The sequence below is a fragment of the Pseudopipra pipra genome, chromosome 3 (assembly GCF_036250125.1).
Source record: "Pseudopipra pipra isolate bDixPip1 chromosome 3, bDixPip1.hap1, whole genome shotgun sequence".
NCBI classification, from domain to species: domain Eukaryota; kingdom Metazoa; phylum Chordata; class Aves; order Passeriformes; family Pipridae; genus Pseudopipra; species Pseudopipra pipra.
The window spans coordinates 17,547,088-17,674,144 of record NC_087551.1 but is presented as its reverse complement, the minus strand read 5'-3'; the positions used below and the strand labels follow the sequence as shown (position 1 = coordinate 17,674,144).

At 42.2% G+C, this 127,057-nt stretch overlaps 5 protein-coding genes across 13 annotated transcripts; 3 read left to right on the top strand and 2 right to left on the bottom strand.

Annotated features, from left to right (window-relative positions):
- The first annotated feature begins 6,509 nt into the window (after nucleotides 1-6,509).
- SRP9 (signal recognition particle 9) lies at nucleotides 6,510-13,804 on the top strand. The gene is made up of 3 exons (XM_064648103.1): nucleotides 6,510-6,660; nucleotides 9,375-9,443; nucleotides 11,283-13,804. The coding sequence occupies exons 1-3, from the start codon at nucleotides 6,589-6,591 to the stop codon at nucleotides 11,400-11,402; spliced, it is 261 nt and encodes an 86-aa protein (XP_064504173.1). The 5' UTR covers nucleotides 6,510-6,588; the 3' UTR covers nucleotides 11,403-13,804.
- An 8,281-nt stretch (nucleotides 13,805-22,085) lies between these two features.
- On the top strand, nucleotides 22,086-47,515 carry EPHX1 (epoxide hydrolase 1). Of its 5 annotated transcripts, none has more exons than XM_064648075.1 (9): nucleotides 22,086-22,204; nucleotides 34,904-35,088; nucleotides 36,924-37,104; nucleotides 39,264-39,491; nucleotides 40,572-40,701; nucleotides 41,376-41,590; nucleotides 43,763-43,871; nucleotides 44,833-44,958; nucleotides 46,444-47,515. In XM_064648075.1, exons 2-9 carry the CDS (start codon nucleotides 34,909-34,911, stop codon nucleotides 46,667-46,669), a joined length of 1,395 nt encoding a protein of 464 aa, XP_064504145.1. In that variant the 5' UTR covers nucleotides 22,086-22,204; nucleotides 34,904-34,908; the 3' UTR covers nucleotides 46,670-47,515. The 5 variants fall into 5 exon arrangements, with proteins under 5 accessions (XP_064504145.1, XP_064504149.1, XP_064504147.1 ...); XM_064648079.1 differs by lacking the exon at nucleotides 22,086-22,204 and adding an exon at nucleotides 22,209-22,364; XM_064648077.1 differs by lacking the exon at nucleotides 22,086-22,204 and adding an exon at nucleotides 22,608-22,631.
- Nucleotides 47,516-57,285: 9,770 nt separating this feature from the next.
- Nucleotides 57,286-90,264, bottom strand: TMEM63A (transmembrane protein 63A). 5 transcript variants are annotated; one of them, XM_064648072.1, is made up of 24 exons: nucleotides 90,123-90,224; nucleotides 88,958-89,296; nucleotides 88,084-88,280; nucleotides 85,791-85,870; nucleotides 84,197-84,260; nucleotides 82,978-83,015; nucleotides 81,710-81,852; nucleotides 79,235-79,286; nucleotides 77,917-78,025; nucleotides 77,463-77,533; nucleotides 76,608-76,688; nucleotides 75,831-75,954; nucleotides 75,327-75,460; nucleotides 72,997-73,134; nucleotides 71,063-71,216; nucleotides 70,243-70,349; nucleotides 68,448-68,534; nucleotides 67,771-67,833; nucleotides 66,689-66,851; nucleotides 65,447-65,552; nucleotides 63,392-63,559; nucleotides 60,014-60,129; nucleotides 58,987-59,049; nucleotides 57,286-58,396 (listed from the first exon to the last, which is right to left on the bottom strand). In XM_064648072.1, the coding sequence occupies exons 3-24, from the start codon at nucleotides 88,267-88,269 to the stop codon at nucleotides 58,226-58,228; spliced, it is 2,418 nt and encodes an 805-aa protein (XP_064504142.1). In that variant the 5' UTR covers nucleotides 88,270-88,280; nucleotides 88,958-89,296; nucleotides 90,123-90,224; the 3' UTR covers nucleotides 57,286-58,225. The 5 variants fall into 5 exon arrangements, with proteins under 5 accessions (XP_064504142.1, XP_064504143.1, XP_064504141.1 ...); XM_064648073.1 differs by having other exon boundaries at nucleotides 89,063-89,296; XM_064648071.1 differs by lacking the exon at nucleotides 88,958-89,296 and having other exon boundaries at nucleotides 58,980-59,049; nucleotides 90,123-90,264.
- Nucleotides 90,265-105,508: 15,244 nt separating this feature from the next.
- Nucleotides 105,509-111,033, top strand: LOC135411001 (left-right determination factor 2-like). Its single transcript, XM_064648080.1, has 4 exons — nucleotides 105,509-107,237; nucleotides 108,147-108,393; nucleotides 109,197-109,436; nucleotides 109,753-111,033. Exons 1-4 carry the CDS (start codon nucleotides 106,973-106,975, stop codon nucleotides 110,090-110,092), a joined length of 1,092 nt encoding a protein of 363 aa, XP_064504150.1. The 5' UTR covers nucleotides 105,509-106,972; the 3' UTR covers nucleotides 110,093-111,033.
- Nucleotides 111,034-117,891: 6,858 nt separating this feature from the next.
- SDE2 (SDE2 telomere maintenance homolog) lies at nucleotides 117,892-126,023 on the bottom strand. Its single transcript, XM_064648069.1, has 7 exons — nucleotides 125,674-126,023; nucleotides 123,937-124,054; nucleotides 122,218-122,329; nucleotides 121,519-121,688; nucleotides 120,691-120,802; nucleotides 119,621-120,098; nucleotides 117,892-118,179 (listed from the first exon to the last, which is right to left on the bottom strand). Exons 1-7 carry the CDS (start codon nucleotides 125,962-125,964, stop codon nucleotides 117,961-117,963), a joined length of 1,500 nt encoding a protein of 499 aa, XP_064504139.1. The 5' UTR covers nucleotides 125,965-126,023; the 3' UTR covers nucleotides 117,892-117,960.
- Between the last annotated feature and the right edge of the window lie 1,034 nt (nucleotides 126,024-127,057).

Here is a 127,057-nt window from a genome sequence, read left to right as displayed (position 1 = left end):
TCCAGGAATTGACAACACTAGAATTCACTTTGACGCTAATTTGACCATAATTCAGACCTCCATCTCCACCAATGTTTGACCAAGGACAAAGACTCGAACAGGAGAGCTTGAGGAGCTTGCAGAAGCTCTATTCTGCTGTGCATTCTTGGCCACAGCTGCTTGGTACAAAGTTCTTCTACTGTTGTAACCATGGGAAGGGGTGTATGGGAGAACAGCTGCACTGCTGTGGCTTCCCAAGTTCCACCTGCCCACCAAGCTGCCCAGCACTCCTGTGTGGGTGCAGCTGGTGTCCTCTTCTGCCTGCAGCCAAAGGATGGGAGAAGCTGCTGATTCAGATCCACTACCCCTGCTCAGCCCGTCCTGCTTCTTGTGGAAATTACTACCTCTTCGGATCTGCCTGCAGAGTAGGCTCGTGTGGACACCCCCTAACCTACTTTGGTCAACCTGAGCCAGACTTAGCTTAAATGGATTAAGTGGGAGGTTTTTGCTAACTCAGTTTGATTGAAGTGGGTTAAGGGGCACTCACACAAGCATCTCTGCAAACACCCCATGAGAAAGCATTAATTCCTGGGGAAAGGCAACAACAAATGGCTGGGACTACCAGCCTCTTTTACTAACACAGCTAAACCAAGAGTCCATTGAAACGAGGTCTCACGACTTCAGGGACAGGCATGAATTTACTTTGTAAACAGTAGAAGTTACTATTTCCCACCAGCTTCAGGTTGCTTGGCTTTCCACAGCACGGGGGAAGGGAGAGCAGGTTACTCTAACTTAAGCAAGAAGTTGGCAGGGTTCACCTGCCAGGAAAGTCCAGGCTTTAGCATTACAGCAGGTTAGGAGCTGCTCATGTCTCCCTTTCTGCAGGCTGAACTAAGAAGGAAGCAATTTCCATTTGATCTGGGCTGAGACATGTAGTTTAGATTAGAAGCCAACTTAGTTAAAAAGTCCAAAAGCCTTTCCACCCCAGCTGCAGTTACACTGCTCCAGAGGCCTTCGGAAGGTATCGCTACAAGCATTTAATCTCACTTGTCTGTTCTGGTTGTTTGTACTCTTCAATTACGTCAGCCACGGCAGTATGAACAGCACAGGTAAACCATTCTTAAGTCATGCCTATCAAATAAAAAGCTTTTCTACTTAAAGATTAATGTAAGAAATCAATGTGCTTCCAGTGCGTGCCAGCAGATGATCTAACCCCGTCTTAAGCAGGCTCAGAAAATCCACGTAATGGTGATACAAAATCTATGAGTGGTTAATGCTGAGAGTGTCTGTCTGCTTCCAGAGCGCTTCCAATGCCGGTTCATGAGCTGGCTACCAGATGTGCTCCTCTTTTCCCTGAAGGCCATCACGAGGACTGCTATTTCATTCTCAAACCTCAACAGGCAGTGAGTGTTGTGACAATATCGAGTCTGCTCTCTAGCATATGTCTCTTGCATGACACCACATTCATTTGAATATGTTATTATGCTGAAGGGACTAAACTGACCACTTAACAGGAAGGGATGAATCTTTCTAGCTATCAAAACCAAGCAGCTTAACAAGAACGCTGTCAGAACAGCATCCAAAAATGAAAGGGCAGTTTTCTACTAAGGGTAGAAGATAGCCACGTGCAGGAACGGCTCTCTTGCTACAGTAATGGCTATTGACATCCACACATATAAACTCCCTGACATAAAGCAAGATCAGATTAGACCATATTAAATGACATTTTCTTTTCTAATAGTTAAAGCAAACCAGGAAACAATGCTGCCTTGGGCAAGGTCATTGCTAAAAGGTATGGCAAGTGTGGATCACGGTGTGCGTGAGGCTGTGGGTCCCCAGTGGCCCTGGTCAAGGACATGTTTGGAGTGTGCTTCCTTTCAAAGGAGCAAGGGCACTGGGGAAAAGGAATGAGGATAGCAACAGGCATCAAGGACTCACCCTGCCTTGAAGCTGTGACTTGGCCGTGACAGACACCAGGATAGGGCCCCAGAATCCTGCTGTCCACATACAGCCTTAGCTGCCCTGAACTGCCTTTTAACAACAAAGTGACACCACTATTGTATTACCCTGTTATGACAGTATGAGCCTGAATCACTCAGTAAGTGCAAAAGAAATAGAAAATTAGCACTGATGTAATTAGCTGTGTATGGCTCAACCTGGCAAAACCATCAGCCAAGCTGTGTAAAACATAAAACCCACAGAAAGGAGACGCGTGTTTTGTGCTCCTTCAAGAGCTGTGGAGTGAAACCTGTGGCTCAGTTTGGCATGTTATAACCCATCCAGAAGCAAATCCAAACTGCTTCTGACTGCAGACTTGGTTCTCATGGGCACTGAGATGCAGAAGCTGGTGCGATGTCAAAGACCTTGGATCTTAGAGTATTCAAGATTTATCTGCACCCCTATGCACATAAATGCCCTTTCAAAGCAAAAAATAACCCCGTGTGATTGAAGTCTGCATCAGTACAAATCCCAGGCTGGTTCAGACACACAAGAATGGAATGTATAATCACAATGCTCGGGATTCTCCTCAACTTTACCGAGTGCTGGGTTGAAGCTATTTTGAAAGAAGCAACTATATCTCCTTTAAGCACTAAGCATTCCTGGCAGTAGTAATTGCCTTGTAACTAACTCCTCATTAACACTCTCTCAGACCTGAATGACTGCGCTGACTTTCTGTTGCTCCTAGTCCAAGAACAGGATTAACATCTCAGCACCAAAGTCTGCTCTTAATTATACTGTTAAAGACACACACACACAAAAAGCCAATCAAATAAAGGGAATAACTCTGGATTTACAGCAGCATGACTGAGATCAGAGTTTGTGCTATTGTTTCCCATCAAATCCATAATTTAGCTTGACAAAGCATGGTGTTCTATACACACCTTCTTTTAGCTGGGCAGACCAGCTTTTTATACCCATAGTGATAGATAACTATTTTAATTAATTTAATACTCTTATCTTAGTTCCTTATCCAGGAAAGAAAAGTAGTTTTGCAAATAAGAATATGGCACCTGCTTTGGATCGAATAAAAACATTAATGTGAAGAACAAGAAACCAAATATCTGACCCTGAGTGATGCTGAGCAGCTGCAACTTCCATGAATTTTGTAGGAGTTGCAAGAACTCAAGATCTCCGTGGATGATATTTTAAGATATGATGCAAGGTCTTTTTCTGCTCTTTTATTTCAGTTTGTCATTTATGCAAAGGAAGATTCTAGATAAAAAACCTAAAGAAATCACCATGTGCAATCCAGATGCCTGAATGTTACTTTACGAAGCAAAACTTGCAGTGGCAATGCATGTAGAAGCTTGATCAAAGAGAGGTCATTAATCATGTACATACAGGTTGGATGAGGGGAAAAGGCCTGAGGAAAAACCACATGAAAAATCTTCATCACACAAGTACTTACGTTATTGCTTCATAGCTTTTTATGGTCTTAAATCCAAGCAAAAAAAGAAATTATCTAGGGTGGTCTAGGGAATACAGCAAGGATATACAATGAGAGACTGAGGAAAGGGTAAATGAGGTTTTATAGCATTCCAGATTTCACTTGCAAGTGATGGAATGGCCATTAAGACCATTGGAATGATTTCTTGCATGGCAGAAAGTAGAAACTCAAGAAAGGAAAGCAAGATAAGTATGTATGTTTTAGCAGAATTCTTACTAACTACTAAATTATTATTGGCTGCATACCAAACACTCCACACAGTGATAAACAACTGTTCATTTTATTTCACTAAACAGAAAGCCCATTGAAAGATTTCTACTATTACTGCATTCACTGGAGCTCACTTGAAAAATACAGTTTTGGACATACATCAAGTACAACTTACAGCTGAATAACTGCAGTGGTCTAACTTACTTTCCAAACATGTCAAGAAAATGTTCTGTTCTCCAGGCAAGAGGAGAACAACAGAGCAAAGCAGCACACTAACTACAGGTATGAGACATTCCCCGAGGCTCAGAAATAGCTTCTCTAGTTAATTGCTGAGATTTCAGCAACTGGCCTTGCTTTCAGGATAACCGGGAGTGGGGGTGGTTTCACATACAGTCCCTTTTTTTTGGTGGCAAGCCAGCAAAAACAGTAGGAATTCCCATATCCTGTCTTGCCACCAAAAAAGGTACGTTTTCAACAGCTGTGTCAGCACAGCAGTATGTAAGGCCACACAGTAAACTGGAAAAACGAACTGATCTCAGTTAAAAAAACGTGTTGCTAAAAACGGTGCTGCTTTTAATCCCAGCACTGGTTTGATCCCCAGTGCAGTTACAAACAACTGTGGCAGTGCAATGTGAGGCCATAGGTGGTGGTGGCAGTGGCAGGGAAGACAAAATCCTTAAGATCTGCAGCCAGGAACCAGCTATGCAGCACTGTGTATTAGGCTGTATATAACTGTCATAGTGACACATCACATTTTCCTCAGAGGCAAGGCCAATTACAAAATCCCTCTCTCTGTTCCTTGCCCTGGCTGCTGCAGTTTGTGACCTGCAAAGTTGTGCATATAGAGCAGTTTTAGAAGATCCATCCTGAAATGGATCACAGAAATAATCTAGGTAAAGGAAAAAGAAATACCAAAATGGATTTGGATTTGTTTTTTAATCTTGCTTTGTTGCATTAGCTCAACTGCAGACATGGTGAATTACAGTGCTAATGACTGGACATTGGCAAGCTCCTAAGACAGCTCTGTATCAACACATAAAAGATCCTGAATGTTTAAGTCAAAACTAAAATCCTCCGAAAAGCAACTCTAAAGTGCTTATGACGGGACAGCCCAAAACTGAGACTCTTTTTTCAGAAAGAATATCCCTGTCCCACTGGAAAACCTGAATCCAAATTTGGTGAACAATGGTTCTGTGAAAAGTTATACCTGTTGTGCTCCCCCACATCTTTTATTTTCACGTATTTGCATCTTCTACATGTTTGTAAAACTCTACCAAACACAATTCCCACTCTGTTGTTATAAATAGCTACCCAAAACCTAATGTAGTGAAGAAACAGTCCCTCCAGTGCTTCCAGTGTTTGGACTGATTGCTTTAGGCTCTGTCAATGCCTCTATCACCTGAATGAGATCTGTTGATTGTCAGCATCTCTGAAAGACAACTCTTATATTTCTACAGCTGAGTTCTCAGATACACAAGCATCTAAACTCTGTGAGCTAATCTGGAAAGAAAAAACCCCCCAAATTCTTAAATCTTTCCACTCTCCATAACCTCCACTCATTGGTGCAAAGCCCTTTAACAGAATTGTTTAGGCCACATAACACCCACAAGTTGCAATTTATGAAGTTTGGCAGCCTAATCGCTGCAGACTTTTTCAGAGTTGATCCCCACAGTAACAATTATTTTCTGCTTTACTGACTCAGGAAAATTCATTCTAGTTTTTCTCCCCTTACCTCCCATCCACCCTTTTATTTCTATGCCACATTTCTTCATTTTCTCTTGGGCCTATTGTGCCTTTTGTGGTCAAAAAAACCTCCAGCTATAGTATTTCCCCATGTTGCTAGTGGAGACTGCAACAGCCTGCATAATTTGTCCCCTCACATGCAGATCTACCCTAAACCTTCCAGTTTATTTGTTTGGCCACACTGTTGAGGTTTGAGGCATTCAGTAAAACTAAATTGAAGTTGTGAGTCATTATCAGGAGCTTTTGGGTTCTCAGTGTGTCCCCATGAAATAGAGAATAAAGACTGCAAGTTTTACGTGTTTATTGTCATCGCAGCAGTTACACAAGCTGTGTGACATGATCAGAGCTTAGCTCTGTGGCTGGCTACAAGCTTTGTGCTATGAAGGCATAAAAATCACTTCAGGAAATGGAATTTTAAAATATAATGGGAGAAATCTTGGAATTTTTTTCCCTCTCCCTCATTTCCCTTTTGAAATGAATTTTAGTAAGTTTTATGTAAATGCTTTACACACGCACATGCACAATTGAAAAGCAGGGCTCCCCAAGACCTTATTTCATAATTTTATTTTATGCCGTTGAGCCACTTCCCCAAACCAGCAGCTTTAGTTCCAGTGCAATCCCTTCCTGAGCACCTCTCAGCCAGGACCAGGGAAACCTGCGAGGGCTCCTAAATACCCTTCTTGTTCCATACGAAGCCAACATCCAGCCTCAGAAAGGACCTCGCAGCCTGGGAGAACCCGGGAATTGATGCAGTTGCGAGCGCCAGCCGAGCTCACACAGCACCTCAGACACACGGCCCGGGGCCCTGCGCTCACCTCCCGTCATAACCTCCAGGCTCCACGCCGGCTCACCCGTGTGTCCGCCGCCTCTGTGGGCTGAAGGTGGGAGGCTGAGGCGGACAGAGCCCGCACCTGGCCTGGCCTGGCCTGGCCTGGCCTGGCCGAGACCCGCAGGTCCGGCCCCGGGCAGCCGCTCCACCTGTGGCGGGGCTCGAACCTGCGGTCCCGGGGCCGGCAGCCCTCCCGCTGCCGCCATGCCGCCGCGCCTCCAGGGGGCGCTGTGGCGACGAGCGCCGAGTCACGAGCATCGCGATTGGGCGGTGCTTTCCCGCGGGCCAATGGGAGGTGCCGTCTCACGCGGCCGCCCCCCCCCCCTCCCCGCCCAGGGCGCCATCTTTCCGCGGCCGCGGGAGCGGAGTGGGCCCGGCCATGCCGCACTTCCAGGCCTGGGAGGAGTTCACCCGCGCCGCCGAGAAGCTCTACCTCGCCGACCCCATGAAGGTGGGACAGCCCGGGTCGCGAAGGGAGGAGCGCGTCCCGGCCGCGGGAGCGGCGCTCCGTAGGCGGCCCCGGCTGCGCGCAGCTCGGCGGGGGCGGCGGGCAGTGTCGGGCTCGGGGGGGTTTCTGTGGTGCAGGGCTGGTGAAGGCACGGGGGAGGCAGAAACACAGAATCACAGGATGAATTAGGTTGGAAAAGACCTCTGAGATCATCGAGTCTAACCTATGGCCTAGCACACCACCACGTCAACCAGACCATGGCACTCAGTGCCACGTCCAGTCTTTCCTTAAACACTTCCAGGGACGGTGACTCCACCACCTCCCTGGGCAGCCCGCTCTAATGTCTAATCACCCTTTCTGTGAAGAAATTTCTTCTGATGTCCAACCTAAACCTCCCCTAGTGTAGCTCGAGGCCATGTCGTCTTCTCTTGTCACTGGTTGCCTGGGAGAAGAGCCCGACCCCCACCTGGCTACAGCCTCCTTTCAGGCAGTTGTAGAGAGCGATAAGGTCACCCTTGAGCGTTCTCCAGGCTGAACACCCCTGATTCCCTCAGCTGCACCTCGTAAGACTTGTGCTCCAGACCCTTCACCAGCGGTGTTGCCCTTCTGTGGACTCACTTCATCACATCAATCTCCTTCCTGAGCTGAGGGACCCAGAACTGGGTATAGCTCTCGAGGTGTGGCTGTACCAGTGCTGAGTACAGGGGGAAAAGCAGCTCCAGGGACAGGTTACTTGCTGGTGTTGCACCTGGCTGTCCTTTTCTACAAAACATGGGGCAGTTCTCGTTTATCACCCCAGAAATGTGGTTTGGGTGGTGGTGTCAGCAACTGGGATGAACCTTGAGAGCCTAACTTCAGAGCCATTGTGCTTATTCGCAGTGTACCTGTGTGATAGAAACCGAGGTTCAGTTCTGCTGAATGAAGAACTTATCGATAATTGGTTTGTTTTGAGTTCACATTTAAGACTGTATCATTTGAATTTGTTTTCCTGAAAAAGTTAAAAGAAAGCTTTCATTAGCTCTTACATTGTGTTGTTGCCTGCAGTGACATTTCAGACTGGAAGATGTTTGCTTCCCAAAGAGGAATTGCTCAAGGATTTAACTTCTTGGTGTATATGACTGCTTCTTGTTTTCAGTGACTTTTTCTGGAGTACTGTTTTTATGTAAATATTGAAAGTAACCTCAGTCTTCAGAAAAGGCATTATAATTCAGCTACAAAGGAGCACAAAAATGTAATGTGGAATTCACACCTGAGAAAACTTCAGTAAAAAAGGCCTAGTTTCCTTCACCAAAAATAGGTGATGTGGAATAACCTTCAGAAGATTAAATTAACATCTGATGATTTAAGGCAGATGAACATATGCCTTTTAATTAGCACAGAGACACCATATGTAATTGCCACCCATCTGTGATAATAAAATTGCCCAGTTTTGCCTTCTTGTGCTCTGTGACATTTGATTAAGTGAAAGAGGAGGGATGTCTCTGCAGCCAGGAGTTGCTCTTCCCCTTTTCTTAAAGGAAATCTCTTTTCATCCATGGCAATAAACTGATCTGTTTACAAAGGAGTTTATACGGGCCCCAGAATCATAACACAAGTACCCTCCTTTTAATTTGGCAAAGGATTAGCCTGAGGAGCTTTTGTATGTAATTGAGCTTGCTGGGAAACAGAAGGAAGAAGAGCTGGGGGAGGTGGGTGAGTGTTCTCCGCCCAGGCAATAAGTGGTCTTGCCTTTGGGGAGAGCAAGTTCTCAATGTATCAGGTCTGTGCCTGCTGCTTGTGGCAGCCTCTCCTGTGTATTAGTGCCTGTTCAGCAGGGGTGTGTGCTGTAGTCAGAAGGTGACAGCTTGTTAAACAAAAAGGGTACATCTGTGATGAGATCCATCCTGGAGCAGGAATTTCAAAATGTGTTTTACAGTGAAGGAGCTGGTTGACTATTAGCACGAGTCACTCCGTACAGCACAGTCCTGTTTACAGTGTGAGTTCAGAATGTTCTCAAAGGCCACCTTGCTTTGTTTCCAGTTACTGGTGCTAGATACAAAGTCTCTATGGCTGTCTGTGCTCAAGAGGAACCATTTAATAGTCAGAATATGAAGGTGTGGATTTTTATTGCTGTGGCTTTGGGAACTTTGGTGATTTGAGGGTCCAGAGGGACTGGGTAGGTTTGGGCTCAGGGCAGATGGCTGCAGGAGGAACTGTGATAACAGTTCAGGTACTGTAGAAAAGTGGTGATGTTGAGCTTACCTCACTCAGTTAATCCCTTTCAGGTCTTCATGAAGAGCTACTTTTCTTTTTTTTTTTTTAAGTATTTCAAGCTTATAAACACAAGCTTCCAGTTAGTTTTTCTGTAGTGCGATACACAGCGAGGGGATGTCTTGTATCGACTGGCTCTCACAGTTTATCCTGCCTGTCACTGAGGTCTCTGCAACTGCCATTGCTGTTTTGACTGTGCTTTTGAATGTGCCCAATGCTAACCTTGCTGATGCTGCTAGAAAACCAGTTTAATGCTTTAGGCAGGGAAATGTGTTGGCTCAACTTCCACACCACCCTGGCTGTGGGATTAGTGGCCACCGGAGCTGAGGACCACCACAGAGGTGGTGAAAACAGGACGTAGTACATAATTATAATAAAAGGTAGTCTGAATGTGGGCAGATTTCCTTCAATATGTTCTGAAAATTGTTAGCTCTAGGTGCTAATTCTTGAAGTGTTTGTCATTTCAGGTGCGGGTTGTTCTGAAATACCGACATTGTGATGGGAACCTCTGCATCAAAGTAACAGATGACGTAGCTGTAAGTACAGAAACATTCCCCTTTCAGGGTTTGTTGTACTCTCATAGACTTGAATTTTGCTGTCAGTCAACTTAGGAACTCTTAGCCACTGCCTTGGGAGTGCCTGACAGTTTTCTAAAACCTTTTGCTCAGCCTTCCCTAGTTGCTGTGTTTGTGATTGACACTGACCTGTGGTTCAACTCTGTGCAGTCCAGGGAAAGTTCTAACACTTCAGTGTTCTTTATGGATTTCAACAGAATTATTGTAGGATTCTGTCAAATCAAGGAAAACGAGTGCTACAGAAATCTTGGACTCACTCCATCTGAACTTGCTTCATGGAACAACATTGGTAGCTTCTGCTGAAGCAATTCAGGAGCATTTTCAAACATATGTTTACTTGTGTGAGTGTGGGCCTTATTTGCTTAGAGTGGTGACAGCTTCCAACCACAGGTTCAGCTCCTTCTTTGTGATTTCAAGACTAACCAACAGTGGTGTTATAGCTGAGGAGCTGTTTTTCTGTAGTCCAGGGTGGGCAGCAGTATTCTGCCCTTCTCTTCAGACTTGGAAAAAATCAGGTTTCTTCTTTCCTTGAAAAGTAGTCTGGCATTGGTATTTCAAGTGCCTGAGAGGGATGTGAAACTACAGTAATGGCACTTTTTGGTAGGGTAATAGGACTTAATGTGGGAGAGATGTGGAGTGTGGGGTGCTGATAACAGGGGAAAGTGAAGGGCAATTTTGCTGAAATCTTCCATAGCGGAAGTGGGAGTCAGGTGATTCACAAATGTGAACTCTTCTGGGGTGTATATAAGGCTGCCTTACCTGCTTCCATTCACAGATGTTACACCAGGTGGGGGGAAATGGGGATTGGTTTTGGTTTTTTGGTTTGTTGTTTGTTTGTTTGTTTTTGTGGTGGCTTTGGCAGGTTTTTTTGTTGTTGACTTTTTTGGGGGGTGGGTTGTTTTGGTTTTTTTGTGTTTTGTTGTGTTTTTTTTTTCTAAAGGTGGTAAAGGAAGTTTCCTCGATGCTCAATCTGTAGAACTAATATAGCTGAAGGACAAATAAACTGTTTCCTTCTGTCTTCCTCTGAATTAAAATAGGAATTCAATGCTGACAAAAGTCGCTGAAGAATGGAGTATTCTGGGTGGTTTTGGTTTTTTGCTACATCAGCCTGGGCAGTCATACTCATGCTGTACAGATATAAGGAATTGCTTGGTCTCCAAGCAGAAAAACAAACTACCACAGTCTTTCTGTGATAAGTCACTGGCATATTACCCTTGTCCCTTGCTATTAAAGGCTTGTCACATGAAGGAGTTTCTTTTTATCCTAATCAGGTGCTATGTTCCTTATTTAGGCTGTCTTAGAAACAGATCTTGCTTGAGGGAGGGGATCCCTTTCAGTGGGAAATACTATCTGATTTTATGTCCCTGGCAGTGTAACATTAAGGACTGTGAAAGGCAAAATGAACTTGCTTTCAGAATACAGAGAATAGGGAAGTAACTTCAGTTTTAAAATCTGGCTCTATGTTTAGACAACACAAAGAGGAGTGTCTTTAAAGACAGCTTTAAACCCCAATCTTTAACAGTTTTTTTGAGCTAGAAGAAATTAGTATAAATTATAAGCTTCCCTGTTTTCAAAATGGAAGGCATGAATGTTTAGGAGAAACTGAAATGTGAACACTGATAATGTGTATATTTTGAAACAGCGTGGATGTGTTGCTGCTGCCTCACGGTAACAACATGCCACAAATGAACATTTAAGTACTCTCCTTGTTTTGTGTGTTCTAAGCACAAATGTGTTGCAACTATAAACAAGATAAAACAGTCCAAGTGCAATCTGATACTCAGCAACTTTCTCTTGCAGTGTTTGCTGTACAGAACAGACCAGGCACAAGACGTAAAGAAGATCGAGAAATTCCACAGTCAGCTCATGCGGCTCATGGTGGCCAAGGAATCCCGCAGTGCTGCCATGGAAACAGACTGAACTGCTGAAAATAAAATGAGTGCTCCGGTCATATTTCACTGGAAGAAAATATCTCTTGGATTTGAACGGATACTGGGACAGGAGATGCTTTTATGTACTGAAGTGGACCGATGACGTGTCTGAAGCGTTTTCGCCCCTCAGGCTCCGCTTTGGAAAACTCGGAAAATAAATGCTTTCAGTTGAAAGCTTATATTTATTTTTGGGTATCAAACAAGCAGCTATTCTTACACATTAGGTATGCTAAGAAGACAAGTAAATATTTTAAATCTGCAGTATATTAGTATGAATTTGATGGGCCACAAGCGTATCTCTGTAAAGATACTATAAAATTTCATATAGATTTCATTATGTTCATACCTTATGCTGGTATATTCTTACAGTGAGACGGTTTATTAACCTAATACTGTAGCATGATGACTGGACTTAATAAATATTTACATAAATTATATTAATTGGTGGAGTTTAGAGGAACAGATGTTTTCTGAACTGAAATGATGAAATTGCCAATCTGTATTACCACAGTCACTAGCAACATTTTAGCTTTTAGTATTGCTCTTGATCATAAGTTGTGCAGCATTATCTGTGATGCAGTTTACAGAACTGTTACATTGGCTAAATAATTAAACTTCTGTATTTTAAAAATTAAAGTAGAACTTCACTTGAATATTGCTAGAGATGGGTGAGAAACTGAAAGGGTTTTTTTTCTGCTTATGCAAACACTGTTACTAAAAAAATAGTCAGTTGCTTTTTAACATACTTGAACTATTTTGTACTAGCAGGGGTACCTTTTCCCATCCTTGCTTCAGGCAGGATTGAAGTGTATCAGCAAGATAAATTCCAGAAGTTCTTGCCTATTATGTTAATAGAAAGAAATCCAACCAAATGCTATCCAGATTCCTTAGTTTAGCAGCTTGTTAATTGCATTTTCAAATGTTACATGTGGCAGATGGATGTCAGCCAACTGAATAAATGGATGAAAACCAGCTTAATAAATACTTAAATACCACTGTCAAAAATAGACCAATGCTCCTGTGGCTTAGACTTGTTTCTCATACTTACCTCTGGTAGGGTGATGGAAGCCTTAATTGTCTCTTGCAAAGGCTTTTTGCTTCACAACCCAGTAGCTAAAATTGATACTTGCTTTGACTGCTTAAGACCAGATGAACATTTTCATGTAATGAGGCCATTGGTATAACTAGATGTTTTCAGAAGTAATGTTTTGGCTTAAACCAAGCCATGAAAGTAAAGCAGAGGCATACATGTAGTGGCACTTATATATAACAAAACAATCTACTTAAATAGCTACCTGCTGGCACTTACATAAAAATAATGGAGCTACTCAGAAGTAGTACTCCATGTGGAGTTTCCACATTTGCCAAAGGCTTGGAAAAAACCCCAGGCTGGAATATTGCATTAGAGTACCCTTTTAACTGAACGTAAAATGTTGCACGTTGTTGGAAAACACTGCAGTGCTAAATTCCCAGTGACTACTCAAGTTCTAGTCTACAGGAGTGACTGGTATGTATGTAACATTTTTGTATTGGCTTTTGAAATGCAAATAAATCCAGAGAGAAGGCTGGAATGTGTTCACTGTTAAACTATAATTCTGGTTTTTTTTTTCCTTGATGGTCCAAATTACTTTCTTAACATTTTCAATATAGTATATGAAGTACTTAAACCTCTTTTGTCTGAAGCACTGTTCTGCAGTATAAGTGGTTGCTACACCAAGTCATCAAAGTGGAGCTGTTAAATTGGCAGATGAAAAGGCTGCAGCAATTTTGGTGTAACTTCTGGACCTGTCCTGTAAATTGGTTTGGCAGGTTAATGTGTGAGCTGAGGTACAGGAAGCCTTCAGTGGTATTGCTTCTGCACAGAGGATCAAATAGAGAGGAGACTGTGGACAGACTTGGTGTACCAAGTGGCTGAAAGGCTTAAGCTTTATACTTAAACAGGTTTTAGAGAGGGGCAATTACAATACTATTTAGCAAAACAGGCAAAGAAGTATATTTCTAGTTTTCTAAATTGAGAAATTAATTCCGTAAAACCATAAGGAAATATTGATGCTACTTCTGTAAGAGTATATGTTGTTAAGCTTGTTCTTCATATACTGACAGAAAAACTAGAGTGGTTCTGTGCCATCAGAATACACAAGAAAATACGATAAAGCTGCTACTTAAAAAAAAATAAATGTTTTGGAAACTTCTTTAGGAACAGACAGGTGCTTCTTTACTTTGTCCTGGAATTTTCAGCAACTTCAGTACTGTGTTCATGGAGCAGTGGAGAAGCTCCAAGCTCCAAACTCCAAGCTCTGTCTTTTCATGCTTAAACTGTTGTTGAGAGTGTGCTTGTGCTTTTGTACACGGATCGCTGTCCTAATAAACACTCAATGAGTTAGTCCATCACATTGCCAACTGCTTGAATGTATCCCCTGGTATGTGATAAAAAAATCAGTTTAATGTGGCTGCTGCTCCGAAGGGGTGCTTGAATGCCCGTGTTGGGCAGCCCAGCATGTCAGCAAATGGTTCTGATCACCAGCCAGGAGCTGGTGCCAATTCCAGGCTGCAAACAGGCAGTGCTGGAGCAGATGGGCAACCTGTGCAGTTACAGACAGGTGACCTTGGCAGAAGTGAAAAGTTGTTGAAAAAAGTGGGACACTTTCCTCTGCTATAGCTCGTTTTGCTGCTGCACGTTAGTTGTCTTCAGCAATTGTTCTGTTTTGTAGGGATAGTTTAATAAAAAATACAGGCATTTTTATTGTGCAAAGGAATTGGGTTAGTTTACCCATGGAATTTATTCTGTTTTTCTGGTGTTCTCATTTCCTGGATTCTCTGAGCATTTTGGTTTCAATTCTTCCTTTGTGCACAGCACTTAAGCTGACTTTGTGTCTGAGCTCTCTCTTATGTGCAACTACACCACTTCTGTTTTCCATTTTAGGGTTTTGAACCCTGAGCTTCTCTGTATGCAGTCTGTTGTGGAAATGTATTTTGGATTACAGGAAGATTTAAAAATTATTTGTACAAGTGAGAATTTGGTCTCAGGTCTTATGTCTGAGAGCCTTATAAAAGAGACCTTTCCAGTAAAGTCCTGACTTAACACTTTTAGGAGTCTGTCAAAATGGGAAATGGAACTGAAGCCAAGCAGGGGCTTTTAAAAGTGTTTTAACATGTCAAAATAATTATATTTCATCTCAGTAAGTTCCTTCCTGCAGTATAAAAGTGGGTAATATTCAACGTGAAGAAACCCTGGTTTCTGCCAGGTGTGGTCAGTAGGACTTGGATGACGACTTATTCCCACAGGCTGATCTTAAAGAATTAGGTCATCTGAAAAGTGTGTTTGCTTCCTGCTGCAGGCAGAATGAATCCCCTCACTTCAATTACCTGGAAGAAGGATGGCAACACAGTTACCCCCAATACACCTGGGCTTTTTTCTCTTCTGGCTTAGGGGAAGACAAAACTAAAACATGGAAATTATACTATAACCACCTTTTAAATGAAGTTTGAGATCTGAATTGGATCAGATCTCCCCCCACCTTAGCAAATAGGTGGGGTTTTTTCTGTGAATTTACCTAGTGTGCAGATTATGCACAAGTCCAGTTTCTTTCAAGAGTCTGTGAGCATTAGCATGTGTCCTCAGGGAGGAGGAGCGGCTTAGCTGAAAACTATTTTTCTTTGTACAGAGCTCTGTGTTGAGGTAACTTCTAATTGACTGAAACAAAGCAGTTTTGATCAAACAAATCTAAGGAGTCCTTTTGATAGATTACTTTCTTAAAGGTTCTTCACTTTTTTTTTTAATAGAAAACTAGTCTATGAAGAACTATATCTAGTTTTTTGCTTAAGAGTGATTTGCTTTTTAAGACATGGGGGTGTCTGTTCTGAAATGTCGATACTCCTTTAAAGGTGGATGCTGCATGACTCAGATGTTTGTTTATAAAGATACTATCTTTTAGGAAGGCTTTGAGAGTTCAAGGATTGTTTAAGTACTAGCAGAAGTTGAATTGTCTTTGTTGCTGGGGAGGACATAAAAACATGCCTTTCATCTCTTACTTTTACATAAGTAGATCTTTAGACTAAGTAGACTCTTTTAGACAGGCTTCCAGATAAACATCCCCACCATGATGCTGGGCTGAAGTATTTAATTTGAATCACTGCAGACTGGAGGCAGATGTGGGCTTTTTAGTCTATAGAAATATTATTTTTGAGATGAGAATGATGCCACAGTATTTTAGAAGCAGATTAGTTACTTGGCAGAGTACAAAGCGTGGTAGTTTGTTAGCCCCTGCTTACTATGCAAACCTATGTGTGTGTGTCCTGTAACTATTCTACCGGACTAAACGCTCTCGGGAGAATGTGGGCTTAACTTGGACCATGTGAAACTGAAGTCTGTGGGAACTGAACAAATAAAAGCATGGTCATACCACGATAGCAGAATTAACTGCCTTCATGCAAGTACAGGCCCATGTCTATGTTGAACATAGTCTTTGTTCCTGGTGAGGATGTAAGTCCTTATTTTCTTACGCTGTGCCAAAGTTAGTTATAGGGGTGTGTTCTTGGAGTCCCGTAATGGGAACGCAATTACTCTCTGCCATTCCAAAAGCATCTTAAGTTCTGAATGCCATCTCTGAGTGCCCTTACGTGGAAATGGCCAATCTTCTAGCAAAAACCAGTGTACTTGACCCATTATTACTCCTCAGACAGTTTCTAGGTGTTATGAATATTGGTATTATAAAACTAAGAGTATAGTGTTTCTCTTAAACTGCACAATATGTTGGTATTTCTGAAAGTGTTTTCTATTTAAATCAAGACCAGCTCTGATGATATTTTGCTTTTTTAGCAAGTTTTGATTTTGTGCTCACATTCTTCTGTCTCTTTTTTTTTTCTTTTTGTGGTAAGTCTGACTAATTTCTTTTGGAACTTAAAATATCAGGCATACCGAGAGGTCCAGGACAGATTGATCTTTTTATTTCCTTTGAAGTTGTATTTGCCTGCTGGGTTCATTTTTTGTCTAGAAGAAGTGATATCTGTTCATAAAAGGACTAGTCTGCATTGTTCTGCTTCTACTGAGCAGAAACTTTCTGAGTACAGGCAAGTGTTTATAGCAAGATTTCAAAGACTGGTTTTGGGGAGAGGGGTTTGAGTTTTCTGAACACCTACTGAATGGCTGTGCTGGCTGGTAGTGAGCAAAGGAGAGTTTGCTGGTGCTTTGGCTAGCAAAAATATGCATTTTAACCGGATTGCTCATGCATGTAAATACAGCCACCTCTAATGCAGTTCTGCTATCATTATGTGGCTGAAAGATGAAAGGCTTGCCTCAGGGCGCTGACAAATGAGCTCTGGCAAACGGTGTGTGGCTTAAAGATGTTACTTTCCAAAGGCATCTGCTCCGTTAAGGAGTCAGCAGGCAGGAGGGTGAACTAATGCCTCAGACATGCCCGTGTGAAATTCAGTGTCTTATTTTAAATTAACTTAAAAGATAGTTTTTAAATTTGGGGTCAGGAGGGAAACTGACCTTTTCAATGAGCGATTGACAGCTGGGGAGGTGTTATTTATTCTTTGAGCACATTTTCTGTGGCAGTGCTACCATATAGCTGAGGGCAGTAACCGAAGAAATAAACAAGTTTCATCGGGAATTGTTCGTTTGTGCCCAGAGGCAAGCCTTCTGTGCTTGGTCACACAGTAGACCCAGGTAACACATGAGTAAAAACGTGCAAATGACCAACCATAATTTTTAGCAGAGCAAACAGCTGCTTTGCAAATAGCTTCGTAACCACCGCAGATGTTGATCATCTAATAAATCTGCAGAGTGGGATTCCACACCAGCCTTGGTCAGTATAACAGCTGGCTCCTGATTCCTGTTGCCCCTTGCATGGATTCCAGTGTGCCTCAGAGCCTCAGCTGAACCATTTCTATTTACCAGTGCATCAGAAAACTCCTCTGTGTTCTGGGGAGCTGCTGGTTTGGTATTCTGCCTGGTTAGTGTGCTGAGATGGCTTCACAAAAGGTCAACTGAGCGCTGCAGGGAGTGAATGTTGAGAGCTCCCAAGAGGGGTGAGGAGAGTGATGGGAGTAAAAGAACCAGCAGTTAGATTGGCTTAGGCTGCCATGGAACCACAACCTAAATAACTTGCTCTTCGGAGTTTCTCTCACTTGCTTGTAAAAACTTCCCATCTGTCCCATTACATACCCTGTAATGTTCATGCTATACAATATTAACCTAAAAACTAGATATATCTGATTTGTTTCTGTATTGTTCTAGTTGGTATGGATGATACAGAAAGTGTGGAACCAAAGGTGGTAGATTTTGTTATTCCTAAAAGCCTCTAACACTCTGGTAGTCTCTCAAACAGAGTAGCCACAACTGAACACGATACAAGGTGAAAATTATATCATGGATTTATCAAACTGAGTTTTAATTCTTAACATTCTTAAAGTGCTGATGTTGGGGCAGGGGTTTGAGAAGGGATCAGCATGTTTAAAGGCTTAAGTGATTCCAACAGTAATGGTTCAGTGAGCTGTAGCTGCTCCAAACCTATAAATTCTTAAGATGCCTCCAGAATACATCCAGGTGGCCAACCCTTGAAACACAAATCCTGAAACACCTCGTGGATAGGATTTCAGTGGTGGTGAGAACGGACTATTCTGATTTCACAGAAAAGAGTTTTTCTTTCCTCATTCTTTTGACTTCTGTATTAAGCTTCCTTCTTTTCTGATTCTTCAGTACTTTCTTCATTTTCATTTGTTTTAAACTTATTCTTTCCCTTTAGATCTTTCACATTCCTCTTATTTTCCTCTATACAGTTGATGATAGTGCCTTTTTAGTTGGCTTAGGAGAAGAGGATTGTTATACAGTTGCATCTTTACCACCTTCTACTTGTGGGTTCTAATAGAAGATTTCATTCTCAAAGCTGATCTTCAGTAGAGGGAGATTCTGTGTTGTCACACTCGTGAAGAGCATGTGTGTAGGTGTCACAGAAAAATTAATAGTAAACGGGATGACCACCTTCCCTATCCAATAATAGTATAAGAAAATAGTTTTTCTGGATATAAACAAACAACACCTGGACTTTAGCGAATAAAAAGATCCTTCAGCTCACACTGTGTGTTGGAGAATCTACCTAGATTGTAGCAGTTCATTTACTTTCCTGTAATGCAAATTGCATACTATACTTGGCATTATTTTATTTGTCTGATGACTGTCCACCAGTCTACAACTTGTAATGATTAGATATCAGCACTTCTTCATGATAATTTCTCATCAATATCTGTCTCACAATATAAGGAATGATTTTAGAGATAAAAACTGTTCTCCAGCCGCATCTGTTGTTGTCAGTTTCTCTGTGCTTATATGAATCTTTGTTTGAACTCCCTGCAGTTCCCCTCACACCAGCAGTCCCATAAGGTTCTATAATGGCCACATCCTGCCCTTAATTTTTGTAACAAACTCCAGCTGCGCTAAAGGTGGATATAATGCCGTGTATTGTTGCTCTACCTCAGCTCAACTCTTAAAGCAAAAATAACTTTGAGGAATGCCAGACCATGGAGTTGCTAATGTTTTCCATTTCTCTTATTTACAATAACAGAATATCTCAAGTTGGAAGGAACCCATAAGGATCATTGAGTCCAACTCCCTGCTCCTCCCAGGACTACCTAAAACTAAACCACATGACTCAGAGCATTGTCCAGATGGTCCTTGAGCTCTAGCAGTCTGGGTGCCATGGCCACTTCCCTAAGGAGCCTGTTTCAGTGGCTGACTACTCTGTGAAGAACCTTTTCCTAATGTCCAATCTGAACTTCTCCTGGTGCAGCTTTGTTCCATTTCCTTTTGTCCTATTGCTGATCACCAGAGAGAGGAGATCAGCACCTCCCTCTCCACTGTTCCCTGTGAGGAAGTTGTTTGATTGTGATGAGGTCATCCCTCAGACTTCTCTTCCCCAAGCTGAACAAACCAAGTGACCTCAGCTGCTCCTACTAAGTCTTCCCCCTGAGGGCTTTCACCAGGGTGGTCACCCTCCTCTGGACACACTCCTAGTTTTACGTCGTTCTTACACCGTGGTGCCCAAAGTTGCACAGAGTATTCAAGATGAGACCACACCAGTGCAAAGCAGAGTGGGACAATCACCTCCCTCGACTGGCTGGTGATGCTGATGACTGGCTGGTGACTGGCTGATGCCCCCCAGGACATGGTTTGTCACTTTGGCTTTAGCGGCATTTGCATCTCTGTGTTTTCCTCTGTAGGCTGTAGGAGTTGTACAATTTTCACAATAAGCAGCCCAACCAGTTCCAGTTAGGAGGAATACATGTAGGAACTAAACCTTATATAACCTTCCTCTGTTCTCACTGTGTTTGAGGTACCAACTTTGCTCATTGCTCCTTACTGCTGCTACTGCTATAGGGAATCACAGAATTTTTTAGGTTGGAAAAGACGTCTAAGATCATGAAGTCAAGCCATTAACCTAGCACGGCCGAGCCCACCACTAAACCATCTCTTTAAGTGTTCGGTCCTGTTAAAGCACAGAAAAAAACTAATATTAAGTGAATTGGCAATTTACAAGGGTGGACACCCACAGGAAGACGTGTCAGAGGGATATCTGCACAATATGTACTTTAGGTACTTTGATTGACCCTGTCCACTTCAAAAAAGGAAGAACTGTAAGGCCATCAGAGGTAACAGGGTACCTTTCTGGATAACTGAAGACACCTGTTTCCAGAACATGGGACAGCCTGGATAAAATATGACACTACCTCTTCAGCAACCTGCAGAGACTGGAGTTACTGGCTAACTAGAGATTGGAATTGGCATCTTTATAACAAATAGGGGATAGAAGAAATGCAATTTTTCATTAGTTAAAACAGTCCAATAGAATATTGTGCTGGTTTTGGCTGGGGTAATTTTCTTCACAGTAGCTAGTATGGAGTTTTGGTTTGGATTTGTGCTGGAAACAGTGTTGATAATATAGAGATGTTTTTGTTATTGTTGAGCAGTGTTTGCACAGCATCAAGGCCTTTTCTGCTTCTCTCACCATCTTACCAGCAAGGAGGTTGGGAGTACACAAGGAATTTGGAGGGGATACGGCCAGGCCAGCTGACCCCCACTGACCAAAGGGATATTCCACACCAAATGGCATCATGCTTAGCATATAAAGCTGGGTGAAGAAGGAGGAAGGGAGGGGCATTTGGAATTACTATTTTCCCAGTAAATGTTACACATGATAGAGCTCTGCTTCCCTGGAGAGGACTGAACACCTGCCTGCCTATGGGTAGGCAGGTCTTTGTCTTGCTTTTCTTCTGTGTGCAGCTTTTGATTTACCTCTTAAAGTGTCTTTATTTCAATCCATAAGTTTTCTGACTTCTCCTGTTCTGATTCTCTCCCTGATCCTGCTGGTGGGGGAGTGAGTGGCTGCATGGTGCTTGGTTGCCAGCTGGAGTTTAAACCCTGACAATTATCTATACGGTAGCTGTAATAAAGTGTTATGACAGTGGCACATAATCCAATTGCATTTTTATCTGTCATCCTATAAAAGTTATGTTTACTGTGAAATTCAACATAGTCTTATTTGTACGTTTGTGAAATCCCTGTAGTCCTACAGAAGAAAGATGGATTATTACTAACACTTTTGGTGTCTCAAGAAAAGTACTATGGAGCTGCTTGTGAAGACAGATGCCCCAGAAGGGGCAGAACTCAGCCAGCACATTTGGTGTGGAAGAAGAAAACAATAAAAAAGGACAAGCCTTGCTTGCAGAACAGTTTAGGCACATGCTGCTATAAAGCAGATTACTTTTTAAATTTAGCTACTATTGCTGCTCACAGCAAAAGATCATGAGAACTACACCCAATACTCTGGGCAAAGGACTGCTTGAGCAGACTGGAATGATTGGACACAAGAGGTTGAAAAAGATGTGAAAGGAATCATTATCTGTGATCACAGGTCCATCTGTTGAGCCTTCCACAATACAAACAAGAGAACTGAGATGGCATAGAGGTGATGAAAAGAGGAAGATTGGAACTTAGGAGTGAAATGACAGATGAAAACTGAGATTGAATGGAAAAACCTTGAAGAGTCGATCAAGAATTTAACATTTTCTTGTTATGTTTTTTACTGATGGGCTTAGTTGCTACGGCTTGACCTTCTGAGGCTTGCTGAGATCTCTCTGACCAAGTTTGGAAGACAGGCCTTGAACAGTACAGGTTCAGAAAAAAAACACCCCTGTCAGATGCATTCTCGGTGTGTTTTCTGTTGGGCACTTAGTCATGCTGCACAGCACAGGAGCTGGGGAGGTGCAGCAGTCTAAAACGTGATTCTCTCAGTCAGCCCTACTACAACACTCTAAAATGTGATTCCCTCAGTCGGCTCTACTCCAGCGCACCGAGCGCGGGCGAGATTGGCTGGGAGGCCATTTAGGAAGCTCACAGGTGGCACCAGTTGATGGCTGCCCGGCCGTGCCCGAACTCTGGCACTGCAATGCTAGGTCAGTGTTTGCCGGGCTGGGCCCTCTAACCCGCCGTGCTCCGGATCCCAGGCTGAGCTCCCAACTGCCTGAGCGCTCCAGGGATCCACCAGCGCCGTGGACAAAGGGGACAAAGCCTTCGCATCCCTGGGCTCGTCCGGGCACAGCTGCGGCGGCGGTGGCCGGGAAGAATCCCAGTCAGCGCCCGGGTCGTCCCGGAGCTCCCGCCCCCGCGGCAGGACTACATCTCCCGGCGGGCCCGGCCGGGGCCGTGCCCCTCTCCCGGCGTGCCGGGCGTGCCCCCGCGGCAGCGAAGGGAGGCGAGGGGAGGAGTGGGAAGTGCGGTCCCGACCGCGGCAGGTGAGAGCGGGCGGGTCCCGGTGTCCCCCCCGGGGCGGGTCCCGTTGTATCCCTGGGCTGGGAGCGGGGGGGTCCCCGCGCTGCTGCGGGGGTTGTGGAGTTCCCAAACGGGAGGCGAACGGCGCCCCGGCAGGCGGAAGAGCCGCAAACTTCCCATCCAGTAAGCGGGATTACTTTTCCAAGCGATTCCGCGGGCACCGAACTGCGGGAGAGCGGGCGCTGCGCCCGCGTGCCGAAAATGCCAGTGTTTTGGAAAGCGAAGCCGGAGGTATCCACGCATTAACAGTGCGAATTACTGAAGTCTGGATAACCCCGGGTGGGGATACTTAGGTTGATTTGGGAACAGGAAAGCCCTAATCTGCGTTTCTCTGGGAAGCGTAGATGTGACATTCCCGAGGGCTTGCTGCAGCCAGGGATGCTTGTCCAGGTAAAGGTTCCTGATAAGCTGGCCTTAATGCTGACAGTGCTTACGGCAGCAGCGATTTTATTTAACATTCCTTGGGAATGCGGCCTGGTTTCCCAGTTTAGTTAGAGTAAGTTGCTTAAACTATTGGCATATAAGTGGTTTTGGTTTGGTTTTGTTGCTCATCTCAAAATGGGGATATGAAACTGAACTTTTATTTATTTAGTTAGTTTATGGGTAATTTGCCAAACCTGAAAATTGTTTGATTGAGTACTGTATACATAGTTCCCTTTGCTGAGCAAGGCTTTTAGGGATGAGAAGAAAACCTTTTAAGTTTAATGAGCATATTTTGTTGCATAACTGAGCAATCTGCAAAGACTAAGCAAATGATGTACTCCCCTCAAGTTTGGCTCAGTTTGTCAGAATTCAGTTGGGATTTTGACTGCCCAGCAGTTATAACATACCATAATCGAGTACATTGCTTAAGTTTCCCACTCTGTTGAATTAAGGCGCTCTCTCTTCTCTCTTCTCTTCATAGCATAGCTTTATCAAAAATAAGACAACTTGCCTAGTTATTGTAGGTGAACCTACAAGATAGGATCAGTTTTAGAGGCCAGTGTCTCAAGTTTACTTACAGAGCGACAAGTGCAGGGTTAATATTTTGATTGGCATTACTCCTCGGAGAAGCCATGCCTCTCCCCTGAAGCGGATATTACTCCTGTCTGAAGTAAGCTAAAACTGAGACTTGAGTGCACAAATTGCTAATGGTTACTGAAAATCGATGGAAGATAGGCCCCAAAAGCAATTAAGCAGCTTTGAAAATCAATCCACAGTTGAAGTTGTCCAAGGACAAGGATTAGATCTTTGTCAGGGCTGAAGTCCTTGTGGGGAAGGTCCTGGCACAGTGTCAAGTTCGTGGCTCTTTGTTCTACATCTTTTCCAGTCTGATTTCATATATAATACTGTGCGTGTGATTTGCTTAAACTCTGCTTCTTTGTTATTTCTTCCAGAGTTTGTTATTTTTTTCATATGTGTAATCATGGTGTTGAAGTAAATAATTGGAAATAGAGCATAGTTGGTAATAACCAGTGCAGCCAAAATCCACATGCAATTTGTCTGTATGAATTGTCCAAAATAGATTTTTGATTACTGGGTGCTTTAAAAGGCCTTTTTCCCCCCTCCCCTGTTGGTCTACTGTACTTTATATATTTGGTCATTCTGTAGGGCAATACCGTGCTTTCAGCCTGTTTGTTTATTTGGGTTTCAGCAAAACCTTCAGACTTACCTAGTATTTTAGGCATAAAATGTCAATGTTTTAATCTGGTAAGCGCTGTGAAAGAAGCTCAGGCTCCTTAGTAGAATATACATGGCCAATTTGTTCTGAGTAATTACAACAGGTAAATAAAAGGTTTGGGGTAATAATTCTGGAGTGGTAATACTCCCAGAAATTCTTGTTGCTTCAGTAATAGTTTGTCAAGTAATTTGTCAGTGGAGAAGTAATAAAGCAGGGATGGGGGTGGTAGGTGAAGTACAGCTTATAGCTCTAGGCAAAATGAATTGATTATCTCACATATTCCTATGCACATTTCATGTATTTTAGTTGGAGTAGTCAAATTTTGTGGCCATATGAGCAGAGGTAAAGCCTTACCTTTGTGGCAGAGCGTGCACTACTTCATTGGGCTTGCAAGAGTATTTTCTTCGTGCAATGCACAATCCCAGAACCAGGGCAGTCTTCTTTAAAGTACAAGTTCCGAATGTGGCAAATACTTCTCTAATTACTGTGTGAGTCCCTAAAGAAAAGTCGCTTGGAAAGTAGAGCATCTTGCTTCTCTCTGAAGGGCTTTGGTCTGCTTGTAATTAATGTTGAAAATACTTTTTTCCCTTCTGAATACTACTGCTGGAAAAGTCCTGGATTCTTCTTCTGAACACATTATTTTTAATTAAAAGCATCATTGTGTGTGTAAATGGGTATTTACATAAATAGTAAAGCACAAAAAAATCTACCTCTAAAATGACATTTGCTTTAATACCTTAGTCATGCTAGACATAGCAGGATGGCTGACAGTGATTTGAATTTACCCTGGGGTTTATGGTTGTCTTTCTAAAGCAGCATTATCAGCTTTTATATATATATTTAAGCGTATTGTTATTGATTGAATGCTTTCTGACTGGCAGGGCTGGGAATATTTCTGTGGGAATTGTGGTAGCCATGCTTTTTTAAGGTGCTTTTTTCAATACTGTATTTGCCAGAATGTTTATGAAGGGATCATAAATGTTTATGAAGGGATCCTGCTGGGTTAAAAAAGAGGAGCTGTTTTCTAGATTTCTTCTCTGAAAAGTGAGCTGTTCTTGAACATTCCTCCAACTTTTTTTGGAACATCTCTGTTGGAGATTATTAGGTGTAACCCACAACACAAGTAAACGCTCAGCAAACTTTTTTTTTTGTTCTTTCTTTATCTCAAGCAATTCTTCTCATATTTATTGCACCCAGCAGTAAAACTTTTTAATCTTGTGAATTCTGTAGTGAAGACACGTAATTATTGCTCTCCCAGTTTTTTCTGTGTCTGTAGCCTGTGTATGTTTTGCTCTCTGATAGAGGACAGCTCTTTCTCAGGTTAAATGGTGATGCGTTATGAATCAAAACCAAAGCTCTGTTGAAGGACCTAGTACTCTTGATTGCTTCATCAAGAGTGTTAATTGCTCTAATCTGGTGGGTACAGGTAGTGCACTGTTCTAGATGAAGCCAGTAAATCCAAAGAGAACTTAAATATTTAGTTGTTATTAAGAGAGAGATAAAGTAGCAAGAATTTTTCTTGTTACATGTTTACTCTGGCACATCCTTTTGGTGTTGCAGTTATTTGACAGAAAATGATGACTACCATCTGTTCCCCTCCTCTGTCATCATTCAGAGTTCCTTTTCTCATTGAGAATGAAGTCTTCATAGAGAGATAACAAATTTTGATCTCTTCCTGTTTCCATAGTCACAATTAATAATTTTTTTTCTTTTTACACTTATACCTCTGGGCAAAATGAATTGATTATCTTACATATTCTTATGTACATTTCTTGTATTATAGTTGGAATATTCCAATTTTGTGGCCAGGGAGTCTGACATTCTAGAAAAAAAGGAAATCAGAAATAATAGAGGAAGGAAGGAGTCTCATCATAGAGGTAAGAATGATTATGGCATCATGAAGGAAGAAGAGACTCTGGCATCCAAGAAGAAGAAGAGAGTCTATCATCACAGAGGAAGTAGAGATTGTGGCATCACAGAAGTAAGAGGGAATCTGGCATCATAAAGAAAGGAGTGAATCTGGCAGGATTGAGGAAGGAAGCAAGAAAGGAAGGAATCCGTAATAATAGAAGAAAGAGGGAGTCTAGCATCATAGAAAAAGGAGGAAATCTGGAAAAATGGAGGAAGGAGGGAGTCTCATCACAGAGGTAGGATGGAGTCTGGCATCATGAAGGAAGGAGAGAGTCTGGCATGATTGAGGAAAGGAAGGAAGGAGTCTATCATAATACAGGTAAGAGGGAGTCTGACATCAAAGAGGACAAGAGGGAGCATGGCATAGAGGGTAAGAGGGAGTCTGGAATCATAGTGGAAAGAAGGAGACTTAGAAAGGTAAGAGGGATTGTGGTATCATGAAGGAAGGAGAGAATCTGGCATGCAAGAGGAAGAAGAGAGTCTGGTATCATTGAGGAAGGAAGGAGGCTATCATCATAGAGATAATAGGTTGTCTGGCATCATAGAGGAAGGAGGGAGTCTGGAATTGTAGAGGAAGGAGGGAGGCTGGAATTGTAGAGGAAGGAGGGATTGTGGCATCATGAAGGAAGGAAATGAGTCTGGGATCAGAAAGGAAGAAGATAGTCTGGCATCATCTAAAGAAGGGAGAAGTTGGTCATAGTACAGGTAAGAGAGAGTCTGGCATCATAGAGGCAGGAGGGAGTCTTGTGTCAAAGAGGAAGGAGGGAGTGGCATCAAACAGGAAGGGAGAAGTGTGGGATCGTAGAGGTGGGAGGGAGTCTCATCATAGAGATAAGAGGCATTGTGGCATCATGAAGAAGAGAGTCTGGCATCACTGAGGAAGGAGGGAAGGAAGGAGTTTATCGTAATACACATAAGAGGGAGTCTGGCATCAGAGAGGATGTAGGGAGCCAGCCATCACACAGGCAAGGGGTTTCTAGAATCATGAAGGAAAGAGAGATTCTGGCATCATAGAGGAAGGAGGGAATCTCATCACAGAGGTAAGAGGGAGTGAGGCATCACAGAGGATGTGGCATCACCGTCCCTGGAGATTTTCAAGATGAGACTGGATGTGTTACTTAGTGCCATGGTCTAGTAACCACGGCGGTGTTGGATCAAGGATTGGACTTGATGATCTCGGAGGTCTTTTCCAACTGGTTTGATTCTATGATTCTATGAAAGGGTCTGGCATCATAGAAAAATGAGGAAATCTGGAAAAATAGAGCAAGGAAGGAGTCTCATTTAAGAGGGATTGTGGCATCCTGAAGGGAGGAGAGAGTCTGGCACCCAAGAGGAAGGAGTGAGAGTCTGGCATCGCTGGGGAAGGAGGAAAGGAAGGAAGGAAGGAGTCTGACATGACAGAGAATGAAGGAAGTCTGGCATCGTACAGATAAGAGGTATTCTGGAATCGTGAAGGAAATGGGATCCTGGCATTATGAAGTAAGGTAAGAGTGTGTCATCATAGATGTACAAGGGGGTCTGGTGTCGTAGGGGAAAGAGAGTCTGGCATTGTAGAAAAAGAAGGAAATGGGGGGAAAATAGAGGAAGGAAGGAGACTCATCATAGAGGTAAGAGAGACTGTGGCATCAAGAAGGAAGGAGAGGATCTGGTATCCAAGAGGAATAGAAGAGTCTGGCATCATTAAGGAAGGAAGGAAGGAGTCTGTCATCATAGAGGTAATGGGATGTCTGGCATCATAGAGGATCAGGGGAGTCCGGTATCATAGAAGTAGTAGGAAGTCTGAAATCGTAGAGTAATGAGGAGTCTGGCATCATAGAGGGAGGAGGGAGTCTGATATCTTAGAGGATGGAGGTCATTTTGCATCATACAGGAATGATGGAGTTTGACTTCAATGAAGGTGGAGATAATTTGGCATCACAGAGGTAACAGGGTGTCTGGCAGCATGAAGGAGGGAATCTGGCATCACTGTGGAAGGAGTCATGGAGGGAATCTCATCATAAAGGTAAGTGGGAGGCTGGTGCGATAGAGGGAAGGGAAAGTCTGGCATCACAGAGGAAGGAGGGAGTCTGGTATCATAGAAGAAGGGTAGAGTTTGACATCATAAATGTCAGAGGGAGTCTCGAAGGAGCACGTTTTCATTCATGCTGCTCTTTCTACCTGGAGTCATGATCCTCATTTAAATTCGCAGTGTGCACCTCATCTGTTTTGCCTGTTGCCAGAAAATTCCTCTGACAGTCTTTATATTCATCGTTTCCGTCTCCACACCTTCTTTTAACTGAAAGATTGTCATGTACTTTCTTGTTATGTACTTCAAACTACTTGCACTCTTCCCCCCCCGCTGAAGCACCACATATACGTCAATTCTGCATGTTTTAATAATTAAAGGTTTTAGTAACACAGTTTTCTAACAGTTCTAATTCAAAAAGCTTGTAGATCTGCCAGTAAAAGAAGATCTTTCACTCTCTAATTTCATGGAAGAATCTTAAGATACTTAGACTAATGGAAAATCCTACAGGAAACAGGAGGACACATGCTGTGCTGTACCGAAGCGGTGCAGGATGAAACTGAATCTTATCTAGAGATCAGACTGGGCAAAACATTAGCAATAATACCATGGCAGGGAAGGAAGGTAACCTTTTACTCTTCAGTACTGGACGATTTGGTGAAGCTAAAAATAGAGCCCTTATTTACCTTAAGGCCTGAAGAACAATTACCTCGATCTCATTTCCTTATCTGTAAGATCTTAGCTCTTTTGGTTCATCTGTGATTTTTTTTTTTTCCCTACCCTCACTGTAAAATGCAGATACTGGCATAGGATGAGGAGGTTAACCTCAGTATTGCTAGAAACTCTAGTGGAAAGCAAAACAGAACAATGTGTTATTCATCATTTCTTTTAAGACATTAGGTATGAAACATTGAAGTAAAGCTCAAGATGTGTTTTGGACTCTGTTTTGCTGGACTGTGTAATTTAGTTGGCTGGATACTGGCTAAGAACCGTTTTAAAAACTTCTTATTGGCATGATATCCTTCCCTTTTTTAACTGTAACATCTAATTTGAGAGAGCACTCTGTCTTGGAGACCTGGCTTTCAGCTGTGTCCACCCTCCAGCTGTATGCCAGGCTTCTGTGGCTTCTTTGCATGGATGCTAAAAACCTCTTCTTGTTGGAATTTGAGGGACATGGAATAGGGTAAACGCTGAATATGATAAATAGGATAAAATCTTTGCATGATCTAACCTTAGTGCATTATTATGGTAGTTTAAACAGTTGTTTCACCCTGAATACATGTTCAGGGTGTTCACATGAATTATCGTGACTGAACAGTGGTGATTTAAGAATCCTGTTGTTGCCTCTCTGTCTTAAACAGAAATTATTGCGGATGGAGAGTAGATCTCCTTTCCTCTGAATCATGCACAGTCATTAGGTCACAATAACAGGCATGACACAGATCCCAAGTTGGATTCTGCCAGTTTGCTTTTCTGTAACCCAGGGGCTTTTTTTATACTCTTGGAAGGAAGTGGGTTTGTTGAAGCATAATAGAAGCGAAATAAGGAAAATTGAGATAAACAAGACATGTTTTTAAGCAGCACGGAAGAATGTGTTGGGCATGGCTTTGAAAGAGCAAGTAGTGTTGCTAAAATAAGTGTTCTTGTAAACTGAGTTTTTTCCTATTAAAAATGTGGCATGCAGTATTTTAAATTATGATTGTGATATGAGCTTTGACCGGCCAGTGGTTACATAAATATGCTGACTCTGGGTGAGGCAAAGTGGATAACAGTGAACTTAGTCCCATACTACTTTTCTTTCATGCTTAGCTGGATCTTGGTGCCTGTCAGCTTTCAGTGTAGTACTGGAGAGTTAACAGTTGTCACAGGATCATAGGAATATGTTGTCTAAGGTGCTCAACTACTCCCCTGGAATGACGTGCCTCAGGGACCAACTGCCCTAAATAAAACTTCTGGGTGATGCATATGGGAACCTCCGGACCCTAAACTGGCCCTGTTGGTTGTTCCTGTTGTCCAAGGGACAAAGCAGTGAAGAGCTGGCAGAGAGCAGTGCCTCAGTGCCACAGGTGTGGGGTGTTCCTCAGCAGTGATGGAAGTGTACCCCTGACCCTGTCCTGGGAGCAGCATACCCTGCTCCTGGGAGAGGCCTGAGAGACTGTGGTTTCCCCTGCTTTGGGAAGGTGACCTCATTCCTTGCTTGTAGCCTTCTAATTAGGTTGCTGCTGTACTGGCTAATTTCTGATTGTGAACAGTCTAGAAAAAGACTGTAAAATAGAATGATATCATCTCTTCCTGCTGTTTTGGAGATAGCATTGTGTGCCACCTCCCTATGGCAATAAAAAATGTAAATGCTAAATTTCTTATCGAGACAAGGCAGCAACTCTGTTGGATTTGTACTTCCTGTCTTTGATTCACTTCCCAGCGTAGGATGCTTTATTTCATCTGATGCCTACCTCTCCTCCTTTCCTACAGTGTTAATGTATCATTTTATGCTCACCTGGGAGATGTTATAACTTGTATGCAAAGCAATTTCTGTGTTGCTAAGCTATTTTGAAGCTTGTCATAATGCTCCATAAACTACAGAAATAGTAAGCTTTTCTTATACAAGTGTCTTGACTTGATGATTTTCTGTCTGTTCCTGGTGCTACATAATGACAAAAACGTGATGCCTGGAGATGGTAGCAGGTAGACTGAAGGTGAAGCTTCGGGGCCTGTGCCATGTGTTAGTCCCTTTCAAGCTGTCAGTGCTAAGGGGCCCTGTTACAGGTGCCATGGACTTTTGAAGTCCTTCAGTGGGTTGTTTTTCCTTCAGGTCTCTTGGGAAGAATAACCTGCAACTGCTGCTCTTCAGGCAAACCAATGGGTAAACAAAGATGCTGCAGCAAAGGGTTGCCTTTTCGGTAAAACCTAATGGGGGACTTTATGTAACAGAACAAAAATAAACAGAAGCATCACTTCTAAATTGAGCTGTTATTTCTCCTGCAGAGTAATTATTAATCAATAAACCCTGTGTCTGACAGCATCAGAGCATGCCAAGTGCTCTGAGCTACCTTGCAGTCTGCTAGTAAACCAACTCTGAAGAGAAAATGTTACTAACCTTAAGCCGTGATTACCTCTGGCATGTGTCTGAACGCAGCACGGTCTCTCATGTCTTTTGCTTAACCCACACCCCACTCACAGGGTTTGATAGCACCACTTGGAGTTGTGGGTATTGTGCATCATTCAGGCCGTGGTAGCTGGGTTGCAAAATGGGTTTCCAGTGTTAGGTTGAAAGTCTGCACAGTTGCTTATTTCTCCAGTAACACGTTTCAGATGTATTCTAATGCTGCAAGGCAAAGATGGATGGTTACTAGTAGGATGAGATGGGGATTTTACCTTTAAGCTATTTCAGAGGTGACATCTCTAAAGATAAATAGCACTGTTCTCTGGGGCATCTGCTGCTGGGTACTGATGAAGACAAGGTGTGAGACAGGACGTAGCTTTGATGTAAATAATAATTGCTCTGTTCTGTGGAGCTCTTAGCTCTGCTGTTAATGCACGAACAGAGGACAGTGCAAATCAAAATGCAAAAAAGTGCTGAAAACCAAGGGTGTTTTCAAGAGGGAGCAGTATCTTTACTATAAGAAAGTTTAGGGGTCTTCTTGCTAACATGTTTCTTGAGATGCACTTGGCCTTCTTCAAGAGGAGCTAGTTTTTAGGCTATTTACTGAACCCATCGCATTTCAACATTTTTCTTTTAAAACATGGTTTTAAAGCAGCAAACCAAAAGCATTCTTCCTTGAACTCTTTAGGATAGAAGTACTGTCTAAGGTATTTAAGGGCTGTCTATAAACAATATCCACCCTGGGGTACAGCAAAGTCTCAGAGCCTAAGTGCTTGACCATGGAATAAATGGAAATATTTTGTTCTAAGGTTTTGCCTTTGTTGCATAAAAAGAGGAAAAAGCCAAACCAAAACATGAACTCCCTTTGAAGTACTCAGCTATAAAGGCAACATGCCAGTGTGGTTGCATGAAGAGACTTCAGAAAATAAAAACACCAGCACTTTGTTGTTGAACATCTCTGAAAACTGTGAATATAGAAAAGTGTTATTGTACCTGTTTGTCCTTCCACATTTGTGGTTGCTACTGTGTTGCTGCACCTTGGAACAAGTGTAAGGAGCTAATAACTTCCATTTCACAACAGATCTCAGTAATGATTAGCGGAGGAAATTCTGGTGCAGATGCATCACGACTGAGGCTGCTTTATGCCGTTCAAATAACACACAAGAGTTTTAGAGAACCAGCTTGAATAGCAGACTTGGGAAATCACCGAGTGCATTTGCTCTAAGTGGTCTCCTCTCGGCACAGGCTGGAGCGGTTGGTAGGAACATGCTGCGTTCCAGCAACTCATCACCAGCAAAACAATCCCTTTGAGCGTGCTGTGAACTGGTGCAAGTCAAAATACTGCTGACGCACTTTGCCCTTTTCTTCCTGTGCACTCAGGAAAAAATGTAGCGTAGCTGGAGCTCTAGGCCCCTGTGCTTGTTGTAATCAGGAATTTTACAGGCGCTTTCAAGGGAAGTGAGGTTGGATATAGAGGGTCTCTCTGTTAGCAGAAAATAATCCAACCAAAATCAGAGGCAGCTTCTTCGAGTCAAAATGACATCTCATGCAAATCAATTTGTCACCAGTCCCAATTCTCTGCAATAGGAGACAGAATTGTTGTGAGACCTGAAGATGATTTTGGCACTTATTGCTGGTTTGTAAACAAGCTCATCCTCAAGTCTGTTTGGAATTAATTGCAAAAATGGGTGTCTGTTCACACAGTGAATTCTTTCCACACAAGGTCCAGGGTGAATGCAAAATAAACATATTTGCATGCAATTCCTCCCATATCTTCTACTGCAAAAATTCTGGTTTCTCAAGTATCCTTGAGAGCAGATGGGGGAAGCAGAAATGTTTTTTGTAGCTCTGAGGACTCCGGTGACTTAGGACATAAGAGTTTCTTGCTAGAGAATGGGCTGAGGTTCTCCATTAGGCGCTGTGCCTCTGTCACCGTGTTGGCATAAGCCAGGAGAAAGAATCCTCTGTTTTTCTAGGTACCCCAACCATTCTGCCTGAACGACAGGGCTGGTGCTGACAGCAGCTTTTTTGTTTGTTGTGGGGCTTTGTAAACGTCTTGAAGTTGGCCAAGAGTCTGAGGTTTTTCTGTGTGGTGTTTACATAGTTATGCTGGTGAACCTTTGTAGTCTAGACATGGCCTGAGTTCTGTTGTGATTTCAGGGAAGTTGCTGTTTTTCTCTATGAAGACTTAGTAGTAGAAATGTCATTAAATACTGTAGTAGGTATCATTTCTATGTGAAGTGCTTTGACGTTTCTAGAAGCCCCTCCAGTTGTCCTTTGCAGTAAAATTTAATTGTGCTCAGGATGTTCCTAGACTACGCTGGTTTATGTGTTGAGGCAAGCTGAAATTGGATAAACTTTTTAATTCTGGGGTAAGTTACAGCCTGAGTATGGTAGAGGTGGGAAAAGAGTGTTGTCTTGTGCTCGAGAGAACATGGTGAAGAAAAACAAGCAACAGAAATTATGGAAGCACCAGTGAAACAAGTAAACATTAAGTTTTCTCAGTGCCCATCATTTCCAATAGCTCCAGCCTCTGAGGATTCAGGCACTTTTCAAGGGTGAAGCACTTGCATATATAAGCAATAGATTTTTCTGTAGCTTGCTGTCCTATCTGCACAGTTCCTGACTTCTGTACAGATGTTTTAGTGGGTGCTTATTTTTACCATTTATTAATTTATTGTCAGCCATAAGAAAATTAAAGCCAAGAAGTTGACTAAAATGTATCCTGTCACATAAAGGCACTTACCACACAGGTCAGCTTCATTCCTGCTATAATCCTGTGAACTCCCATTAACTTGTGTTAAAATTTCTGTTTTGATCCAGGAGTAAATTTGGTGCATTCTTGATGACTCTTTGAGCCATTTCAGAGCATCAAATTACTCTGCAGCAGTAAAACCAACAAAACCTTCTGGCTCTAGAGAGAATGAAGACATTCTGGGTCATAAAAAATCCTTGCCCTACAGAAGTTTTGAAATACTTCATGTCTTAGCAATTCCCCAGCAAATGAATGTTTGAAACACAACATTCTTTAAAATTATGCATTAAAATGATGACAGTACTGTTCCCCAAACCACTTTATAAACGTTTCTTATACTTAAAGGCATGCTTGAAAACATTAATTATTAAAGACTCTGAATATTTTTTTTCTACTTGCAGCATAAACCAGTTCAAATATATTTAAAAGGGATTATTTTTTTTTGCTAAGGTGTTCTGTTTGACTGAAGCACAACAGCCCTGCAGCTGGCTTATGCAGATGTGCTGTGAAATCAAGTTCTTCTTCACTTTGACAGAATTTTGTCACTTGGGGAAGTGATCGTATTCTAGAGCCAGGAGAGCATGCATGTGGTTTTCTCTTTAAAACAGTTCAGAGGGAGAAAGAAAGGGAAGGTCCTATTACCCTTTGCACTGGTGTTCAAGGGTTATGCAAATATATCCCTGCCCCACTCTCCCAGGGTGACGGGAGGTACAAGGTGGCTGCCTTCACGCTCTTCACTTTTTATTCTGTATATATATATATATATATCTTGTTTTTCTTTCCCTACAGATTTATAGCAGTAGATATATAAGCCTTACTGAAGAGATGCTCTGCACTTGAGGTTGTTGGAAGTATAGAGCTTCAGAGGAAGAGAAAGCATTAAACCTCCTTTACCCTTGAAGCTTAACTGCAGTTGTGGACCACTGAGGAAGCCAATGTGGCATGTTTCATCAGTGAACTATTTAATTATGAAGCCATCTCTTGACTTGCTTTGAGTTCTGTTTTTGTTATATGTCTTTTATTTAAAACAATTCTTCCCCACTTGAGTTGCGTAGGCTAAAACATTCTATTTCTGAAATTTTACAGGAGTGTTGATACACTGTGAGTGACAGAACTTCATGTAGATGGAATCTTGTCTAAAAAGGGAATAACCTTCTATAGTCTTTACAAAGTATGTGTGTGTCTATTAACTGATTAGGTTTACCCCAGTTCTATTCTTCTCTTGCAGGCATTATGCTGCTTGAAGTATTCCTGGTTCTGGGGACAGTCATTATCTACTTCTTATTTTCCAAGAAGAAAGAAGAGACATTGCCCTTCAAAGATGGATGGTGGGGCAAGGGACAAAAGCCTGACACTGAAGAAGATACAACTATTCGGCCATTTAAGGTGGAAACTACAGAAGAAGAGCTGAGTGTAAGCAAATCTCTGGGCTGGGGAGAGAGAAATAAGAAATGGCCAAATAAATGCAGAACTTGCTTGGAAGTAATTTTTAAATTGAACCAATAGTAACACTTGTGAGAATGAGCAATGATGTCCAGGTCTTGGGGGAAGGGACTTCTAGTACTTCAGAAAATTGGTATGGATAGGCAGATTTTATACACTGCTGTACAATTCTGTTCTCAGCTGGCTGTAGCAAGATTGCTGGTAAATAAACCTACTCTGCAGAGCCTAATAAACATAAAAATCATATTACAGATTACTCAACTCTGTTTTTCTGTTTGTGCACTTTGCTCAGTTTGTGTAGATGAGAATAAGAACAATGTCTTTTTTTTTTTTTTTCTTTCTTTCTTTCTTTCCAAAGCAATTACGAATACCTCATTTTCTTGACTGCTTTATGTTTGCAGCTGTGTTGGATGCTGATTCTTCTGTAATTAATAGTCTACTTTGGTCAACACTAAATTACTGTGGTAATTACAGTAAACATACGCTGCAGAATTTGTTGGATAGAAAGATTTTGATTGTGTGTGTTTAAGCCAGGGATTGAACAATTTCACAGATCTGTGTGGAGTCATGGTTTAAACAATACTCATGGGATTGCTCATGTTATTCATTTATAATAGCTTCCTAATTTCTCAGAAAGTCCTGGGGTTTTTAACACTTTGCTTGCCCTTCATAGTAATATCAATGGACATTGATCTCCATTATGTTTTCCCCTTATGCTGCAGATATTAAGCTAGATAATTTCTAACTTACAAATATTTTTGAAACATGCCATTCTGTATTCTGACAGCTCTTGCAACATAATCCATGGGTAGAAAACTCTGATTTTAAATATAAACTAGGAGTTACAGTTATGCTAGTGCATGTTACTAAAACATTTTAAAAGGTGTCGAGCATAGACAAAAAGCATGTATGTAAAGACATGTTAAAAACTCCATTTAGAAATCCATGCTTTCTGTACATGGATTTCAAAACAGTGAGTTCACGTTCTGACATCTTGCCTGGGCTGAGACTGCCTGTTCAGTGAGGCATGAGCCAGTGCTTACATTTAACTCATCTTGGTCAGAGTGGGAGTTATCTCTGTTGCTCTATTGGAAAATGCTGTTCAGGTTTAAACCCCACAGAGGTTTGAGCAGCATTAGATTTCCAGACCTGCCTTCCACCCTCAGCTGCTCTGTTCACAGTAGGAAGGGGCTCTGGGCTGTCCTTCCCTGCGGAGTGATTTTGGACTGATTTTTGTCAGCATCCTGTGTAACCTTGAAGTGCAGTGGGAAGGTCACTTACATAGTTATTCCAGACTGGGAAACCTTAATTTCAGTCTAGTTTCACCAGCTTTGTGTCCATGCAAAATCCTTCAGAGTGTTTCCCAATGAAAACATCCCACCCCTTGATTTGGGAAGGAAAACAAAAGGTTTGGGCCAGATCCTTGCCTTGATTGTGATGTTGGGCTCACTGGTAACCTAGGGAACAAAGTACCCTGGAAAGGCAACAAGACTTAAACTGGGAAGCCACAGTAGTGTCAGCAGAGCATATTGCCCTCTGTGGTTATCAGCCTGGCAAACAGGTTATCCAGCCCTGCAGAACAAAGACAGTGTTAAGAACAGCTGTAAATGGAAGAGGAAGGAGGCCATCTGGAGGAGGAAAAGAATTGGAACAGCTGATGGAGCATCAGCAAAAGGCACAGGTGTCTAATTAGAGATGTTATTTTCATTGTTCTCATTTCTCTTGGGAATTACTAGAAACCGTGCACGGGAGAGCCCAAGACAGCAGACACAAGTGGTTTAATGTCTCTTTCTTTTTCCCTGTAGGACTTATTTAGGAGACTTGACCAGGCTCGGTTCACTGAGCCACTGGAGAACAGTTGCTTCCATTATGGGATTAACTCAGTGTATCTCAGAAAGGTTGTCTCCTACTGGAAAAACCAGTTCAATTGGAAGAAACAAGTTGAAGTCCTCAACAAGTACCCACATTTCAAAACAAAGATTCAAGGTGCATAGCTTTTCCCCTTAAAAAGTAAACAGTAATACTTAATCTTATCTGCAAGGGATCTTGGTGGTGAGAATGCTCTGGTTGTGTTGGATGGGCCTTCCCTCCCTGGCTGCCCTAGCATGGATCATTGGCATCACTGCTGAAGCAGCAAGAAATTCCTTCATTGTAACTGAAGCCTTTAGGACAAGGAATGACAAATGGAATTCCCTATGCATGAGTGGGTTGTCAGCTGGTGTTAACAGGAGCCAAGCACGGGCATTTGGAAACAGAACTGGATCTTAAGACGTACACATGTTCCCTGACTTGCATGCAGTCATGCAAAAATACCCACAGATGTCTCCTCATGCTCTGTGTAGTTCCCCAGCTGCCGCTGTCACAGTGATGCCTTCAGCCTGGCAGCCTCCTCAGCTGGGTGTGCTGGCCACTCAGGTTTGTCCCTGCTTGGCAGGACAGATGTGCTCTGCTGCACCATTTCAAGCATTCGTGGACTAGGAATGCAGAATGCCTTTCCCTTGGGGTTGATGTGCTGCCAGGTGTGAGAGAATGGTTTGTCTTTTTATTCAGAGCACACACACGTGTTGGAAGAGGTTGTTCAGGTAAGGTCTGCTGGTGCTGGAGCTTGGTCAAACTGGGCATTTTAAGATGTTTGATTTAGGGTTGTGCTTGGGTCATTTGGGAGTGCAGCTGTAGATCTAGAGCACAGCAGGCAACTGTCTCACTTGATGGCAAAATTCAAGCTTAAAGAGTATGTTGTACACTTTTGCATCCATAATTTTGTATGTTATTTCAAGTGGTGCAGTTTGCCATAATATTTAAAATGGATTTGGGACAATAAATGGTTATTACATAGTGGTTAGGTCATAAAGCTTTTATTTAAATGTATACAACATGGTTACTGCTGAAAAAGATATAACCAAAAAAGTTTTCCCTTTAAAAAGGAAAAAAAAATATCTGAGACAAGAAAGGGAGAAGCAGCTAAGGACATTGCACTATGTATAGCAATGGGAAGAGCAATTTCAGTGTTAGGAAAGATTACAGAGAGGAGACATGAAAAGACAAGGTCAAAATTGCTGTATATCAGATTCCTACCTTCTGTCATCACTTGAAAGTTTTTCAGAGAATACAGAGATTCACAGAATTGTCAAGGATGGGGAAATCTCAGTCAGTGAAAGAAGGTGGGATCACTTGTGAACTGCAGTTGATGTGAGTAAAACGTGCTTAAATACATCAAGCAAATTACTGTTTCTTGGAAAGTAAAGCCCTGAATGGGGCTTTGGGAAGAGCAGTTCACCTGAAGCACATAGTGCAACGCTGTGTGAAGCCTACTGCTTACATAGAGAAAGGATCACAGAGGAAACTGGACTGCAATTTTTACCTTTTTACTTAACCAGGAAGAGACTGCTACTAGAACACAGTCTCCTGTTATGGTTTACACACTGAGAGATACTGAAAGCTTTGGACAAAAGATAGAAAAGAACTACAAAAATTAACTCTCTTTTAGGAAGGCATTTTGTCAAGTCCTTGATTTGGCATGATTGGTTTATCTGGCTTGATTACAGGAGGCCTCCATAGACAGAGAATTCCTTTTGCTGTAACATTTAGGATCAGTGGCTGGAGACAGAAGCCAGACATGTTCAAGTGTAAAGTAAGGCATGCACAAAACGAGGAAAGTGATTAACACCCCCAAACAAACAGCTGCTAGTTGAGATGAATTCCCTATCTCTTGGTGCCTTCAAGTTGCAATTTATGCCTCCAAGAAGAAAAATCTGGGGTTGACTGGAGCCTATCCCGTGCCATATAGGGACATTTGGGTAAAATTTAAGGGCACTTGGACAAAATGATGTAATTGTCTCTTCTGCCTTTAAGCTGTGTGAGTCACTGTGTTACCGTTAGTAGATTGGCAAATTAAGACATAGCAGTGAAGCAATTTATTTTAAAACAGAAATACACCAACCTCATTTGGCTGCTGTGATGCTTAATTACCCATCATAAAGTACTTTAAGGTCCTTGGATAAATGTATCCAGAGAAGTGCAGTGTGTTTGCATCCTCACTAAAAAAAAAAAAGACTTCAGAAAAGCTTTATTCTTAATCTGTTCTGTGAATAGTTTCAGCGCTGTGGTAAATTTGAGCATGCTAATTAATTATTTTATTTTTACAGGCATTGATATCCATTTTGTTCACGTAAAACCTCCTCGTTTGTCTGAAGGCCAGTCTGCAAAGCCATTATTAATGGTTCATGGTTGGCCTGGCTCATTTTATGAGTTTTACAAAATTATCCCTCTCCTGACGGATCCTGCAAGCCATGGCCTCAGTGATGAACACGTTTTTGAAGTCATTTGCCCATCTATCCCTGGTTATGGTTTCTCAGAAGCACCTCACAAAAAAGGTATGATGCGTGAGAAGAAACTGAGCTACCACAAACCCAGTCTCACAGTGAGATGGCCCCTGCTAGCAGCACAGTAACTCCTCTTACACACTTTTTGTTTTCTCACTGTAGAAACAGAGATCCTGTGTGTCATGTGGGAAGAGGGAGATAAGAGGGTGACTTTAGGTGACATCACTGAGTTGTTTCTGGAGCAACATATAGATAAGTTTAAAAGAACTATAAAAAGCTATGAAGTGACAACTCAGGAATTGTAATTGAGTCCATGAATTGTCTGTGAGTGAGCCGGCAGAGTAAATTTAATTTATTACTGTTCCTTTTGGGTGTTTTGAATTCAGTGTTACATTCAACGGCGTTATACAGGTAGGTGAGAAGCATCAGTTGAAACAAATCAGTTCATATTATCTACAAGGCAGATTGCAGCCTGCTCGTTCAGCTTGTGCTTTCAGTTATGCAAACACAAGCTGCATCAAATTGAAGCAAGGTAGTATTTAAAGTCATACTGAGTTTCGTATTTAATTATGTGTGCAGGTGAATGATGTGGGGAAGGTTGGTTTTGCTTTTCTCTACTTCCCCGTTTACAATTTATGTTGTCAGTGTCTAATGAAGTGGAGAACTGCACTACTAGTGGAAACCTGGAGTTTCCAGCTGTCATTAAGAGGAGAGTGTGCCCACAGTAGACAAAATAGAAACACGCTCCCTGGGCAATGCTCTGTGCCTCTGATGGGGCTCAGCTGCAGTATGACCACAGTTTAGTTTAAAGGGAGTCTGGCAACCCCTTGGTGGGGCGAGTGCATGGGCAAGTGGTGGGATTAGAAGAACACTAGTCTGCAACAAAGGCTGGACTTGGTCCTTTCTGCTTGCTCTCTAGACCTTGCCTAGATGGTGTGCAAAGGCTTCCATGTAGTCTGTTGGACAGGTGAGGAGAAACGGACTTGTAGCTTTTTAGGAACTTGAATGTTGCCTTTATGTGGAGAATAAATGCTGCAGGGTGAGCAGTGTAGGTGGAATTAATACAACAGTGCTCTTTTCTTTTAATGCAGGGTGGAATTAATACAACAGTGTTCTTTTCTTTTAATGCAGACTTTAATTCTGTAAGTGCTGCTTCTGTTTTTTATGAATTGATGCTCAGACTGGGATTCAATGAGTTCTATGCCCAAGGTGGTGACTGGGGCTGGCTCATCTGCACCAACCTGGCCCAGATAGCTCCCAAGTGAGTACCCCTTTGGTGGAGCACTGCAAAGCTGTTTTATTCTGTGAGTAGTTATTTCTTGTGCACTTGAAAGTTCCTCTCCAAGTCCTCACATGAGCACTGCGTAATTTCTTTCATTGCTGTTCAGTGTTCAGCAGTGATCCAAAATTACATACCTTAATTTATATTATATACCTGTTCTTTCAAACTGTTGTGCAGTAGTTTTGTAATGGCCCCGCTGATGTCTGGAGTGGGATAAGTGCTTGTAAGTTAAAAAAAAAAAGAGGATTTGTGGCTTAATGCCCAGGAGTGTGTGCTGATTACTGACTGCTGTCCCTTTGACTTGTCCTTTTTGTGTGAAAACCACACTGGAAAGTACAGCTGAGGTCATGGTGTAATTAGCAGGTTGGAATTTAAGGGCATGCATTTTTGTTAATAACATTTTAAATGTCAGTGGTCACAGCACCAAGCCTGCCAGAGTTCAGAAACATTTGGACAACACTGCCAGGCACATGGTGTGATTTTTTTTTTTTTTTTGGTGTCATCCTGTGCAAGGCCAGGAGTTGGACTTCAGTGATCTTTGTGGGTCCCTTCCAACTTGGGATATTCTGTGATTCTCTGATTCTAAATGTAACAACTTTAAACCCTTTTTGATTTTTGTTAATTTGTGGGGCTTTTTCTGTTTTTACTTTTAGCCATATGAAAGGTCTCCATTTAAATCTAGCCTCGGTTTCGAAGATGGGATTCACTCACCTGCTCTCCATTCTGCTGGGCCGCTACTTTCCAGGGCTCTTTGGTTTCCAGGAGGAAGATATTAGGCGGATGTTTCCCTTCTTGAAAAAGGGGCTCTACAGGATCTTGTCGGAGTCTGGCTATGCTCACATACAGGCTACAAAGCCGGATACTGCTGGTAAAACAAACAAGCAAAACCCCAACCTTTTGAGCTCAGAATACTTAGTCTGTTCATTTGAGCTGTACTTCTGTAGAAACAAAATGTCCCGTTTAAAATACGCAGAAAATATTTTTTTTTCTTTGAAGTGGGAAGGTTGGAGGTTTTAAAAGGTGGGCTCCTTTTCTCTATCCAAGTCAGAAAGGGTTACATGTGGGTATATAGCATTACACTCACTTCTGCATGCAGAAGCATCGTATCTGCACATCAAAACTGAGCATGCTCTAAGTGCCACTGACCTCATTTCTAGTTTTCATAAATAAAATAGATTGTTTAATACTTTTCCACTTCTGCTGCCACTGGGGACTGTAATTCCATTTCAAACGCAGCTAGGCTGAGAGCAAAAGAGAGTTTCTTCTCAGAGAATGGATCACATTCAAATGATGTAAACCATGAGAAGCTTTTAGCTGTCTCAACACCCAGTGTAACTTATTTACTATAGAGATAAGTAATACCTGAGAAGTGAAATCACATTTCATTTTCACTCATTGTTCTGAATCACTTGCAGACTTTCAAGGGAAAAAAAAAGTGTGGCTATGAATGTTCTTCCTAGATGAGCTAGTCACTCAGATTGCTTAACTACTTTAAGTATCTGGATATTAAGTGTTTCTATTTTAAAAACATCTTTTATGACTGAATTGGACAACTGAGTCAAGAATACTGACTACATTTTAGTTTAGTGCAGGACCAATTCACTCATGGATTTTATTAAAAACAGAGCTAAGGAAAATATTTCTTAATGGTCTTCCATAAGCTTACCTACAGAGGCAGGTATGTTCTTAAAATGTGTAGGCAAAATGGTAATTTTATGGATTTAAAATAATTTTGCTCCCACTGAGTTTTGGTTTCTAAAACTTGCTAGTCTTTTGTGCTTTAGGAAAGAGGGGGAAGCTGACAGCCATGCTCCCTCTGCTGTGCTTTTTTGGCTGATTCTTGTCCCTACCAGTAGTGTGTGGTCTGTCAGAGCAGACTGTGCAGACTGGGAACCAGCAGCCACTTCATGCTTTGGGAGCTGGAGCATTCCTGCAATTCTGAGGACAAAGGAGAGAGGAGTTGTCTACAGTGGCAGGTTCCTGTAAGGAGGAAAACACTCTGAAGAAGGAGATGTAAGGTTGCTGGAAGCTCCTCTTTGGGAAACCTGCATGGAGAGTGGTTTCATTTTCAACTGAGGGAAATAGGCAGCACCTGTATTCCAAGTGCTGTTAGGATCAGTGCTAGTTTTTCCTATATGTAAACAGATGTCCTCTTCTTTACTCACAGGCTATTGCTTTTTAGTTCAGCAGATCTGGAACATGTGCTAAATAGAACTTTTTCAAACACTTGCTATTTCAGTTATCAATATTGGTTGTTTGATAACTGAAATTTCACTGTCATGTTTAAATAGCAATTTCTGATGACATTGTGCCAGCTGCAGTGTTAGGCATCTTTCAGGAAGGTTTGTTTGCATGCGTGGAACTTCAAATATATTGCTGTTCCTTGGGAACAGCTTTTTCTTAGGTTTTACTGAGCAGCTGGGACAGTTTATGGTCCCTGTATTTCACAGCACTAGAATGTGTGAGCAGAGTTCCAGGTGCAGGTATGTTTTTCCTGTCCAAGCAAAACAAACTATAGAAACTATATTAATGCTTGTTCTACAGGAAGGCAGTTGGTTATTGCTAATTCAGAAGATGGACTTTTAGTCAAGTCTTGCTCTTCCTTAATGACTTTCTAATAATCCTTAAAATGTTTTTGCTGTTAGGTAATGCTGCAAATCCTCCTGGTCATGTGTAGGCATGTGGGGTTTGGCCCTACAATACTGTTTAATACATGACAACTTCCAGATTAATGGAAGCAAACCCTACTTGGCACATAGAGCTTAATCTTATTAGCTTACAAGAAAAAATAAAAAGCCAGCAGAAATCCAGTACTGTTACATCAGTTCAGGATTAAGTGGTTCCAACTCATTGCACTGTTTTATTTATTTATTTACGAACACAGCTGCTGGAAGACCTTTGTAAAGTTATATCTGCTGTATTGTAACAGGCTGCTTCTGTAAAGTTATATCTGCTGTATTGTAACAGGCTGCTTCTATAATAGTCTGAGTTCAGTAGCTGGATGTCACAATTTCAGTTAATTTTTCCTCCTCCTTTTCAGGCTGTGGTTTGAATGACTCTCCTGTAGGACTGGCTGCATATATCCTGGAGAAGTTTTCTTCCTGGACTGATATGGAATTCCAGAATTTAGAGGATGGAGGACTAGAGAGGTAAGCCTTTTCTCTTATGCCATTTTGAATGAGGTGACTCAGCCCCGAGTCATAGCTAAAGAGGTTTGTCTGATCGCCTGGCAGGGAGCCTGTGATGACCACAGATGGTGCAGGGCTGTACTACAGCATGCAGAGAAGCAAATAGGCCATGGAGGCTGATGTATTCCCTTCCCACTTTGATCTCCTAGAAAAGAAATACACCCTGCAACTTCGGGATATTAAAAACTGACTTAGGGGGAAGAATCTCATTAGGATAAAAAATCCGAAAGTTTAACTTCCATTAAGATGCTGGGAAACAAAACTCTTGATTTATTTTAATACTAATAATTAACTCTCTATGAATTTGCTTTGGATTCATTGGTTTTGCTTCATGTACCTACCATTTGCTAATACAGGACCATTCTTAGTGTGCAGCAGAAATCCAAGATGAAATCCCATTTGAGAACCACCTGGCAGGAATGGAGCGAAGTGGCATGTTATGAAAAGGCCCATTTGAATGGAATGTTTGCACTTCATACAGCTAATAATTATATATGAAACATGCACTGTTTACAGCACATGTTGGTGTGTAATGGCTCTGTTGAAGGCTCACGGTAGCATTTCACATTACCATTAATAAATGGCACAGGCTGTTCCATGTGCTGTTCTGCTCCCACCCTCCCAGTCTATGGACAGGATAAACAGCTATGCTGGAGCATAAGGTGCTCATTGGAGTCTGCCTTCCATGTAGGAGTTAAAATGTCACTTCCCAGTTTGTGTCTGAAAGCCTTTAACATCCTTAATTGGTCACTGACAGACAGAGGGGGAGTAGTACACTTCACCTCTCCACTCTCAACCAAGTTAATTGGTTTTTTCCTGTAACTTTTTTTTTCTTGCAACCAAACCAAAGTCAAGCCCCTACTAAAGTAATGCAAATTGATATTCAGTTCTAACTAAGCAACCTCTGGGCTTACCTGTTCAGGAAGTTTAACCTGGATGATCTGCTCACCAATATCATGATCTACTGGGTGTCAGGCTGTATAGTCTCCTCAATGCGTTTCTACAAAGAAAACTTGCAGAAGGGGATAGGCACACAGAAACATGAAAAGTAAGTGTTTGGTTTTTTTTTTTTCTCTTTAAATATTTTGCCCTGATCTTAATTTTATGGTTGCAGACAGACTGTTGCCTTATAGATGCTGCAGGTTTCTGAATGTATCACAATGTTCCTCTGCAGGACAGGCCTGGTAGTTGATGAACTGTGTTGTGCTTGGAAAATGCAGTAATTAGGTAGGAATCCTGAACCATCAGTAAGAACACCTGACTGGAAGTGTTGCTTGAGGACCTCCCATTCATGGTGTATCCATGTATTTCCAGATTTTATTTCAGCTACTCAATTAGCCTGTGACTGAGTCATGCAGTCAGTTTTGTTTAGTTTGGTTTGTAGCTTTAGTACTTTTCTGGACATACTTTGCCTATTTGTGCAAAAGTCTTAAGTCCTGCCTTTGGAAGCAACTTCAGCATACTGACAAAAGGGGTAAGTCAGAAGTCAGTAAGACTGATTGATGTGCCTGCTCCACAGACACTAAGGACAGCAGCTTGGTTGCATATACTTGTGTCAGCTTGAGTATTAGTGAAGGCTTAAACCTGCCCTGAGGTACTTGCACCGACAGCTTACTGCTATGGGATTCATTTAGCTGTGAAATGATGCTCTCAGGAAGCTGACTCAGTTCTTGGAGCTGTAGTGGCTACACTGTGAGCAGTATCTTGCTCTGGTTCTGCCTCCATGAGATGATGTATATGAGCTTCTATGTGCCTAGAGGACAGAGTCTCAAAGTCTTGTGTAAAATTAGGCACTCTGATCTCAGGCTTCTAGGGGTTATGTGCCCAACACTTTTTGTATCTACATTTTAAAGTCTGTCACTTCTGACAGTGCAGCTTATGTGTATGAGATATTTAAACCTATAAAATGTGGCTCTTCTTATAACAAGCACACATCGTTTCCCTTTCTAAGAGACTCTTCCCCTCAAATCCATTTGCTTTCTTACACTTCCTAATGCACTGAATGTTTTGTAGAGTGCATTTGTGCCACTTAAAAGCAAGAGCTACTTTACAGGGTAAAGTCTCACCATTCAGAAGCATTTCTTCTGACCTAGTCTAGATTTACTCTCTATTTTCTTCTCCTCCCTTCCACTTTGCAGCACTTTGAAGTAATTCTTCCCCTGCCTACCCTCCAAGTTGTCCTGCCAGGCTCAACATGTTTGAGTTGTAATCTTCACTGTAAATCTCTTGAGCACGAGTGCAGCATGAAGAAATTTGCTGCCCACCACCTCCTAGAGCTCTCTTCTCCATTTCCATGCTTTTAACTCTCATGCCCTTGAAAAATTGCCTTAATGTAAATGTATGCCAAAAAAAAATTTTTTTTTTTTCTTCAGGAATTACAGTCTTGTCTTCAATTTTAGGATCTGGAAGTCAAATTATAATTTGTCTAACAGCAGTGTGCCCAGCTGTTTAAGAACACCATTTTCTTGGGACTTTTCACTTCTTGCAGATTTAAGTGTTTGAAAGATTAAAACTATTTTCTCTCCTCTCTCAGGCTCACAGTACAAGTACCTACTGGCATTGCCTCCTTCCCTAATGAAATCATGCACACACCCCAGGCTTGGGCCCAGAAGAAATACACCAATATAGTTTCCTTCCATTTCATGCCTCGAGGGGGCCATTTCGCAGCTTTGGAGGAACCTGAACTTCTTGCTAAGGATATTCTGCAATTTGTTGGGAAAGTAGAGAAAGAGCAACTTTGGAAAAAGAAAAGGGAATAACTTCCCGTACAAACAGCAGGGTAATTACTTTTAGCTTAGCACATGTACAGGGTTTACTAAGTCTACTGTAATCCATGTAATTAGATCTTATTACTGACCAGACATGAGAGAGGACAGCAAGAAAATTGGAGTATATCTCCATGAGATACTGCCATAGGGACCTACTGATTTTGGTTGGTTTTGGTTTTGTGAGGGTTTTTTTGTTTGTTTTTGTTTAGCTAGGCTAAGGAAGTAGCAGGAAGATTACTTGGCTATCTTCTAAAATGTGTTCTGTAGTATTCCTGACTCTTGCTTTGAGATTAAAATACAGACCTTACAACATAACTAACAACAGTTTGTTATGAAAGGCTTTTTTTTTTTTTTTCATGGCAGCAGTAAAACTTGAGTTGCTGTAAGCATGAAGTTCCTCACATAAAGAATGGGGAGCAGCCTAGCAAGACCTAACTTGCATGAGTGCATCAGGTAATCAGCATCAATGATCTACAGTACCTTTAAACGAGCCCCTTGCCTGCTGCTGGCTGCCTTTCTCTTCCAGCCTGGGCTGTTAAGCAGCTTCCTGGCTCTGAAGAAGCTCAGCTCCTCTGTGCCAGGCTCCTGGGATAGCACCATGCAAAGAGCAGCTGGAACACACAGGTGCCTGTAGGTCGGACCAAAAGGAGGGGCTGGGTAGGAGTAACTATAGCCCAAGCTACCTCTGCACTGAGTTTGTACTCGTAACTTAAATCACAGCCCAGGGTAAGCTCGACACACTGTGGTTTTGCACGGCCTTGTAAATACTCTTACTGAAGAATAAAAATTTGGTTAATTTGAAATTAAAAGAAATTTGCATTAAAAATTTGAATAATTCCTGTGTGTTTTTCTTTTAAATTTTTAACAACTGAGATTTTTTTTGGTACCAGCTAAGAGTAGCATCAGTTCAGAACCAATCAATTCTGTACTGCGTCTGCCACAAAGATTAGATGGAAGGTAAACTACTCAAAGTTGAACTTGAAGAGCTGTATCGTTTTGCCAGCAACTGTCCTTAGTGTGCACAGTTGAGCTTCAAAGAGTCTTAAACCATGTCCAGATGACTGATTTCAGTTTGGTTTCATTCTGCAGTCACTTCTGATGTATTTCTCTACTTCTGCAAGCACAGGGAAATACAATTTACTGATAACACTTTCATGGAATAGCATAATTTCACAATATGAATTGAAATGGAAGCTGTTAAAGAAGAGCTGCTCCAGCAGAGCCCTGCTCCATCCCACAGGGCTTTCGACTCAAGCATGCCATGTAGTTTGTTTCACAGAAGGCACGTTCAAATCCTAGTGCTGAAAGCCACCATCAGCTGTGACAGAAAATCGTTAGGGCAGACGGGTTATGTACCAGCCTGGATCAGTTTTCTGAGCAGAGAAGAGACCTCTTTTGCTCCCCTTCCTCTGCCTGCTGCACCTGGGTGCCCACAGAGCAAGGTAGAGGAGCTCTCAGGTCTCCCTCCCACATTTGACTCACAAGTTGTACTTGAATTCTTTAAGACTTCACCTGCTTCCAGATTAGTAGTGAGCACTAATTCTATGTTTACTTGTAAATGCTTTCATTAGTCAAAATATGTGTTCTCACTTGCAAAATATTGCGTGATTCAGTCCAGTCTGTTTTGAACAGTCAGGAAAAAAACACAGAATCATTCACTTTGAAGTAGACTCTTCTCAGAGAAGAGCCATCCCCAGACTTGTTTCAGGTGCTGTATATTGAGAGAAGGTTGCTTATTCAGGAGGAATCAGCTCACCTCTGACTACAACATCTGTTTACAGGCACCACTATGCATCCCCCTGCACAAGTCCTGATCTTTGACCATTTGGTTTTGCCTTTCCTCTGTCCCCTGTGTGGCCTTATATTTCAGAGCTGGAGACCATCCCCTCTCATCTTTAATGCACATGCAGACATCTGCTGTGGTGCGAGGGAGCTCTGCCATATACTGAGATAACTGAACACTTCCCCAGGGGCTGCTCAGTCACAGTGCAGATAAAGGAAGTGGGAAGGAAGTTTGCTATGTGATACCTGCCAAACTGATTTTCAGATGTGAGTCGAAGGCTCGAAGCGTTTTCCCTCTCCCTTCTGGAGCAGATCTGCTTGAAGGGGCCCAGCCTCAATGAGAGGAGGCACATCAAGATTCCCTTTTGTGATCTTACATTACAGCAGCTCATCCAGGCTCAGTCAGTCATCAATGAGAGCTGGACAAAAAAACAACTGCCTGTAGAACCTTTCTATTTTTAAATATGCCTCTCAGTGTTCAGCACTCTGTTCATGATAATGAACAGAGGCAGTACATGAGCATGTCCTTGCCCTGCTCTGCACACCAGGTAAGGGCACTTCAGCCAACTACAAACATGAGCTGTCCACACTGTCGGTATAACTGGGTACAGGAGATAGGCACCAGGGCACTTAAATCCAGCACAAAAATGGGTTTGATTAGCTACTGTCTGAGAGAGAAAAAATCTGGATCTAAAAGGTGTAGACTTTAGAAGCTTAAAAATTATAATTAAACACCTGATATACAGCAGTTTATTCTGAATTCTTACATCTCACTTCTGAAACCTTAAGCCCACAGCTAGCAGCAGCTGTAGCTCTTCACTTGCTTACCTAACTTAGATACAAAGATACAGTGAAATACTATGACAGTGTGAAAAAGTGTAAAATTCAGCTGTTTGGCAGCTGTAAAACCTGCCATCAATTCCTCTCCCTTTTTCAAAATAATCCTCTGGTTTTAGCACAACAGCCAATCCCACCACCTGTAGTGCAAGGTTTAATACTAATGAAGTGTCTGTGGGCTAGTGAGAGCATCTGCATCTTGTCCTGTAGCAAGCAACTCTCCCAAGAGCCTGAGATTTGGATTTGACAACCACCTTGAGTGAATCCAGATTCACTTCTGATACGCTCTGGTATTGGCTAACAGGCAGTTATTTGGTACAGATAATCAGAAATAGTTTTAACATTTCTGTTAGCAAGTAACTGCATATCAGGTTATTGCAATAGCAATAAGCAGTACAAAAGGACTCCCTGCTCTGTTACAATTGTTCTTATTATGTGAGCCAGCTGAGTACCTGCCATTCAGACAGGGAGTTTTCTCTAACAAGGCCAAATGCGCTGCTGTTGGGCTGGCTCTGAGCAGTTTCTTGGGAATAAGGCTCTGAAAGAGTTGCTACAGCCTCCAAGAGAACCCAGAGACACTTTGACACTCAAAACATTTTGTTTTGGTCCAGAGCCATTTCTTAGTGAAGCTTCCATTTCTGGACCAAAGTTGCCCCAAAGTCCCTGCCCAAAGAAATTGCTGTCCTAAAAGCCATGCCACGATAAGTTGCTCCAAAACATGCATTTATCCCACACTGAAAGCAGAAGTAGCTGACTCATACTCTGATTCTTAATTACCCAGTTACAGTCCATGAAGAGTCTAGATAAGGGGTTTGGAACCACGGAGATGTCACTTAAAATAAACAAACTTGCACTCTGTCTTCCCAGCTGAAGTGCTTTGGAAAGTATCTGCTTCTGGTATGGAAAAACACAAGTAAGGTCATAATGTTCTCATACAGCTCCAGCTAAACTAACTTCCACTACACCCAAATTGGACTTCTGATTTTTAAACTACAAATCATAATGTTCTGAAAAATCCAAGCCACTGTATGCAGCCTTTGGACATCTTACACAACTACACGAGATAAGACTTCATGTACATTAAACAAAAAAGTCAGGCATTACTGAAATTATAAATGAAAGAAATACGAATAGAAATCACACTTTCATATGAGAAAGGAAGTTAAACCATCATTTAGTGAAAAATAGAATCTGTTAAGCCTAGCATCAGCATTAGCTCTAGATCCACGAGAGGCACTATTCATCACCACTGAGTCAGCTGCAATTGCTTGGGGGCAGGACTGGGGTTCAAGAGAGTCAATCGAATATAAACTCTGGTTTACAGCAGGTGCAATACATAATATGCATTAAATGAAGACACACATTTGTCAGAAAGAGGAATGGAAAAATCCTTCTGGATACTGTGGAAAGAGACAAGGAATAAATCCATATTGATTTCAGGGTAGCTTATTTTAAAACACTGAGAAATGATGCCACTTGTTTTACTTGCTGTAATAGCACTTCAAGGAACATAATTCACACTAAAACCGTCTTGCTAAGGATTAGTTTTCTTTCATGGAAGAAATATCCTGTGCAGCGCCAGACAGCCCTGATGGTGTTATGCCAATGCTGGTAGAAGAATTAGCCCCATTACAATTGTCAGTTGTCTTCTGGAGAACAGTATTTATAAACAGATCTGTGCTGAGTGACAGCTCTTTCCCCTTGCTAGATGTAGTCCAACCATCAGTCTTTGAAATACCTTCCTGACTGGATTTAAAGATGCTGAGGATGCTCATGCTCTCCCCGTGTTTAATAACTGAATGTCTGCAGTTTTGAGGATATGATGAACAATAAAAGAGATTTAAATGATGAGTTTCCATCTTCTTAAATGAAAGATAATCCTCCTTTGCAGCAGTAGTTCAAACCACTGCAGATGATCAATGCGGAGGGAGCACAGTAGAGGGAGGAGGTGAACAGAAACACAAAAAGACAAAATGTCCCTCAAGCTCCTAGTACTGAGTCAAAGATACCAACATGACAAACATTAACTGTGTGTGAACAGTGACTCATGACTGTTTGAGCAGCAGAGAGAGGTGCAAGGAGGGAGGCTGACTGCTCCACCTTGCCTGTGCTGCCCCTCCCAGCAGCTGCAAGGGGCCCAGCATCCTGCCTGGCCCCCAAGGCCTCCTGCCCCCAGCCCAGCTGCCTGTCCATCGCAGCACCAGCAGCTGCCACCTGCTCTGGGCCCAGGAAGGGCCCGGCCCTGAGGGCAGGTGAAAAGAGAAGACATACCTTTAGCTCTGAAATTCCTGCCAGATCCTTACTTGCCCCCCTCTGGTATCCACTCCACAGCCAAGGCAAAACCACCTTTTGCCCATCCTGCTGATACTGGCTTCCTGATAATACCCCATCCTTCCTTCTTATCCTGATCCACCTACTGTTCCTTCACTCCTAGTTGTCCACTGCAGAAGGGAACATGAATGTGTCCCACCTGAGGCATTCAGATAAGTGATGAGCACAAACAACTTCCCTCTGCACAGGGGAAAGGCCTAGCCCAACTAACATTGTTCCCACTGTGTCTGTATGGCATTCCTTGCTCAGGACGATTTCCTGAGCTTGGGTTATAGCTCTGCTCCAGCTGTGCCAAAGTAGTCCCACTCACTTTTGGACTATGGCCATTGCTGCCTTGTAGGATCTCTTCTCTGCTCAGTAACCTTTCAACTTCCCCAAAGGCAGGAAAGTCTGAGAATAGCTTTATTTTCAGCAGTTCTTAAATTCTTTTGCAGCCAAGCCTGCATTGTTGGGGTGGTTTTGAATGCAAACAGATTTGTACCTCTTGAGTTCTAGGAATTCTTGTACGGACCCAAGGGAACTGAGGTCCACCCCTGCATTTTTGTCTCAATGGAAATTTTCTTGTTTCACTCCAAGTCTTTCATGGCTGATAAAGCCTTTTGCAGTGATCAGAAGATATTCATAATGTTTTAGAGAAACCAGAGACAAAGAAGGTTTAAGTGAATATCTCACACAAACTAAGCAGAAGAACCCACTGCAGAACACAGATGATGTAATTCTTCCAACTTCACCACTATGTCTTTTCTTTTTTGAAGCTAAATAACAGAAATTATTACTTAAATGATTCCTCTTAAAGGTGCTCAATTGATTTAGTTCTCAATTTTTGCCTTTTTTCCCATCAAATTCTGATTTCTCATCTCAGAAGGGAATGAATTTTTCTTATTTTATGAACATTTTTGAAGTTACAGATGTCAAATATAAAAGAATAAGAAAACCCTACTTCATTTTCTAATGAATCCTGTCATAAAAACATTCAATGCCTGCAACCAAATTATGGTACTTAGCAATTCTTTAAATCACTTCTTTTTCCATTTCTGTCAATGGAGATAGCTGCTGGTTTTATTTCTCTATGTCTATGGATGGAGGGAAAAAATACCAATAATTTGCCTTAGGAAAAAAACCCTATTTAGAATTAAAAATAAGTTTTGACGTGGAACATCTTCACTTGAAAGAAGCAACTTGGTGCTTTACATTTCAGGAGAGCAGGCTATAAAAAAGCTAATCAGTCTGAAAAGCCAAGTATAAACCACGACCAAATGCATGAAACATCTTCATACAGAAGGAAGGCGAGCTGTGTACAAAAATACATCTCTCTTACGTTCCCTCAGCTCTCAGTCTTCCTCCTGTACTGCAACTTTTTTAAAAAATGTCAATAAACATCTGAGAAGAACAACAGATAGATACCTTTCAAAACCGGTCACTACCTTCCATCACAAACTTTTGCCCTTTTGTGTCACTACATAAAAATGGGAGGTTCACAACCACACAGCAGTAATGATATGAGACAGCAACAAATTCTGGATCCTATTTTATTCAGGAGTACCTTATGACACACCATACATTGGACTTTCAGAACTCTATCTTCAACATCACTTTTGAGGAGAGTGCCTTCATTAATTATTAACCAGCACTTAGTTAACCACTGAGTCTAGGAGCAGATACAAAAATTTCCCCTTCTCCTTAGCTATTTACAGTTCCATTTCCACTTGAATATCACACATAAATCTAGGACAAAACATTCAAGGATATCAGATCTTGAAACCACTGTTCTGTGACTTCTCAGAAAAAGCTATTTTATTTCAAGATCTAAACTTAATCATCAGTCTGGAAGATAAAAAGTGTTTTAATGCCCTAAAACAACACTATCATGTCTGTGTTACATGTATCACATATAATTTCCCTAAGAAGCGATAGATAAGATAGGATGAAGCTCAGGACTGCTGTAGAGCAGAAACTTTGCATCAGTAGACATTTCCAAACACAACTTTAATGGAAAGAGAACCCCATCCCAAACTGAAGCTGGAAATATATTTAGCTCATTAAGTTTGTGAAATTCTTACTTAACACACAGAACATTACCTTCCACTAGCCATAAAAGCTGCAAGTCATGAGGTGGGACTTTCAATCCATTCAAAAGTGAGAAGATCAGATTCATGTTACACTGGAACACACCTAGGAAGGCAGGAAATAAGCTGCTACAGAAGGGAAGAAATCCCCCTCCAGGAAAGCAATGTATCTTTTCAACCAGGAGTCCAGAGTCAACCTGGAGGCTGCAGGAGTCTGCAGGCTCCTGGTTGGAAGAGATTAGTAATGGAGGCACACTGAGTAGGGAGAAGCAGGTTATACTACACCAGTTAACTTGTGGGGCCACATTCATTGTTTCATCTAAAGAATTAAAAGCTAACTGTGGTACATATTCTAAAAAGACAGCTGATCTTGACATATCTTCTCCCCAAGCTACAAATGGTTAGACTCTTCTGACAAAGAAAGGTGAGGATAACTTAGGAGCTCTGTGTTTGAGCACAGAAAACTTGTGAAGTTGCCCCTGCTGCAGTTGAGATGCTACATTCTAACCAACAGGATGTGTGATATAAAGCAAGAACCAGGAGTTAACCCAAGAGCAAAAAGTAAAGGGAAGAATGTTCCATTATAATGACCCAATTTTCAGTCTCTCCATTTTGGTAATTTCCTTTCTGTTTTTATCCATCAGACAGCTGGCCTCAGAAAGAAAAAAAAAACAAATTCTATACGTCTGAAATATCTAAAACAGGCACCTGCAGCTGTTGCAGACAGGTGACAAGCAGAATAATTCAAGAAGTTTGTCTAGATAAGACAGAGAAGGAATTTGCAAGACCGCTTTAAGAAAATAAGACACATGACCTTGGCCATCATTTGGAGTTGAAATTGTGTATTTCCTTATATTGTTGCAGTTTAGAGACAATAAAGTGTCTTTTTTTTGTACTCAATAGACTTGGGTTTATGTTAGTGACTGAAAAAGATCCCTCCTCCCCAAATCTTCCCATGCCTCTCACCTCACTTTGGCTAAGACCCAGGAGAAAACTCTGTGGTCCACAGCTTCTAAGACAAGCCCACCTTCTTGAAGACGAGAACAGTAAAAGACTTCCAAACACTCATAAACAAATTATTCGTAGAACAGACACAAGAAAGCTTTCAGTTGTGCTGCCAGCATTTGTGGGTAAGCAGAGCTGGGAACTGGATTTCTGTGAAGAGACAGAAAGAACACGGTCTAGTGCTACACTAGAGCATTTGGAAACTTAGCCAGCACAAAGATCTGTTTTTGGCTCAGGATATGGGAAAAGCCCAAAGGAAAACAAAGCATGAACATGTGCACCTAATGCAAATGAGAAATTGCAATAATTTGGGTGTTGAGGATGTGTTGTAACAGGGCTGGAGGTGAGCCAGGCTGGCCTCGCATACAGAATAAGCTCTAACTGGCACAGAGCTCTGTATATCTAAACAAGCCAAGGTTTTTGAGTCTCAGAATACCATGTAGCATTTCCTTCACTATAGAAGAAATTCATCTTTACTGAAGTCTTTGCAGAAGTGTACTGAATTGTACAATATCAAATGAGCTCCATTCTTCAAACTGTAGGAGGTTGCCCCCTCAGCTGTGTCACAGAGAATCCCATCACAGACCACACTGTAGGGCTGATTCATGCTTGAGTGTCAGACCTGTCCGGGATTCCTGCTCCCCAGGAGCACTGCTGGTGGTGGCTGCTAAAATGCAGGAAGGACTTAGCGAGGAGCGAGGTGGGGGAGGCGTTGTTCCAACTGAGCAATGCAAGGCAAGCAGCAGGCGCTGGATCTCAACAAATATGGCTTCTGGGAGCTACAATCAGTAACTCCAGCTGGGCCATTTGCTTAGGCTTCCTGCCAAAAGGTTTATAAAAAGAACAGTAAAGAATGTGCCATGGCTTTAAATATGAATTTCAAATACAGTGCAGCCAATATCCACATTTGTTGAGGCTTCCATCCCTCAGCTTTTCTCTAAGGCTCAGTAAGGAATGCAGGGAGTTTCTTGGGCTGATCTAATTTTATCCTCTCAGAGATATCCACCAGCATGGAGAAATGAATTAGAGCCAGTGCAGTTTACTAATTACTTCCAGCTCTCAGAGAGAGACCCAAAAGGTACTAGGGAAGCAAGCACAACACAGCAAAGAGGATAAACCAGCCTGTAATTTGTGTTGCTATACACTGAGATGTTGTGATAATTTACTAATAGGTGACCCCAGCCTTTTCTCCAACTGATGCATGTCCTAATATCATAGACATTTCTATGAGCTTAACTGCAACAAAGTACAGTGGCAAGCAAGAATGGCTGCTACATGATAAGTGAAATAGGCAGGTGGTTTCCCCATCAGACATGAGAACTGGTTCCTCAAATGCCAACAATGACTATTTAGCAAGATGTAACTTTCCATTACCTAGTAGGTTTTCTGTATTCTATATCTGAAGTGCCTTAGCATGACTGGAGGTGGGGTTTATTCAAGTTCACAGGAGAGATGGCCCTGCCTGTACTGAACTCGTGCCAGCCACAAGGAGCTTCATTATCACAAAAAGGAAATCAAATCATTCAAGGAGCTTCTGTCCTCAATATGACACATAGAACCTCACAGAGAATATCAAAAGTCATTTGTTCCAAAAAGTAAGTTATATCACAGGGCATAAAAATCTCACAGTGTCAGCAAAGTAAACAGGTCAAGTGTGGTAGCTGAATCATTTATTTGTTTCCTCAATTAGTACACACACAGGCATCCACTGCTGCTGCAGACAGCTGTATGAGATGGGGTACTGCAGCTAGAAATGAGATGGAACAATCACAGACTTCTGATCTAATTAACACAATGCGCTGCCTCTTCCTTCTGACCTCACATCTGTATGACAAAGTCTGAGCCGAGTAAAGAATGTGGAGTCTGTTGGTTTTCTTTTTTCTTGGTTTGAGTATCAACCTTGAATTCAATGTGTACCCAAGGTACACACCATCTCTATTAGCATCATGATTGCTAAAAATCAAAAGGCACACTCATATGCCCAATCCCCCAACTAAAATGCATCACTGAAGTGAGAGTATAAAGTAGTCTGTCACAAATCCATGACCCCCACTAAACAAGGCTCCTCACTTGTCTTTTAATAACCAGGAATTATGTGTACCTTCAAGCAAAAGATGGGCTTGTCATCAGGGGGATTGGAGCTCTGCAGGGTCCTTCTTCCAGTGGGGCAGATCTCATGCTCAGCATTTGTCCAGAGTGCTGGTCTCAGGAAGCTGGAGCCAGTTCTGCAAGACACTGAACATCTGCACACTCTTATTTATGGCACAAAGTCTCCTTCAGTCTCATGAAGGGAAGATGTTGCTGCTTCACAAACATGCTAGAAAAGGTCAAGTTCAGGAACTAACAGTTTAACGACGAGCAGGCAAACAGAGGGCTTGGCAGGGTCAAAACCTTCTCTTACAGAAAGGTCACCAAGATTCATCCCCTAGAGAAATTTAAAAGGATTCATATTTCTCATGGGATGAACTGTCATTCTAAGGCTCATGGCAGAGCTTTTATGAACAGTTCACGACCATGCTGTGAGGCAGATAGCAAAGACTGTTTCAACACACAGAGAAAAGAATAAATAAATCAAGACAGCCTGAATTTTTTCTCAACTCAGTGTTTTATTGCTCAGTGAGTATTAGTTACACTTTGACACATTGCACTTTAGAATAAATTGGCACCTATGACATAATTTAAAAACCTAGTATCTTACAACTCGTATAATTGCCACTATAGAGAAAACCCAGAGATCTGTCATTTTGCCCCAAGATTAAAAGAAAGATAAAATGTTTACATCCTTTGCTGTTGGCAGGTGAACTTGCATTGTGGAAGGCCCTTAAAAATAGTGAAGAGAAACTAACAGCCTAAATGCCCTCCAAAAAAAATATATAAAAACAGTATCAGATAAATCACTCCCTTCTTTACACCAGTCTTTTTGCTTTAGTACTTTTAGTACCCAAGTGCACAGTAATTCCCTCATCTCTTTCAAGGAAAAAAGTAACATGCTTAAACCTATGCTGACTACTTTGGGTGACGAGAGACTCCCACACACCATTCTCAGAGCCCATGCAAACAGCATTTTCATCAAAAGTGACATTGTCTCAGGATTTAACACATCCCAAGAGGTTTATAAATAATAAATGTTGGGGTATTTTTTTTTAAAAAAGGAAGAATTACTTTGAATAAATAAATGACAGCCGTAATAGCTGCATTTGCTTTGGTGACCACTTATCTATATGCAGCATAAGTTATTTTCATAAGGCAAGTGATGAGATAGCATAAGTGAAGTCCCTGAGGATTGGCATCTCCCTGTTCAACACATTTGTTTCACAACACGTGCAGACAGTCTGGAAAACAATCAGTCCCAAGGCATCTGCTTTTTAATCTCTGAGCACAGCTGCAGACCACACAATGAATTATTTCTGTACCTCTTCTGCAGGCAGGAATACGTAAATAAACCAGAATACTTAGTAGGTGGTGGCAGGGAATCAGTTCTCCTAAAGCTGGACCAAGTGCTCCACCTTGTGTTAGTCCTCGGCACTCAAAGCGAACCTCTCGACGCCTGCTCGATAATTGAAGGTTCAGCGGAAGAGTTTATGTCTCCTTCTGCCTGGGAACAAGTGTTGTCCATGGTGCCATATGACTGCTGCTCCTTGTGGGCAAGCACCGTCCTTTCTGTGGGGTGAGGACGCAAAACTTGGGGGACGTACATCTGAAATCACAAGCGTTAGGGATTTTAGTCGTCTCTCAAAGTATAATGCTGGGATAATTCACCCAGGGTTATTTTTCCCCTTGACACTCTTCTTTTCATCCTTTTCCCATTCTTCACTTTAACACCTGAGGCCTTTTGCACCCTGATGGAGGCTTCCTGGTGCAACACTCACCTGCATTTGACGGCTGTGGCACTAAGGCCTTTCCTTCTACTTGAGTCCTACATCCTTTTCAGTGACATGGCAAGTGAGACCTGTTTCATGTCACAACTTTCAAAATCAAAGCAGCGGCACCTGACTGCATTTGGCAGCTGTCCAGATGTGAGGCCCTGTCTGGTGCAAGGCACAGAACATAGCATACAGAGCTGCTGGAAGGAGCATGTCTCAACTACTCCTAAAAAGTCAGCTGAAGGTACTTCTGGAACACCACCTGGGAACAGTCAAGGAGCCCAGCTGCAGAACTCTCAGGTCCCACATGCATATGGGAAAACACAGAGTCCATTCAGCCTTATATGTCCTACACAAGCTCTTTGGTAAGCAGGGTGAGCAATTAAGAAATATAAGAGAATATTAGTAACTCTTAACTTCTTACAGAAGATGTTGGGACAGTTGGTACATCTGGGTCACTTCCTTTATCACTTTGTGTGTCTTCTATCTGTAACCAGCAACAGGTGGAGAAAGGAAGAGAGACAATATCAAATTAGTGAGAGAAAGCAATACAAAGGATTATAAGTACCTAAAAACCTGCACAGACAGACCAGTGCTGGTACTCTCTCCTCCAGTCCTCTTAACTGAGAATCATAGAATGGTTTGAGTTGGAAGGGACCCTAAAGACCATCTATTTCCAACCTCTCAACCATGGGCAGGGACACCTTCCACTAGACCAGGTTGCTCAAAGCGCAGTCTAACCTGAGCAGGAACAATTCCAGGGATGGGGCATCCACAGCTTCTCTGGGCAACCTGTTCCCGTGTCTCAACACCCTCACAAGAAGAGGATTTCTTCCTAATATCTAATCTAAACCTACTGTCTTTCAGTTTGAACCCAATCCCCCTTGTCCTGTCATTACATGCTCTTGTCAACAGTCTCTCTCCATCTTTCTTGTAGCCTCCCTTCAGGTACTGGAAGGCTGCAATTAAGTCACCCCTAAGCCTTCTTTTTTTCCAGGTTGAACAAACCCAATTCTCTCAGCCTTTCCTCATAGGAGAGGTGCTCCATCCCTCTAATCAGCTTGGTGGCCTCCTCTGGACTCACTCTGACAGGTCCATGTCCTTTCTGTGCTGGGGACCCCAGAGCTGGAGGTGAGGTCTCACCAGAGTGGAATAGAGGGGCAGAATCACCTCCCTTGACCTGCTTGTCACACCACACTTCTTTGGATGCAGCCCAAGATACTTCCATGCTTCTCTTTGCTCTCAAATTCAGTTCCTGCAGACACTGACAGACTTTCCACTGTGCTAAGAAGCCCACCCCTACCACAAGCCCTCTTTAGCCATCTTACCAGATGGACCTTTGTGAACACAGACATTGCCAGAGAGAAGGCATGGACAACCCAGCAGGAACAGCTGGTGCTACATCAAGCACAGAGGTAGGTGCTGAAAGGTATCAGGTATCCATCACTTACCTTATAATTCAGAGGACTCAGGTACTTGAAACAGCCAAAACAAGTGTAAGCCAAGCAAATAACAATTGTGATGTTGACAACGAGGAAGGTAAACATGGTCGTAGGTGCTTTAAAGCCTAGAAAAAATATCCAAAGAATACAATATAAAAATATATAGCAGAAAAAACCCAACAAAACCAAAACAAACCTGTGTTTATCCTCCCCATTTTCAGAAGACTTGTGGATTTTTTTTTTGTCCTTATAGGACTGGGCAGCCCACTTCCAGCCACAAACAGGAGAACCTCACTAGGCATGAAGCTCCTTGACTGGTAAAACTGCCAAGCAAGATGTTCTCCCAGCTTTCTTAGAGGCCAAGAAAGGCTGCTGCAATACCTGAATGATAAACAAGACACAGAGCGATTTTTCTCCTCTCAGTGATCCACCCTGGACCCACTTCTAAAATACTTTCATAAATGATCAGTGAAATGTAATATTAATTACATTTATTAATAATGATGACAGCACCAAAGTGGATGGCTTGCAAATAGCTCAAAGGGCAGGGGGAAAGAATCAAAATGATCTTGGTAGATTAGACCACCCCTGCTTTCAAGGATCAAAACAAATAACAAACAGCAACATAAAACTATATGTAGAAAACTGCAAATAACTACAATTTGGAAGGAAAAATGAAATGTAGGTATGAGGGATAACAATCCTGTAGTGCTGCAGAATACAACTAATGGTCACAAGCTGGAAAGCAGTCAACAGTGTGATGTTATCACAGAACATGGGAAGAGAAGAAAATGAAAAAACAACAACAACAAAAAAAACCAACCTCCCCCCCACAAGTCTCTGGTACCTATAAAAAATAATTTGATGCCACTCAGCCTTCAACTTGAGCAGCCTTGTCTACAATAAAATATGAACAGAACTAGGAAGAATCCAAGGAAAATGAACAAGAGAAGAAACTAAGTAAATACCAACTAAACTGAAAGGTAAGTTTCAGTTCAGAGAGACTGCAATAAAACTATAGGAAAGGGCATGGTTGCAGCCTCTAGTATGGAAAAAGCTACAATGATTACAGTGACTTCTTATTCTCCAGATTCACTATGGAAATATTCTGAAAAAATTAATCTCATTTTGCAGCAAAGATTACTTGAATAAGATATTAGGGTAAAATAAACACCACCATAAAACCTAGCTTTTTCCAAGCTTCTTCAGTCAAAAGATGCAACATCAAGCCTCAAACATTTCTGTGGTAATCCCAGCATATGCAGTGACACAGAACAGACAAGTTTTATATTTCAGCAGATTATATAAGCTCTGCACAGGTCTGTTCACGAGGGGAAAAACACCGTGCACATGTGAAAAACATAACAAAAAAACCCCTACAAACATGTCACTCTTCAAGTCAAAAACAGAAGTGGAAAAACCTCCCTACAAGTATTCTGGAATGTCCTTCAGAGGAGGTTGTTTTTATAAGCATAGGTAACACCAGTATTTACCAGCTGGTGAGGTGTGTCTGCATCCAAGCCAAAGTACGGTGTGAGCCACAAGGCAAATAGCAGAGATCAGGGAGGAAAAAGTTTCCAAGACCAGTTTTTCCTGCCCTGGGTCCTCAGGGCTCTTCCCTACCAACAGCTCTAGAGAACATGGGACTCAAGTGACTACCCCAGGAGACGGGGGTTGAACTGCAGATAGTACTGTTGCCTCTTCTGTTGTGAGAGGCCCAGTGGTGCTGCAGGTGTTGGATGGATGGAGGGATGGATGGATGGATGAAATGAGAGCCAAGGAAGAAAACAGTAACTGAGAGGGAAATAAATGACACCAGTAGAGCCTATCACCTTCTGCAAACTATAAAAGTCAATGACTAAGCAATCAAGCTTTACACCATAAACTGATCTATTCTGCAGATAAGGAAGCAGAGCACTCTTACCCTTCCTTCCTTCTCTTTGGCACAAGAAGCAGCAATGAAATCAATGGCAATGAAATAAAAATATCAAGTTCCTACCTCTCAGACTGCCCTGTACACTGACAAACCACCGAACAACATCCTGTAAACAGGATCTTCTACACTGCCCAAGCCAAAAGTGATAATCCAGACTGTATTTTCCATTATTAAGGTGTGTGACAAATGATGGTTTTACCACAGATGCAGAACTAGAAAACATTATTATAAAGATTTACCACACCAGGATTTCCTTCATTATAATTAGAGGTGCATCAGTTGCTGTGTGTTTGGAGTTGATTTTTCTAAAGCATGCTCTAGAAATTCTCCTGTCAGAAGACACAGATTTGTTGGTCTTCCTGGTTTCAAAGGCAGCTTTCAAAACAAGGGAAAAAACAAGCTCTCAAACATACCAGTAATGCAGGAACATCTGCTCAAACCCAAGGACAGCCCAAAGCAATAGTTCTGAATGACTTTCACATCCACAGGGAGCTTTCCCTATAGCTTTAGCTATCCCTAAAGTTAGATGACAGCCTGCCAACAATACCTTTCTGACTACTGGCATGCTAGAAAAACACAGTGCATGGTCATTTGTCATCAGGGCACAATATGATTAGATATCAGGAGCCTCCTTCCCAAGAAGGGAAACTCAGTTCCTTCCAGCACCATTGACATCCCCGTTCCATGCCAAATGCTTCCTCCTGTATCATGGATAAAAAGCCATAAGCTGTCTCCTACCTCCTCTGACATTAAAGCTGTTAATCCACCACAGCCAATAAAATCAATGCCAAGTATTTGCAAAATACAGAATGTCCCTCCCTATTTTTAAAATAAACTTCACACAAAACACGAAGTTTAAACTACAGTATGGGGAAAAGAGTCACCATCTCACTGCAGTCTTCCATGTAAAGTTTGATGGATGATGTAGAACACTGTATGACTAGCAATAGGAAGAAAAAATGTTAAAATGTTGGCTAAGTGACACAGCTGTACAACCGAGGCAGTAGCCAACTTGCACAGGGCAAATTAAACTTGTGCACAGGCATAAGTAGTACAAATGCAGGTAGTGAAGCCAGAGGCCATCCTACTACAAAGAGCTAATTCTGAACAGATTTTTTGGTTTATGCAATGATTTTTACTGTCTGTCACTCTGAAGCTCAATTGGCCAATTCAAACTCTACAGATTTAAGGAATCTCCTGCAAACTGAAGAAACATGGAGCTCCATGCTAACAGTTTAAGTTAACATATCAGCCATCTCCACCAAAGGATCTTATGTAAACTTGTGTAAGCTGCAAACCTTGTATAGATCAGTGCCCCAGGTAACACCATGAATTCCCCTTTATAGAAGCAAAAAGGAAAGCCCAGAAAGCTTCTGAAACTGCACATCTAATTTAGGGAGGCTGGCAAGTGAGCTGGGAGCAGCTTCTAGGTGGAAAAAGGTAATACTTACCTAGCCGCAAAAATGAATAAAAATAGAGCCAGAAAAGGCAGAGAATTGGAGCTGCAAGGGCCTGATTCACAGCTGCAAAGTGCATCTTCTTCTCCAGCTTGGCAGGGAGATATGCGTAGTAAAGGTTATGGCGGTCAACCATGTGCTTCAGGAGTATGTATATTAAACCTGGAAGGGAAAATGGGAGAGCCAAGGAAAGGCTGTTGGAAACTGTACAAAAAGCAGCAATTCTGTGAGGAGATCTACATTAAAGAAGTGACTGAAAATCTAGATACCAGTGGTGGATACAGCCCAAATATGAACGGGGTACAGCTGCATGACAGCACATGCTCCTCAGGTTGTTGCATCTCCATCCCTCCCCTCTCCACACACTTCTCTGTGGTGCCTCTTGTGCTCCCAGGGAGAACCCAGAGCTCCTTCCTAATGCTGGCACATGAGGCCAAGCCAGTAGGGAAGGCTTGCTAACTCCTCTACCCCTGTAGTGGTAAGGAAGAAAGGTCTGTCAGTGGCTTAACTAGCCACTCAGCCTTCAGCACTTTCAAGTCAGTTATTCCTTATCCCAAAAAATAGCCAGCAACTGCTGTGGCAGCTATGAATTGCAACAGCTCTGGTATGCAGTAGCACATTCAGATATTTACAACTGCATGCAAAATGAAATGAAGTAAATATCAATTACATTTGTTACATAAAAATTGGCCACATTCTCCCCATAATAAGGTTGTTGATTAAACCAGTTCTGAACAATATCTAATTTAGATAATTATCTTGTATCTAGCTCTGCGAAGATTTGAATTAGAAAACAAAAATACCAACTATATAAAATTATTTAGTACTACTTATGTCTGATAAACAGATCTCAAGTGGAAATATCTGTAGCTGTTGAAACAATTCTTTATACGTAATTCTTATGACAGTCTATAATCTCTGTGAATGAAAGACGAATGAAAATAAGACATAGCTCATGTCACAGTCACTGAAGATGGACAATTGTACACGAGTTCTAGACAGATGGCTAAGTTTCTTGCATACCCATACAGCATTTAATGGCTGATACAGGAAAAAAAAGAGGTAATCAAAGGCAGATATATAGGCAACTTGAGGCAGAAATGTTGTTTAACTCATGGGACAGAGATAAACCAACTGAATAACTAGAAAAAGGTCTGTGACTCAGATCTGGAGACCTTCTCAAGGTCCTACAGGACTGTAGCACCATCTACACCACAGGGCAGCTGTGTCCCACCCATGAGCCCTGAACCCTGAGTTAACTGGTTTTCTAAACCAGGAAATCTACCAGAGTGTCCAGCATTTCCTTTTTGGTCAAAGGGCAGCTATGGGGTTCACCAAGACCATGTCCCAGCAAAGCAGCCAGCAAGTTGTTAGGTCACATCCCCGTGGTCAGCACCACGGATCATAGAGCTGTCCATAGCACAGTGATGACCACAGCCCCTTTCCTCATTCTCATTCAGAATGTGGAATTTTAGATAAATGGTTTGCAACACAGAAGAGCTGCAGTAAAGTACAGTAGCTTTCTAGTCTGTTGGTGCTGGACCAACACACTTATTTCTGTGTGTTGGTCCAGCTGTGATGTACATACATCAGACAAACTTTAGGACAAAAGCCTAAAGGATTTGGGGATCAGAATGTCTTGAGTCAAGTTTGGCTGTTTAGAGTGGACTTCCAGGCTGGGTATCCTCTGCAGCTTGCTTCTCCCAGACCTCAAGAACCCAGAGCTAAAAATAATCCCCTCATCCCCAAACCTACCTAAACCCCTGAACACCACCAGAGCCAATACATTCAAATTTGAGAAATAAAATAAGCATCTAATAGACATTAAATACACTCTCAACTTCTAAAGAATACAGTCTCAACTTCTAAAGAGCTATGTAATTCACCATCTTCTGCACTCTTTTTCCACAAGAAAGGAAGGAAACTTGCATCCAAGTCCTAAGCATTATCAGTATTTGAACTGGAATAAGAATGCAGAGCTAGGCCTTGCAAAACTCCCACATGGCCCATCTCACTCCCACAGTGCCCACAGCTCATCAGAAAACTTACCAAATGGGACAATGATGGGACACGTGATGCTATAGGCCATGATGACAGTGAACACACACAGCATCCAGGCATACATTGCTCCAAATTCATATTCAAAAGCTTGTTGCTAGGAACAAAAACAAAACACCCAAAACTCTCAAGTCATCCATCAATGTGTCAGGAGTTAAGAATAGATTCACTAACACAACAATTCACCTTCTCTTATTCTCTCTCTGCGAGAGATCAGTTATTTCCCTAAGAGGCATAAATTACATAATAAGATGAAGTATTATGCATTTTAAGTATCTGCACATACAGAAAAGATGCTGCTTCTTCAAATGCCTTAAAGTAATTCTTCATGTAATCTGCTTGCATCTACAAGAAGCAACTCCTTAAAACCACAAGGCAGAAAATAATAGTGCCAAACTCAGAACTTTCATCTCACGGCAGATTCCACTGAAACTGTACTGTGCCTTGCGTTGGCTTTTGCAGTAGGGAAAGCTCAAGATATCAAAGCTTTAGTGTGGTAGTATTCCCACTTTTTCCTCTTGGGATGAGGAAATCAGTGTAAGCCATTTCAACCACAGTAAGGCGTAATATGGAACAGAAGTGAATCTGTTCTAAAATTTCTAAAAGAATCTTTTAGAAATGGAACACACCAATCCACTAAAAAAAAAAAAAAGAAAAAAACAAGGAAATAAGAAAAGGAAGAAGAACAGGGGCAGCTGTATACAGATTTAAGTTCCCATTGTAACACCTGGAATTTCAAGCTGCAAGATGACACATCACCTGGAAGTGAAAGTCCACCACTTAAAATGGAATATAGGCAATAAGTATTTAGTTTGCTAAGTGTATGTTCAGATAAAGGTTGTACACACCCGTGGGCTGAAGAAGAAACTAACTATAGACAGATTTGAAATAAAAAACTCCCTGAAGTTTAGACTATAAGATAAAATCAGAATCATCCTATAAAATCCAAATCATAAACTCTGACTTAGGGCTATGAAGAGAATAATATCTCAAGTTCAGAGCTTGGGCTTTGATTTTTGACCGTCTCTGACTTGAATTAATACCTCCCCATTATCTGTGCTGCAAATGAAGGGAATATGAACCTGCCATGGATAAGCGAAACAAAGGCCAAAAAAAAAACCAACAACCAACTGTCAGGAGATGAGAATTAATGTTATGAAGGATGGGAGCTCCCACTGTTTCTGATAGGGATCAAGCATTCAATTTTCTCTGGCTAAGGAGGGGCTCTCATACCTGTTTAATATTTTTCCTTTCTGCTGTGGACTTGGCCATTATCATGCGTATGGTGTAAAGGATGAGGCCGGGCAGGCGCAGCAGCTCCATCCCATTGCCAACGAAAGCAGAGGCAATGACATAGTTCACAAAGAAGGCTCCCTGGTCAGGCAGAAAGACACATCTGCGAGGAAAGACATCAGACACTGACTGGAAAGCAGACAAATATAACATGTGCAATGGAGCCCTGAGCACTAGACACTATAGAAAGTGGCTAGAAGACTTCTGATAATCTTGAGATTATCAGAAAGATTGGGAAAGATTACTGCACAGCTACAAATACAGTGAGTGTAGTATGTAAGGGCCTGGCTGAGTTGCAGTTCAGGTGAGGAATAAACTGTTCACAAAAAGACATAGCAGTCTGATGGGTGGCTGATAACAGACAAGAGCATCATTTGATGTCTGCAACAGCAACCTAATACAAGATAAGACTGCAATAGAATAATTGTCTCTCCTAACTCAGTCTCTCCTAATTATCTTCCTGTTACTGATTTTGCAACAGCACTTGGAAACCTATGGCCTATTAATCTCATTCTATTCTTTCCCTCCAGCCACAGTCACAAGAGCTTAAAATAACCAGTATCTGCAAATTCTCAATGCTGGTGTAAAAACATACATGTTTGTTAAAATCAAGAGTCATTGGCCTTCAGAAAGAGAACTGCTGCAGCTATTCGGTCTCCTTGTAATCCTTGGGAAGATCCCCTGTCCATGATATGCAACAATCCTCACTACAGTTTCTGGTCCCCTCTCACTTGCATCATACCATCCCATCCTTTCTTGTCATCTACTAAATTTGTAAAGTTTTGGGAAAATAACTAACTATCTCTTTATTGAAAGTTTGCATACATTAGGTAGCAGGAAAAAAGTATGGATTTTTGCATAGCAAAACCACTTGCATTCTCTTCCCCTTATTCAGAAGCTCAGCATCATCCCACAGAGTAGCAACCTTGAGCAAATCTGAACAAACACTAACCAAGGCTAGTCAACAGCAAAAAAATTAAAAGTTCTAAGTATTTCTTCAGTGAAGAATTGCTAATACTTACTCCAGCCTAACTGCAGAATCAGATGATTCTCTGTCAAACAGCCAGCGGAAAAAAAAATCAAGGCTGAAAGAAAGATGATTATTGTAATTCAGTCTCCAACAGATTAACACTGTGTAAAATTGCTTCTCTTTTTAAGTAGTTAAAATCAAGATAGTGCATAGAAAGAATTTAATCAAATCACTACTTTAGCTTTATCACAGTTACTGATTCCTAGAGATAAGAAAAAAGATACAGAATCAAACAGAACAGAAATATCTACTTCATACTAAAGTTTTAATAATTCTTTTTTAGCAATTATTATACAGATAGGACAAATACATGTCACCCAGTTAGGCAGGGAAACAGTCAAATACTGTAGAGGTGGAAAGAAAAGGACAACTCTAACTCAAAGACACAGTCAGGAAACTGGGTTCTCAGCTGTGATGATGAGTATGGGCAACTTTCAATTATTCATTGAGCTTACAAGTCTTAAATTTCTTTGTACAAAGTCAGGTTTTGGGAACTTTAGGTGCTCTGATGCAAAATGAACATTGAAATCTAATGCATAATGACAATATAACTACATGCAACTGGAGGGGAGTGGGGGTACATCAACTATACCTCAACTAGAAAACACAAGTAAGATGCCTCATAATAAAAATATTCAACCATTACTTTGTTAAACTATGACTCTTTACCTGGTCAGACCAAGGGAGGGCAGGATCAATACCATGAAGATCAAAAATATGTAGACTTTATGCATCATTATTCTGTTCTCTGCAGATCTACCAACATAAAAAGTCATTGAGTAAGAAACTCACATGAAACACTTCCACATATGAAGGATCTTGCCCAGAGAATGTCAGCACCTGTCAGACTTCCAGCTCCCCTTACCATATCACATTGCTACAACATGCTCACAAAAGAAACATCTTTTGAGATATTCACCAATTTGGACCAAGCAGACTTTCAGTATCTTCTTGAACATTATACTGGACTCTGGATTAGCATCACTACAGGTCCGTACCACAAGCACAGGGATGTGTGACAGCCACAGCTGGTCTCTTGTCCACAGAAACTCAATCCTGCAGCAGCTTGTAAACAAACAGCTCTTCAAGTGTCATGCCAAGAGGGATTAGGCAGTTCGTAGAAGGGCACCACTGCCAAGAAACCAGACACTTACACAACCTACTTAACTGTCCTTGCCAAGCAGCAAGTCTTCAGGAACAACATGACACTGCTCATGCTATACCCCTACTACAGTAGCAGGAACATCGATCTGGTGACACTGTTGCCAGAAAAGTGGAGCCATCACTATAAACAATTCAGACTGTTGAAGGTGGAATCTGATAGGACTTTAAAGCCACAGAGGTTTTGTTATAGGATCAGGTAACCCTTGGGCACTGCGAGACGTGTCAGTGTAATTATACCAATGCTGGAAATCAAATCTGTGATCACAGATGACAAATTTTAATAAAGTCACTAGTGACTTTGGAAAACTATTTTAACTGATTGAGAAGGGCTCAAAGTTCATGTGTGTAGTGTAACTACCCCCCCAAAAAAACCCCCAATTTGACGAAGAGCATACAACTGTGATGAATAAACAGTAGATTCTGGACACTATGTCTTAGAAAGGAATGGTACAAAAAGTTCAAAAGTGAAAAATAATTGACATTAGAATATAAAAACAAACCAAAGAAATGGCTACAAGCTTTGTGGATAAAGATTGAGTGAAGTTTGAGTGAAGCAGGGATTCAATGTGCAGTAGCATGCTTTATCTGACTGCAGGTAAACTGGGTATCAAATCTGGTATTCCAAACCAAGCTGTGCTGAGTATTCCAAGTTAGCAGCACATCAGTGGGCTTAATGTCTCCAGAGTGCTCTGGTTGTATTTGAAAATCTTATATCAACACATCTGCTGGGCACTGGTCTCATAGATCTTCTCAGATCACCACTAACAATACCCAATAGCAATTGAGTTGTGCACCAAGAGTTACATCCAGACCATTTTTGTCATGCCACACAATAAAAAGATGGATGCCCCTTTTATAAGTAGCATGCTATGAGTTGGAGCACTTTCTGTCAAGTGGGATTCTAGGGTTCTGTGATGTACTCAGTCTGCAGGGTATCCAAACCCACATGGCCTATCTACCCAGACAGCAAGCTAGTTATGGGATCAGAGGTACTTCCCATGCTCCTGTTGAAGCTACACATCCTGAGCCTGATCACACAATTTTTTCTGATAAAACAGAAAGAGAAGTGGGGTGGGGAGCAAGGGGAAGCATAAGCAAGTCATGTGGTTAGATTACACTTGCTGTATGGGTTAAAAATCACTTAAACCCCAAAGTGTGGTTGTAACACTAGAAAGACAAGAACATGACATTCCCTGCTATGAGAGGTCTGTGGATTTAAGAGCTCCAGGAAAGATAAACAGTCTTCATTTCTTTTAGTTATTCAGTTGGTAAGGCAAAAACAGAAGAAAAGCTTGCTTACTTTGTCCAGTGGGACTCCAGCAAAGTTGAGTAATAGACAATTGTTGGTAACAAAGCTGAGAAGGACCAGAGCAAGAGCGTAGGGAAAAACTGGCTGACGATGGGATTCTAGTAGGGGAAAAAAGAAAGAGTAAGTATTAAAAGCATTTTAATGCAGTTGTGGTGGAACAGAGGCTGCAATGTTTTGCTTTTTGTAAATTATAGCAGGATAAACTAGGGAAATTATACTCAGGTGGTCTTAAACTGAGCCGTGAGTGATTAGCACTGCTGGGCAAGACAAAAAAACAAAGTAGGATTGGGAATTAAATTCCATGAGAGTGCAGTCTCACAGGCAGTCTTTATGTCATTTATGCTATCTTGGGGAAGTATTTAAAAAGAACAGTTTGCAGGAGACTTCAGCTGCAGTCAAACTAGGATCCGAGATATATATATGCTATGTTAATTTGAACCCAATAAGCAAAATAAAAACAACATTTTTACCTCAGAGTTTAAAATCTGAATTCCTCTCATCTTATCATAAAAATCAAAATTCAAGTTGGACTCAAAATTCCATCTTTTGCAAAGCTTTTTGATTACAACATTTAGAATTATGTAAACATGGAATGCAAATTTTTACCACAAACAAATAAATATTTTAATAACATAAGAGTTTCAGGTGAAATTAGTTCAGACTACTATAAGCAGCTTCATAAAACAATCCTGGGAATTTCAACTGAATTTGACTTAAAGGTGTGTAGTAAGAAAATGAAACTATGTCTATCACAGTTTCCCAATATTTTGGTTTGATACAAGGCTATATCCAAATGTATGGTGGTACTCACATTAAGGTAGTGAATAGGTTTAGTGACATTGAACTTGTCCATGGTTGAGATGATTATAGAAGGAGTAGTGAGAAAAAACAGCACAATAAAAAGAAGCAAATTAATGCACACCCATCTAAACCACCATTTCAGTCCATGCACTGAAAGATTTTTCCTGGAGAAAAAAGTAAAAATAAAGAGGACATTAAAACAAGCAGTAAGCATTTGCTGCTAAAAAAGATATATCCTATCTGTCAAGTAGCAGGTGGCACTGCTTTTTGTAAACTGAGCCTTCAAAGTTATATAACAAAGCACTACACAAGTTCCAGTTGCTATTAGAAATAAAGAAAACTGCAACCTCTCTTGAATGATAACATAAATTGTGCTTGCAGAAGGACGTACTCAGTCTTTCATTACAAAAACATAAACGTGTAACGTAATTAAGGTTTGGGATGAAACACTTCTCCTGTTCACTAATGCAGAAGTACTAAACAAAGAACAAGAAGAGACAGAGACAGAAGGTACAGAGAACTTCTGCAAGAAGAACAGCTATCAGAGGCAGAATCTACCAAGAAACTGTGATTTGAAAAAAAAATAATCTACAAACGTGGCATCTCTTCCTGCTATATTAAAACAGCAACTGCAGATTTTAAACATGTAAAGTTCTTAAATATTATCTGAAATGGTTCCCAAAAGGACTGGAATGATTTGAACTCCAGCCAAAGCCAAGTATTTAGAACAGACAAAACAGGGATACAGAGGCTTAGTAACTCCCTAATTATGACAAGTCTTTTTGTGAACTTGGAAAATCCCTGTGCTTCCTCTTCTTCAAGGGGGAGGGGAGAGAAGAAAAAGAGGAAAACAACCCAACCCAAAATACCAAAACCCCACCATCTTCCCCTCTTAGAGATGTTTAGAAAAAAGTTTTGCAGGGGCTTCAGTCCACTGAGTCTCACAGAACAATTCCTGTGTCCAGTGCTTGAAGAAAGGAAGAGGAAATGAAGCACATACACACGGTAGAACCCTTTCATGAAAAAGGTATATTAAACTGACCCTACCTGGAAAGCAGCTTGCAAGAGATTTTTAATTCATATCTCAAAATAAGACTGCTGCAAAAGACACAGCTAAGAATCATAGTTGTTTACTTCTTGGTTAAAGATTCTGTACTTTATTCCCAACTGCAGAATTGTAGTCCTAGAGAAAACCTCTCAATTATTAGAAATTGATGGCATAATTACTTTAAGACTCATTTTCTGTTAAAATACTTGAGAAAAAAGTATGCTTTAAAAAAGAAATTACATGCAGGTGAAACACAGCAACTTGTGCCTATCTGTGTCTCACTTGCAGTTTTGGGTTGGGCAATGGAAATGTCACAACAAGTTCACTGTTACAGGAAGAAAGGATTATATTGACCCCACCCGAAGTTATTTGCAAAGCAACTGGAAAATGTTTAGATCTTTTTTAGCCTATAAACATGACAGAAGGCAGAACAGGAACAGTTTAATTCAAAAAGCACTTATCTGGGAAATGTACTGGATTAATAAAGATGATGTCAGAAGATAGACCAAAGTTCACAGAGTAGATCAAGTTATACTTATCACATGTCAGCTCCAAAAACTTGGAGGACACTTAGCAGTAACATCAAGTTGCTTTCCTCAGATCTCAACAGCAAATATGCACTAGCCTCCAAAAACAGAAACTCTGAGAGACAGACTCTAATAAGTTTAGGGTTTTTTTAAAATCTGGGGTGGCAAAACTCTAGTCAGCCTCAGAGAGGCCTCCCCGAGGTCAGTAAGAACACCAGTGATGAAAATAAAGAGGCAGATCAGCCACATTAAAACACTACATAAAGCCCTAGTTTAGGATTAAAGAAAAATGCACTTGTCCCTGTTTCTCCTATGCCCACTCTAAACCTACATTATCACCAATAAATAGATGTAAGACAGGATTCTTACCAACAAATATTCTCAGGATAAGGAGCATATCTAACCTCCCAGTTTGACACACACAGGTCCTTGCTGTAGGATGATGGCTGGGGCTCTCCTTTACACTTAATACTCTGACATTTGCAGGCATTGAAGTCTTTGAGGATGCTGTAAGGAAGAAGAGGAGGATTTTTTCCAAATTTTTATACCTGAAAATGCTGAATATGTAATGAGAAAGACTGGGAATAATGAAGAAGGGGTTTTTTTATTTTAATAACCTGTGATCAAGATAGTACTTAAAAAGCAATGTAATAAATACATTTTGCATTAATGACAACTATATAAACAGTTGCTACTACAGGTCTATGAGATCTGTTTTGCTGGAAACAAAAAGCAGCCTTGGTTTAAACTGTTCACTGCTTCTACCAATGTGAGTAATCATATTAAAAAAAAAAGTAAAAAATAAATCAAAGTCTGAGAGCACTGGAAAAAAAGACAGACAGTTCCCTAAACACATCTCTACATAATTACAACTGTTTTCAAATCAAAGTAGACTAATTAAATGAGAGTGCAGACTAATCCTTTGCAATAGTATCAAATCCAGCCAATTCTCAGAAAAATTTTTAGCACGCTGCTATTCCCACAATTCAAAATATCAGCCTCTTGCACCCACTCCAAAAATAATCACAGTACTTAATTCTATCTTCTAATATTATGAGTTGACTGACACTCAGTGTATTTAAAGAAAATTTAAACATGCCCAGAATAAATGCTTTCAAAGATTTCTCAAAGGACAGCACTAGAAGGGCTAGGAATACATTCAGAGACTATTCTATTACACTAGCATGGAAACAGTATATTTTATATTTAAATGGGTAGACGGTAAAATCTATGAACATGCTTGTTTCTCAGTTGTGCTCTTAACATAAAGAAGACAGAGAAACACATACATGAACTCCAAACAAACAAACAAACACAACCCCCAAGCCCCAGATCTTTACCTTACCAGAATTCAAGTAGTGATGTCAAATTGCCAGCATCTTGCAGCAGCAAGTAGTTAAGAAAGTTAATTATCCTTTGACAGTTGATTTTAAAAAATACATACAGAGCAAGCTTTAGCCATCATAAAACAAGCTTCTACAACCACCTGACATGAACCTCAGTTTTGGCTTCCTGTTTTCCCATCCTATTTCAGGATTCTGTGGAGCAGAGAGTACTAAGGGCAACAAGTAACTTTCTAATTTGATGGGAGCCTCAGCTTCACATATAATCTAATCTAATTTGACAGGAAATGGAGTCCACCACATCAATTCCAAGCTAAACAAATTAAAATCTTTTCAGGTCTTGATAATTCAACTCAAGAGATGCCAGCAGTGCAACTCAGAACACATGCCCAAGCAGAGACTATCCCATCAAAATTGTACACAACATATGAGCAGCTAGACAAGGAACTTCAGTGCTTATTTCTTCTTTCAGTTTCACATCTCAAAATGTTATTTCATTACAAACTTAGGAGAGGAGGCAGATTTCATCACACCATCACTACTCAATTAAAAAGTAGCAAGCAAAACTTTCTCCAACCTATCAAATTCTTGCAAGAAATTCTACACCCTGGACTTCCTTGAAAAGAAGCTGAAAGACTGGCTCTCTAACATGACTTGAAGGCCAAAAGAACGCAGACAATTTAAATCAGAGAATAAAAAAAGCATGATGTGTTACACTGTAATACAAATATTCTTCTGCTTCCTTTTACCCACTCTGTGACAGTGAAAGATGCTCCCAGTGTGAACAGAAAATGAGAGGCTACATGCATTTACCTCTACAAATAACTGAATAAAAAAATACTGAACAACTTCTGGCATTAGGTCTACACATATATCTGTAAAAGGAGATAATAGAGATACAGAATGTGTATCTATCACCTATGGCCAGGTCAGTCACTGACCCTACACTGTTAAGATGACTACCAGTGTAATTTGCACTCACTGATAGTTTGGTCATTGTAACATTTGCACAGTAGAAAATAGAGGAATCAATAACTTGTATTCAAGAGCCAATTAGTCTGGCCTACTATTAACCTACACTGATGGACAGGATCCCACACAGAAGAGAAAGGTTCCTCATCCCAATAAATGTCCCAAGCCTTTTAGTCTCATAGATAATTTCTTCACTCAAAGCACAGAGGCTAAAATGCACACTTAAGGGAAAACTTACCAGAAAGCAAAGCAGGCCAAATCCATAGAATGGTGAAAAAGAAGAAAGGAAGAAGAGCCAATATAAGCAAACAAGGGACACAAACAAGAGATCAGTTGTACTATTACAGTTAAAAGAGAACAAACAAAACAGAAGACAAAACTTACTAGGTTGCCATGGATTTCTCTTGAAATGTTACAAAAGCCATTCCCAGTGGGTTATTTTGAACAGCTTGTTCCTCTTTCAAATATTCTTCCATCAGCTCATTTCTAACTTTGGTATAATAATCTACAGCATCCTCCTGTCAGAAAATTGATGACTGTTACATCCAAGCACCAGATGGCTAATATCCTCATTAATTAATATCTTCATACAGCTTACACAAACCATAGTCTCTCTTCCTCAGACTACTTCCACAAATTACAAATGATGTCGCAAGGCGAAGACAAACAAATGTAAGATTATCTTGTACTTCAATTTTTTCACTTAGATTACATTTCAAAAGTTTTGGGGAATTCCTTTTCCCTCCAGTGTAAGAACCTGACAGATGAGCTATTAGGAACGAACAAATAAGGAATTTTCTGAAGCTCAATGAGATGTCACACAAAAATTATTCTCCACCCTTCTAACAATCTACCTGGCCATAACTAAAACAGAACACAATCTCTTACCCTTTCACATCCTCTCATTTCACAACAGCAGAACTGACCACATGGCTTAGGGTTGATTTGGACTCGCTTGCCATACTTCTGATGCAGGTGTTCATAGTAAGTCAGGCTTTTTTCTGCCTGGTTTCTGGACAGAAAAAATAAATCTATAACAATTTGCAACAAAAAAAGTATAAACATCAAGCTTAGGAAGAACATAGTCCTCAAGAAAAAAAGTTATTATAAGGATTGACAGCGAATGAATCAGTCATCAAAGTTATTTACATTCACTTTAATTTTAGTTACTTATATATATCAGTATAATTTATTTTCAAGTCAGTAATAGCTTTATACAACCTACACTTATAGTAAGGTTCCAGATTAAAAAAAACCAAAACACAATGCTATTCTTGATAGCCCAGAAAATAACACTTGTCTCTCATGAGATCACCAATCTGGCCAAAGAAGCAGGGTTAACAGAGTTATTAATTTAATAATTCAGTTTTTCACTTTGTACTGCCTGACAATAAGTAACTAACTATATACAGACATACAGAAATAATCAGCCAGTCAAAACCTACCTTATGCAACACACAACATATCACACCCACAAGAGATGGGCTGAGCCCCACAGTTCACTGTAAACCACAACGGAATCTAACTGAAGTCCAGACCAGAACTTTAGGAGCAGAATTCATCCTTAGTATGTGCACGGTTAGTACTGCTGGTATGTGTTCATTAAGGACTAGCAAAACATTTGTATAACTATGCTAAAGTCATGTAGATTACAAAAACAAGTACCTTTTTTTGAATAGATAAATAAGCTTGGCTACGTCATAACACAGCTGGACCTCCAGCACAGTGCAGCTTGGGTAGGCATCCCTGAAAGGAAGCAGCACATGGGAACAATAAGAACAAAAAGTACAACGAAGAAACTGTTTCAAAGAGCACCACTGATACCTAACTGACATCTCAATCAGTCATTTGATTTCTGCATGATGTATCATAGAGCAGAGACTTCCAGAGAGACATTACTGAAAGTTACTTTAACATGAGATGCACAGCATTATTTCAAGTAAAGGTCATGTGGAAGCATGAATGGAAAGTGTGGATACAGTACAGCCACTGTCTTATCTTCTGATTTTAAGATCAGCTAACTAACCTCACTGAAATATAGTCTTTTCTCAGCACTGGCTAAGGAATAAGATATGCTTTTAGAACACAGATATACTATAACATGAATTTTAAACAGTGCAAAATTCAAAAAACATATCTGCTTGGTCAGGTAAAACTACTAGGACAATTTTAAATCTCCTGTTTTTTATAAAAGATGGAGAGAGGCTTTTTATCAGGGCATGTACTAATAGGACAAGTGAGAAGGCTTTAAACTGAAAGAAAATAGGTTTAGATCAGATATGAGGAGGAAATCCTTTACTGTGAGGCACTGGAGGCACTGGAACAGGTTGCTCAGAGAAGCTGTGGACTTCCAGCCCCATCCTTGGAAGGGTTCAAGGCCACATTGGATGGGGCTCTGAGCAACCTGGTCCAGGGGAAGGTGTCCCTGCACATGGCAGGGGGGTTGGAACTAGATGACCTTTAAGGTCCCTTCCAAATCAAACCATTCTATGATTCTAACTACTCAAGTATGGAACTTACGTGAAATGGCTTTGTATTATCTCTTCATTGGCACTTTTTGGAATACCAGTTATAAACAGCGTGCGCTTAACCTGGGAGAGAAAATGCAAGTCAAATTTTGAGAAATCACATCACAGAAAACAAGAATATAAGGAAGGCAGTGACACAGCACAAGTAGCTGTGTGGTAGAGGGGAGAAAAACGTAGGAAATTTTGTTTTTGGTGGGAGCTGCATGTATTTAAGACAGCACCCTCTACACTGATAATAGGTTACAGCAAAATTTCACAAATCCTTCCCCAAACCCCTCCTCTCCTTCCATTTTCACAATTGACTCACTATAGCACTGCTTTCAGTGAATTCCTTCACATTTATGTCACAGTCTAGCACACAGGAGCCTCTCAGCAATTTGCTTTTTTAGCATTATACACTGGCAAATATGCTCTATGTTTTCCTTCAGCCCAGTACAGAAACTTACTATGTTTTCTTCTTTATATGTGACATACTTCATGTGATGTCTCATGAAGACAACAGTCAGAATCAGGTAAACAACAGCAAAAACGGTGTGCAGCCAAAGAAGATTATTGCTGTCAGACAAAATGTTATGAATATGAAAAACAGGAAGAACCAACTGTCCAACTGATATAAGTAGCTGTCAAAATGCTAATCAGATCAGAACCTTTCACTGAACACAAAACAGGAAAAAAAAGTAGTTACTGGTAGTCAGTCATGCCTATGCAGATGCCTTGGACAGCCAACAGGGAGAGTTACTTGCTTATCATACTATTCTGTGGGTAGTTAACCTACAAAGAAAATAGTTATTCTATGACATGGACATATTTAGGAAGTGTTTGGCTGGCACCTTCCCAGCCAGATGGCCAACAGCACACATGATGCTATTTGCCAAAATGGTTTTAATTTGCCTTATTATTTACTGTGCTGAGTGCATAATTGAACTCTCCTTGAACACAGCTGAAAACAGCCTCAACATAAATTCTTATCCTTGATAGCTCCTTCTTCAAAGCTTAGAGATGTTCTGTTCTGTGAACAGTTCTTCAGTTTTGTGAAGAGCCTTAATAATTATAATTTACCCAAAATACAGGAACCTATTTCGCACATTAAAAAAACCAAGCACCAAGCAAGCAAAAAAATCCCTACTAGTTACTAAGTTTCATAACATGGTTATAAAAACAAAGTGCATTGGCAGAAACTTTATTGGACATTGTATCATGGATGGATGTGGATTGATCAAGTAATAAACCAGAAGACTTATACAGCTTTGTATTTCAACTATTTTACAGACTGTTTTTAAAACACACAGAAACAATTTTAATTGCAATCTCAGATTAGAGAGATATGCACACACAGAAATCTAAGGTAAGGGAATTTATATCATCCAAGTTACACATTCTAGTAAAGCGGTCAGCTTTACTTTCTTTATGCAACATTTCTTTACATTTCATACATTCCTTTATGAAACCATGAAACATGGTTTCTTTTAAGGTGGAAATTTCTGAAAATAATATCACTAGATGTGCAGTCATTAGCCAAAAGAAACATGTGGTGTAAGAAGTAAGAGCTGAGTGAGTAGAAGCCAAGTCTCAAGATTTCTTATCAGCACTGTAAGTGCACAGCCTGAAGCAGAACATATCCCAGTTTCAGTCAATCAAGTGTGAATAAGTTGTGAGTAAGTTACTCTGACCCCAGGAGCCACCCTCCTAGTGTCAATTCTTGTGTTTAGAGACGGTGGCAGCAAACTAACACAAGCATAAAGGTACTCTGCAAGACTTACTTACCCAGTTTGTAAGTTCACTATAGTTGTTCTTCCAAAACTATAGGGATCTTTATCTAAGAACAAAAAAAATTAGCATAATTTGCTGGTGCAACATTCACAGTAAACTATCAGAAAGTCAGCTTTTATTCTAGTTTTTAAAGATGGTAATATATTTCTTTTTAATGCTGAGCAAGTTCATTGATAAAAAGATTCAGAATCATAATCAATGCTGGTTTACTCTATTGCATTTTAAAGTAGGAAAAAAAGCCCCAGGACTATACTACGTTCAAACCATGAAGAGAAGTAGTAGATTGTTTTAAAAATCTGAACAGTACATCTTTGCAGCAGTTCCCTTTCTCCCTTCAGTCTCCTTTCATGTCCATTAACAACACTGTTTAGGGATTGAACATATTTCCTTCACATTTTTCTTCCATCTTAACTGATTTCTTATCTCAGGCTTTTAAGCTGCATTAATTCAGTGTTGACAGAACAGTGCTGATAACCTTGCTAAGGTCAAAAATGAGAGAGTTTATATGACATTATTTCTCTAAACTGTCAAGTATTTAAAAAAAATGATAAGGCAAGTGAGTGAAAATTGAGTAAATGCTCACAAAGGAAAAAGAGGTAAGTGTATCTGGAAAGGTAAACAATCCTCTAGCATAGATTGTTAAACCACATTTCAAGTTAAGTCATCACAACTGAAAGAACTGCAAATGCACAAAATCAACTTACAGTGGAAGGGGAGGAAAAAAGGGAGAGACACTAAAACTTTGTTTTTCAGCTGTATTTCCTAGGATCACAGAAGCTAGTGGAGAAAAACAGAAGCTGTACTCTCCTGCTTTACAAAACAGAAAGGAACAACAGGAGACAGTCCAGATAGATTGAAACAAAAATTCAAGTCATGGCTGATGATTTTATGATCAGCCAAATGGAAAACATTTCTCATTAATGACCAAATTAATTGGTCTGGTTTACAAAAAAGAGGAAAAAGCCCAGAAGAATTTATAACCCTCAAGCAGCTACAAGGATTTTGCAAAGAAGAAAAGAATAATCTATTATCTCCAGTGACAGGTCAAAAAAGTGATTTTAAAATGCAGCAAAAGAGGTTCAGACTGGATACTAGAAAGAGATTTCTCGGCTGTGACAACGGTTTCCACTGGCAATCATCACCAATAAAAAACACAATGAGTGCCTAGATAAACACCAGGTAAGAGGGCATAGGTAAAATTAATCCTGCCTTGAGCCTTTTGAGTCTAGCCATCTATGTCTGCACGTGTTCTGGCAACTGCTTAAAGAACACCCTGTATTCATATAAATTTCACATCAGACTGAGGGGATGTGTTAGGTTTGCTTGGCCAGGTTTTGGTAGAGGGGGGGTCACTTCTGTGCAAAGCTTCTAGAAGCTTCCCCCATGTCCATCAGAGCCAATGCCAGCTGGCTCCAGGATGACCCACCTTTGGCCAAGGCCAAGCCAAGCAGGAATGACAGTAACACCTCTGTGATAACACATTTAAGAAGGAGAAAAAAGTTCTTGTGCAGATGTAACTGCAGCCAGAAAGGAGCAGAGTGGGAATACATGAGAGGAACAACTCTGCAGACACCAAGGTCAGTGGAGAGGGAGGGGGAGGAGGTGCTCCAGGCGACTCCTCTGCAGCCTATGGTGAACACCATGGTGAGGCAGCTGTGCCCTTGCAGCCCATGGAGGTTAATGGGGGTGCAGAGATCCACCTGCAGCCCATGGAGGAGCCCATGCCTGAGAAAGGGCTGTGAACCCGTGGAAAATCGTACTGGAGAGGATCCTGGCAAGAACCTGCAGACCCGTGGAGAGAGGAGCCCACACTTGATCAGGTTTGCTGGCAGGACCTGTGACCCTGTGGAGCATCCATGCTGGAGCAGGCTGTGCCAGAAGAACTGCACCCCATGGAAGAGTGACCCATGCTGGAAAAGTTCATGGAGAATTGTCTCCCATGGGAAGGGCCCCACACTGGAGCAGGGGAAGGACTTTTCACCCTGAGCTGTGGCAGAACGTGTGATGAACTGACAATAATCCCCACTCCCCACCTCCCTGCGCCACTGGGGGGGAGAAGGTAGAGCCCGGGAAGGAGGGAGGGGTGGGGGGAAGGTGTTTTTAAGATTTATTTTACTTCTCGTTTTCCTGCTCTGATTTTGTTATTAATAAATTCAGCTAATTGAGTTGAGTCTGTTTTGCCCATGACAGTATCCAGTGAGTGATCTCTCCCAGCCCTTATCTCAGCTCAGGAACCTTTCACTGTGTTCTCTCTCCCCTGTCCACTTGTGGAGGGGAGTGACAGAGCAGCTTCAGTGAGTGCCTGGCATCCAGCCACAGTCAACCCATTACAGGTGGGAAAACACAACACCACCTTATAAAGTTTACCAAAAAAAAAAAAAAAAAAGAAAAACTAAAAGCTTTTACAATGATATAAAAACATAAAATTCTTCTCAGAAAAACAAACAAACAAACAAAAAAAATTCTTACCAAGGAGATCACCCGACAGGTTGACAGGTAATATCACACACACAGACAAAATGCTGACAGTAATCAACAAGCAGATGATGTGGCGCTGGAAGGCAAGGTAGTGAATGGCGTCTTCACCACACCTCTCGTGAATCTCGTCATCGCTGCACCACAGACAGAAAAGCACATGGTCAGTCTGCTTAGTCTCTTTGGGGATGGTTTATATACCCATACACTAAATTCTCAGTCTACCCAGTGACATCCCCATCAGTCCCTACTGGTTTTCAACATGGCTGTGTCCTTGCATGCATAATTTCAGGTTCCAGAAGCGTCTTTTCTTGTGTATCACCATATAAAAATTAACACGAGGTAACTTAAGATGGAAGGACATGGAATTCTTTTTTTATCAGACTAAAAGAGGACAAAGTAATTTTCTGTGACCTCTTGTTTTATGATAGTCACAAGTCTAGCTCTCAAAATTTAAGATCATGCTGTGACAAGTATTCACTCATCGCAGTAAAGGCTCCCCACAAGGAAAATTACAACAGAATCACCTTACCCTTATGACACTCAGTTAACAGAAGATATAATAGGTTTTGGAATTAACTCTCACCATCTCTCCACTTTCAGCAGAATCAATCATTAAAATAGGAGAGGAAGGAAAAGGAAGGACCTGAACTAGTAAAAATGGAGAAAGACAGGCTGAATTCCCACCTCTTTTTTATTTAAATATACCCAAGCTCTAAATTGATTTTTAAACACCATGATCTACTAAGACCCAAGAGATACAGGGAATGAACATCACATCTCTAACAGCTGGTTTCTGGGAAACAGTGGGATGGACTTTTCCTAGTTAGTCAATCCAGCCCCAAATAAACCACCAGTTCTCCATAGAAACCCCTGCAGGGAAATCCCACTTCCTGCCTGGAGCCTTGGGCTTTCAAACAGGGGAACACCCACAAGGTACTCTTTGAAGAGGAAAAGTCTAGAGCATAATTATTAGCTCTGAATCCATGTAAATCCCATAGATTCACTTAGGTTCACACACTGTCCCAAAATCAGGAAGTCCCTGGGCTGTTAGCAGGACAACTATATCCTGGAAAAGTATTCCCATAAGTTGACCTTGTTTTCATTTTCTTTTCTCTCCTGACCAGACACACCTATATAAGCGCTTGTATTAAATTCTATCTATCTAAAAAAAACCCCAACATTTTTTAATGAAAACCACCATTTTAATTAAAAAAGATCAAAGCAAACCACAGTTGACCATTTCTGTTTCATATACTTACTGCATTCGAAAAGCAGCTGTCATCCAAGAACAAAACCCCTACAAATAAAGAAAGAAGTTTTTAGGAGCTAACTTAGGAAAAAATAGAGTCTCTAATCTGTATAATAAAGAGAAGAGTTTCTATAAAAGCAATCTCTTCCCTAAAAAGCTGGTAGTTTGTTGCTCTGAAACCATCATTTAGAAACATACAGAAAAATACCTAATACTCTACATATTTTTCACAAGGTATTTAATGTGTCTGTCTTCAGAGAGTATTTAAGAGTTGGGTTTTTTTAATTACTTTCACACTTATCGCTTGGGCTTCTTAAATTTATACAAGTCTGCCCAAATCCCAGTGAACACAAGTTAAGATTGAGGCTTCTAAAGAATTTTTTTAATGGTTTGTTTTGGAGCAGGAGAGGTGATTATTTTTCCAAAACCATTTCCAGAGACTCTCCAATTTCAAGGATAAGCTCCATGAGTCTAATACAAGTTAATCAGTTAAACAGTAATTAGAAACAAGTCTGTGATTACATTAACAGAAAGGCTTCTTATCTAGGTTTACAAATCCTCCTATGAAACTGGACAGCAGAGAGCACATCTCACTGACTGTTCCAGTATGGTTCAAAAAACCTTCCCTCTCAAAAGGCCTCTTCTTTCAAGTGAACATTATTCAACTAAATAGAGACATTTTATTCAACCGCTAAGGTTGCTTTAGGGTTTTAAAAAGATGAAGAAAACTACACAAATAGCAGAGCAATCCTGATCAGACACTAGTATGCTTTTCATGCTCACACAAATAATTAGTTGCAAGGCTAGATATTAAGCTGATGAATGTATAAAATGCTGAAATGTAGGCTACCACCCCTGGACAACTCTTGCGTGGTACATTCTGAAGGTGCAACACAAAAGCACAGAGATGTACCAGCTCAAAGACTCCAGAAAGGCCGTGGAGGAAGCAATTAAAAGTTTAGTCAAAAAATTATCTTCCACTCCAAACCAGTTTGATTATTAAGAGTACAGAGCACTATTATCAGCCTCACACTCACATCCAGTTTTCTCAACTTTGTGAGGAAAACAATGTACTATCAAGAGCAACTAGGTATTATTTGCAATGTGAATTTATTAATTTTTACATATAGATGGTCTTCCAGTTTAATGACTGGCTCACTGGGCTACATGGAATGGCAAATTAGAGCACATTCCATTAAAAAGTATTATCAAAACTCTAAAATACTTACCTTATCATGTTCAAGATCTTCAGGTATTGATGAAGATGTTGACAATCGGCTGTATGTGGATTCACTAAAACACATTAAATGATGCTTTTAAGTATCTTTAATAACAGTTGATTCTGCAGAATTATTTCCATTTTAAGAACTCTGAAGTAACTAGGGAAGGACTACAAACCCACTTTTTCACTTATGAAAGCTGTGGTTTTCAGCTTGTAGCATATGCCTTAATAATTACAGAAACTTGTGTATGTCTTATGTTAAAAAGGGAGGGCACGTGAGCTCCTGACATGAGAGCACATAACCGAACTGGAAAGAAAACATTTTATGAGGATATTAAAACTGCAGTAAAGTAAGAGAGTGCAATACAGGTTTGGAGCCTAGCACGGATCAAATTTGTAAGCTGGCTTCCTGTTCAGACTTTCCTCATTACAAGACATCGCCTCTTTTTCCTCCACCTTTCTTGCTCCATCGTAGAGCCACTAGTCAGAATTGCTCCTCCCAATTAAATCCCTCACCTGCAAGGCCACTTCCTCACACAAAGAGTTCCATAACAAGGCCAGAAACATTTAGAGACTCTGTAGGCCTCAAAAATAGCAGAGTACCTGTTTTCAGTTTGTTGCTAAAAAAAACCAATCAAATGTTGCAATGGTGATGTGCCCATAATTACAGGACAACACATGTTAAAATGGAGTGCATTCACAGGTATATCTATAATTTTGGCTGGCTGGCTCAGGTCACAGTCCAGCAGGGACAATAACATGGGCTCCTGGGTGTCTGACTGCTCAAGGGCCTCCACAGCCCACGTGGAAGTCTATGCCAGAGCACCTTCATGCTTGCTGCCCGAGCTATCTGGATTAAAGACTTCTCAGTTATTGCCCATCTTATTTTACGTCATCTCCATTTCACAACTGTACATGGATTACACCTAAAAACAGCCTTTGAGTTCTCTGCTGTTGCTCAGCTGTGAATTTACCACAACTTGGTTACACAGTAATACCAGGAAGAGGCTCACTGTCAAAAGTTTACCCACTTCATAGATAGCTTAGCTTTTAAACATCACAACAAATCACCCTGCAGAAAAAAAAAATACTTAAAAAAATAATAGTCAAAAGCTCATTTGTAGTATTACTATAAATCAGTGAAGAATTTCAGAAATCTGCAGTGATATATTTTTATTTTTGAATCCTTCAGAAATTTTATGGCGCAGGCTACACAGGGAGCTCTGGGAAAGATATAAGTCTTGAGCCAAGATAAACAAAACAGCATCCTTCTATCACAGAAACACACTGCAAACATCAGTGTGCACCACGTTAGCAGACAAGCAGCCTATTTTCTTACCTCCACTTCCTTAACTCACAAATGCAGAATGAAATTCATGACAATGGCAGACACACAACTTCTGACTGAAACCACAAACTAACTCTGTGAGTGGGATGTGTTTCACACAAAGCAGCGTGAGGACATTTTTAACAAACATGTGCATGTGATTACAAACATATCTAACTGATACAAATGCACTTCTTTTAAGCCATTTACTGTACTTACTTCCACATTCCCCAAAAGGTTTCAACAAATCAGTCTGATTGCATAGCATGTTTACCTTTCAACTTCTGACACCAGAGCAACACGACCGTAGTCCCAGAATCTCTTTCTTATAATGGAAAACAGTAATATTAAAATCTACAAAATAAAAAGAAATACTTCTGAATATTTATTTTTCCTATTTCATAATAATTATTATAAGAACTGTCAAAAAATGCTGTCCTAGCTCCTAAATTAATTATCACATGCCAGCCAACACATCACATGCCAGTCACGCTATAGACCAACACATCAGGGATCAAAGGATCAGGACATCTGCCTTCCTGTTCTAATTTAAAAAGGAGGAGAACTGCATGCAAAACTAGTTCTGAACTGCAAGTGCATGAAGGTTTATGACAGGAAAAGGAGCAAGTAGCACTTGAGAAGAAGTAAAAACTTTCATGCACACACTTTACTATTATTCATCACTTAATGGCCAGAACTATGATGGGAGACTTGCAATTTTACTTGATTTTCAAACAGTGATGTAAACAGGCTGATGGGAGCTCAAATATTTTCGCAAGTGTAAGAATTATTTTTATCCAAAGTAATATATTATTATAACTCTCAAACCCCAGTAACTTATATTTGATCTCTGCAATGTATTATTTAATCTCCTCCCGTATTTTCTCTTTTTGAAAGTGACTAAGAAAACAAGGAGAAAACCCCATCATTATGTATTTCATAGATACATTTCTTTTTTTCTTTTTTTTTTTTCAAAGAAAGAAGTTGCTCTACACAAAGCAACGAAGCTGAAGTAACAAGGCCTGTTTTCTATGCATATGTAGCCTATGCCCTCACCTTCCAGTTCTTCTTACATTCCATACCTGTTTGGCTAGAAAGTGGTGTTACTGATGTAACTTACTGGGATCAAATACCAACCGGGCAGCCAGGACACATGTCAGGATTATCTACATATCAAGATTACACAGCTAATTTCCACATTTCACAATGAATACAACCTTCTTATGAGAGCCTTCCACCAACAGGGAAGATTAATTATCTTCCTCCTTCATCTGACCATTAAACTTGATGCAAGCAGGAAAGTTCTCTAGACTCTGTGACAACTGTAGAATATTTGGCTACAGTATTCTACAGTTATGAGGAGGGATTGCCAGACAAAAATGTGAAGAGAATGCAATATATAAAACTCACTTCCTCTGGAAACCAGCCTACTTCAGAAATCCATCAGCTGACAGTTACTAAAGGGATCTGCATTAAATGTGTCATGAAAATAGAAATACAAGAGTTGCTAAATAAATTGCAGTACTCGGTACTTGAAGAAGAGAGGAGCCTTCTACACTACCTATAACTCTCTACCTTATGCTGTTGGAGACCAGAGTTCAACAGCAAGGAACTTTTAAGCTGAGACTCAGTGTCTTAAAATTCAGTCACAGCTTTAAAAAAAGAAAGTCCCTCCAAACACTTCAACTAAATGCTGTGCCATGAGGCACAGAGAGCTGTAAATAACGTACATCCTCAGAAAATGGATTTATGGTAGCATGCTGCATACGCTAAATCAATAGCAAAGAATCCCATTATGTAACTTTTAGGAACACTCTCTACATTCCTACAGAACTACCAGCTCCAACCTTACACAGGTACTTTAAGTTTCTTTACAATAGCTTTCTAGAACTCAGGAACTATGTCATCCTTTTGGTCTGATTTTACTACCACAAACACATTTATCAGGCTACTTTGCAGCAGGTCTGCATCCCTGTTTCTGGGGACTGAAGACCAAGGCCAAACTTACAGAAATAACCATAAGTTTTATTGCAGTCTCAGGCCTGTCCTGGAGCTCCAGACAGCAACTCATCCTATTCTGCCTTTTGTCAGAATTGAGCTGATCAGTACACTAGTTCCTCAACAGCTTCAAGAAATCTAATTTTAAAAAAGTTGGTGAAATGACAGATTTTCCACACTTTATTACCTTTTGAACAACAATCAAGTTAGCAATGGTGTCCCCTTCCTGGAAAGGTACCCAGTACTTAAACCCAAATGTTCTTGCAGTTAAGATAAAATATAGAAATTTAAGCTACCACCACAAAGCTCACCAGGACTCCATATACAGATGTTGCACTCTCCCTACATCTACACGTCCAACATACAGTAACACTGTCATCCCACCTGTATGCAAACATTTATCAACACTTGAAAAGTGCTCTGATGTTCCCAGGATGGCCGTAGCTCATTTCTCATTCTGAAGACTCTCAGAAACAAATCCCAACCTGATAAATAAGAGAATTCTGAAAATTTTAACTTTTGAAAAGGCCAGAAGTATTTTCAATACAAGAAACACAAACTGGGCTTACAAAAAAGAAGGTTACATCAAGCAGCAGGACCGTCGGGATTCCGCCAAAAGTTACTCCTTGGAGCACCGTGCTGCCCTGGGCAGTGCTGTAGCAGTAGGTCTCATTTGTTGAGTTGAAAAATTCACTTCTATTTCGGAAGTGGACCAGGTGAGAATGTCCAAAACCCAGAAAAAAGAAAGGGTTCATTTTGTCTTTCCCTTAAAAAAAAAAAAAAAAAAAAAGAAAAGAAATGAAAAGGTGAAACAACCTTGTGAAAAGCCTGGTTGGTACTCGTGAGATGTACTAATATTACAAGTATAACAAGTGCAGGAAGATCCAAGCACGAAACTACTTCAGAAGAGAAGGTGTCTTTGACAACCTTTCCCCTTCACATGTAAGGTATTTCGCAATAACTGACAGGTTCAGTTACCAGCAGTGCCCAGTGAAGAATTCCAGACATCTAACAAACCACATCCTCTATAGACATCTGAGGAAGACTACAGAAGATTTCCCCCTCAAAAAACTTTCTCTATTATTTAATCTATAACATCAAACTACTTATTCCAGCCTGGATTCTGATTCTGGGAAACACAGAGGGCATTAGATATTACACCAACAGCAGTTTGAAGATTTTGTGCCTAGTTGATGAGCATGTGAATGCACCAGATTGTGAACTTTGTATTCAAATGTCAAAATCTTGCGATTATTGACAAATAGAAAAGAACTACTACACAAATACATATGGTCCTCTCTGTTCTTGAAATCCTGTGTGATTTTCCTTTCTCAAAATAATCTGACTGAAAGAACAGCACAGTAATTACAGCATATCACAAACAAGAAAGGACAAACAGTATTTCTAAGAGAACAGTCATCTACCTCACTTTAGTCAACCGACCTGCTCAGAGAACGTAGTAACAAGAACACACAAGATTTGCCTATTGATACAAAAGGCTTTTTGGCATAGTGAGGGCAATTTCTTTTTAATTTTGGGGCTTCTCACTTCAAATATTTCTTTTCATGGATCTCATTAACTTGATGATTCCCATGTAGCGCCTCATGTAGAACAGACTTCTGACTGATAAATTCGTAAGGAAACCATTCCCCCAAAAAACTGAATCCTTCAAAAGCAAATATCGTAGGTCCTCATCACACAGGTCCCGGGACACTACTTTTGGGATACCATGCCTCTGTAAGAGGAATGCACATGTCTTTGACGACAGCACTATTCTGGACACTGAAAACAAAACAAAACAAGAATACAAATAACTACAAATTCTCCTGTCAAACAGCAGGAAAACAGCATGGAATACTCCTCTCAAAAAAGCATTTACTAAATGCTAGACTGTGCGACACGCTAGGGAAGAAATTTTGTCCCAACCGATGTGTTTTATCACAGAAAAAAAAACAAGAGAGAGGGGGGAAAAAAAATCCCACACGAAAGTTGTGCCGTTGCTTTCTAAGCGCTGAAATTTAGTGCTGGCGGAAGAGAAGACATTTTCGAAGAGACTTTGGAAATGAGCACAACCGCAGAGCTCGTAAGTAACACATGGGCTCTTATCAGAGTTTATCAGACCCGGCTTCCAATTATCGAAAGCCATTATTTTTAAGCAAGCCAGCTGCCGGGAAGATAAAGGGCAGGGGAAGACCTCCCACGGGCGGGGCTGTGCAGCAGCAAGGGGGGTCCAGACACGGGAAACCGGCTCCCGCTTTGGGCCGGGACCACGGCAGCGTTCCCGGCTCCCGCAGGGCGTGGAACCGGGGCGGGCAGGGCCGGTTTTCCCGGGCACACACTGGAAAGCCCCGGGCTCGCCACTGGCGCAGGGACCGGTCCCTCAGCTCCAGCAGGAGGGTGGGATGGCTCAGCCCCCTGCGGGGAGGGGGCGGCCCGGAGCTGCCCCGCCGGCGCTGCCCGCCCCGAGCCCGCCGAGGGCCGGGGTCCCTCTGCGGAGGCCCCGGGCTCGCTTCGCCGGCTCGCTTCGCCTACTCCCCTCCTATCCCGTACCGTACCGTCCCGTACCGTCCCCGCAGCCACGCACAGCGCCGCTCCCGCCCTCCCTTACCTGCGCCGGGGCGGCCTCTCCTCTGCTTTCCCCTCCCCTTCCCTTCTACCCGTCCCGTCCCGTCACCGCACGGGCGGTCCCGGCCCAAACTTAGGATCCCCGGCAACAGGACTCTGGATCCGCGCATGCGTGGCCGGGCCAGCCCCCAGCGGGCCGGCTGTCAGCGGTCAGCGGCCCGCCGCCCTCAGTCCCCGCCGCCCTCAGTCCCCGCCGCCCTCAGTCCCCGCCGCCCTCAGTCCCCGCCGCCCTCAGTCCCCGCCGCCCTCAGTCCCCGCCGCCCTCAGTCCCCGCCGCCCTCAGTCCCCGCCGCCCTCGCCTCCTGCTGCCCCCGCTCCCTGCTGCCCTCACTCCCTGCTGCCCCAGCTCCCTCCTTCCCGGCCCCAAGGGTCTCTGGCTGCTCCCGTCGGAGTATTGCTGCCCCTGCGCCTCTCCAGCCTTCTGCTCCTAGACCCTCAAGTGCCTCCCTCAGGGAAGGGACCCCCAAATAACCCCAAGTAACAGGGAAAGCTGCTGTTCAGCCTGGAGAAGGGGAGGCTCCGGGGAGACCTTGTAGCACCTTCGAGTAACTAAAACCAGAACCAAATAGAGCATTTTATAAGCCCCCGCCCCCTGCACCACTCTACTGCACCCTCACCCCCCCAGAAAAAAAAATTAGAAAAAGAGGTTTCCAGAGAGATTTCACAATTCCAAATCTGATAAAGTGGGCAAGTGTACAGTTACAAGTGGAGCAGGCTACGCACTACGGTCATACAATCATGGAATAGTTTAGGTTGGAAGGAACCGTAAAGATCATCTATTTCCATCCCACCTGCCATTAGCAGGGACACCTTCCACGAGACCAAATTGCTCAGAGCCCCATCCAGCCCATCTTTGAACACTTCCAGGGCTGGGGCATCCACAGCTTCTCTGGGAGACCCGTTCCAGCACCTCAGCACCCTCACAATAAAGAATTTCTTCCTAATATCTAGTCTAAACCTATCCTCTTTCACTTTAAAGCCATTCCCCCTTGTCCTATCACTACCTGCTCATGTAAAAGTCCTTCTCCAGCGTTCTTCTTGGCCCCTTTTAGGTACTGGAAGGTGCAATAAGGTCTACCCAGAGCCTTCTCCAGGCTGAACAATCCCAGCTCTCTCAGCCTGTGTTCATAGGACAGGTGCTTCAGCCTTCTTTCCTGGCCCTCCTCTGGCAGGTTCACATCTTTCTGGTGCTGGGGACCCCAGAGCTGGATGCAGCACTCCAGGTGGGGTCTCATAATGGCAGAATACAGGGGGAGAATCACTTCCCTTGACCTGTTGGCCACACCTCTTTTGATGGGTAACTCTGAAATACATTAATTGTAGTAATCTGAATGTTCCATGAAATATGTAAAGCTCCTTGTGTCCACACAGCTTCAAAGATAGAAATTCCATTCAAATGTTATAAATTGCAAAAAAAACCCATAACCTAGGGAGTTTAAGTTAATAAGTCTATGACAGAACTGGGATGAGACCAATTCCCAGACATCCAGAAGGACATCTTATCCTTTACAGGAGTTAATTGCTTCCAGACAACAGGTCAGAAACACTGTACAGCAGGTCTCTGCTGTCCACCTCTCCTCTACTCTTTATTTTGGTGTTCCCTCAACAGTCATTTGATACCTAGCATTGCAAACCATCCTCATCGCCCTCTGTCTTCATCCTTTGTCCCTGACTGGCATGACCTCAATGAGCAGTGGTCATATGAGGAAGAAGAAGATTATGATAATGATAAAAATGTAACTGGTCACAGGGAACCAGGGATCACTTGCCTCCAAAGGTTTGCACCCTTCCTGCAGTCTTGTGGATGAAGCAGTATTGATGTCTCAGAACAGCAACCTGTTCTAAAAACAACTGAAAATAAATAGGACATTGCAAGGTTAGGTCTGAAAAAAACCTCTTAGTTATCTGTTGACTTTTATGTTTGAAAGAAATTAGTGTTCCAGCTGCTAAGAAGCCAATATCTCCTCCAGCTGACCATCCTGATCCTGCCTCTTCAACTCCTCGTGTTCCTGTGTATTCAGACGATGGGGATTACTTAGGGCCCTGCATGAAAAGCTGCTTTCCTGCTCGTGCCATTTTATTAATCCACAATTGTTTTCCTCTGTCAAATCCTTTTTTCACTTTTCAGGAGCGCCTGCTCAGTGGAGAGCAGCATTTGGCTCTGCATGTGCTATGTGCCTTCCCCCCTTATCATTCAACGAAAAGGGAGAAGTTCTGGTTATCTGCAGTCACTGAGAGACATTTCAAGACAGAACTTCATAATTTATCTAGCAGATGCATTGTGGATAATCTGTGATCTTAAATTGTCTGTAACAGTTATGTTAATTAGAAAATGGTACAAAAGTTCTCAGCTCAAAGCAGAGTGGTTCAGATTCAATGCTGGAATAAAGAAATCCCACTGTTGTTGAAGGGTGTTAATTATTTTAGCTTTAAATCACATTCTCTTCTGCTTAGGGCTATATTGGTGGAAAAGTTGTTTGGCATGAGTGTAGTAGAGTTATTATTCCATCCTGCCTTTTCTGGAAAAACTCCTGTTTGGTTGATTTTCTCACTGATTTCCAAAGCTGTTCGTACTTTTGATTCTTGCCATGTTTTTCAAAATTAGGAAGGGCTTGCTCCGGCTAGACTATCTTACTGTGTAGTGTAAAATAGGTGATATGCAGTAATCTTGACATTGCAATCTTGACATTTTTCATTCCGAAGACTTTCGCCGAGCTACAAAATAATTTTTCCCTGTCTTTCTCACAAGAATAACATCAAGCTTTTGTAATTTGTTTTTCTTCTTCCTCTGTCTAGACAGGCTCTTTAGCTAAGTGGTGTGATTTTGTTTATCTGTAATTTCAACAGCAGAGCCACATTTCCCTCCCTACCTCTTGTAAATAGGGTTTTGTTTACCACTGTCTGTTCTTTTGGTGACAAAAGCCACATACTGTCATTAGTTCCCAAACGTTTAATCATGTTGCTAGAGCAGATGGAAAACCACCCTCAGGACCTAGGGAGCAGGTCAATAGAATTTAAAGTTCTTCCATCTTTCTTTTATTTTGCATCCTCCATATCCACTTCAACAGCTCTTTAGCACCAAGTTGAACAAGTGTGCGGGGTGTTTACACTTATGTGACTCTTCCCTTACTTTATTAAATGACCTTATGGCTGAGGGACTCCGCTGTCACTTTAGTTTGATTTATCACAGCAGGACATCCCTTGATGGGTGAACTCCTAACAGGACATCAATAGTCTCTGGAGGTGAGTAGCAGGTGGCCTGATGCTTTGCCATGCGTGGCAACTCTCACCATGATTCCTTCTCTCTGAAGAAACTCATCAGCCCAGATTGCCCTTCCTTACTTATCTGCCTATTCAAATATAACTTAATGGATTTAATTCAGGCTTCTGGCCTGGCAGCCCTTTGCTATCTTTTAATCTTTGCCTTCATCTAACAATGTGTTTACAAGCCTCAGTATAGCAAAGGATGCAGTGTGGGCATTATGGAGTCTTCCTTTGAAAGGTCTGAGCATTAATAAGTTTATAATAAAAATAAACAAATTGAAAAATCTAGACAGATAGATTTAAATGAACTCTAATCATAATACAAATCAGCAAGCAGCCAGTATTGATTTAAATTAATGATCTATACTTAGTAATTATTTTTGTAGTGCTGCTTCTTATCATAGATAGTATGTTTATTTTCAAGGTAGAAATAGCTTTGCATTGAAGTTGGGATGTATTTCTATTGATCAATGTAATTGACCATTATGCAAAATATTTAACAAAATATATCTAGCAATATATGATAGTAATTTGTGTTTTGGGGAGTTTTTTACATTTTCTGTCAGGTGGGAAATGGTGAATGGAACATTGGTATTGATGCTTGAGCATGATTCATTTTTCCTCTCATCATCAGCAAGTTATACTTGGATGAAAACTGGAATATTATTAAAATGCACAAGAAACTGCAATCTAAAACAGCAATACTGAAAAGTATGGGGGGAATAGTAAGAATATTGCAACATATTTTGCATTTAAACTTGATATATGAAATGGTGAATTATTGTCCCTACTTTGTGCACTGAGGTCATTGCTTTTGATCATCCTCATTGTGTCTAAAAAGGTTGTGTCACAGAGGTCCCTGTGAGTGCTCCTGGAATTCTGTATGGATATCCCAGCTGGAAACACTGCCACACCCAGCTGCAATGACTGCCAAACCTTGCCATAGGCTGGCTGATGCTTACCAGGGGACAACGCTTACCAAGGGATTCCTCATCACTCACCTCTGTGAAGAGAAAGATTTAAACCTCGTTCTTTAGGGTAGTCACAGCTATAGAGAATCTCTTACTGATATATAGGATTTTTAGGTTTATTATTAGCTGGTTGCAATGCAGCTGCTATTGATGTGCACACTTTGGTACAAAACTAGGGCAAGGTGACCTGCAATGTGGATGACTTCATTGTTTTCTGAATATAGGTATTATCTTAATGCCTATGTGTATAGCAGCTGAAGGGAGTTAATGCATAGGTGGCATAGCACTAACTATAATTAAGGGAGCTCCCCAAGAGAGAGAGAGAGATGGAGGAACTGTCTGTCACAATCTGGTCTCTCCTAGCACCTGGCCACCTGACCCATTGGATTTACGTGCCTCAGGGAGCAGGTGTGTTTGTCACCAGTGTAAAATATCAAACCACTGAGAGCTTGTACAGTCTTCCCATTTTTGGGTACAACAAATGTTAGTTTTAGTGAGGAACTCCAGTGTCCTCAAGAGCTTCTGTGCTCCATAGCTGTCCTGACCGACTCTTGGTGCCCCAGTGCTGAGGTGACACCTGGACTGACATTAGCATCTTTGCATTAGGTTCTACTTTCCCTGGAGCAGAAAGCTGGATGATTGATTGTGCAGGAACCACAAAACACTCCAGGAGTTCTTGCAGTCTAAACATTGGAGGGTTTGCTGGAACCTTGGATTGAGAGTAAATTTTTGTTAACAAAGCTCTTAAATCTTGGTTTTGTTCAGAACAGATCAAAGAGGAAAGCTAGTTTTCCTTCCTCTCTTTTTTTTTTCTTTCCAAATACTACTCAGTTTGACAACTTTGAGGAAGCTAGTTATTAAACTGGTTGGTCTGCTATATGCAGTCTATCTGCAAAGAGTCCAGTGAGATCCTGAGCTTTTAGATGTAAGAACGGAGTTCCAATGCCTTGGTGATGACCCTTTCTGGTTAACTGGCTTGATTTCCCTTTAAATGTCAGCATCAAACACACTGTTTGATCATTTATAAATGTATTTTACAGTATTTTTGAAGTGTCAAAAACTTAACCATTATAGATGGTTATATTTACAATAAGTATATTTTTGAAAAAAAATAATATATTTGAATAGCACTCTAGATTAAATAATTTTTAAAGGACTTTAAAAGTGAGTAATAGTTTTTTCCCTTGGGCAAGAATTCCCCCTTCCTGTTTCTGGATTTACAGGTGAAAAAAATTCAGAGTGCCAACTATGAGGATTTCAAAGAGCTTTGATTTCATTTTAATCTCAGGTTAAATCTCGAAATAGCAGAACTAAGTTACTTTTTTAGCCTCTGTGTTCTGCCTGGGAGTTTGCACCAATACTTATCTCTTGTTGATTTCTGTGTCCCAGCCTCTAGAAATAGATCTGATCTGTTAAATTCAGATTTTGGCTTTGCAAGGAGCTGAGAAGGTCTCTCTTACAATTTCCACTGCAGCAGCGACTTGACTCCTTTGCAGTTACACTCCCCAGCGGGCGAGCGCGGGGGGCCACTAATGACAGCAGGATGATCCTGGTGAGCCCAAGCAGGGGGTCAGGTGCCAGGAACGTGAGGGGCAAGTGTCCGGGGCGGATTGGTGTCAGGGTGCAAAGCGGCTTAAGGCAGGAACCTGTGAAGAGCTATCGCAATGGCAAACAGCCACGACCGAGGCAGCGTGGCCTTTCCCAGCACGGAAGTTCCTGCACCCAGGGCCTGGCTTTAACAGAGCATGACTGGAAATGGTGGGAAGCAGCAGTATACAGCCAGTTCCAAGTGCATGGCTTCTGCTCAAGGCACACCACAGGCATGTGGGTCATCGCTGTGTGCTTTTTGGCACCTCCACTTTAGGGAAGCAGAAGAGTTGCCTAAATCTGTCCATTCCTTAGTATGGACATATTATCACTACAGCTTCCAACTTTCCCATTCTTGTGCCTCCCTATCCACTCTCTCATTCCTCTTTCTGTAGTAGTTTATTTCCTCCTCCTCATTCATCCTTTCTCATATTTCCTTTTCTGTGATGATTTCATTTTCTCTGGATCACTTTCTTTTTTTCTGCTCCATTTTTCTCCTTTCAAGTGTTTGCAAAGGGTATAAAGGTATTCCCTCATATCTCTTCCAGCTGGACTTGGCACGTTTGACATTGCCTCATGAGTGAAGGTGTGGCCTTATCTGTGTATAAAGGAAAAGTATGTAGTCACCGTGAGCTGAGCTTGAACACACACGTGATCTATGGATCAATGGGCAACTTTCTTCCCTGTAATTAAGTAGTAACAGATGGCAAGAGGAATATTGCTTGTTTTAGTTAGATATTTTATGTACAGTAATTGTTAGAGTCTATTGGTGATTAGAGTTTTGTTGATAGAAGCTGTGGTTGGCTGGTGCCCTTGCAAATCATCTTATTTATTTTCATGTTTAAATATGGACCTCAAATTTTCGCCAAGGCAATTTACTCAAGATAATAATCTGGAGGGTACAGAACAGGGAAGGCAGCCCCAATTTTTTCAGCTCTCCTTTCCTACTGGCATTATGTACCGTTTTAGTAAAACAGATGTTTATGTATTTAGACTCACTAAAGCAGATATTCAGATTATATACCAGATTATAATTAAGTCAGAATTAATCTGGGAGGAGTTAAAAGTAGGTCTTGTAAAGTGGCACAGCCACTTTGTGGAAGTTTCTAGAATGACTCCAGGAGAGAAGAAAGGTTCAGTGTTACATGGGAACAACTTGGCAAACTATTTCTGCCTTCAAAACATGGTGCACCTTTTCTGGCCCTGTCTGGGTCAGTTGCTGGGACTTGTATGGGCATTTCTCAGAGGACATCCAATTGTGTTAAGGAACCAGTTCCCATCCACTTAGCAAACAAGACAACCGTGTTCTGTTATTGCTGTGGTTTCTAGATCCATTTCAAGGCAAGCCCAAGCAATAGTATATTTACATATCCCATTGGGCATTGAAGTATTTTCTCATTTAGTACAGCATGTGTTTAAGAGTTTACCAGCCTGGAACATGGTGAAGGTCAGAGATAAGCTTTCCTACCACAAGGGACTTAAAGCAAATCAAGTGGTGCAGCCTCCAAAGAGTTTTAAGAGCCAGCCTTCTGAGTCTGCTTCACATTGTAATTGTCAGATTCCTTCCATTGGATTCGCAGAACTTGGAACTTCATTGAAAACACTGTTTTCCTGTAATCTGCCTTTGAGATCTTCCAACAGATCTTATCTATTAAGTATCTCAAATTAATTCCCATGTCATCTATGTCTCCGCTCAAACTGTAGTAATTATTTCCAGCTTTGCTGTCACAGAGGTAAAATATTCCTTGCCCTATTTTAGAATCAAAGAAGAGAAGAGGGACTAGGCACCCAAGTTTTGCTCAATGAAAAATAGACTCTGAATTTCTTCTCATACCTTTGAAAGTCTTCTCCACGTGTATGATTTGTCAAAAGACCCTGGAATCTGCATTGGCAACTGGTGAAGCTGAACTGAAGCAGCCATGCTGCATGAGTAAAATAAATTTTGGACATCATATCTTTACTCTAATTATTCAGCCTGGAAAGCTAACAGATACCAGCTTCAAATGCATGGCATTTCCTGCAGAATCATGTGTTGAATGTAAAATTAGGGTTTGGAAATGCATTCAGTTGCTATATGGAAATTCTGACCACTCCTGGATTAATGCTTTTGCGTAAGCAAATGGTTAGGTAAGAAAAGTGAAAAAAACCCCAAACAACTGAAGTTTGTGTTTCACGCTTCAAGTGACCTGGCCAAGTGTGGCTAGATTCCCTTTTAAAATCAAATGACCATGATGCATCTCCCAGGGTCCTGTAGTATGAATGCTAAAAGGATTAAAACTAGTCAGGTCACACAGCTTTATTTTGCTTTTTATAAGGGCCATGTTATATCCGAGACTTTATACTCCTTGTTTACATAGATATGAGTGCATGACAGGAAATTACATAATTTAACCTGTGCCATGAAGTAAAATACCCTTTTGTGTTCTGTTTTGAAGTCAAATACACAAATAACTGTATTTTCTCCAGTTCTTTTCTACTGAAGTCTTTTTCATGAAAAAGTAATAGCATTCAAAAAAAGTTACAAAGGCAATATCATGATAATATAAATATTTAAATGAAAACACCTTTGTAGTAACTGCTTGAGTAGAAGCAGTCTATCCACACATCTTCCTTTCTGAACATTGCAGTACTGTTTGAAAACAGAAGAAAATTAGAGGGATATTTTGATATTTATTATTGTGTAGTTCTCAGAGCTGTAACAAGATATCCAGTCTAGACAGAAGAGGAATGGAATAAACAGGATAAATAATGAATCACCATAAATAGTAACCAGATCACTAGATTTTAAAAACTATTTAATGAGTTAATGTTAACAGTTTGAAATTTTATTAACGGATCTAAAATCTTTTAAAATGCATTTCAAATAATCTATGTCCCTTTAAGATCATTTTCAGAAGAGATGTCAGAACTTTGAAGACAAGGAAAAGATGCCTGTGAAAGTTCAATACAGTGCTTACAGCCAGTCAAGGCTGCCTCTTTCTGTTTGAAAGGAATGAACATTAAACATCAGAATGAGGGATTATAGTCTGATCCAGATCATAGCTTCCAAGAAGATTGTTTTGTTCAGTCTTGAGTCTCCTGCCTCCCCCAGAAACCTCTCAAACGTCTTGCACCAGTATCAGCCCAGCTCACTCAGAATGCAGATAAGGCAGGCCTGGTGTTGTTGCTGGACCCATTCAGAATTCCACTTCATCATCCTCTTGAACACAGCACTAGTGTGCTGTTAACATCAAGGAGAAAAGCCATGTGCAAATAATTATTTTGAAAGTGAATACATCTCAGTTCCATGGTGTAAAACCCCCTGACATGCAATAGCCCCAAAGCCACTTTACCAGCAGATGTTACAGATGGAAAACAACTATATGAGTAGTTCAGCTCATTTTCCTGTTGTTGCAGATATCTTTTTGCCAACCAGTGTATTTTCTAAGGCACTGCCCAAGTTAGCGGAAGCCTTTGCACAGCTACTCTGCACTCTACCTGATGTACCAAATTAGAGACATCTAAAGTATTTATCCATTTTTTCTTGTCATCTCTGTGCATTTTATGACTTAATTTTGTCTTCTACAATCTTGCACTGGGTTTTGTAATTTTCTGTGCAAGGAACAGCCCTTTTCCTTTTTTGCACTCCACTAACAAATTACTATTTTGCACAACAGCTCATCATGTTTAGCAGAAGAGGTTCCTTTTAGATCTCACTCATCTTGACCTTTTATCTTTATTTTTGGCCTGCAAAAAAAAAAAATCTTCCAGCAAAGTTAGTAATCCAAATTATTCAACTTGCATTAACACGTAGTTCATAATCTTTCCACCTTTACAGCTTCTCCTGGTAATAGAAATAAATTTCAGCAGCTAGAATATAGAGTTTTTCTTTTTCTATCTATCTGAGTTGGGGAAAAGTGATTAATTTTCTCTCTTTCTTAGCAAAAGAGGAAAGTCTGTTCAGTGAAGCAAAAGTTATTAGAATTAAAATTAATTGGGGGAAATACAATCCATAATTAAGCCAGGCTACTCACTGCCACAGATGCAATATGAATAGCATTCCAACTGTATTAGCATGACAGGAAAATGAGGACATTTCTCATTTTTTTTTGTGTAGCCACTTGCTACACAAACTTGGCACAGAATCGTTTAGGTGGGAAAAGACCTCTAAGATCTCAGGCACTCAGCAATAGGACAAGGGGGCACGGGCTTAAGCTCCGCCAGGGGAAATTTAAGTTGGATATCAGGAGAAAATTCTTTACAGAGAGAGTGATCAGGCATTGGAATGGGCTGCCCAGAGAGGTGGTGGATTCACCATCCCTGGAGATTTTTAAACGCAGATTGGACGTGGCACTGAGTGCCATGATCTAGTAAATGGACTGGATTTGGACCAAGGGTTGGACTCGATGATCTCGGAGGTCTTTTCCAACCCAATCGATTCTATGATTCTATGATTCTATGATCATTGAGTCCAACCACTAATCCAGCACTGCCAAGTCCACCACTAAACCAAGTCTCCAGGTGCCACATCTTGGCCTCCTGGGCACACTGCTGGCTCATATTGGTGGACATGCACCAGACTTTCAGAAGCCCATAGAGCTGAGAGCTGCGTTGATGTGGAGCCCAGCTCTGTTCTTAGCACCATGTGCATTAAAACCTTTGGCTGTCACACTTTGCTCCAGCGTGCCTGACGCCTCTCTTGCACTCAGGTTCCCTTCTGCTGGACGCACGTGCTCTGGGACAGACAACTAAGAGGGTCACACGTCGAGCCCTCGCCGTGACATTCACTGGAACACGTTGGTTAAAGCCCAACTTGGCAGCAGTCACTGCTAAGGGCAGGGAGAACTTGTGCAACCTCTCCTCACCAGCCTGCTCAGACCAGAGGTGGGAACTCACTTTCTCATTAGGGCAGGAGAAACATACTCTTAAAAAAAGCTGATAAACTTTTGCAGTGTAAACACACAGCTGCAAAGAAAAAGCATCATTTTAATTAGGCAGATAGGTGAGCTCTTATTAGAAAATTAAGTGGTGCTCCAACAAAATACAGCTATTTCTCAGAAATGGGGACATTCCTTAATGAAGTGGACTCTGGTGTAAAGCAAGCAATTTAGGATCCTATGCTTGTTTATCTGATTCAACTGCATTTGCTAAATGTCAGCGGTTTTGCTTAGCAGCCTATTCTGCAGCCATCTGGGTGATAACAAATCCTGCTTCCCCAGCTACAAACAAGGCACAGACTAGGGCAGTGGGGAGGAGACTGCTGAGGGGACAGAAAAGGCTGTATTTAAACAGTTGTGTTTGCTTTTCTGTTAAAAAAAAAAAAAAGAAAGAAAGAATCTTGAAGATCTCTTTTCTGCCAGAACACTGGCACTTTGCAAACACTGCCAAAACAAACCCTGCAAGTGAGCCAGCTGACATCAGCTGACCAAGAACATGGTGGTACTTTGGACATTTTATCCATCTCTCTTCAGACACACAGCCTTTTGTCTGGGCCATTTGCACAAAACAAGCCCGTGAGTGAAAGCAGAAGCTGCCTATGGAAGATGTGCTTAAGTCAATGAAATTTGAGATACACAGCACCAGAAATTAATGAATTCAGCTCAAGATCAAACCAGGTTTTCAATATCTCTCTCAAATAAAATGGGGGTTTACCATGCTGGATATATTGTGGGATAGATGCATAAGGGAACATTATCCCCATTGCTGCCTGGGGCTTCAGCCTTTGTGAGCAGAACCCAACAGGACATGATATCTGTAAGATATTTCCTTTGGAGATCCCCATTCCAGTATGGCCTATACGAGTGATGAGGAAAAACATGCTTGTGTTTTTACCTAGATTAAATGAACTGAGTACTTTCTGTATAGCTCAAACAGATTATTGTTTGGACCACAATACTTGCTAGTGAAACTGGCTCCTTGGTTGGCAGGCAGAGTAAACACTGAGGACTGTGGTTGCAGTGCCTTTGACAGAGATCTGTGCACTATCAGTTCGGAGTCACCATAGTTCATCTCAGACATGGGATGTGAAGTTCTCTTTCCCAGAGTCATGTTAGTCAGTGCTCACAACACAGATATAAAGTCCCTTTTATGATTTTATGCTCACTGGAGGGTGGACAGGGATGATTGGAAGGCAGGAAAGTCACGTGATACCTTATTGAACACAAAACCATTTGGCACAAAAATTAACATGGCCAAATTTTTGCAACAAATCACAACCAGCATAAAGGATTTAGTGCAGATCAACACACTACATTGAGTGGCTCTGCTGTTTTCAGTCTGGCCCTGGGAGATGGATAAAACTGGATGTCTTGTGTTATCAGGATATCTCTTCTGAAACTTTTCCATGCCACATTCTTGTAGAGCAGGCTGAGACCATGGGGAGCACACACACAAACTCCAGTGAGCTATACTGGCCCCACAGAAGTCCTGGGTGCTTTTATTCTGTCTCTGTACACTGAGCAAGCTATTCATGCTCTCCCAGCAAGACAGGGTGAGAGAACTAGGGGTTGTTCATCCTGGAGAAGAGGAGACTCTGGGGAGACCCTATAGCACCTTCCAGTACCTAGAGGGGGCTTAAAAGAAGGCTGGAGAGGGACTTTTTACAAGGACATGTAGTGATAGGACAAGGGGTAATGACTTCAAACTGACAGATGGGAGGTTTGGATTAGATATGAGGAAGAAATCATTTACTGTGATGATGGTGAGGCACTGGAAAAGGTTTCCCAGTGAAGCTGTGGATGCCCTATCTATCCCTAGAAGTGTTCAAGGCCGGGTTGGACAGGGCTTTGAGCAAATTGATCCAGTGGAAGGTGTCCCTGCCCATGGCAGGGAGGTTCAAACTAGATGGTCTTTGAGGCTGCTTCAAACCCAAACCATTCTGTGATTCTATACACTAACAAAAGAGTATCTGTCTCTGGATGTAGAGGAGGATGGAAAGTCATTGCCCTGGCAAGACAATTTCCAGTAGCTTTCAACAAGCATATGCCATTTTCAAGGAACAAGTACAGGACAAATTAGAGCATTTCTAGACCAGGCCAGTGGCTGATGATGTTTGGAGCTAAAGTGACAAGCAAATGTGATAGTAACCCTGTGGCCTGCTCACTTGCTCTTTGTGTCAGAGGAATTTCTCAAATTTCTGAAAGGTCTTGCCTCTGTGGAGTAACAGAGTCTCACTGAGTAACTACCGCTGGTCATTTTCCATTGTCCCTGGAGTCATACAGGGTTGATGGAGTGAGGGATACATCACTTTTCGCTCCTTGTAAAGGCACTGTGGGCACACAGGGCTGCCTCTCTGGCAGGGGGGGCGAGTGTTGTGCTGTGTTGCCCCCCCAGCCATGCTTGCACCAAGGGCAGGCTAAGCCACCAACCCAGAGAATGTCACCTCCTGCTCTTGGTGACACCTCACTCTCATCCTGTGCTGAAAGGACTACACAGCTTCAGAGATGGGAAATGGAAATGCTTTTTGACTTGGCCACTATTTAGAAATTGGTCATAAACCCGTTTTGTGTGAAATCAGGCTGCTGGCAGTGGGGCAGCTTTCCACTGGTGGGCTTGTGAGCTCCATGCTTGCTGTCTGGACCTGTTTCACACGGGGCCAGTTCCCGCAGAGGAACAGGGGTTCCACCACCAGCACAGACCATGCCAGTCCAGAAAGAAGCCAAAGATGCCAGTGAAATCCCACTTAAAAGTGTGTAGCCTGGGTTTGCTGGTGGGAATATTCAGTTTGAAGCACTGTCAGGTGGCTGATGGGACACATTGGTGAGGCAGTGTGAGAAGGGCATGCCTTCACGCATAGCTTGGAGTTCACTTCCAGTTTTGAAATTCCTAATCCAGCTCTTCAGATGACCAGCCTCTTCTGCAGTGTTTTGTTAGCTAAGTAAAACGTGATGTGTTTAAGGCTGAAAAAGAATATCAAACAGAACTTATACTTGAATTATTTTTAAACTTGGTATGTTTATATCGGCATCTTAATCACTACTATTTTTACTTCCTCACTCCTAGATTTAGAAGGCCCTAGCTTTGGGGAAAAGCAGACTAAAATCTCCATAAAGTTGTGCTCCCATCTCTGTACAATAAACTTGTGGCACAAATATGGGCACGTCTTGGACCACACAAAAATTTTTATCTTTCGCATCGCTCAAGCAAGGGCTGTTCCCATATGAGCCCAGCTGCAATACAAAAGAGTTGTGTCCATGACAATTCAAATCTTGAAAAGTTAAATATTCAGATCCTCAATATTGCTAATACATTTGAAACATTCTTGTTTCCCAGGATAATAGCTACATAATTAGGGTAAGCCCTTGACACTTTGTCTTTGAACCCACTGGATTTATTTACCAAAAATCATTTCATTGGATATGCCCAGCAAATGTCTTAGAGAACTGCTTATAACAAAATTAAAAGCTTAGAGATTCTCTCTCCGCTAGGAACTAACTGGCTTTTATTAAAACCAGGACTTTCTCATACTTCATCCCTTGCAACCTCTTCAAATTCTCTGTTTGACATTTTGAATATGCCATGCAGGTTCTAATACACATTACACAAAAAGAGCTATTATAAAATTCCTGACTTTTTCTTGTTTGCATGACAAAGGTGGAATGGCAAATCCTCCAATTGGACCAGATAATCACTCTCCTGTGAAAAGCCTGCAATCCACATCCTCTGTTTTCTTCTTAGTTGATCTTCCTAGCTTCAACTGTGTTTGGTCAATAATTTTATTTTAGTTGTGAAGTCCATAAATCACCTTCCAATACACATTGGACAGTGGAGAGTCCTGGTAGATTTGGCATCAGCCACGGGAGAAATCACATCCGGATACCAGAAAGCTGGGTGCTGCTGGACCAATCAGGCATTTTCATTTCATGTCATTGTGGCTCTTTCAAGAGCACTCACTGCACAGCAGGACCACTCTCTGGAGCAAAGACTAATTGGATGGATAAATAAATATGGGATCATATCTTTGTGACATAAGAGAGAGACCATTACGAATCCATGACCTGCAGTTTTATCCAGGTGACTCTAATCCTATGAACACAAATTCATTGCTGGAACTGAGCTGGCCAACACTTATAGAATCTAATATAAGAAACTTTATCAGCCACCTGAACATTGCTCAGTGGGGTTTCCAACCCAATCTTCTGATGGGGTTCATCAGTGTGGCTGCATTTGTCCCAGCCCCTGAGGATCAGTAATGTGCCATTTAGCTGGAGGAGGAGTCCTGAGGGAGGGAACATGAAGTATGGAGCCTTCCAAAGGGGCTGAGAGGGTCACAAGGATTTCAGGAAAAAACCTTCCCTCCTCTTATTTGCAAAAGCAGGAGTTTTTACATGAGTTGAAGCTGAAGCAGTCAAATAAAGTGGATATTTTTGACTGCTATTTGTGTCTTGGGAATCAATAGACTTTGAATGAATATACAAACTGACGTATAAGATTCATCCACAGAGAAAGATGCTACATAAAGGGCAAGATTAAAGAATGCATTTCCTTGGGCCATGCACAAGCTGCTAGTTTGTAATCTGTTTCCATTTTAGCCTTAAAACTCGATTCAGCTAAATAAAGTACCCTTTAACATCTAGCAGGAGACAAGTTTCTTAAAAGGTTGTAAAGACAAAGTGAGCTGTAAGAGAAGTGTTTAGTGAGGCTCTTTCAGACGGTTTTATTGCCTTCCTCTGCTACAAAACAGGCTGCCTCGGCTGACACTTGTTTTAATGAGGGATGAACCACAACAGGGGTGCTTTTGTACAAGTTCATTACATTGAATCCTCCAGCCAGACTGTCCTCAGGGCACACCGTTGGATGAAACTGGACCAGTTTTAAATCATTTACAGAGGTATAAAATCCAAAGAACCTCCGATGCTGAGGACATCTCTGTGTGTGCTCAGGCATGTGACTGCTGGAGAGGATGAGAATTTCAAGTGCCGTGCTCCTTCGCACTTTTGTTGATCACGTTCTGTTTTTTCTATTCACTTCTCCTGGGATTGGTGTCAAAAATAGATTTCCACATCTTATGCCAGCAAAGGCCAGGGAAGAAAATGATGTGAGCTTAACGTTTAAAGGTTGACTTCAAGGCAAACATGCAGCCTCCCCCTGCCAACCTCCAGGTCAGCTTCACTCTCCAGAGCCAGCATTCTATTGTGGTTGTTAACAGCATCCAAAATACCAATATTCCTCATCCATCTTGCAAAAGAGTGTAGTGGTTTCTCATATTCACTGAAAGGTGATCTGCCTTTACATAAAGGCCTTCTTCTTCTAAGCACAAGTATTTACTAAAACCCACAGGAATCCATAAAGAATGATGGGACATTTTTCTAAAATGTCATGCCTGTACATCTTCCACCTTCTGTGATTCAGAAGGAGCATAAAAGGACATAAATCATTCAACTGCTGTGATTCACTGCCTTGATTCATCCACTTGATACAAATATCCAGAGATCAAAGTGGTACCTCCTTCCTCCCTCCCCCCCCTCCAAGATTTAAATGATTTTTTTAATGCTTGTCATAAAAGTGGACTTCCAGCTAAAGCTAAAGCTTCTCCTGATTGATATTGGCTATTTTAGGTAGCGAGTCTCCTGCAGTAAAAATTGACACTTCCTTTAAGAATCATATGGTGCAGTACCTAAAGCAATGTACTCTGCACATGTGTTTCCTCCCTTACCTAGGCTGAACAGAGGACACTGATAGCTCAGGGTGTTTCTGGGCAAACATTTACAGGGAATTAAAAAAAGATGGAAATTTCTCCCCTGTGAAGGAATCTGGGAGCCCCCCTATACCTTCTTGTATTAACTTTGCAGTAGATGAAGGTGTTAAACTGGCATGTGTCTACCAACAGGGGAGTGATCCTTTCAAGTCCTCTGCTTCGTCCCCACTTGTGAAATTTGTTGTGCCAGTGGGACGAGGCTGGCTATAAAACCCCAGTGCAGGGGATCTCTGTCCAGCTCAGGCAGCCTGCCAGCACATCTCTGCTGAGAGCAGCCCCAGAGAGATCCCCCCTTCATCTCTGCCAGGCAGGCAGCTGCTTTACTGACGGAGGAGGATGGACCTGAGGTACGCCTGGATGCTCTGCATGCTCTGCCTGGTCATCACGGTCCAAGCATTTACCCAGGAAGGGTTCAAGGAGGCGTTCCTGAAGCAGCTGGGGCTCTCTGAGATCCCTAAACTTCATAAGAGAGACTTGGTGGACCTGGTTATCCCAGATCACGTCAAGAACAAGTACATCTCCATGCTAAAGCGCCAGAGGGTGAAGCGCCGAGCTTTGCCGAGCCTGGCCGGCATCCTAAGGGGGATCCCTGGCAACGCAGGTAACGTTTCTGGCGTTGGGAGCGTCTAAAGCGCTGTGCCGCTGGCAGGGGGAGCTGCCCACTCTCTCGCGGCCGGCCTCAGGATCGGCAGAGGCAAACCCACGGGGAGAATGAGGTTTGGGTTTGGCTCTAAAGCTCAGTTGGGTAGAAGAGGTGCATGTAACAGCACCTTAAAGATAAAAAAGCACTAGTAACTCCTTGCACCTGGAGAGGGAGTCCCACAGTCCTTGCAAAAGGCAGGCTGCTGTTGGAGCTTAATAGGAGAGGAAAGCTTTGGTACTCAGCAACAGTCTGGGCAGGTGGAAAAACGATTAAGAAAAATAAAGGCAGTAGAAACTGCAGAACTTGCAGGTTTGGAGTCAAATCTACAGCACATCCTATAACAGGAATCAATCTCTTTGAGGATGTTTTGCTCTCCCTCATCTGTTTTTTAGATTTTTTTTGGCTGGGAGAAATATGAAGGAGGCAATCAGCTGTACAGACATCATGGTGTACAATGGTGGCTGTAAAAGGACACTTACAGCTTATTTTGCTTTCAAAAGACATACATAGCACTCTAGGCAGCAAATGAAAATACTTCTTTATTTCAGGTGGTGCAGTTTCTTGCTTTTATGCCCAGCACTGGCACAGAGATGCACACCTTTTGGGGTCTGCTCAATTTGGGGTCAAATTATGTAGGACATTTTATTCCTCCAGTTTGCAGAGAGGCAGGAGAAGAATTAGGGTATTTGCAAGACATTGGATTCAAATATGCATTAGAAAAAGTGTGCTTAGTGACTGACTCTGCCACAAGGCTCAATGTGGGACCATGGAAGAGGTGTGTTGTGATGATAATTGTGTATGAAATGTGCGGCCTTTGCTCACCAGGATGGCAATGACAGGCCACCTTTTTTGTTCCCAACTGCACAGGTATGCCAGGAGAAGTCCTCTACTCAGACACCACCACGCGCCAGAACCTGATCTTTGACATGGAGGGCAGAATACCTAAAAACAGCGAAGTCACAATGGCTGAACTAAAACTCTTCAAAAAGCCTCTGGACAGAGCAAACCTTCCTGCCAGGCAGTCTCACAGGCCTGTCTCCAATGCCAGAGTCAGCGTGTACTGGGTGCAACGGCAGCACGATGGTACCAACAGGACCTCTCTGATAGACTCCAGGTAAGAAAAGGCAGGACTCTAGTTATGGGCTACAGGTCCTCTGGGCTGGATTCGGGTATCATGTAGTTGTGGCTCAGGTCAGTCTGGCAGGGTTACATCTGTAGAATTAGGCTCTGTAGCCTCTAAACCCAGAATGAGTTTATAAGAGCAGATATTATGCTAAGGCTGCAGTATATGAAGATTCATTGCAATAATCTAGTTCTGTGTCAAATGATGCCATGTACTGCTAGGTGTTCCCCTTTAAAACCCTCCACCTTGTTCATTTCTCTCTCATTCTCTAACTCATGTGTGTTAGGCTGCTGGTATTCTTTCCATTGTCTGCTTCATTATCTAGTCTAAATAAGTAAATTATGCAAAAAGCATCTGATTCTGTAGCCTCGAGCTCTGTGGAAGTTTTACACTCCCTGAAGGCATTTTCTGGGTGGGTAGAGACTTAAGTTCCTACTGCAGCTAGGACAGGAGCAGTGGGAGATAGTGGTGTTTAACAGGCTGTCATCACTAGTACTGAGGTTGCATGTAATCCTGCACCACCCTATTTCTGTTTGAGCATGAATGAATACCTTGACATGAGCATGCACAGAGGGTTTTATTTAGCCCTTCAGTGTCTGTTAGATATGTATACTTCTTTTTGGGGTGTCAGTTAATTTCTGTGGGTGCTTGCCCAGAGTGCTCAGCAAAAATGATCGTGCAATCAAGGCATGTGACGATCTGCAGGAAGCAAATTATTCTGCTGCAATAACAGCTCTGCAAGCCCAGGCTTAATCTGATGGGCTTTTCTCTAATGCCAAGTCCCTGTCGTGCAGGCTGGTTCCCATACGCGAGTCGGGCTGGAAGAACTTCGACGTGACACAGGCTGTGCATCACTGGCTGCGAAACAAGAGGCAGGAGCCAATGTTCCTGGAGGTCTGGATAGAAGGAGAGAGAGTGGGCAGCTATGCCTCGGAGATGGCCAAAGCCGTGCGTTTCACCTCTCAGGACCCCAAGGATAAAGCCCTAGGCAAACCTGAACTGGTGCTTTACACCCTCAACTTGGAAGACTATGAGTACGTATGAAGCCTGAATCTGTACTGTCTCTGAAGTAATTTTGCCCCTGAATTATTTTGTGTGCCAACCCAGGGTGGGCAACTCTTGCTCTCACATATGTTAGTTAGAAAGTAGGAGTTAGAAAATTGCTGCTGAATCACCCCTCTCCTCTTCCCATCTTTATTGTCTGAATACTCAAACAAACCCTGAGCTTGGGCCAAGTTTCATCTCTCAGAGCCCATCTGTGCTATTAACAGGGGGGATTATTTGGATTATTTCCCCCACTTCACCGTTTCCAGTTACAGCATCAGTTCTTGTTTCTCCCTTGGTACACAGGGGCCCCGGGGACTGCAGGGAGGAGGCGATGCTGGGGAAGTCCACCTGCTGCCGGCAGGAACACTACATCAGCTTCCGCGAGCTCTCCTGGGCGCGGTACTGGATCATCGAGCCGGCAGGGTACCAGGCTTACCGGTGCTCAGGGGGCTGCCTGCAGCCCCCCAGCCCCCTGTGGGACTTCGGCTACGGGGAGCGCACCTGCGCCGTGGCGGAGAGCTCCTCACTGCCCATGATGTACCTGGTCAAGAGGGGCAACCGCACCGAGATCGAAGCGGCCGAGTTTCCCAACATGGTCGTCGAGAGGTGCAGCTGTGTCACGGATGGCATGGCACTGGTGTGAGAAGTGGGTGGCTTGGGGTCTCACCCAGTCCCCCATTTCCCTGCTGGCCTGCCAAGAGCCACCCTGGCCCCCAACCCTGGGGCCGGTGATAAAGGTCGTGGGGGGGACATCTGCCTGCAAGGGTCAGCAGCAGCTGGGGCTGGGGCTCCCCCCGTGCCCTGCTACCCTGCAGAGAGAGTGCACTTGAAGGCGCTGTCCATACAGGTGGGCTCAGAGGACCATGCATCTTCACATGTACCTGTGTAAGGGTACCTACGGAGCCTAATGCTTCTCAGGGCCCCCTTGATGGTAGATAAATTTCACTGAATTTGGTGGGACTGTGTCCAAGTTATTTCAGTCTCCACCCTGGAGTATTGCAAACAGCTACAGGCAAAGGAACAGTGACCATCACCAGGTGAAAAAAGTAATGCATGGGCTCAGCTTTTCATTCTTAGACTCCTGGGTTTAGCCCTTGTCTATCCAAGTCATGTTTATGGTGAATTGCAGAGCAGAAGCACTTACATGTATATAATCTATACACACACACATACACACATGCACATAGTATATGAATATGTGTATGTATTGTCTACATACTGGATATATACACATTGACTACATGCATATATGTACATATATGTACATAAAATATTGTCTACAGCTCAAAGGGCATATATATATGTGTGTATGTATTGTATGCATATATACATATCTACATGTACATAAAATATTATCTGGAACTCAACAGTTTATATTTTTGGTGCCTGCACTGTGGGCTTAGCACAGTTTTAGGCAGAATTTAGAGTCCTGGAATCAACAGGAATATTAGGACTTAGGTTTGCTCTCAAGAGTAACAGTTTGTTTTTCTGATTCTGTATTACAGTTACTTCAATTTAGGGATATTTTCCAAGTCTTGTGTGCTTTCAAACTCAAGGAAATAATAAAATATAATTACTAAAGTAGCCATGTGTTTGCTTATATTTATTTTTAGGTCTAAAAATGGAGGGAAAAAAATCTCAGTGTCCAGCTCTTATAAATATACACACAGTAACAGCTCTTCTCAGCTACCTATGTGATCCTGCCTGCTTCTGGTAAAGCTTATCTACTCACATGGGCACTGGGACTGGGCTGAATCAGCAGGTGGAGCAAAGCCCACACAGCCAGCACTTCTCCCTGAGCTGCTGCAGAGTTTAAGTCAATACTTCCTTTAAGAGAAAACCTAGAGTCTTATCTGACAGCAAGAGGTGATACCCTCCCCTTGAGCTGCAGCAGTGCCAGAACCTGCAGGCTCAGCTGCAGCTGTAATGCAGAAAGAGATGAGCTGCCTCCCAGCCTCTCCCTCCTCAGGAGAATATTTTAACTCCGTCCCTTCCTGATGGACATCTGACCAACACATCCCCCAGAGAAACACAATGATAATGTGGTTTAATCCCTTTTTTAACTGTTCTGAACTGCTGACCAGGGGTGGGTCCAATGATAATGATTTCCACTTTCATGTCAGACTCCTCTCCTCAATTCCAAAGCTACTGAGATACCAGCGGTTCTGGGGATGAAGTGATGGCTGCTGTACATCTCTGTGGGTCTGTGGGATGTGGCCCCTGAGGCTCTGGCTGAACCCACTGTTGATAGAAGGACGCCAAAATGAGTTTGTCTGGCTAGACAGGATGGCCATGGACCGGATGAAAAGGACCTGTTGGACTCTGCAGTGGCTTTGTGTCATTCATCAGGAAGGCTGAGATGTGAAGTGCTCCTGCTGCCCTGCAGGACCCCAGGTCTGAGGTCACCCAGGCATCCCTGCTGTCACCTTGGCCTATGGGTAGGCTGGCACCTTGCACTTGTGTAAATACCTGTGGCAAAAGGCAGAAAAAAAGGCAGAAGCACAGACTCACCATTCACCAGCACTGGGCTACAGCACCATGGATTATTGGAATCAGAATTGGATGTGCCCTAATGATCTCTGGTCATTTCCTTCTCATGACTATGTAACATCTATCTTAATGGCATTGGCATTCCTCTCCACCCAGATCGGGGCAGGGCATAGCCTGAAGGCCATGAGATCATCTGTCCCCAGGAAGAACAAAGTTGATGATTTAGCCACACACTGCTCCTGGGAAAGAAAGTGTTTCAGCTGGTTGCTGCCTGAGGATGAAAAGCATTAACCCTGGCTCCTCTCCAACCTTCATCACTTCGATTCCAGACATCATCCACCCCCCAGCCCTGGAGAAATCCCAGCCAGTGCAACTGAGCCAAATCCTACGGGAAGTGGGGAGCAGAGTATCACAGCAGGGATGGACAGTGAAGAATAGCGGGGTGGACAAGGCTGCTCCCCTCCACCAGAATCCGGTACTGTGTCTGTCTCCCTTTGCTTTGCATCTGGCTCCCTTTGCTCTGGTGTCATGAGGACACAAAGTACATAAAACCAAACAGTGGGGGAAGAGGAGGAGGGGAGGGGATGGCCAGGGAGGCCTGGTTTTACTGTGAGGAGAACTGTGGGTGTTGCAGGGCAGAGACAGGATGCAAATCTGTGAGCGATGAACTGCTGCCAGCCCTGCTGCCAACATGGGTACTTATATTTATTGCTAGGGCAGCCACACAGATGTCACAGCACCTCTGCTAGGGCTAGTTTTTAGCCCACATTTGGATTGAAGCTCCCCACATTTGGGGAGACAGGACACCACCCCTCTAAACTCTAGCTTTGCAGTGAATATGTTGCTGGCTCAGAGTTCAGGCTGATGCGGGGAAGTCTCCAGAGGTTTCTACAGTGGAAACTCCTAGGCAGAAGGCTGTGGATGAAATACTGCCACACCTGAGGCTTCTTCAGACACCAGCCCGTGCTGCAGGAAATTATCTCCCAGCCTGTCATTTTCAATCCAGGCTGCATTTGCTGTGATACCTTCTGTGTGTTACTTGTATCGGTACAACTTATAACACATACAGAGGCTGCCAAGCTGTCATGTTCTCCTTTCCGGCTGAGCAGCACCACAGTCTCCAAGGAAAGGCAAAACGTGCCTTACGTACCTGGCAGCAGCGTGGTTCAGCATTAACTTTGATGCTGTATTGTAAAAAAATAAACGGAAGAGCAGTGCAGGGGCGTAACGAAAACATATAACCAGAAACTATTTCAAAAAATGTAAAGGTGTTTTAAGGCAAAACCAGCATTAAAACATTGGGCATCCTCCTGCACTACTGAAAGTGTACAGCCCTCTGGTGCTGCTCAAGGAGAAGGCAGTGTGTGCTCTTCACATGAAGGACTCCAACAGCCCTGTTAGTCCCGCACTTAAAGTTGAACTCTTGTGTGAGTATCCACAGTGGCAGCACACTCGAGCTAAAGCTTATCACAAGTGTGAGCTCTGGCCAGCCTTTGTGGAACTGCTCACAAGATGATCTGTGAAGGCCTGCAATAGTCAGTGGAGCTGGACATGGGGTCAGAAGCTGGACCTATTGGTCTCAGGAAAGCTTTCTTTAAGAGCCAGGCTTGGGCATGCTAGCAGCACTTTCTCTCTCTGTTATCTTTTAGTTATCTTTTATCTCTATCCATTATCTCTACTTTAGGGGAGAAAACAAAAGTTTCAAGCCACATTAAATGCCACTCCTAGCAGGGCTATATTGCCCTGTCTGATGTTTCCACCATTTCATTTGAACCAAGGCTGCTTTTCAGTTTTCTTTTCTGTGAGAAGTTGCAGCTTTTCCCTGCTGGCGAGACTTTATTTCCTCTCCCTCTCTTTTTTTTCCCCTTTGCATTTCACAGACTCCTTTCAAGAGTGTCTGACACTTTGCCTTTCAGGCCAGCCTTCTAATTGCCTCTAGAAGTGGAAAGTCAGATGCCCAATCCACATCCCAACAAAGGTGATAATCAGGGAACTCCTCTGGCTTTGGCTGGAAACAGCTGGAGGCTGGGAAAGGGGAACTCAGGACAAACAGAAAAGGTGGAGGGGAGGTACTGGGTGGCAGAGATCCTGCAGGACTTTGATATTTTTAGAAGACTTGAGCTCCTCTGTCCATTCCTGGAGCAGGTGCAGGACAGCAGCATGCACAGTGTCTGTGCATTTCAGAATAAAACTGAATAAAAATCCAATCATTGCTGCTGCCTCTGGCCTGTGTTCTGGGGGTACATGGCCACTCCAGAGCTGTTGGGGTGCCAGGGTTTCCTACAGTTAAACCAGCAGGTGCAGAATAGCTCAGAAACACCATGGCAGGAGATATGTTATCTGGAGATACTGGGCACTGAAAGGTCATGTCAACAGTCCACAGCTCTTGGCACACTTTTTTGATAACTATTAAATCAGGGGGTTGAAGGTTTTTTAAATCTATTAAGTAATCTCATTTTAAAGGTACTCCTAAGGTTTATTTATGGGGTTTTTTTTGCTTACAATTTTCCTTCTAATTTTCTCGGTGATGACAAATCTGCCCCTTTGCAAGCCCCTGTACCTGTATCCCCTTTGAAAGTCTGTTTTCTGTTTGTTGAAAATGAATGCAATCAATTTGTAATCACTACTTCTCAGGGGACTGCCAACTTCCAGCCCAGTGGTCAATAATTCTGTCACCCTTAGGAGGTCTCAGCTAGTTGCTGTATGCTGGGTATAATATCACACAGGCCATAAGCTACCATCTGTAACCACCAGACACCATACAATCACCTAGGTTGGAAAAGAACTCTGAGAGCATGGAGTCCAACCGTTAACCCAGCACTGCCAAGCCCACCACTAAACCATGGCCCCAAGTGCCACATATACACAGTTTTTGAGTACCTTCCAGGGATGGCAACTCAACACTTCCCTGGGCAGCTCATCCATGTTTTCACTGAGATGTGTAGTGTTTCCAGCAGATGTTTCACAAGCCAGATGGCTCCTTAAAGACTGCTCTTCTTTCCTTACAGCCTAGGCATGTCTTTTAAGAGCTTCTTGCTCCTTTTTGTGCTCCAGGTTTTGTCCAAATTCTTGATTCCCTGTGCCTGGTTAGAGGCACACAGCAAATGCAGAAGGGAGAAGCAGGACAAGGCAGCATGCGCATTCAGGCCACTGGGACATCTCCCAAGCAGGCACAGCTGCTGGCTCTAAACCCAGACTAACCATCCTGGATTAGCCAGCCCCTGCCCAGCCTCCAGCAGTGTAGGAAAGCAGCAGTGCCTGCCCATCCCCTCCTCAGCAGATGGAGGAGGCCAGAGCAGTTGTCACCTCTCTACCTTCAGGTTCCATTTGGCATGTTAATCTGCAAAGCCCCTCTTACTGCTCAGCTATAACCAAAGGAAAGCCAGCTGAGGTGGCTGTTTTAACTAACAGGGGTGCAGTCATTACCATCTCCTGTTAAATGCCTCGGAGGAAGCTTTAAAATTTAAAAATAGCACCTTCCTAAGAATAGGCATTGCTACAAACAAACCTTTCAAATGTCAACGTTCTCCAGAAAGCAAAATCTTGGATAAGAATTAGTTTTGGGGGGATTACAAGGATTAATTGTGACCGTTTCTGGCATAAGCAGAATGACATAAACGTGACCCAACATCCCTGCTCCGCAGCGGCACCGTGTGCCTACGGCCCATGGAACAAAGCCATGGCTTCGGGTCAGAAGCTCTGTGCAGGGGGCTGAGGGTTTGCAGCGATGCTGGAGCTGGACACGTCCTCCGCGTTAGCTCAGTGCCACCTACAGCAGCAAGTGCAGAAGCTCTCGCACTCGGCAAGCCAAAGGGAGCAATTCCCGCACACTCCAGCAGGTGGCGGGTAGGTCAAAACGCTTAAGTGTTTTTTAGTAACTCGTTTATTAGGACCATACAGGTGAGGACAAGGGGAAAGAAACCTTTTAGTTGAAGGCCGGCAGCTATCGTGTCTGCTGGTGATGATCTTTCTAAACCTCCACAAGTTACTTCTCTCTGTGACCTGCCCCGTTCCCTGCTATGTTTTGCATATTAGATGTACTTATCTTTCTTTCAAGGGAAGAAATGGATCCATATTAAGTGAGGAAAAGCCCCCCCTTAGGTTTGTGCCAGTGTTTTCACTAATTATTTCTTTTCAGTCAGCAACTCTGAAATGCCAGTGAAACACAGGCCGTGCTCTAGATCTTCTAGACGGTTGAAATAAATGCATTTAAAATGACACTTCAAAAGAATCCTGTAAATCACACCACTTGCTTGTTGGGGAAGTGTTTGTGTGGGAGCACGAACCTTTTCTCTAGGAAGATGTTCACAGTTTTGGTGCATTTACAACCAGAAACATCTTTGAAATCTAAAGCTGCATTAATCCTTGGGAAAAGAAAGACACAGGCAAGGTGCTGCAAACTCTGCATTATCCTCTGGCCCTGGACTAGAAAGATCACCTCTATTCTGAGGCCGTCCTGTCCTGTGGAAATAGCCCATATAACATTGGAACCGTTTGTTTATATATTTCTTTTAACTGTTGACTTTTCTGTTCTTGTCCAAATTCTTAAGAAACCTTAAAGCACTTCACCTACTTATTTCTCTTCTGCTGACAGATCAGTCTGAGTCCTGTTTGTTGTCCAGCTGTTTTCCAGTTGCCCTAAGGGCACACGGAAGTCCAGAATTGCCTTATGGCTCTCTAGACACAGTAGACACAGTATTGCTCCAGGCTAATCCTTCAGGTGGGTATAGCCCAGAGCAAGTGCTTGCTCCTGTTTAGCTCAGCAGGAGCTAAACAATTCCCAAATAAATGTGCCAAAGGGTGGAGCTAGATCAAGGTGCACCTATTGTCCTTTAAGACAGATGTAGAGTATTTCTTTTCATTCTGGCACTACTGAACACACAGTCGATCAACTAAGTGTTTGGTACTACTGCTGGCTTAAAATATTCCAGTCCTCCTTCACGAACCACCGTTTATTCCCTACTTTATGTAATGCTGCTTCAGTTGTGCTGGCACAAATTTGCTAGAGCCACATCATATGCCCCATCAGGGAACTGATCTGGCTTAACCAGGAACCCACAACAACAAAAAAAGACAACCAGGTGACGCAAGGGGTAGGCTGGGAAATGGCTGTGTCACTGCAGCTGAGGCAAGAGCTCGATTGCAGTGAGGGGAAATAACTTGGCCAAGAGCTGTTGTCAGAACATGTCATTAAAATGGCCCGTTCATTTTTGGCCCACGCTACCCCTGCCATGCTACAGAGGAGCTCGAGTGTGTGTTCATAGAGCTGAAGGCCCTCCCGACCCAGGCACTTTAGGAGAGCTTTAAGAGAACTGGCAGTAAGCACACAAAGGTTTGCCACCCAAGCGGGGACTGCTGCCGGCATACGACATTCCCAGCTGACGCATTTACACCAGCAAAACCTCAGCATGCCAAGGTGACCTCCCTTCATTCCAGTTTCCTGATGAAACACATTCAGTAAACAAACCTATTTCCTTTCTATCCAGGGTCCACTTGTCCTGTCACAACCCCCATGAGATGTGATTAGCAGAACCTCCAAGTCTCTCTCATCCCTCCCTCTCCTTTTACCCCCTAAATTTTCCAAGACTCCCTTATAGATTCAACTGTCAGCCATGTCACACGCTTTACCTCCACCAAACATTTTCTTACCACCATTTGCAGCACTTAAGTCACTGCTCATCATATAAACCAGATTTTACTAACGATAAGCTGCAAACTGCTAAGTACATTCCTTTTGGATCCCATACATAGGTAAACAGTTTAAATGTGCTTTAACAATTTAGCCCTTAAGTCCTACAGTTTATATTTTCAGAACACTGTGTCAAACAGATCCACAAGAGCTGGGTCTGTGTATGATGATACATTTAGCACCTGCCCATGCTTTTCGTACTCCTTGGGATGCTAATGAAGTTTATCTTGTGGATGTGAATTTACAAGCTGGGGATACTCAACTGAAAGGATACCAAGAACTTTTATTTAATGACATCAAATACACATGCGAAAAGGTAAACGGTCTCAAATCTAACCAGCAGTTTTCCCTTTAGAGGGCTTTGCAAATAGGGATGGCTTGATCTGATCTCTAGACAGACCTCTCACTGAGAAAAGCCTCGCTGCTCTTTCCTTCAAAGTGCCTCCACATTTCAGTCCTAAAGCCATCAATCCCATCTTCAGCTTATCTAAACCCAGGGCTTCCAATTCAGCAGCAGAGTTGAACGCCAGTAGGTCTATCGGTTCCACCTCCTGCAAAGAGAAAAACATGCAAGAGAAATGAGAGTTCAAAAAGCATTTGGACAACGTGCTCAGGCACACGGTATGACTCTTGTGCAGGGCCAGGAGTTGGACTTCGATGATCCTTGTGGGTCCCTTCCAACTAGGGAGATTCCACGATTCTACAATTATCCCCAGGAAAGTTCACTACTCCCAAGAAAGCTGAATTAAAAACAGCCTACCATCTTGCATAGCAGTTCAGTAACTTAACCTTGACTTTCAGAGGCCTGGTAAAGCTAAAAGCTCCTTTTTAGCCTGATGCAGAATACAACCAATAAGCCTCCAGCAGGAGTAGGAAGGAGGATGAACAGTTATATCTAACATAGTTACACTGTAATTAAAGAAATAGATATAAAAGCACCTCTTTTTAGTAAGACTAACCCAAAAAACAAGTTCTGAATTTCACACCTCATCCTCCCACAAAAAAAAAAAAAAGAGGATTAAAATTTCATCTTAAAAGGAAATTAGCATATTTGCTAATTAACTGAGGGCAAAAGGGACCTCTACAGACTCTGTAGTCCAAACCTGGGGCCCTGGATAATTCAAATGCCAGATTTTACTAACATGCTAAACACTAACACCAAACACTAACACACTAAAAAGGACACCAAAATCTATGCTCATTTCATTCCATACTTGAAAGCACAGATTAGTCTTATGGTATGTATCAAAGAACCCAGAGCAAGTAATACCAGCAGTGGGAATGAGACCACTCTGTTACGCGCTCAGCAAAAGCAATTCTCGCTAGCAGAACTAGAACCTTTGTCCTGCTAAGCATACCAAAAAATGACTGGTTGTCTCATTATTCTCACCCTACTTAAAAAAAAAATAATTCATCAAGGACTCCTATAAAAATATTTCCACCTGCAATAACAATCTGCCACAGCATTGGTGGAGTTTCCTGTTTTAAGAATAGAAAGTCTCGCAAATACTGAGCAAAAGGTAAATAGTGAAGAATGGTAAACATCCTGTATAAAATCTGCCAGCTCTAACAGTACAGTAGATGACAAAGTTCTAATTGATCAGGTTACATCCTTGGTCTTTTTTCCATGGAACTGTATTAAACTTTCACATATGAGAAATCAGTCATTGGCAGCTGATGACAGACTTTCTGCTCAAGCTGAAAAAAGGCAGAAAATCCAAGCATCTCCCTAGCCTGGGAAAAAAAAAAAAAAGCCATACTTTGTTTTATTGCTAGAACAAATCTAGATTCATTACCCCCAAAAACCTTTATTAGTAATGTTATGCAAGGAGCAATGAAGCACAAGTATTGGCACCCTTTACTGCCAAGGATCACTTGGGCTTTCATCAGTCCAGCGGGAAAAGCTCCATTGCTGTAGGTGAAGCTTATTTGCTTCCTCGGCTGTAAAAGCAGCTGAAGAAAGACATATGTTTTGTACAGCTTCATACTTACTGTGCTCTGTGACTGGTTTGTTTCCTGTGCCTTAGAAGAAACATTTTCTAGTTCCTCTTGTTTCTGAGCTTGGGTCACTTCTTTCTCTTCTTGGGTCTCTTCCTTCGGGGGCTTTGTCATTTTACTATTTTCTTCAGCCGGAATTTCGGTCTGCCCACCTGTGCACATCTCTCTTTTTACACCTCTTCCAGTACCTTCTGGCTGCTCCAGTGGTTTCTCAGTTGCACTGGTAGATGGACTACCCTCTTCTGAAGCAGAAGCTGCACTGGTAGCTGGACTATCTTCTTCTGAAGCAGAAGCTGCACTGGTAGAAGGACTATCCTCTGCTGAAGCCATGGCGCTGCTTGAACATTCATCTGAATTTCCAACATTTTCATTGTATCTGCTGCCTGACAGACAACTTCTGTCAGATGTACAAGGGGATTCATCTTTGTTGTCATCCTCACAGCCTGAATTGTTGGCATCATCCAATCCCAGCCTGGCACGGGGAGTATGTTACAAGTTAACACACACCTATTTTAACTTTTTTTTTTTTTTGAGTAATTTATTTAATTGTCATGTTTCTCTTTTCAAAGAGATATAGAGAACTAACAGTTATTTAGGATAGTTTAGTTAGAGGAAGAGCTGCTGATGTTGCACAAGACATACGTACCCCCAAAACAGATATCTCTTTACAGCATTCCCAATACAGAAATGACTGGAATCACTGGCTTCTCTTTCATGTTACATTAGGTTAAAGATGCCAGGAAAAAAAATCTTTAAAGTTCATTGTAAATTTAAATTCATTAATGAAAAAAACAGGACAATGGGAAGCAGTAGAATATAACCATATTAGAAGGGGAGGTGGACAAAAGTGCCTATTTTTGCAAATAAAGTCTGTCTGCTCCAGCTGGGACAGAATTATAGGAACACAGAAATGTTTATTTTCAGTTCTTTGATTTAATCAGTTTGATTTCTTATTCCTATTTCAGTCTACATCTCAGATTTGAATCTGCTTACTTGTACCTATCTAACTTTTCATCCTGTTGAAGGCTTGAGATGTGAGTATAGAACCAAGGCATAACACTTACCAAAGACATTTTCTTTTTTCAGATTTTGTTCCACTCTTTCCAGGTTCACCAGGACGTTTCCGACTCTTGCCACTTTCTGATGACACTGCTTTGCTGGCAATAACCTGCAACCCTTCAAAACAAAATTGAAAGTCTCCTTCATCAGTGCACAATTCCTATATGTTGTAAATTTCAGTTTTCATTTCAGATGAAGTTTAAAGCACTAATGGAAAAGAATCACTACTGGTGCACATTCATGAAGATTCAAAGCTTCATAATTATCTCAGTAGCAGCAAAAGCTTTCCTACATGGATCTACTAAGGCACAGAGTCAATTAAAATTGGATTCCTGAACTGAACTCTCAGGTTCTACATCCCATTCAGCCTCAGTTTCACCATCTAGCTGCCAACAAGGGAACAGTCCGTGGATAAATAAAGTAACTACAAAAACCAGGAAGTGAAACAAGGTATTTTGTAGCTGGATTCAATATCTAGTTTTTATGTAAGACCCACTTATAGTTTCATCATTTTACTGAAACTGATAATGTAATTTTTAAAGTTCAACACCATCTTCACAGAATTTGGCTCTTATCATGAGATGACACTCGCACAGCAAGATGAAGCATCGCTTGTTTTACGTTACATTGTTCAATGCAATTTAAGAGAGACTGCAGACAAAGAGGAAAAACTAAGTCAAGCAAATTTTACTGAATCTTAAAACTTTCTTCAACTGGAAGAGTTACCATCAGCAATTTTTTTTTTTTTAAAGTTTTCATGCTGGAGTGAGGCTAGAGAGACTGTCAGTTTGCTCTATGTTTTGAGGACAGAAAGCGAGGCCAAGCTGCAGTACCTATACGGATGGACTCCTCCTGCCGCTCTGCCATCTCACGGTACTGCCGCTCGTACTCCGGGTCTGTGAACGTGTGCCGCGGCTCCGCCAGCTTCCGCTGCAGCCTTTCCAAGCGCCTTTGCTCCTTTTCTGCTTCCCTCTCTGCCTGCTTCTTCACCCATTCAGCCATCCTGCAGGTGACAGAACCAAGAAAACGAGTGTTTCCAGCATTTAATGTAATGCCAGTTGGTTGCTTTGCATTTACTGAATGTTTTCACCACCCGCTATGACGGAGACAACGGGAAAAGTCAAGTAACAATGTTCAGGGGAACTACTGAAGGAACAGACAGAGATTCTGCTACAGAGAAGAGAGTTTATTTTGAAAGCCAGAAACAGCAGTAAGGTCACATATCCCCAATATGTGCTCTTGCAGCTTCAGGGAGAACTGTGAGAATTCCAGATGAGGAATCCAAGAGGTGCAGAGCAGTCTCTCAGAAGCAGGCTGCAGTACAATCACATCTATTTTGCAATAACAGAACTACAGTCAGGAGAGTCCAGTTGGCTTCCAGTCCATCTGCACTAAAGATTTCACTTTTGCTCTTTCTAGTATTCAAAGTACCATTTCAATGCTACAACAGCCTGTCATTTGACCTCTTTTGTTAACAGTGAACTACAGGGTCAGGTTATTTTCTAATTCCAGCTTCCAAGAAAATGCCTTACGCTTTTTCATGATTGACATCTCGAAGTCTTCTTCCACTGAGATCTCGGCAAGCCTCTCTGTTTGTTGTCTTCTCAATTTGAGCACCAAGCGCTCGCAGCATCGACCCAAACCCTTACAGAGGGAAAAGTAATCAAGAATTAGCTAAACAGAAACAGAAGGATATGAGCTAGCACACAACAAAAGAATTAATTATGGAAAAAGAATATAGTGAATTCAACGCTCTCCTCTCCCTCGATGTAACTGAAGGGAGAACTGTCATTGGCCGAAATGCTGAAGCACTAAGGGAAAACAAAGGTACTCAGTGTTTACCAGTCACCTTGGTTTTGTGCTCCTGGTGTCACACCAGAGACTCCAGATCTACTAGAACCTGTGCAACACTTCTAACAGGAAGGCCTATTTCTGGGCTCCCTCAGCAAAATGGTTTGAAACCTTTTTCACCCCAAATTAACACTTCTGTGTCCTTTCTAATTTAGCCAGAATGTACCTTCCCCCCACAAGACCCTTTAGCCCCATCAAGCTTAAATCACCTTTTAAAAACCTAACAAAAAAATAAAATAGCTTTTTTTAGCAGATAACCTTACCTGCTTCATCAAGATGATTGTTATGCACAAAGTTATTCTGGAGAGCCCCTCAAAACTGATTTCTATACACTCCTCAGCCACTAATTACTCAAAGGCAAGACCACTACTTTCTCTCACTCAGTATCACCTTACGCTGACTCCAGCTGGATAAAGACCCTTGTTTAACAGGCTCAAAGAAACACAGTGTGGATTAATAGCAATACAATCCTTCATGCAATTGCAAAGTGCCAACCATCATTTTTTTAACTGGAAGATGAACAAATCTACAATGTCAGTGCCCTAAAATGACATCTAAGGAGCGTTATAAAGAGTAACCAAGGCAGACAGTCTACTGTATCATGAGGCAAAAAAAGTATTGCCTTCAGCTAATAAGCCCAATTGCTGCCACTAGTGAGGAAAATTTTGTAGCTCATGAAACATGCTACTGAAGAACGTGGACCAAGCTGCGACGCCCAGCCAGGTATGTTCCCAAAAATCAGCAGCAATGCGTTCACTAAGATTTTGAGAACTACATTCAAAAAGCAAACATATTGACTCCAACTACACTCAAATATTCTGCAAAGCTTCTTTCACCCCTCATGTTCCATTTTAGGGAATGTCCATGGTGTCGGTGGCCATGTTAATACATACCTTCAGTAACACACTTAAAATATTTTGTCAATACAAGGTGTCTAGCTTAGATTGAATTCTTTAGTTCTTCAGCTACTGAGATCTTGGCACTTATGTGTTTTTTAAAATAAGAGAAGAAAGTCAATTAGGTCATATAACATAGCCAAATCACAGACTATTTGTAACTGAAACATTTGTCCTAAGAGACCATGGATGAAACAGGATCCTAAGATAACAGGTCCTTTTCAACGCAGTTTCAACTCTGAAGTCACTTTGGTGCATGATACAGATTTCTAATAGAGCTAAGCTGAACAGGGATGTGAAGAAGAGCTGAACTGCAGCTTCCCTGGTCAATTCTCAGCTTTCCATGTGCACTTTGGTTTCAGCTCAGAGACATTATATCACAGTCATACACACGACAAGAGATCTAGTAGTATATGAGAACTCCTGCTACCAGCATAGAATATGGCATAGCAGAATTTTTTCAACCTAAGAATCTAATCAGTAGCAAGCAGTTAAAGAACAAACCTCCTTTTCCACCACAAAGTCTTGGCTCCAGACTATAAACAGCTCCACTTTGCAACACATCTTCATCACTGGCCAGTCGCCCGTTACACTTCACATACAAGTTTTCTTCAGGAATGTTCTAAAAGAAACAGATAATTGAGTTATATCATCAACTAAAAATGAAACATTCTGACAAAGAAAATCATTAGGCAGTGATGTTTTCTTCCTTCATCCAGGAACAGCAGGGAGGCCAAAATCAGACAATTTTAAAAGCATGAACATTCTCTATGGTGCTTGTTTTAATTCCTGTTTACCAAACGATTGAATACAGTCTAAATCAGCTTGTAAACATGAAAGTGGAAAAGCTGTGCTATGAGAAAAATTCAGAAACAACCTGTGATGAACTGACCATAACCCCCATTCTCTGTCCTCCTGTGCCACTGGGGGGAAGGAGGTAGAGCCTGCGGAAAGTGGGAGGGGTGGGGGGAAAAATGTTTTTAGGATTTGTTTTACCTCTCATTACCCTGCTCTGATTTTGACTAGTAAAAAATTCAGTTAATTCCCCCACGTCAAGTCTGTTTTGCCCACGACAGGAGTCGATGAGTGATCTATCCCTGCCTTTATCTCGACACATGAACTTTTAGTTGTATTTTCTCTCCCCTGTCCAGATGAGGAGGGGAGTGATAGAGTGGCTTTGGTGGGTGCCTGGCCTCCAGACAGGGTCAACCCACCACCATGCGCACATATATATATATATATATATATATGTATGTATGTATCATCATCATCATGGCTGGGCTTTGTGAACGAAGATTTGGGAAGGGCTCTACCCATGGTTGTTACAAGCGCGTTGGTGGCTAAAAAGGCCAATACGAGATAGACACGTCCGGTTGCAAAAGGCACAGCAGAAAGACTCCTTAGATGGTATATTCTGCAAGGCACGATTCTTTCTGCATTGTCTTTTCTCCTCAAGGGTGATCCTGCGTGCTTTCTCAAAAGCATCAGCAGCGTTATAGATGGTGTGTCTCCAGACCTCCTGACTGGAAGCCAGAGTAGACCAGTTATGGTGATCAATATGGCCAAGGTTGAGATGTTGTTTCAGGGAGTCCTTGTATCTCTTCAGGGCTCCTCTCTTGCGGCAGCCGGTGGCAAGTTCACCATAAAGCAGGATCTTGGGGAGGCGGTGGTCCTTCATCCTGGAGACGTGCCCTGCCCAACACAGCTGTGTTCTCAGCAACATGGCCTCAATACTTGTGACTGCTGCTTGTTCTAGAACAGATGTATTGGTCACATAATCTGACCAGTGGATGTTTAGGATTGTGCGGAGACAGCGTTGATGGAAGCGTTCTAGGAGACGCAGGTGGTGGCGGTAGATGACCCGTGATTCAGATCCGTATAAGAGAGTAGACAGCACTATGGCTCTGTAAACACTGATCTTTGTACTTTTCTTCAGGTGTTTATTTCGCCCAACTCTTACACACACACATATACACATATACACATACATATACATACACACACATATATACATATAACATCTAATATAGGTAACTGGTTATAGGGCTCTCTTACAGCAAACCCTGCTGCTCAGCTAAGCGACAACAACGCAAACAACCGTGCCCACAGGTGAGGATCGCGACAGCCCGTTAGCGCCAGAGGGCCGGGGCGGGCGGCCTGCGCAGCGCCGCCGACACCGGAAGAAGCCCAGCGCCTCCCGAGGCCGGAGGGCCTCGCACCCGCCTCCCACCTCCCACTTACCAGCTCCCGGGCGCGGTTTCGGCGGAGGCAGCGCACGGAGCCGCTCCCGGGGGGCAGCGGGAGCGGCTGCGCCCGCGGCCACAGCGGGTCCCGCACCCACAGCAGGTCCCGCACGACCTCCGGCTCCGCCGCCATGGCTCCCGGTCGGCGCGTCACGTCACGCGGGGCGGAGCAGGCAGGCCGCGCCCCCGGGCCCCTCAGCCCCGCCGGGCGCCTCTCGGCACTCGCTTGTCCCCGTTTATCGCTGTTTAGGCGCGCACGGTCAAAGGAAGATCCGGAGAGCCCCGTCATTCCAATTCGTGGAATCCTTGCCGCCCGCCGGGTTGGAGGGGCTTTCCACGGCCCGTCACGTGGGCGCTGCGCGGGCGGAGCAGCGGGAAGCACGGGCCGTGGCTCCCGCTGCTGGCGGCGGCGGGAGCGGCAGCGGGAGAACGGGAACGGGGAGGCTCGTGCCGCCGCGGGGAAGGGGCTGGAAGCGCCGCATGGAAATGCGATGGGAATGGGCAGCCCTGAATTGTCCAGTCAAACACTGCGCAGATTTCACACGGGGACTTGCAGGACGAGGGGCTCCGTCTCCGTGGCGTCTTCGCCTTGCTTACTCCCGCATGAGTTTGTGCATGTGGACAGGGAGAGGCCCCAAACTCTGGTATTTGGGGGCAGCCTTGTGGTGAAGGACTTGGGGGTTCTTGTGGATGAGGAGCTGGACGCGAGCCGGCAATGTGCACTCGCAGCTTAGAAGGCCAAACGCATCCCGGCTGCACCAAAAGGACAGCTGGCAGGTCGAGGGAGGGGTTTCTGCCCTTCTGTTCCACTTTGGTGAGACCCCACCTGGAGTGTTGCATCCAGCTCGGGGGCCCCCAGCACAGAAAAAGACGTGAGTCTATTGGAGCAGTTCCAGCAGAGGGCCAGGAAGATGCTCAAGGGGGCCGGAGCACCTCTCCGATGAAGACAGGCTGAGAGAATTGGGGTTGTTCAGCCGGGAGAAGAGAAGGCTCATTGTGGCCTTCCAGTACTTAAAGGGGGCTTACAAAAAAGATGGAAGGGACTTTTTACATGGGCATGTAGTGATAGGATGAGGGGGAACGGGTTTAAACTGACAGGAGAGATTTAGATTAGATGTTAGGAAGGAGTTCTTTATACAAAGGGTGGTGAGGCACTGGAACAGGTTGCCCAGAAGAGTTGTGGATGCTCCATCACAGGAAGAGTTCAAGACCTGGTTGGATGGGGCTCTGAGCAACCTGATCTAGTAGGTATTATCCCTGCTCATGGCAGGGGGAGTTGGAACTAGATGATCTTTAAGGTCCCTTCCAACTCGCACCTTTCTATGATTCTATGATTTGATTACATAGTCACATAAAATTTAAATTGGGGTGAAAGATGATCT

What these genes read in the sequence shown, in the direction of transcription:
- SRP9 (XM_064648103.1), top strand. Translation starts at nt 6,589, where the DNA reads ATGCCGCACTTCCAGGCCTGGGAGGAGTTCACCCGCGCCGCCGAGAAG. An exon ending in ACCTCGCCGACCCCATGAAG is followed by an intron (nt 6,661 to 9,374) that starts GTGGGACAGCCC and finishes TTGTCATTTCAG; the next exon opens with GTGCGGGTTGTTCTGAAATA. An exon ending in AAGTAACAGATGACGTAGCT is followed by an intron (nt 9,444 to 11,282) that starts GTAAGTACAGAA and finishes TTTCTCTTGCAG; the next exon opens with TGTTTGCTGTACAGAACAGA.
- EPHX1 (XM_064648075.1), top strand. Translation starts at nt 34,909, where the DNA reads ATGCTGCTTGAAGTATTCCTGGTTCTGGGGACAGTCATTATCTACTTC. An exon ending in AGAAGCACCTCACAAAAAAG is followed by an intron (nt 39,492 to 40,571) that starts GTATGATGCGTG and finishes CTTTTAATGCAG; the next exon opens with ACTTTAATTCTGTAAGTGCT. An exon ending in GGCACACAGAAACATGAAAA is followed by an intron (nt 44,959 to 46,443) that starts GTAAGTGTTTGG and finishes CTCCTCTCTCAG; the next exon opens with GCTCACAGTACAAGTACCTA.
- TMEM63A (XM_064648070.1), bottom strand. Translation starts at nt 90,249, where the DNA reads ATGCGCGGATCCAGAGTCCTGTTGCCGGGGATCCTAAGTTTGGGCCGG. An exon ending in CTGGAGTCCCACTGGACAAA is followed by an intron (nt 68,535 to 70,242) that starts GTAAGCAAGCTT and finishes TTATGTTGGTAG; the next exon opens with ATCTGCAGAGAACAGAATAA. An exon ending in TGAGTCCTCTGAATTATAAG is followed by an intron (nt 59,050 to 60,013) that starts GTAAGTGATGGA and finishes TGCTGGTTACAG; the next exon opens with ATAGAAGACACACAAAGTGA.
- LOC135411001 (XM_064648080.1), top strand. Translation starts at nt 106,973, where the DNA reads ATGGACCTGAGGTACGCCTGGATGCTCTGCATGCTCTGCCTGGTCATC. An exon ending in GGGGATCCCTGGCAACGCAG is followed by an intron (nt 107,238 to 108,146) that starts GTAACGTTTCTG and finishes CCAACTGCACAG; the next exon opens with GTATGCCAGGAGAAGTCCTC. An exon ending in ACCTCTCTGATAGACTCCAG is followed by an intron (nt 108,394 to 109,196) that starts GTAAGAAAAGGC and finishes CCTGTCGTGCAG; the next exon opens with GCTGGTTCCCATACGCGAGT.
- SDE2 (XM_064648069.1), bottom strand. Translation starts at nt 125,964, where the DNA reads ATGACGGGGCTCTCCGGATCTTCCTTTGACCGTGCGCGCCTAAACAGC. An exon ending in GAAACCGCGCCCGGGAGCTG is followed by an intron (nt 124,055 to 125,673) that starts GTAAGTGGGAGG and finishes TGTTTCTTTTAG; the next exon opens with AACATTCCTGAAGAAAACTT. An exon ending in CAAACCAGTCACAGAGCACA is followed by an intron (nt 118,180 to 119,620) that starts GTAAGTATGAAG and finishes TTCTCTTTGCAG; the next exon opens with GAGGTGGAACCGATAGACCT.